This window comes from Pseudorasbora parva, chromosome 5 (assembly GCF_024679245.1).
Source record: "Pseudorasbora parva isolate DD20220531a chromosome 5, ASM2467924v1, whole genome shotgun sequence".
Lineage (NCBI taxonomy): Eukaryota > Metazoa > Chordata > Actinopteri > Cypriniformes > Gobionidae > Pseudorasbora > Pseudorasbora parva.
This window is the reverse complement of record NC_090176.1, coordinates 29,033,762-29,177,940: the sequence shown is the minus strand read 5'-3', so window position 1 is coordinate 29,177,940 and position 144,179 is coordinate 29,033,762. Positions and strand designations below refer to the sequence as shown.

At 38.6% G+C, this 144,179-nt stretch overlaps 2 protein-coding genes and 1 long non-coding RNA gene across 7 annotated transcripts in view; 2 read left to right on the top strand and 1 right to left on the bottom strand.

Annotated features, from left to right (window-relative positions):
• The first annotated feature begins 32,512 nt into the window (after window positions 1–32,512).
• Window positions 32,513–135,370, top strand: tmeff2a (transmembrane protein with EGF-like and two follistatin-like domains 2a). 4 transcript variants are annotated; one of them, XM_067443817.1, is made up of 10 exons: window positions 32,513–33,686; window positions 44,659–44,768; window positions 79,477–79,627; window positions 92,716–92,742; window positions 116,932–117,028; window positions 130,772–130,920; window positions 131,249–131,308; window positions 131,425–131,548; window positions 132,440–132,598; window positions 134,944–135,370. In XM_067443817.1, the coding sequence occupies exons 1-10, from the start codon at window positions 33,503–33,505 to the stop codon at window positions 135,038–135,040; spliced, it is 1,158 nt and encodes a 385-aa protein (XP_067299918.1). In that variant the 5' UTR covers window positions 32,513–33,502; the 3' UTR covers window positions 135,041–135,370. The 4 variants fall into 4 exon arrangements, with proteins under 4 accessions (XP_067299918.1, XP_067299920.1, XP_067299917.1 ...); XM_067443819.1 differs by having other exon boundaries at window positions 32,515–33,686; window positions 79,477–79,606; XM_067443816.1 differs by having other exon boundaries at window positions 32,515–33,686; window positions 116,929–117,028.
• On the bottom strand, window positions 109,318–112,254 carry LOC137075367 (uncharacterized). The gene is made up of 5 exons (XR_010905027.1): window positions 111,923–112,254; window positions 111,372–111,412; window positions 110,999–111,152; window positions 110,674–110,759; window positions 109,318–109,993 (listed from the first exon to the last, which is right to left on the bottom strand). It is a non-coding gene; the product is annotated as an uncharacterized lncRNA (long non-coding RNA).
• A 5,745-nt stretch (window positions 135,371–141,115) lies between the features above and the next one.
• The window catches only part of cavin2a (caveolae associated protein 2a), a 12,241-nt gene continuing 9,177 nt past the window's right edge, over window positions 141,116–144,179 (top strand). Inside the window, exons 1-2 of one of the 2 annotated variants that reach the window (XM_067443808.1) lie at window positions 141,116–141,135; window positions 141,419–142,033. In XM_067443808.1, coding sequence (XP_067299909.1) covers window positions 141,497–142,033 — 537 coding nt within the window. In that variant the 5' untranslated portion in view covers window positions 141,116–141,135; window positions 141,419–141,496. Of the gene's footprint in view, window positions 141,136–141,213; window positions 142,034–144,179 lie in introns of those variants that run through there. The other variant, XM_067443807.1, reaches the window with a different exon arrangement.

Here is a 144,179-nt window from a genome sequence, read left to right as displayed (position 1 = left end):
GTTTCTTTCGCACCGGGTCCAAACACCGCGCCGGGGCTTACCTTTCTTCCCAGATCTGCACGCCGAGGTGTGCAGATCGTGGAAGAAGCCCTACTCCTCGCGTGTTTCCAATCCCCCGGTGTTGGATTATTCCAATGTTCTGGGGGCACGCGAGGCGGGCTATGGGGCGATGCCGCAGGTGGAAGATGCTCTCGCGAGCTATCTTTCGCCCGAATCGGCATCGTCCCTGAAAGCTCCGGTGCTGCCCACCAAGCCATGTCGTGACACCTCGGCTTTGGTGGGCAAGGCTTATATGGCGGCTGGTCGGGCTGGTAGTTCCCTGCACACTCTTTCCATTCTGCAGGCCGACCTCCTGAAAGAGCTAGACGAGGGGGAAGGTCCCTCTCCGGAGGACATTCTAGAGCTGCGGAAGGCCGCAGATTTGTCTCTCCGCATTACCAAGGAGACGGCCCGTGCCATCGGCCGCTCCTTAGCTGGAATGGTAACTGTGGAGAGACATCTCTGGCTGAATTTGTCGGGGATAAAGGAGAAAGACAGATCGTTTCTCCTTGACTCCCCGATCTCGCCTTCTGGTTTGTTTGGGGACGCGGTTAACGCCGTGGTCTCCAGACACCAGGAGGCGAAGAAGCAGTCAGCGGCCTTCCAGCAATTACTCCCTCGCCGCTCTAAACCAGGAAAGGCTGGCCCTAGCGGGCAGCCTCAGCCGTCTGCCAGCTCCTCGCATCGGCAGATGCAAAAAGAGAGCGTCGCCTCTAGAGCCCCTCCTCCGGGAGCCTGGCAACAGAAGCGGCGCTCTCACCAGCAGCCAACCGCTCCTAAGGGCGATCTAAGGAACGTCCTTCAGGCGCGGAAGGCTGCCGGGAAGAAGTCCTAGCCTCGGCAGGGCTTCTAAGGGCGGTCCCCCCCACGAAGAGACAACCGAGGTTGTTCTCTTCGGGGCGCCCTGGGGAAATCAGTGTGGTAATCCCGCCGTCTATGACGCTTCGGGCCACATTGATTTCCTCCGAACGCACGCTGTCCCATCCGCCTCTGGAAAGACCTGCGGTGGGACAGTTCGCGCGTCCGCACATAGAGACTCATTCCCAGCTTCTCCCTGCCGGTCAGCCGCTTCAGGGGGTTGGGGACGAGCCTCGTGTAACACCCGACGCCAGCCTCGAGAGGCTGGTTCCCTTAGTAGATTATCTCGGCGCATGGAAATGCCTTCCGAGTATTTCTACTTGGGTCCTGCAGACTGTAGAGAGAGGTTACAGACTGCAGTTCGGTCACCCTCCTCCGAAATTCAGGGGGTTGAACTGGACTGCAGTGGTACCAGAGCAGGCTCGGGTAATGGAACTAGAAGTAAAAACCTTACTGGCGAAGGGAGCCATAGAACAGGTTCCTCCGCTGGAAAGGGAGTCCGGGTTCTACAGCCGGTACTTTATAGTTCCCAAAAGGGATGGGGGGTTGCGTCCAATTCTAGATCTACGGCATTTGAATCAATCTCTCAGGAGGTTCAGATTCAAAATGCTCACGATCCCCACCATCGTGAGTCAGATCTTTCACAAGTACTTTCACATCCCCATCCTTCCGTGTCACAGGAAGTATCTGAGGTTCGCTTTCGGGGGCGAAGCATACCAATATCGAGTACTTCCCTTCGGCCTAGCCCTCTCCCCACGCACTTTCACGAAATGCATGGATGCAGCTCTAGCTCCAATGAGGCTTCTGGGCATCCGTGTATTGAATTACATCGACGACTGGCTCATATTGGCCCAGTCGTACGATATGGCAGTTCGGCATCGAGATGTCGTTCTGACCCATATAAAGTGCTTGGGGCTGAGACTCAACACAAAGAAAAGCGTGTTGACGCCATCCCAGAGGATTACGTTCCTAGGGATAGTATGGGATTCGACTACGATGCGGGCACAATTGTCTCCCGCGCGAGTCGAGACCGTACGGGTGATGGTCTCGGGAATAAGGCTAGGCCACAGCGTCACTGTGAAGCGCTTTCAGAGAGTGCTGGGGCACATGGCGGCAGCGTCCAACGTAATACCGTTCGGCCTGCTGCACATGAGACCCCTCCAGTGGTGGCTGAAAACCAGGGGGTTTTCCCCCAGAGGGAATCCCTTCCGTATGATCAGGGTAACGCGCAGATGCCTTCGTTCCCTAGTCATATGGAAGAAACCTTGGTTTCTGTCCCAAGGGCCAGTGTTGGGAGCGTCCTGTTGCCGGAGATCCGTTTCAACAGACGCCTCCCTCACTGGTTGGGGCGCGGTCATGGACGGCCGCTTTGCGAGGGGCCCGTGGGAGGGCCGTCATTCCTCCTGGCACATCAACTGCCTGGAGATGATGGCGGTCTACAAAGCTCTCAGGAGCTTTTTCCCGGACCTCCGCGGCCAACATGTCCTGGTACGGACAGACAATACGGCTGTCGTAGCGTACCTCAATCACCAGGGAGGATTGAGATCGCGCCCTCTATGCAGACTGGCGCATCTGATTCTCCTATGGTCCCAAGGGAAACTGTTGTCCATCAGGGCAATGTATGTCCCAGGGGTTCAAAATCAGGGAGCAGACATCCTGTCAAGGCAGGGGCTGAGGCCCGGGGAGTGGCGGCTCCACCCGCAAGTGGTGGAGGCCATATGCGAGAGGTTCGGCCCAGTGGAAGTGGACCTGTTCGCGTCTCGCGAGACGTCCCACTGTCCACTGTGGTTTTCTCTCACGCATCCAGCCCCGCTGGGGTTGGATGCCATGGTGCAGACGTGGCCGAGGCTGCGTCTGTACGCCTTTCCCCCGATCGCTCTGCTCCCGGGAGTCCTGGAGAGGGTCCGTCAACAAGGGGTCAGCCTACTGCTAGTGGCGCCCCGTTGGCCGACCCGGGTTTGGTTCTCGGATATCATAGCTCTGCTGGCAGGTCAACCGTGGCAGATTCCTCTGAGGAGGGATCTCCTGTCTCAGGCGGCGGGCACGATATTTCACCCCCGTCCGGAGATTTGGAACCTTTGGGTCTGGCCCCTGATGGGGCCAGGTACCTAGAGGCTGGCCTGTCGGCAGGGGTGGTAGAGACCTTACTCAGCTCCAGGGCTCCATCTACCAGGAGACTGTACAGCCTCAAGTGGAATGTCTTTTCCACTTGGTGCGGGGAACGTGAGGTGGACCCAGTTAACTGCCCGGTGGCTTCAGTGCTGGAGTTCCTCCAAGATCGTTTCTCCGCGGGTCTGACCCCGTCCACACTCAAGGTGTACGTGGCTGCCATTGCGGCTTTCCACACACCGTTGGGTGATGGGCCTTTGGGTAGGCACCAGTTGGTTGTACAGTTCCTCCATGGGGCTCGGAGGATGAGGCCTGTGGCTCAGTCCAGAGTTCCTACTTGGGACTTGGCAGTGGTTCTCGGAGGTTTGGCTGAGGCCCCCTTCGAACCATTGGAGCTGGCGGAACCAAAACACCTGACCTTTAAAGTAGCCTTCCTCCTCGCTATTACCTCTCTTAGGAGAGTGGGAGATCTCCAGGCCTTGGCGGTAACGCCAACCTGCCTGGAGTTTGCCCCGGGTGGAGTAAAGGCTATTTTGCATCCTAGGCCGGGTTACGTACCTAAGGTCCCATCAAGGGTGGTCAGGTCACTGGTTCTACAGGCATTTCATCCTCCGCCTCATGTGACGGCGGAAGAAGGGAGACTTCACCTACTCTGCCCGGTTCGGGCACTTAGAGTTTATTTGGAGAAGTCTGCACAATGGAGAAGATCTCAGCAGCTGTTAGTGTGCTTCGGTTCACCTAAGAAAGGGTTGCCTGCTTCTACTCAGACGATCAGTAATTGGATTGTCCAGGCAATAACCATGGCCTATCGGGTGCGCAATTTGCCTTCACCCTTGGCCGTGAGGGCTCATTCCACCAGAGGCATGGCCTCTTCAGTGGCCCTCCTTTCTGGGGTCCCCTTGCAGGATATCTGTGAGGCGGCTGGGTGGGCCACCCCGCACACTTTTATCAGATTTTACAGCCTAGATCTCCCTGCGACGCCTGGCGCTAGGGTGCTCCAGTCCTAGCTGTGCCCGGTTTCCGGCTTCACACTAGGGCAGGCGCTACCCTCGGTGTGGCCTAGTGGGTACTCATCCCCATTTCGTCGTTCCGACGCAGTGTGAAGTTCCCTCGATATAGGGAACGGCTCGGGTTATGTATATAACCCTTGTTCCCTGAGAGGGAACGAGCACTGCGTCGCGCCGCCACACCTCGGCACGCCTGGAGCGCATGCTTCAGAGCAAAAAACTGCCGCCATTATGCGCCGGCTCCCCTTTTATACTTCCGGGTACGCCGTCACAATGACGTCATCACGCACGCCAATCGGATTGGTCTAGTTTCTATTCAGACTTCAGAGCCACTGATGCTTAGGGAGCATCCCCATTTCGTCGTTCCGACGCAGTGCTCGTTCCCTCTCAGGGAACAAGGGTTATATACATAACCCGAGCCGTTTTCACATCCTAACTGATAATGAAATCTGGTTGTTTTTTTACCTCTCAAATCTCAAACATGCACACATTACAAGATTTGAAAATTGTAGCGCATCACACAATATTATTAAAATGATCATGCCAGGAGGATGTAATAAACATGTAAAATAAAGCAGATCATCAGTGATGTCTCAACAGATCTGCACTCATCCGTCCAAAACCACAGCGATTTTCCTCAGCTCTTCTCTTTATACATACACTGTCAAGTTCTCGAAGACACGTTACACATGCAGTCGTGTTGTTGAAACACTTCCACATGCCCACTATTGAATGAACCCGCACAGCAACTTGTTTCGCGGTCACGATTTAAAAAATGCTCTCATTCACTTGTCTCATTGGCTAGTTCAAAAGAACTGATAATCATCGTAATCATCATCGTAATCATCATCGTAATCATCATCTTTATTTAAAATCATAAATATCAAACATCTGGTGGCCAAGATGTAGCCACAAGCAGATCGGGAGATTAAAGATTTGATCTGTAAACGCCTCATATTACCAGATAGTCGCTGAACATCGGAACTGACCAATATTACGGAGAAGATAAATTGGCCTAAAAGTCTTGTAGTCTGAGCCCGGTTTAAGTAATTAAAGTGTTCCAGAAGATCTATAGCTGGTTCAATTGTGTTTGATAAGGGCTGGAGCTGAACACAAGTTAGTTCTCCAGGAGCAGGATTGGCCAATGGTTATAGGCTACAGTGTAGGCTAAATATAATAGATTTTGCAAAGCATATAAACTAAATGTTTTTCTTATGTTTTAAGCTATGATAACGTATATTTTGAAGGAAATTATGAATAATCAGTCAACCAATTTTGACCAACTTTATCTTACAACTGCTACCAGGTGAATTATGAAAAGATGATCTTTGATGGAAGAAGGCAGGATAAAGTCTGACTTTGTTTTGATAAATATCTGGTTTGACAATAAGTTATGAACACGCCTGTGAACCTTTATAAAAGTAATGAAGTATATATTTAAATATCCTCTATATTTTTGTAAGTATTTTCTAAGTTTATGCATTGTCGTTCAAAAGTGACAGTAAATATTATAATTTTACAGATTACTTTTATCTTTAAATAAAGGCTAATGTTTTGAAAAATTTTAAGGTTTTGAGTTGGTAAATTATAATCTCTTGAAGCATCGAAAATCCATTTTGGTTAGAAAATAAATTACGACTTTATTCAGCATTGTCTTCTCTTCAGTGTTTGTTTTCAATCCACAAACAAAGATTTGTGCGGTTATTCGAGCGTATTGATTCAATCATTGATTAATAACCGTTCAAATCTTTGTTTGCAGATTGAAAACAAATTAACCAGCTGACAGTATAGTGTGCATACACTTTCATTGGAGGAACAGAAAAGCTCTCGGACTAAATTTAAAATATTTTAAACTGTGTTCCGAAGATGAACGGAGGACTTTTGGGTGTGGAAAGACATTAGGGTAAGTCCTTAATTACATAAATTATTTTTTTGCGTATCATGTAATATAATAAACTAATAGAAAACAGTTGTTTTAAATCTCACTTTATCCTGTTTTACTGAATTTGATCAAATAATTCACTTGGCAGTTCAAGATTCAAGATTTACAAAAACCTTCGAGTTGTTTTACTGGCCCTAAACTTTTGAACAGTACCGTATATACAGTATTTTAATCTATTTGAAGTATTGAGGTATATGGTCTGAGAACAGGTACTTTTAAGTGATGTATTGTTATTACTTAAATAAAATAAATTGTACATGATTTTGTGTTAAGAACATTCTGATCATCTATGATTGAGTGAGACATGTTGTATCTCATGTCACAATAATCAGCATTGATTTAACACTTTGGGAGAAACTTGCTTTAAAAGTGCTGATGGCAATGGGCGTCCCCCCTGCTGCTATTCATTGAAACTCATCTGTCACTTTGCTCAAAATGAGCCCACCTTTGATCAAGCACCGCTTTGAGTGACGTGCAACTGCTGGGCATGCAAACAATGTGCCTGTTACATGAAATGGATTGAAAATTTAATTAACCACAGCGTGGCTTCCTCTAATTAATTATGCTTCAAAGACGAGACACGAAGCACCGTATCATGATGGGCTTGCAGAAAATGTGACTACAGTTTCCTGACAGGGAGAACGACAACAGTAAACAATACAGTGCCTGCAAAGACATACACCCAAACCATTGAGTGCCTGAGCGTTTCATTCTCCAGTCCCTTATATTATTGAGATACTGCAATAATGTTATTTATAGTCAACAAACTTAACAAAAGACTTCTAGCAGTAAAATTGGAAATAACCAACAAGAGGCATTCAGTTTCACTCAACTACACTTCTTCTATTTAACTGAAAACCAGCCAACAATATGCTTTTTGGTAGGTTGTATTAGCTTTGATTTATGAAGCACATCTTTCATAAATGTCATCTGCTGTCCATTCCCTTTCGTCTGTCTACAGTGATAAGCTAGTCGGGCTTGACTTGACATTCTCAGTTGAATGCAGGAGCACAGGTCATTTCCTCTTTTAATTTGTTAGTGCTGGAATTGTTTTGAACGGTTCGAGATTGAACTGCCAAACTGGATTTGTTGCTAAACGCTTGCTAAACCTCTGACTTGGTATTTGGCTCTAAGCCTATTAGCATGTAAATGCAAAAACAGATAATGTGTAGGAAAAGGTATATTGTTGAGGAAGTACATTCACATTTATTTAACCTGATCTTGACAAGTTCGCTTTTTGGTTGTTGATTCTTATGGCAGGATATTATTACTGTGTGAAGGCTTTACCAAAGTGTGTTTTTGAAAAATGCATCTTAAAATGAGCTAAACGTAGTTACTTCACAGAAATATGTTATCACTGAAACAATGTACTTATCCACCTTTAACATAGGCTAAGAGTGACGTTTTAACTGTCTGTTTTGCTGCTTGTTAATGTTGCAAACTGGTATTTGTAATTAATTACTTTATTCATAAACACATTGGTAGTTTTACCCTTTACTGATCATTTGTGTAATTAATTTAGTGAACTGCATGTTAAACAACAATAGGGTGACCAAGCGTCCTGTTTCAAGTCCTGTCCTGGCCCTAATATAACAATTTTCTATCCACACAGAGGGCGCATACTTTAAATGTATCGAAATTAATAAGGAATCTTTGAGTATCTCATTGCCGAGCAGAGTGTCCTGGTTTTCGGTAATCAAAATATGGTCACCCTAAACAACACAGCAGGGGCATAGCTAAAAGAGGGGAAGTTAGGACGATTCTAAGGGCCCATGAACTTTTGGGGCCCCCAGAGACTGGTTTTATTAGAAGTAACAGTACTAGTATTAATGAAATATAAACTGTAAATGTATAATCTACCAGAGTAACAAATAAAAAAAAATGCATTTCTCCCCCATTTACTGCATGGTTCTGTCCTGTTCTGTGTAGCCTACAATCACTGAGTGAGATCAGATGGTAAACTGTCAAATAAGAGAAGTCTTCGCATTCGACAAAGAACTATCCGGTCATCAAAACCAAGGCTACAGCGATAGTCTATTCAATAGGTTACGTTTTTCACCACTGAAAATAAAAAGTTTTTTTTTGTTTTTGTAAATGTGATGCATATAATGCATTTAACGTCAAATAACCTAAAAAAAAATATTTAAAAAAACCAATGTTCCGCAGGCTTTATGTTCACAGCTGCTGAGCACAAATTCCAGCGCAACACTTCAGTTAACAGTCACGAAGTGCAAGATGAGGTGTAAGTTAGCTAACTAAACAGCTGTGTTACAATAGAAGTTAAACGAGCGACAGAAACAATCAGTTTGCAAAGATTGTATCAACCAAAGCTCCACTTTGAGAAGGGGAATATGCAGGTCAGGAAGGAACGAGAAGGTGATGAAGATGAGAAGCAGCTATTGTGCTATTTAAGTACCGGTCAAAAGTTTGAGAAGTTTTTTAAAAAATTAAAATGTTTTTATATGAAGTATCTTCTGCTCAACAAGACTACACTTGTTTGATCCGAAATACAGCAAAAACAGTATTATTGAGTAATATTTTTACAATGTAAAAAAATTTTCTCTTCTAATATGAGTATTTGATGATCAACAAAGATTCATGATTATTATCAGTGTTGAAAACGGTTTTCTCAGGATAATTTAATGAATACAACGTTCAAGAGAACAGCCTTCATCTGAAATATAAGCTTTTGCAAGATTATAAATGTCTGTACTGTCACTTGAACAATGTAATGCATCCTTGCTGAATAAATGATGTATTACTTTAAGTTCTTTCTCAAAAAGAATACAAAAAAAGCCATTTTTACACAACTGCTTTCAACATTGATAATAATCATTACTGCTTCTTGAGCAGTGAATCCTCATATGAGAGTGTATAGTGAAGGATCATGTGAAACTGAAGTCTGGAGTAATGATGATAAATTCAGCTTTGATCACAAAAATAAATTACACTTTATATATATATATATATATATATATATATATATATATATATATATATATATATATATATATATATATATATATATATATATATTCATTCACATAGAGAAGTTATTTTACATTTGAATAATATTTCTGCTTTTTTTTGTATTTTAATAACATAAATGTAGCATTGGTGAGCAGAAAAGACTTCTTTAAAAACATTTTAAAAAATCATACTGTTCTCAAACTTTTGTATCGCTATAGGTTGGCCTGTATGTTTGGTATCATAGGGGGTCTAATCTCATTTTTTCATAGGGCTCAAAATTGCTAGCTACGCCCCTGCAACACAGACAGCACATGCAAAATAAACAGCACTCTCAGTGGGCGGCTTATTAGCCATGATTTCCCTTTTGAGATTTAAAAGGTTATTTAGAATAACAGTTTTCCATTATTGTGTAAAATATGGTCTTTCCAAAGTTTACGACAACCAGTCATACCCGAATTTTGAAGGTGCCAAGTTCCAACAAGTGTCTGCATAAGGACTAATAAAGGTTGTCTGTTTTGTGATGCATGTAAACTCATTTTCTTGTGGCTCTGTCCCAAATGGAACCCTAAGCCCTTGTGTTCTTCAAAGTCTACACTTTCAAGAATTCTGCTGTGGATCTCGGCTCAGTGTGGGCTTGGCAAAAGCGTGCATCGGGGGTGTACATCAAAAAGGAGCACCCTTCGGAAACCTAAAATGCCAAACGGGACATGCTACGGAGACACAAGAGCACATGAAGTGAGCTGTTTTAGATAGGGTCGTGGTAGTTGTAGTTGTTATACAATGCTAATTATCTTTCGGGTTTTAGGGCTACAAAGTAAACAGCTCTATATAATCTCGCTGAATTCCCCTCATGCAGTACAAAGCAACGGCTCAGAAGTGTTCACATTTTTATCTTCATGTCATTTGCTGGGGCTTTCATTGATATCCCTGGTGGTTTTCAGTGCACACCTCCAGGGCATGTAAAAATGAGCCTGACTGATCAATAGCGCTCTTCGTTCCTTTGCGGCTTGTGTGAAATTCACACAGGTCTAAGAAAAAATGACATTTTAAAAAAAAACCTGAAACATTCTTAGATCTCTTAGTTTGACAATAATGCTTATTTATTTTCAGAAGCCTAAGGAATGTTAGAAACAGAATAAATTGTAATTATGAGTGTCAATCTCAATGAATATTCATAAAAATATATATAAAAAAGGTCTTATGCTGCGATTACACCGAATGCGAATTAAGAGCCTTGAGCGAGTGATTTCCATGATAAGTCAATGTAAAGATGCAGTGTTGTGTCTGGAGGTCTTGAAGTGCAACAGATGCATTTAGCGTGGCGTGATGGACACGATTTTGTCCCATTCATGCGTCCATATGCACAAGTGATTTTTATTTTGTGGTTTTTGTGCATTCACGCGTTCGAAGCTAATTTGGGTCTGACGGCAGAGTAAAAAAATCTGTATTTGATGTCTGTTCGCACCATGTCATCCAATCAGGAGCCTGCTTGCTGCTGCCATGTGGTGAAGTGACAAGATAAACGGGGGCAGGCCCATCCGGAGTCACTCATTCAACATGGAGGAACGAGAAAAATTGGCAGAGAGCAGTCATACGGAGCAATTATGCTTCAAACCCTCACTTTATATGCTTCCAAATTCATTTTGGATGCGCAAGTGGATTCAAAATGTTCAAGCGTTCAACTAGACGTGACAAAAGCAAATTTGACACTCAATTCGCGTTCGGTGTGACCATTCTTAACCCTAACCCTATGCGTAATTCCGTCATGTCTGTATACATGAAGGAGTCCGGCTAGTATTAGTATCACATGTGAGGATGCTGCAGGTGGCGGATCATTTATAGCTTTGTCTCACAGCAGCTGTTATAACTAAATGTATCATTTTGATGGCGGATTGTAATACAGATCCATAATGTCAGTGACAAATGGAGATTGACCCGTTGTCAAAAGTAAAAGATTAGACTGTACAGAAATTAAAATCTACAGGTTACGCTAATACACAAATACAGTCACACAATGCTGATGTTGTTAAAATTAACAATTCGAGAACAAAGTATAACAAAATAATTTGCACGGTTTGATATGATATGAGCCATGGTTAGATTTAATCACAGTTGCTAGTGTGATTTATTGTAATGCTTTTTTTCTCAGTCGGTCAGAACAAAAGTGGCAGACATGTTACTTGTTCAGATGATATTTTCCTGAAACGAATTATTCAAGTCGTCCTCTTGTATCATGTACCATGTGCTGAGTGTGTGGAGAATTGTAAAACTTCAAGTGTCTTGTTTGTGAAAAGTGTCTTTTCTCTGTGAAATGTGTTCATGTGATCATGCAAAAAATAAGTGATCATGCAAAAAATAAGTGATCATGCAAAAAAATGTTAATGCAAAATTGCCATTAGTTTAGGCAGCTTGCTCAATAAAACATGAAATAAAGCACATGGTACTAAAACTAAAACTTAAACAATGCATGAATACATTTATTTGAAAATATTTTTTTATGCATCTTCTTAAATTACATTTAACAGTATCTGTTTTTCTACTTCTTTTTCTTTCTTTGTTTTATTTAGACAACAGACTCACAAAGTTCCTATAAAGTATGGTAATAAATGACTTTGATGAATCTTTCCAAACCACTATTAAAAGGCACCCACGAGATGACTTTAGGAGGTTTTCTGTTTCCATCTTAAATGAATTACAATTCTATACCAGTTGCCACCATATGATAGTTCTTTCATCTCTATCATCCTGCCTCCCCATAGGTTTTAAATTTCATTTATTACCGTATCAGTATCATTTATTACTGATCACAGAGGGCCATCACAAATATATATGGTTTTCCTGAGGGGCTTTGTAAACTACTCCTGACACACAGTATTAATAACAAGTAAACATTGAGATATTTCTTAAGAGATCTTTAGAAGGTTCATTGGGGGGCATCCTATAAAATAAGCGTTAACTGTGCCAAGACCAAGAGGTGGTTAGTATGGTCCAGTTAGCCCCTGCTGGTAGATGATGCAATTACTCCAAGCTTCTTCACTGACAGCCATATTCAATATTTTTGCAACCCACAAGGCAAAACACGTATTTATTTATTTTTTACAATTTATCACTGAGCAGGCAGGCAGGTCTAAATTCACTTTTTTTTCTGAATATGCTTATTTCCTGCTCTGAACAGATATTTTCATTTTATCAGGCTTTTAACAATTGATGTATCATTATGGATATCAGAAAGCCAGGTTTTTCCAATCAATCATTATTACAAAAGAACACATTTCACAGAGAAAAGCTTGGTCCATAATTCACGAAGCCCCAGACATTAAAGCTCTTGATTATACTTTGTACTCTTGCCCTTATAAAATGTACCATCGTTCTTCTAATTGTGGCATTTGTTAAAGCTGTAATTAATTACAGTTACGACCATGAGGACGAGAACGTAAGTTACCATTAAAGCATGATATAATATATATATTGTATAATTCCTCATTTGTACCCATATTTTGACCTTCAAAACCATTGGTACATGCTTAAACCTCTATGTAGAGCAACAGGTCAGAAATGATCAGCTCAGTTGTAACATTCGCTGCGATGGCAGTGGCCACAATCTTTTAGTGACCTCTCTGTACTTGGACAGCTTTGATTGCCGCCACAACATCACCTGCTGTTTCGCAGAGGAGTGCTAATTAAATTTGGAATCCAATTACAGCAATGGTAATGAAATTTCCAAATGGGGAAACTCTTAATCTGTTCATTGAGGTGTTTAATTACTAGTGAGTGTGTGAGTTAGAGATAGACTGCACCGCTGCATTTCAAGACGGCTGTTGTAGAGAAACACGAAGAAACGTGCCTGTATGGGTCTGTGTCCAACATTTGACTGAATCCACACAAAGAGCTTTAGCAGACCTTTTTCACATCAGGGGTTTGGTATTTGATGCAAGGCTAATTTGAATGTCTGCGGAAATAAGAAACTGAAGGAGCTTGGTAACAAAAATAAGGATTAAAAAGGAGGTAGTCTAGTCTAGAGACTTTGGAGTTTAGTGATCAATAGTTATGGAAGATTTTATGTCTTTTTTTTAAATCTCATAAATTAAATTATGTCCTGCTTAACGCTGCAGTCCATAACTTTTTGGGGTTAAAGATGATCCAAAATCAATTTTAGCCAGTATACCAGTCAGTGTTCAAAACTATCTCCTCACCATTGCTCGATTTACAAAGGTAAGCTTGGTGGATTTTCGCGGTAAATTCAAGCATATCTTTGCGTCATTGTGTCACATCTGTACAAATAAAGAAGGTGCCCCACATAGTTAGTAGTTCATAGTTACAGAGTTTTCTTTGTTGTGCATTTCTCATTTTGCTATGTGCATTATGGTAAACATCAATTACATTGTGCTAGCTAGAGAGAGCAATTCAACTCTACGCCACATTAATTTGTGGTATATGACGAAATAGACTGCACAGAAATGGAAACTGAACTACAGGTGGCCCTAATACATGTAGTAACGCAATGCTGATATTAACATTAACAATTTTAAATAATTTGCACAGTTTGACGGGATATGATAAAAAATTGTTAAATTAGCTAAACATCGCGATTTATTGCAATGCTTTTTTCGCTTTAGTTGGTCAGAACAAAAGTCGATGTTATCTGCTCGGAGCATTCAATATGCTGTAAAACTTCAATTAATATTTGTTTCAATCACTAAATGAAGCCTGCTATATTTGGGACAAGAGTCGCTAGTTTTCGCGACCTTAAATTGCTTGCAAAAAACTCTTGATAAGCACTCAAAGTTTGTTCATTTAAACCGTTATCCGCAAAGAGGGCGAGAGAGGGCAAAAGAGATGTTCGAATAGTTCGAATATACTTGTTTGCTTTAGAGCAGTAATTCTTAAAGTGGTCCGCCATCGACCTCTAGTGGTCCGCGAAAAGATGACCTAAACTTGGCAAGTGTTTATAAAATCGTCACTTATTTAAGTAGATTTTTATTGTACTTGCGAAACAGTTCTTGCCATTCTGTTTTAATAACGTAAAAATGGATCTAAAATCCATAGATCTATTAGTTTTTTAATGTACTAGTTTTTGTTTCATGTGTAAAATCCCAGTAATTTCAGTGATATTGGACATTAAAGGCCCTATCACACCGGACACGTAACGGAAAAGCGAAATGAATAAGCGAATATTTTGCATGCGAATACTTCGCGTCAAAACCATTCACATCAGCCGCGATATTCCAAAACATTCGCTGCGCCAGCTGAGAAAACACGGACCGTGAAGATGAGCTTCTCATTTTATTTAAAAGACGGTTTCGGGTGCAACCCAGTCTTGAAGGACAGAGAGTCTGAAGGGGAGTATGCTAATCGTGTACAGGAGCTAAATCTTTATCATGGCCGGTTCTGCACTTAGTACTTTCTTAAGTCTGTGGGACAATTTGAGGATCTCATCCCGAGACAGCAGCGCATCTGACGAGACAAACCGCGCTCTTAAGGAAACAATCCATCCGGTCTGTTTCCAGTTCAGTCACAATGTAAAAATAAGTGCCACAGACATACTGATGGCAGCACATTCACTTTCCATAATCACGGACATAAGGTTAAAAAAAACTGATATATAAAAGGTTAACTTAGGTTATTGTTGTCTGTAAATACAGTAGTAAACACAGCTGCAGATGCACAGCTTTGACTAGACCTACAGCTGTAATTTCATGAGATATGCCATACCTGGCAATGGTTAATGTTGAGTGAATAGCTCATGTGGACATATCGTCACCTTTTTTTTTCTTGTATGTGATTGGTTGAAGCTGTTTTTAACGCCGCTAGAGTTTTTAAAAAAAGAAAAGAAAAAAAAATTCGCATTCGGTGTGGAAGCGCTCATTACACAAACAGCTGATCAAAAAAATAAAACCATTGTGCGAATTATTTGCGCGTCAAAATCGCGTCAAAATCGCGTCCAGCGTGAAAGGGCCTTAAGGGGAACATTCTTTTCAGTATTTTATTGTTACCATAGTTACAACCATAGACTTCCTATACCCACCCTCACTTTGAAACTAATGGCTCTTTGGAATGGCATTAAGTGGGACCTAGGCTGTTACAGTATGTTTAATTGCAGTTTTTTTCCCCACATGTGCAGTCTGTTGTTCATATTAAGCTGCAACTCATTTCACATTTACTTTTTTCAAATTAAATAAAAATGTATATAATAATTTCTGATCATATCATTGCATTTGTGTTTGAATAATTAGTTTTTGACTTGAAACAGTTGCATATTAAAATTAAATTTAGCTTATCCTTCTTATTTTGTTGGTTTTTGGGGGCGTGTTAGAGTGGGATTCTGTAGGTGGTCCTCAGAAAAAAATTGGAAGATATAGTGGTCCTTGGGCTGAAAAAGTTTGAGAAACACTGCTTTAGAGGGAATATTCGAACGTCATTTTTGAGCAATTTTGACAGCCCTACTTTGCAATGAGCTTTGCTCACCCCTAGGGCTGTCACTTTTTATTCGATATTCGAATATGCATTCGAAGATGACGTGAAATATCCGTAATCGAGCTATAAATAAACTATTCGGTTTTTAAAGTGCCATGTAGCGCAATTTTTTACTGTCGGTGCGTTTACATGGAGCACTGTAATCGGTTTAGTCCAATCTGAAGGTCCAATCTTCAACTGTGCCTTACATTAGAATTTATTTTTTCTGAGATGATTATTACACTTTACAACAAATAAATAGCTTTTATAAAACCGTATAAGTCCTGGTGGCTGTTGAGAGTTGCTATGGCATCCGTAAACACATTCCAGCTGCTGGAGAGGACGGTGTCATAGATATTAGAATATATTCTAATGCATTGCTTGATATTTGATATCCGTTAGAATTAGATTTTTTTTTTTTTAATGACAGCCCTACTCACCCCGCCCCTCTTCTGTGGGGCGGTTTGACACAACACACGTGGAATTTTGCCTTGACAACAGTTGAGGGTATATTTTGGAGAAAGAATGTCAACAGGCGTCTCTAAGGACACATCTGTGCAACCGTTTCAATTTGAACCAGAGTCGGACCCGGAACAAGATGACGGCCCAACAATTAAAGGGCTTTGCACGCGGAGTTCGATATTTTCACATATCGAATCACATTCGTATACGTGATCCGAAAAATTCTGATGCGTATCTGCGTACGGGGAAAAAAACGTATTGAGGATGATTTTTTTGTCCTTTAGAGAAAAAAAGAGGAAATATTGGGTCCATCCACTCCTTATCATGGAGTGAGTTCCACCTCCTTATCAAAGAGCTGCGGGATTATCCAGACGGATTCAAAGTTTACTTTAGAATCTCAGTGGCTCAGTTTGATGCTTTACTAGCAATACTGGAGCCACATATTAAAAATAAGAACACCAATTTCTGTGCATCAATTGATCCCGAACAGAGACTGGCAGATCCGCATGCATGTGCAGTTTACAGGGACTTGGTGTGTTAATTATAGCTGTGATATAATAATATTTGTAGTGTTTTTGATACAATAATATCTATGGTGGCTCTGAATTGTCAAAAAGTCTCTCAAAATGCGTTTTTACGGATGCAGAAAATATTTTTTTTTGACGGAAGAAAGTTTCGGAGGCAGTGTGCAAGCATGATTGACATAACATGAGGTTGAATTAATTTTTTTAACGTGGGTGGTTGCATGTGATTTCACTTTTTAAACTTTAGTTAGTGTGTAATGTTGCTGCTTGAGCATAAACAGTATCTGTTAAGTTACAGCGTAGCAGAAGTTCAATGCAATCGGAGATATTGGCTGCGTACAAAAACCTACCGCTGACTCCTTGCCTCGCTGCCTCATCAGACAATGACTCTACAGGCAGCGTTTTGTGCATGAAGGCACCTCACAAAACTAATTTCGAGCAGACTTCTAAGGCAGTGTAACAGTTTAATGATCTACAGCAAAATAGAGAGAGCTTTGGTGAGAACTAAAAACCTATTTAATTACTACAGTAGTGATTTCGCTAGAAATGACATCAGAAGTGTAATATGTTGGTAAAAAAAAAACGTACATTTACACACAAACTGTCCCGCAAACGCAACTTCTGGACACCATCTTTTTTCCCAGCTCAACTGTCACTGAATGGAAAGCACAGGATTGTGGGATATCAAAGGCAGCGAAGGACACATGTACGCAGCCTTCAGAAATCGGGAGACAGGAAGTGAAGCAAACATTAGATTCGGACATTGTTTGATGCCTTCCTGCCTTGAAATGTGTCCTCCGAATGCAGCATTTTCCAGGTTTCGTACGCAGCCATTGTCTTTTAAAGTTATGGCAGTTTATTGCCTACAAAAACGGCCGGTTTGGACTACAACAAGCTTCTTTTCCAGGTTGGTGACATCATAAACCCTTGCTATTAAAGGGATCCCCTGGTGTTGAGACTTGTATGGCTTAATATAACATAAATGATGTCTCTTACTGAATTATGTAGTAGAAAACCCATGAAAGATCTACGTTATTTTAAAAATCGATTTTATATTTGGACCATGGGCGGCGCCATTTTGTTTGCGTTCTAGGTTGATGACGTAGAATGGTTGAACTCCTCCATCAGCTGGCGTTACCCGTAGCTATTTTTACCACAACGCAACTCGAAAATTGTTTCAGAGTTAAACAAAACCAATGAATTGCTTTGTAATTGTACTTAAAACACACTCAAACATACATGTGCACACAAACTCACCTACACAAGTCACAAACAGATCGGCGGGCGGGCACACACACCTTACAGACGCTGTCTCAATCGAGATGTTGGGCTGCTCAGTCTCCACGACAGGGGCTGAATCCGAAATCGACCCCCTATACCCTGAAATAGGGCATTATTTGAAGGGACGGCCATTTGTAGTGTTGGCCGACATCATAGTGGACATGTTCAAGTGCAGTCATTCAGTCTCACGCGCCGCAATAACGAGTGTACAGCCGATTTACACACAACAGCTGTCCGACTTCACGCACCCAAACATACATGTGCACACAAACTCTCTCTCTCACACAGACTCACACACACCCCAACAGATCGGCGCGAACACACACACACACACACACACGCACTGTGTGCGCGCATACATAACCCTCAATCACTATTCCCTGTGTTGATATCATAGAAAGACTGTTGATATGCAGTAGATTAACTGTAATGCCTAATGTAACCAGCAGAGGGAAATATCTAGGTAGGATGATGGGATAGAGCAACGTGAGGAAGGCAGGATGTTTTGGTGATGATGCATGGGATTGGTTTGTGCATTAAAGTTTGAGCACAAGCTCAGTGAATTAACCTCAATCTTTAAACTTTCACTTTTGACATAAATAACATTCGCTACTTTTGTTCACTAATACAACTTGAAGGAGTGAATGAAGACGATCGAGTGTGTGAAGTCGGCCAGCTGTTGTAAATCGGCTGTACACTGCGGTGCAACATGAGACTGAATGACTGCACTCGAACATGTCCCTATGGTGTCGGACAACAGTACAAATGGCCGTCCCTTCAAATAATGCCCTATTTCAGGTAGGGGGTCGATTTCGGATTCAGCCCCTGTCGTGGAGACTGAGCAGCCCAACATCTCGATTGAGACAGCGTCTGTCAGGTGTGTGTGCCCGCCCGCAGATCTGTTTGTGACTTGTGTAGGTGAGTTTGTGTGCACATGTATGTTTGAGTGTGTTTTAAGTACAATTGCAAAGGAATTCATTGGTTTTGTTTAACTCTGAAACAATTTTCGAGTTGCGTTGTGGTAAAAATAGCTACGGGTAACGCCAGCTGATTGAGGAGTTCAACCATTCTACGTCATCAACCTAGAACTCAAACAAAATGGCGCCGCCCATGGTCCAAATATAAAATCGATTTTTTAAATAAAGTAGATCTTTCATGGGTTTTCTACTACATAATTCAGTAAGAGACATCATTTATGTTATATTAAGCCATACAAGTCTCAACACCAGGGGATCCCTTTAACATAAACACATCGCCCTCACGAACACAGTGTTTGTGGGCGGGGCCATAGTGACGACGGCCGTTGCGTTTGCGTGCTTTTAGTAAACACAGAAACTGGCTAACAGTGGTCTTTCGAATTTGTTTTGACCGCGACTCTGGAAGACTTGGAGGAGTTAAGCTTTTCTCTGAGAAAATAACAAAGAACGGCACTGAAGTCATTCTTAAGAAGGGAAGATGTGTTCTGAGTTTTGCCAACCGGATACGGCGAATGTTTAATGTATCAACAAGCTCTGTTTCACCTTCGTTGCTGTGGTTGGTGGTAGCGCCATCCTATCGCGTGCAGAGGGAGTTTGAAAGACAACCGTTTATCCCACGCTTTCGGATTAAACTCAGTCAATGGTGAGTTTCCAGACCACACATCTTGATCTGGCTTGTCAGGCTAAGAAACTGCTCTTAATGGGCCTAAACCTGTAAGTACATGTCTTTTAAATGTGTATAGTTTCTGTGTGTTTTGGTTGCAAAACGCGGTTTGGCTACGCTACCCAGTTAACTAAATATCATACTTCTCCAACAAACGGCTACAAACACCATCGAACTTAAATGTAATCACACCCGCGCACATCGTTTATTTACATAAAATAAATTATATAAACAAGTTGTTCATGAGACAGATAAAACAATACCTTTACAAACAAGCTCAGTTACTACTCAGTCGTGCATTCGGGTAACGTTAGAGTAAAACTTTAACACCAGTGACAATACAAAAATACTTAAAATACGAAAATACTTACCATTCACTAACGTCCATGGAGATTCTGCTTGACCTTCATCCCGCGCTATCTGGGTCTGATTCCGCCTCAAATTTGTATGGCAATATAGGACGGCATTATTTACACTGCAGATGTGACTTCTGCCTGTAATGGTAAGGGCCGTGACGTTTCAGGCAACCTGTGCTTGGCACTTCAGCTAATACATGAAACTACATTTGGCCATCTAACCAAGCCTAGAAAAACACCACGTAACCACCCCTTTAACATCCAGATGAATTTCAGACTCGAAACTCGTGCATTCGGATGGTGATTTATTCCTGGTGAAGGAGTGAGTTTTGTGATCATGTGCCCCTGGGAATGCTGCTCACGTGGTTAGTCAAATTATTGTCTGCTGAAAAAATTTCATAATGCTTGGAATTCAATTTAATAATAGGAAATTATTCATTTAAATCCCTTGTTTAAAAAAATATACATTTAAAAAATGTGGAAATGAGCGGAGTACTGCAAATTTAACCTTTTATAACATTAATTACTACCGAAATAATGCCTCATTTCAAATGTTTTACATGTTTTTTTTTTTTGTTTTTTTTTCCTTTTGAGCTGTGATGAAAGCTTATTCATGTAAACAGGCTTACTTTTCCAACATTTCAGTAAAAGGTGTAGGCTAGATCTTCAAAATGCATCCATATTAAGGGAAGCAATTAACAATACGGTGCTCCGCTGTGGTCAAAAAGGATATTTTCACAGTTCATTTTTGAAACAATCTTTTTTTGAAAACTCCGATATGTGAATTCGTACAACAATTAAATCAACACACAACCTTGGTGTTTGTCAAAAAAACGTAGGTCATTTGTCTGGGGATTTTGACGAGGGAGGTGGGAAAAAACACTGATATTCTAGATTTGGACGGCAATAAAATCACAGACTATTCCCTGTAAATTATGAAAATAGCTTACAAAGTTTTTTTTGCGCAAATTATTAATGAGTCTTTTCTCTCTCCATACTCGCACGCTAATGGCAAATCAGTTTGGGCAGATGCAAACAACGTGATTATTGTTCATGTGTCCAAAATTTAGCCATGAAAAAAACAACCATGTACTTGATCTCCCTAAGGGAAGACGTAATTAAAAAAAGGAAGTCGTCTTTCACTATTGTAAGTTAATGCAGTTAAATAGAGAAACAAACATTTTATATTTAAGTATAGCATATTCAAACGTTTAATTGAAAAATATGCATTTTCATTTATTCATACATGGTTGCAACAGCATTTCGGTTTTTTTTTTTAAAGTGCCATTGTTTAAAAAAAAATACTGGCTGAAATTTCGAAGACGTTCAGTTATATGCTTTAACATTGTATATGTATCTTTCTGACCAAAAAAAAGACTAAATAACTTTCAAGTTTAGCATTTTGAATAGATGATTTTTAATATAGCTACCTTGATGTAGAAAATAAATATTCAATAATTTCATTATATCTATGGGACTGAACCATATAGGGCCTTTAAAAATAAGGTTACAAAAGAAAAGTTTATTAAGAATGAGAATATAGAAGGATATTGAGATATATTTAATACTTATACACAATATGGGAAAGATAGTATTGATGGCACATTTAGACAGAAATATTCATGGGCCTTAAAATTTAAGGAACCAAAAGTAAAAAGTGTTTGAAGAATTATTCTATTAAGTTATCTTCTAATTGAGTTGCAGCCGTGCAAACTTTCATCAAAAAACACAAGTGCTTTTTCCCATTTTTGAATGGTCACCATTGGCATATAAATGCAACAAAGATTGATAATGTACGCAATAGATTTACCCATTTACCCAATAGATACCAATCTCTTGTGTGAAAATAAAATAATGATGCTGCCATCTTTCTAAAGCCATTTTTACGCAACTGAAAATTGGCATTCATCATTTTTTCTTAATTTATGATTGTCTTTCTTCAGAAACAAAATTACCAAAATCCAGGAAAGTTTCTGAAATCTGGTTGATTTCGCCACAGAATAAAAGCATTGACGTTGATCGGGGGGAATATTCCCTTCGAAAACAATTCAACCACTGCGTCTTCAGCGGTTCCACTTTAGGAACATCAAAATGACTGTTGTGTTCGCTATTACAAAGTTGTTGTTTTTTTAGATGTTGCTATTTTTGTTGAAGCATAAATCCTGTTGATAAAATGTAAGTTGTTTGGTTTTCATGGCTCTGCTGGATATTGTGAAGAAGCCATACACTGTTACTAAATAGCCCTATTAAAGGCAGTTTAGCAGCCCTCATATTGCTGCGTTGTTCTTGGTTGGCAGTCTTTGATTGTTCTCATGAAATCCTTGCTGTTTAGTGCACAATCCACAACACCTATTTGTAGTATGACATTTTAACTGCTGCTTTTGCACCAGACCCTTAATAACAGAGTTGTGTTGAATGCAGGCAGAGGCTGTTTTCTTTTGTTCACATTAAGCTATTAAATGCTGTCTGATTACTCTGAGATATGTCCTTTAGACGTGTGCTAAAAAACAAAAAAAAACATATTATTTAGTCCTGTTACTGATACACAGAGCAAATGTGAAGGTGATTTACATGTGAAGCTGACGTTTTTGTAAGTTCTCTGAATAATTGCACTCAATAAATGCCTTAAATGTTAAACACTTGTTTCATATGTGGGAGGATCTATAGGAAAAAAAGACATAAGTTAAAAAGTTCAAGATTTAGATTTTCAGGTTCAGTAGATTCGATCGGGGTCACAGTGAAGCTGCCGGTTTACATAATGTATGTGGGGGCATGTTCAGCTCAATAAGGCATCATATTTATGGACATTTTTAGGAGTATGAATATTATACAACAGCTTACACATGTGAATAGGGGGCCTACATATTATCTGTGTAAAAACACCACTATTTTTACTTTTCTAAAATAGTATTAACTTACTAAACAACGTATGTTCGGTATATTTTAAAATCATTCAAACTTCTCAAAGCAACTTAAAAAATGATGATAGGTACCATTTTATTTTGGTATGTAGTTTTCACAAATGCTGTTGCAGTTCCTATAATGTCCACAGGAGGCATAATGGGATGCTTAAAGACTGCAATAAACCCATGAGGCTGTGCAGGGGTTGATGGGTAAAGCCTTTGGAGCACAAAGGTTCGGGCAGATAAGGCTGTTGTGTGTCCCCATGGTGAATCAATATTTTTCATCGTAGCAGCTTAGCCAGAAAAAGGAGAAGGAGGAGTTGGATTTCACAGCCAGAGAGCGTGACATTTCTGCAGGCAGCTCGCTCAGCCTCACAAAGTATCAGAAAGCTCGCTCAGATTTCCAAACGAACACTTTGCTGCGGTGGTTTTTTCCCCGCACTATGGATGAGTTACACATGCTGTAAATTACACTCGGAAGATGGCAAATAAAGTAAACATTCCAGCAAGTGCAAATCTACAAGTTTAAAAAAAGGTGAAAGTTACTGTAGCTTTTGTCCCCCATCAAAAATCTCACAGTAAAATAGTATTGCTTTTTAAATCAGATTCTTTTAAATGAGAAATCTAAAGTTCACAATTGGAAGTAATTTAAAGATAATTTGATCCTTAATTGTGCATATGAATCACCTCTAAGGTAAGCTTTATTTAGGTAAAACTGGTAATCATATTAAAATGTTAAAAAAAAGATATAGTTCAGATATAGTTATCATATAAATTATCTTTTTGATATTAAAACACTTGAACCTGTATCTAACCTTTTTTTACGTTCATACATTTGCATAAGAACAATCTACAGATAGCATCTTAATCTTCTAAAATAAAAATAATTAAATTAAAAATTGAATAAAAATGTTCAAAGTCTTTTTTGAAACAGTGCTCTTAGTTTAGGATTTAAGCTATCATATACTCACCGGCCACTTTATTGGCACACCTTGCTTGTACCAGGTTGGACCCTTTTTGCTTTCAGAGTTGCCGTAGTTCTTTATGACAGATTCAACAAGGTGCTGAAAACATTCCTCAAATATTTTGGTCTATTTTTATACAATAGCATCTTGCAGTTGCTGCACATTTGTAGGCTGCACATTCATGGTTGCAAATCTTCCGTTCCACCATATCCCATAGGTGCACTATTGGATTGAGATCTGGTGACTGTGGACAATGTAAACTCATTGTCATGTTCAAGAACCTAAGGCTACACACAGGCTTACCGAAACTGAACAATAGAAGATTGAAGAAACGTTGCCTGATCCGATGAGTCTTGATTTCTGCTGCAACATGTTAGGGTCCGAATTTGGTCTAAACAACATGGATCCATCCTGTCTTATGGTTCAGGCTGGTGCTGGTGGAGTAATGGTTGATATATTCTTGACAGTTTTGGGCCCCTAGTACCAGTTGAGCATTGCAAAGCCACTGCCTCAGTATTGCTGCAGACCAGGTCCATCCCTTTATGACCAGTATACATATCTTCTGTTGGCTACTTCATGCTTCCATCTGCTAAAAAGCTTTATGGAGATAAAGATTTCGTTTTTCAGCACGACCTGGCACCTGCTCACAGTGCCCACTGGTAAATGGTTTACTGACCATGGTATTACTGTGCTCAATTGGCCTGCCAACTCTCCTGACCTGAACCCCATAGAGAATCTGTGGGATATTGTGAAGAGAAAGTTGAGAGACACAAGACCCAACACTCTGGATGAGCTTAAGGCTATCAAAGCATCCTGGGCCTCCATAACACCTCAGCAGTGCCACAGGCTGATTGCCTCCATGCCACGCCGCATTGAAGCAGTCATTTCTGCAAAAGGATTCCCGACCAAGTATTGAGTGCATAACTGAACATAATTATTTGAAGGTTGACTTTTTTTGTATTAAAAACACTTTTCTTTTATTGGTCGGATTAAATATGCAATTTTTTTTAGATGTATGCCAAAATCATCAGTATTAAAACAATAAAAGACCTGAAATATTTCAGTTGGTGTGCAATGAATCTAAAATATATGAACGTTTTAATTTGTATCATTACATTATGAAAAATAAGGAACTTTATCACAATATGCTCATTTTTTTGAGAAGGACCTGTATTGTAAAAAAAAAAAAAAAAAAAAAAAAAAAATCTTTTCAGCAATAGATAAAGGCTTAAAGCAGCACTGGGTAACTTTTGCTCTCGGGGTCCCCCTACAGTTGGTAAAAAATAGTGTCCTCAACTACTGTCGTAAGATCTGTCATCCTCAAGATCAAACAGTTACCCTGAACACTGCAGGAGGAGTTCACATGCACGTGTTTTTCTGGCGGCGCGTGTGAAATGTCTTCATCCCAGTTACAGTCAGTGGCATATGTTTCAGCATGTCATATGAATATAATTTCATGGGTTTTATTTTTTTCAAACGCCAAATAATCGCGATGCTCACGTTTACAAGCCAGTGTCATTATAGAAGTCTATTTGTTACCGTTTTACAGAATCTATATGATACTTCAATTCAATGTTTGAGTGGTAGGTAATCACCATAACAAGCATGACAGCAAAACCTTTTCTTTCTTATTTGTCGGTGCTGCTTTGGACATGACTATATTATCCGACGAACAAAGTCCAAATTTAAGGAAGTGTGGGTGTTGGTGGAAGTGACGTATATGCCGTAAAGCTGTCGAATTTTGTAGTTCTTTTTGTTCTCGGGTTACTACCCGAAACCCGAAGTTTAAAAGTACGATTAAAAACTATACAGACCCCATCAAGCTATGGCAGACGTGTCATTCGACCTATTGTAAGTCGATGTATCATCACAAGAGTCTTGAAAATATATTATGAAGGTTGAAAAGTTACCTAGTGCTGCTTTAAAGCGGTTAGGAACTGTTTTTCTTCGCGGAAGCTTTGGGCTAATAAAATATTTAAACTCAAGACAATATTTTGTGTCTAATTTACTTGAGACAAGTAACTGTTAGTTGTGTAATAAGCAGGATAATGTACACCCAGCCGGTTGTTATCGCAGAATAAACCCCGACCTGAAGCATTATCCCTAACAACCACCAAAATGAATAACAAACCGCTCATTCGGGTACTATGAGTTATCTTGACTGGCACGACTTGTATGCTTAACGCTGTCGTTGACTGTCTGGGGCCATCTTGTGGTGGCTGTAAAACACTTAACCGCCATTACAATTGGTTACAATAGAAGACTTCAAGGGTTTACTTTATAACGTTTTAAATATGATATTTTTCTTACACAAACTCTTCGATTCGAATCAGAAAGGCCTCTATTAACCCATTGAAACGGTGCGGAGCACGTTATTTGACGGACAGCTGCAGTTTGTATGGACTTCAAAAACAGCTAACTACTGCTTGGATTAAGGTTTGCCATGACTTTTTAAATATATCTCTGATTGTATTCGTCTAAAAAAAGAATGTCACATACACCTAGATGACTTGAGGGTGAGTAAATCATGGGCTGATTTTTATTTTTAGGTGAACTAATCCTTTCAGCATTCATTTCAACATGTAGGCCTATGGTAAAAACAAATATTCAGTAACATAAAGGATTAAAGCAGTTTGAAACTATCTTTGCGGAAGAGTTGCAGAAGAGCTAATAATAATAATAATAATAATAATAATATAACTAACATGTTGCAGCAGAAATCAAGACTCATCGGACCCGGCAACATTTCTTCAATAAATAACTTTGAGGTTAAATTTACTGTTAAAATGAGAGTTAGCTTCAATGATATTTCAATATCAAAATAATTGTTAAAGTTATGTATAAAATATAGAACATCAGTTTAACCCATGTATGAATGAAAATAACATTTTAATTCAGTTCTTCATAGTAATGCATTCTATGTTGTCTTTAACTGATCCACAAAGAAAGTCTTTTGAAGGTTAATGTAAATGCCTGTCCACTCTCATCATGGCATTTTTTTGTCCTTCACACCTTTGCTTTGATCTATGTCCACTACAGATGTGTTATCCAATTCATTAAGAAACTCAGAAATATTGGCCTCCATCCAAGTGTCTGTTTTAAAACTGGAGTGCTGTAACAATAACACTCATTTTTGGGTTCAAAACCTGAGTCATATTTCTTTAAATACCACTTGTACAGGTAGAATCCATAATTACTGCAATTATGTCACTTTTATCATAATTAGCTTATTTTTAATCAATGATTAAAAATATAACAAAATATTTTCTTCTCTGCTAGATAATAGTTGTATTAAAGTTACGATTACAAATATATCACCATCATGGCTGGAAATTGAAGCATTTATAATATGATTATTGATCATCATACTCTAAAAGCCACATGAGATCATGACGGATTAGCCTTTTTGATCAATAGATGACAAGTAAAAATAGATGCTGCGCCGTTTTAATGAGCTTATATCAAGTTATTGTTTTAGCAGACATTCAGATAACAGCTTGCTAGTCAATATCTCTTATCTTCAGATGCATTCATGCACACAATAATCTTCAATGGATACTCTTTATCTGCATCCACCAAAAAAAGAGGAGGGCGGGTATCCTTTTTGGAGTTTGACAGCCACTTCACCATACACATTGTGCCTATACGCATCTTGATCCAAACTCTACTATAGTGTTCCCCAATAACTTGATGGGACCATCTCTGTGCTCGTATTTCACACTGTCATCTCATATCCAGTGTGAAACAAGCACCTTCTCTGTCAGGCTCTGCCACAGCAGGACTTCAGGGCCCCTAGCCGACAGCTGGAAGTGGCCGTCTGCCAGAGGTCCTGTTATTTTTTTTACTGCTGTCGATAAGGCTCTGATCTGGCAGTAACCCATGAATACAGCCAATTGGCAAAACTCACCCATGGCCAAGTTATGATGTGACAGGCATATGATTAAAGAGCTCATGAAACTGGCCATGTTCAGCTCATGATGAGAGTTGAGATAATGTGAAGTTGGGGGTGTTCTACGTAATGGTTTGATGTAATCTTCTTGCAAATCTTGGTGAAGGGATACATCTTTCTGATTCAATATTGTCGTTTTTGCAGCATGGTGCAGGCAGAAGGCAGGATGAAGAAGATAAATTGAAACAAACTTTATTAATACAAAGAAAACCCAAACCAAACTCATAACTAACATTAACAAGAACCAAACAACAGAAGACTGAGGCCTAGTCCACACGAACACGGGTATTTTTATTACCGGAGTTTTTCCCCCTCCGTTTTAAAAAACAATCGCGTCCACACAAGCACGGTTTTAAAAAAAAATCTGTCCACATGAGAACGCAAAACTACGCTATGATTGGCTGCCTGATTTCCACATGGGTCCCATTCACTGCACCGATGCACATTGCACTGACTGAGGGATGCCATGGGCTCAAGTGAAACACTTCCTACAAGTTCCTTTACTTTGGACTCAGTGACAGGTACACAGGTGCAGGGCCGAAGTGGACTGTAATAGCTTCACACACTTGCTTTACTATTTTGTATTATTGCATTCTGGCGCCTTTGTTCTGCAATACAATGAAATAACTGAACATCTGTAGGATATGCTGTTAGTGGAGTCCACCGCATAGACTCGACTCACGTAAATCAAAAGGAGATGTGGAAAATCTGACGTCAAACAAAGGAGAGAACGGCGCGCACTTCAATTTAAAAAACCGAAATCTCCGGTTTCACCATCTACACGACAACGCTGTAACCGGAGTTTCTAAAAATCTTCACCCTGGCCGGAGTTTTCAAAAAAGTCCGGTTTTAGTAACCGGATACAGCGTTTGCGTGTGGACGAACACCCAAACCGCGTAGAAAAAGCTGCGGTTTTGAAAATACCCGTGTTCGTGTGGACAGGGCCTGAAACACAGGCAGATATATACAAGAAGAAAACGAAAAGAGAACTAATTAGGCAACAGCTGAAAACAATGACTAATCCAATCAAAAATCATGGTAACAAATAAAGGAGCTAACTCAGGTATAGGGTGATGGTGAAAAAAGAAAACCAAGTCCAAACACACTGAACTACAAATATGGTGCCTGACAGAATCATGTTACAGTACCATTCATGTCAATTCGATTTTTCTGTCATCTTTCAGATTTTATTAGTACAGTATAGATGGGTGTTTATATATGAAATTGTAGCTGCCTTTATATTTTAGAAGAGGTTCTCTCTCAAAAAAATAAAATAATAATCATATTTTGGGGGTATAAAAACTCCTTAATTTAAATGTAAATATTTTATTATTTGTTTTTCTGGTAGACTGGTAGTTCATTTAACCCATTCTCAAGTTGCTCCACATGTTGTAATTTACATATTTTAATAGCAAAATATGTGATTACACCACTCATTGACAAATTTTCTCTGAAAGGAGTAAACATATAATCAGCTAATTGCTTATATTAGTTACATCATTAATATCAAACTTTAATTAAATTTAACAACAGTCAGGTGTGCTCATTGCATATTGAGCAGTTCAAACCAAAGATGCAGTTCAAATACAGAAGCAAACAAACTAATCCATAAATTTCTCTAACAAGCCATAAAATTTTCTAAGCATTTGTCTATGTCCAAGAAGGATGATAGCAATCAATTTGTTACTGCTGAGAAAATCCACAGCTGTACTGAAATCTGTGTGTGATATCCAGCAGCCAAGAACAAAAACATCTGCTCATCGCTGTATATGAGCCAATGGGACTTTAAAAAACCTGTTCAGCTTCTTAAAGATCTTTACATTATTCACTTCTCTATATGGATTATAGATTGCATGCCTGTGGCTGAATTATGTAATAAGCGATTTAACATTTCCCTAATTGAGATATTTATCATTAATGGGAATTCATTAATAATTCCAAACAGGCATCTTGGGTATCAAAATATCAGATTAAGAATTTACCTTTTTGTTTAATTTCTGAACATAAATGAATGATCCCATGCAAAGCAGGTCAATATACATCATTTATTCATGTGATATGCCTGTCATGATTTTTTTTTTTTTTTACATATACAGATAAAGAGAAGAGCTACTCAGCAGGATGACAGAAGCACCAACAGAACTTAAGGGAGCGTTTTAAAATGCCTGCATCATTAACGGATCCCATGCTGCTAGAAGACTCAAACACCACATGCTCCCTCCAGAGATGTGACCTTCTCACTGGTCCCCAGGCAGCCTTCCTCATTAACCTGCTCACCATACTCTTCCAGAAAACACTTACATGGAATGGAAGTTATGAAACCATGAAACTCCATTTTCCATGTCAACTCTTGAGGTATGTTCCACGTAGGGATTTTTTCCTGTCTGTGCAAGAGATAACATGTTAGATGTGATGTAGTGATTTATAAAAGGTATGGATCTAACTGGGTGGAAATGGGACCATTGTTGTAATGCAGAAACCGACTGAACAGTGGCCCACAAAGTGTCTTTACCTGTGAGTGGATGAATATAGTGAGAATATGCTGCACTAGAAATAAGTCCAGATTAAAGGGTTACTTCAGCGATTAGCATGGCTTTGTATAGAAACCCAGAAGTATATTCAAATGATTGTGCTTTCCCCCCTCATATCCCCCTGAGACAAGAAATTTATGCATTTTATTTCTGGAATAATTCCTTCTATCATGCAAGTTGACGATATTTGCATCATAGGAAGGAATGTTTGGCCAAAGGCTAAAGACTACAGCCAGCAGAGGGAGCCATTTCCGCATGTTTTGAACCTGTGCATGGGGGATGGGCGATTACACTCAGCTAGCAGGGAGAGCTCAGCTCGCAGCTACAGGCACTCATTTAAACGGAGCTATGGTGAGCAAGTCTTTTAACTTCTCAAATTAATTTCTATGAAAGTTAAGCTTGCAAAGGCATGAAATGAAACGCGCCAGACTGAACTCGCGTTGTGAATGTATGCCGCTAGTGTAGTCGCGATTACCTCAGCTCTCATCACGAGAGCTCAGCTCATTTATCTGACTCGTGCAGTTAGTGTTCAGTGCTGTGATACTCGCGCGGCGACTCACTCATTATATTGAACAGACATGTTCAGTTTTTAATTGTAGTGTCTTCTCCAACTCAGTCACAGTAATCAAGTAAATCACAGGGCAGCGAAGCGTTCTGGGAATTGTAGTCTTTCATCCCCATGAGACAAAAATACAATTTCTGTCTTTTCTCAGTCTAGATGGCACCGAATTCCAAAATAATTTCACATTTCTATTACATTGATGACCCAGTTTAAATACAGATTTATCTTCCTAGCGCTGAAGTACCCCTTTAAAGAGTCTAGAGAGAGCAAATACCAGCTTCTTTAAATCTAATTTATACTTTTTATATTTGACACCATTACTAGTTCATACAGTTAATTAAATGGACATTATACTGTGTATATTTCTATGAAAAGGTATAATTCTTTTAGTGTTCATTGATCTTGAATATTTCTGCGATATCAAATAACTAAAAGCAGCTGAGGGAGACTTGCCAAGACTCCCTTTAAACTGGTTTTTAATTTCATATGGCTCTGGAGTTCAGTCTTGACATCTTTATTCCTATCAATGAAATATTTGTGTCTAGTCCTTTAAAACTCCACTCATTGCCTTTGGTTTGAATATCTTTAAAAACATATTTTCTTCCTTTTCTGAACGGATCCTAAAGAGGACATGAACCTTTCCATGTCTCCTACAAAACCGAATGATTAATTCATGTTCCATAGTCTTAATTACAAGGTCAGATCCATCATGTGATACATGATACCGCACTGAGAAAACTACAGAAATCCTATGGCAAGAGTGTGCTGTTTTATCTGTCAGAAGTGTCTGTCGGTGATAGCCCAGAGCCAGCTGCTCTCCTGCGGAGCTCTGAACCATACCTAATATTACTGAGCTGGTATGGAGCCAGACTCCAGGAGAAATGTGGGAATGATCAGGTACAAGAGAATAAACAGTAGAGTATATCGTCATATTTTTTATTTTTTTATTTATTTAAACTGTTGAATCAACAGGATTCAGACCTGGGGGTGGGGTATGGGGGGAACTGTATGTAGACCTATATGATATGAATATATCCATTTTATTTATTTATTTTTCACTTGCTGATATGATTTGATGGGTGATTCATGTCAGCATGTTGTCATCATTTGTATAAGTGCACTCAAACAGTGCTTAAAATTAGTAACATTTCTGTAAAAAAAAAAAATCCAAACAAGGACCAAAAACACAACAAAATAATCCATAAGACTTGTGCAGTACAAGCTATAACGACATTCAAAATTGATATATGAAGACACTTCCTAGGTTTGGTGTCAAAAACACCAAATGCCATTGGGTCTCATTTGACAAATGTACTCAAGCTGCTGGGCAACTTTCATGGTGCTTTTTTGTCCACTGTCAATGTGTGGGAAAGAGCTGCATTACGTTCTGTAGAAGTTCTCTTTTTGTGATTCACAGAACGACATGAGATTTTTGCAGCAGTTTACCAGAAGGCATACGGAGAATTATAAATCCAGCTTTTAGATCATTTTACCAATGCCAGATTTAAATGAGAATTTATATTGATTAATCTAAAATTAATCAGTGTTTTACATGTTCTGCTTATTTAAAAATAAAAATGTGGTAGCTACCTGGTTTGATATTATCTAAACACATTTTAAGTGTGCCTGCATTTGTCCCTGTCTGCCCTCTGGGGGTTCAAAGTCTTAGACTTTGACTTCTCTCTAACAAAACACTCAACGCATTGCATTTTTTTTATGAAGTCAGCAAGTAGGCTAATAAACAAAATAGAGTAGATAATAAATCACTTTGTTGCATTTCGTCCGTTTCGCGTTTGATCCAGACGATCCAGTATCATGTCGAACGGGAGCAACAACGCGCACAGTAGCCAACGTTGATGGGCTGTGTTTAAGTGAGGGAGAAAACGCAGTCTAACCAGATGTAGCCTACTTCTTGTAACTTTCAAGGGGTGTCTGCGGTCGAAAGTGAGCTGTTTTATTGTCGGTACATCATATGTAGCTTTTCTTGTACGAAATGTTACGTTTTTAAATAGCCTATACCGTAGGCTCTATTGCTCAGCTCGCGCGGCGAAGGCTAATTCGTTCTGCATTTATTTCCACCGCCGTGAACTCCGTCTCGTACGTACCTCGACTTTCTCATCTTATGCAAGTCTTTTGTTTAGGACACGGGGATCATTTTACAACACTGCAAGTTTCCAATCGATTTCTCCTGCCACCGCGCGCGCTCAGAGCAGCAGTGCTCAATTAGGCTACTGGAAAGACTTTCTCTGCATGGCCCTTCGCCCACGCGTTTGCAAACCAAAGCCCTGTTAAAGCAGACTACAGGGTACACTATTCTGCACTGGCCGTCGATATGCTCGAGCTGGACCATCGCCTCTCTCCTGACACTCCTGCATCCCTACCGACCAATCAGAGCCGCGGCACCGTCCCGCCCCTCCCGATTCCTCCAGAACACGTGATCCGAAGCGGTCTGGAAACCTGCCGCTCGCCTTCAGTGCGTTATTGTGGTTCACAGGTACAGAGGAATGGCCCTCCGCGAGACTCTGACTAACTCACGGCTCTCCGCGAGCGCACGGAGTGAGGACGGAGGACAGTCTCTCTAACCGGGGCTTCAGTGGATGTTGTAACTTCGGCATGTCACTCGAATGGGATATATGATTTTTGCCCCATTTGTGTTTCTCAAAAACACCCCTTGCGTCTTTTTATTTTTGCCTTGCTTTCTGAACATCTCGCTTACCCACTCTCCTCCCGATACCATCCCCTCCCCTGTCATCGCACCCAAACCTCTTTCATTCCGCATCTGCACCTTCTCGCTTCGGGCGGATCCTTGCTCTGGTCATCCAGAAACTACTGCTTCATGGGGCACACTCCTTTCGTCGGAAAATGTCCCTCTCTTGGCTTCTAAGCGCACCGGCAAAGTTGACAACATTGGGACAAGGGCGCGTCTGTGAGCTGTGTCGGGGGAACTGAGATGGGTGTCTCGGTGGCGGCGGCCCTACACGAGCCCCGAAGTCCGCACCAGTGGAGCCGGATAGTGGGACACTGGGTATGGATTGCAGTCTTGTCCTTTCTCGCCACTTTCCCTGTGCAACAACTTGGCGCTTTCCCATCCTCTCTAAGCGACTGTCAGACTCCAACTGGATGGAATTGCTCGGGTAAGATGTTCAAGTAGTCCGCTCGCTGCTCCTTGCGTTGAAGGGAATACGGTTTGACGTTCCCTTGGCAACGGAAGGCGACTGTTTATCAAAGAAGTAGCATAAGTTGTGGACCTAAATTGATCCTAATGTGTGGTGATGCAAGCTTTTGCAGTTCACTGCTGCTGAAAAAAAGATGTAAAAGACCTGTTTTAGTAGCCTATTGCCTTGGTGTGTTACCATACAAATAGTTATTTCCTATTGTCTTTTTAACTCTGACGTGATATGGAACTGTTATAGGCTTAATAGTAATAACTATCGTTTTCCCCCATCCTTTTAAACTTGAAAGGAGTAGGCTACCATAGCCCATAATTGATAGCCTATTGGCGAATCGTTATTAACCGCAATAAAGTAAATCAACTTTTCAACTTTAACCGTTTTAGATGTTTTTTTTTCTCGCTTGTTAATTTTTTTTTCTCTCTGACGGATGAAACAGAGTTTAACCCACTAACAGTGGCTGATACCACATTTCCTACATTAATTTACCTGTTTTTCAAGTTCAGTGCGTACAAAGGAAAACGGATGTAGCCTATTCATCAAACACGCTTGAAGCTTAAATTAAATTATGAAAATAAATAATAGCCAGACAAAAAGTGATAGACAGCTACTTGTCGTTCCTTCTACATCACTTGTTAATTACGTGTAGCTAGCCTATGTGGATAATTTGCTCAGAGGCTATATTGCTTGTTTGTTTTCATTTTTGGAAGATGTCAAGCTACTTTTCCCTCATTTATATTTCTTGTTGTTGAAAAAAAAAAAAATCCATACAGTCCCTCATTGAAGGCTACTAAATATCGACAGAGGATAACATAACATTAACGTTTGATGAACTGGCTATTGATTGTAACGTCATAATTCGGATGTAGCCTATTAAAAAAAAAAAAAAAAAACTTGTACTTTAGTAGCCAATGACAGCTTCTCGTTCCTAAATAGGCTATCGTTAGTGAACAAGTTTTGATATTTTTTATAGGTTTCAGCCTAGAAGAATACGTGTAAGAAATCTTTTAGAAGTCAAATCATACTTTTCTTAGTAACAATTTCATCAAGCCGGCATAATAATCTCCGAGCATCAGCCCGTTGTAGAGTCGGATATTAAATGGGTTTTGATTCAGATTGCGCCCGACCTCTCACCCGCACTGTCAGAGCGCCGTTCAGATGATTGCGGATGCACGTGAAATAATCATCATGCGCGCCCTGAGGCGCGAGAGCCGCGCGGAATATTTCTGCTTAGTTTCCCGCCGTGGCGCCTGACTATCAATCAGCAGGTCACCGTGGGCAATTAGGTGTCGTTCCAAACGTCTATCCTTACCTCTTGCCTGCACTTTGGTTATACAACTCATGGCAATGGCATGCACGAGACGTGGGAAACTCTACCACAGGCATGCCCAAAGGCCACTTTAGTGTTTCCATGATTTACAAAAAGGTGTTGATAATAGGCTATGATACATGTTCCTAGTAAATCCTGACTACAAATGCAATCATAAAACCATTGCAGACTAAGAAATATACAATAATTGCCAGAATCAAGCAGCTGAGCTAATGCTTTATTGTATTATTTTTCAAACAGGTGTGGCCGTGTTTGGAGTTTATAGTAGCTTATATGTTTTTCAAACGACTGTCAGTCACATTTGACAAGAATTGTGGAGCACAGAATCAAAGTCAGGGGAGTGAAGTCCAATATTAGTTCGGACTTTTGTTGCATGGACAAAAAAGGTAGACACATTTTTCAAAACATCTTTTGTTTACAAAGTAAGTTGAGAGTGAGTAAATGATAGCATTTTAATTTTTAGGTGAACGATTAACGATTTTAAGAATGATTTTAAGTGCACACAGAAAACAGAATGCCAGTATATTTATCAGGTCTGAAGAGAGGAATCAGTGGCATAAACATGAATTTCCAACTGACTGAAGATAGTTTATCGCACAGGCATTGAATTATGCGCTGAACACAGCAATAATGTCCAGCAAAACAAATGCAAGCCAGCTGTTTAGTCAACGATCCTATCTTAGGGCTGTTGGCAATGGACACGAGCGCTGTGAATACTTTTGCAGAAGTGCCTTTTTACTTAAATATTCTGTGATTAGAATTCAGTATCTACTCTGTAAGCTACTTATAACTTATGTCCAAAGGGCAGTAAGCTTTTATTTGTATTGTACACAGATATCAATAGCTCTCCTTTGGAGACGTGTGTGTGTGTGTGTGTGTGTGTGTGTGTGTGTGTGTGTGTGTGTGTGTGTGTGTGTGTGTGTGTGTGTGTGTGTGTGTGTGTGTGTGTGTGTGTGTGTGTGTGTGTGTGTGTGTGTGCTACTGCTGACATGCAAAAGCCACACACACACACACAAAGGCGATGAGAGGAGATAGCGGACCTTTATGAATTTGAACATAAGCTGCCAATTTTTGGTAGTTAAATTAAACTCTTAAAGAGATAATTAATGTAAAAAATAAAAATGGTGTCATAATTTATGACAGTTCATCATGTCTTTCCAAACCTATACTGTTTGTCTTTCTTCTGTGGAACACAGAGTGTCAGTGTTTTTTATCCATGCAATGAACGTCAATGGGGTCTAGTGTTGTTTGGACCCCAGGGTTCTTCAAAATATCTTCATTTGTGTTCCACAAAAGGAATAAAATAAATATTGGTCTGGAATGTTTGAACCTGTTTTGGGGGGTTTTATTTTCAAATTACTCCAGATCTTTCAAAATGCTCTCCATCTCTAAAGAATGGTGTTGTGTAGATTCAGAACAGATTTTCTGAATTACACTACATATTGTTCTTTAGAGATTTGTATTACACCTCTGTCAAAAGATTTTTAAGTGATACCAATGTCCTGGGGTTTGAATTCCAGCTCTTTAATGGTCAGACAACTAGTCTGATGTCTCACTCACAGGAGTTGTTTACACTTCACCTTTAGAGTTTTTGTGTCTCTGCCAGCTTGCTTCTTTCAATTATTCACCTCGCTGCAAGGCCAGAATAACAATCTGCATCTCCCCCGATACTCACCCGCTTGGCACGTTGTGAGACGTAACATTGGCTCACACTTCTCATTTGTTTTGATAAAATTACGACACTCTTGAGTAGAGCGAGGAGACCTGCAATACCAGGTGTTTGAGCCAAACAAAGTTTCTTATTTCGCTGCAGATGGAAAAAGCAAGCAGCTGGAGGTTGTACTGGCAACAACTTTAATTAGGACTGTTTGAGCTCCATTACTGATGAAGTGGATGTTGTTGGCTATTATATTAGAGGTGAAATTATTAATTGTCTACTGTTATTCATATGCATGTTGTGAAGTTGTGCGTACATTCTCTAAACTGAATGCATAAACCTGCCCTTCACCTTGTCATTATAAAGCTGCGGCTTTAACTCACAACCCATTTGTTCCAAATTGCCAGCCATTAGCCACTAAATAGCTTTTATGCAAAAGTGGCCAAGTCATAGGACAAATTATGCTGCTTCAAACACCCACCCAAAAGCAGTTACCAAGGTTATACTGATTATAATGACTTTGGGGGAAATATGCAAATTTGCTCTTATATAGGATGTATAGGATTCCACAATAAAATCAAAGTCTTTTATTTTCTCCCATATTGCGACATACATCTAAATGTGAAGGATTATCAAAAATGATACATAAAAAAAGCATGAAAACGTATGGAAGTAAAACTGTGCCACTGGATTTTGAATTCTAATTTTTAGCACTGAATTTTTTTACATCGAATTTTTAACACTGAATTTTATTTTGCATCTAAATCAGACTTTGAATTTTAAAAGCCATCGAATTTCTAGCTCTGTTTTTTTTTTGACTATGACATTTTTTCAATGTTTTAAAAAAATTCAGTGTAAAAAGAAATTCAACGTCTCAAAAAATTCAGTGTAAAAAGAAATTCAACGTCTCAAAAAATTCAGTGTAAAAAAATTCAACGTCTCAAAAGATTCAGTGTAAAATAATTCAACGTCTCAAAAAATTCAGTGTAAAATAATTCAACGTCTCAAAAAATTCAGTGTAAAAATATTCAGAGTCAACATCCGGGTAACCAAGGAGAAGCAATCGATCCCTGTATCAAATCATCCAACATCCAGCCAATCATTTACGCTCCATTGGTCATGTGATGCTGAAACAGGAAGGCGGGGAACAGGGCCGTTTCTAGCCTTTCTGGCACCCTAGGCGAGATTCATATGTTGCACCCCCCCCCCCCCCCCTTTTTTTTTTTTTACTTCAACTTATTAAGTAAATATGACTTCCTTATTTCATGGGCATATTGTACATGCATTAATCGAATAATGTAGCTAGGTTTATTATCTCTGAGATCACAGATGTTGGGGGGTTCGGGGGCATGCTCCCCCGAGAAAAATTTGATTTCTATGATCTACATATGTGTATTTTAAGATGTTCTGAAGGCCAAAAAATTAGATAACAATAGCTTGAAAACCATGTCACTCGGCGCCGCTGCGGATTGAAGAACACAGTGACACAAAGACTAAAAGACGAGACGAAGCAGTAGCCGAAGCCTTGCGCCAGTTTCATGTTTTAAAGGTTAATCACATATTTTTTTAGGGGGGGCTGATGCATAAGTTCATAAAAAAGGGCCTAGTGACGCCCATGGTTATGACAGTATTAGCCTACTTGATCAATTTACACTAAACAGCTATCTCTGATGTAAAAAAAAAATATATTCAAATTAACTGCTATAATGTTCTGCACCTGAAATGAGCATGGCGTGTGGTCCGTCCAGTACTAATATTCAGTGTAATGTTTTGCTCAACATTATGATAGAGGGACCAGCTTAGTAGAGAACAAGTAACCAATAAGTAGGCTATACCTGTATATTTCGCTTTCTTTTTACGATACTGAGCCCCTGATGGCTTTGACCTTTTCATGATGATGAAACTAAAGCACGCTGTAACGAGTAGAAATATAGTGTGGCCCCTTTAAGAGTTGCGAGCGCTCCCTGCAAACGAAGTCTGCATTTTGTGAATGTGCGCACTGAGTCTTGAGCTCCCATGTGTGGGGATTATTTTCTGTTTTCTGTTGCTAACAGTTATTTTGTTTTATTAAGTAATGCTGTGGATGGAAAGGGAGTTTGTGATGAGAGTTCAGCGGGGAATAAAGTGCGATCTGTTTGATGTTAATCGCCTCCGTGTTTGCATCCACTACAGTTACATTAAGTGAGCTATCCGCATTTTTCACTCGGACACAAGCGTTACAACGCCACGGATGACGACGTTCCCTGCCGCCCTCTACATGATCTCATTTCATTACAGCAGCTCCACTATCACCATGGCGACTTCACTCCAATAATCGCAACTAATCATAATGCCTTGAAATAGAAAAAGTACGAAATATTAATAATAAAGTATATGAAATAACTAAAAAATCTTGTTGGGGCGGGGGCTCATTGACGCCCCCCAGCTGTTGGCGCCCTAGGCGACCGCCTAGTTTGCCTATGACTAGAAACGGCACTGGCGGGGAAGTTCACTTCAGGTGAGCTCCAGAGCTCAGCAGCATGGCTCAGAACACACACGATGGCGCTTCAGTGAGTTTACTCATGACCAATGGAGCGTAAATGATTGGCTGGATGTTGGATGATTTGATACAGGGATCGATTGCTTCTCCTTGGTTACCCGGATGTTGACTCTGAATATTTTTACACTGAATTTTTTGAGACGTTGAATTATTTTACACTGAATTTTTTGAGACGTTGAATTATTTTACACTGAATCTTTTGAGACGTTGAATTTTTTTTACACTGAATTTTTTGAGACGTTGAATTTCTTTTTACACTGAATTTTTTTAAAACATTGAAAAAATGTCATAGTCAAAAAAAAACAGAGCTAGAAATTCGATGGCTTTTAAAATTCAAAGTCTGATTTAGATGCAAAATAAAATTCAGTGTTAAAAATTCGATGTAAAAAAATTCAGTGCTAAAAATTAGAATTCAAAATCCAGTGGCACAGTTTTACTTCCATAAAAACGGAAGCTTTGATGTCCAGCAAGATGTCCATCAGTTATTTGCTGTCTCCATGTAAACAACGAAAACGCAAATTTATGAAAATGGTGATGTCATGCGTATGCGTATTACATGTTCACACATGCGTGTTACGTGTTTACAAGATGTTTCTTCACAAAGTGACATCGCCAACTACAGTCCTGGCATGCATAGTACAACCTTTTTAGTCATTTTATTTGGTCAAAAGGGGATCTTTTGGACATCTGTTATTAGTACATAATTGTCGTGTAACCACCCTAAGACTAATGATGAACAGAATACAAACAGGTGTGATGGTTAATGAATGTCCATGTTAAGAGTCATTGGTGGGAAATAAACAAAGGGAAAATGTGGCTGAAGAGAAACAAACTCTAAAAAAGTAAATTATGAAACTAAACTAAACATACAGATTGTGACTATAGATCTATAACATGCATTTACTAAATAAACATTCATTCACAAAACTATGAACTTCAAAATTAAATACATTTTTTATATAAAAATATTTTCGCCTATAGTGGATCAGTGCTCAGAGACAACCACATGCATCCCATGCCATTCTAATTTAAATTTCCCCCAAAAACAAACAATGGCATGAGTTTGGGATACGACTATTTGTTTTTGTGACCAACTCTTAGATGAATGAAGTATTTTGAAATATTTTTTTGGCAGTTCTGCTTAATGACATTATAGTGGCACAGCCATGTATTGATAATTTTAAGATTTTATTATTATTTATTTATATCTTATAATATACTATCAATTCTATAACCCTCCTTCTATAACCTTAATATGCAATATTATCATGTGTTTTGTACTAAATTCAAAGTGTTCCAGTCTGTTTTGATATAAGTAAGGCTGTTTGTTGGGAGGTTAAATATAGTGTTTGCCTGGCTTGTGACAGCTCCGAAAAAACAAAAATGTCCTCCACAAACCATTGTTGCGGATTGTCATGCATCAACTGATCTTATTTCCCTGTCATGCAGGGTGTTTGCACGTCACATTTTTACTATACATACCTCAAACTTCATAAGATTGTGAAGATTCCTGTGTTTAAATTGATCTCTTTTTATACTTACAGAAGGTCTATTTTAAATTCAGTAAGAGTTGCTTAAACTTGTTTTTGTGGGCCGCCAGATAGAAGATCATCTTAGGATGAAAGATGTAATTTCCTGTTTGGCTGCTCTAATCATTGCTCTGTGACTTCAAGGAATGACTTTGAGGAATTTTTATTGAAATTTTCAGGATGTTTTTTACTCTCTTTTTGTCCACACACATACATTGCTTTCTTCGCAAAGAATAGAAAAACAGATCTTATCTATCCGTGTAGACAGCTACTAAAAGATTGTCCTGCCAGAGAGACTTTAAAGAGAGCAGAACAAAATTCCTTTCCTCTCATGGTAACTTATCCCTGCTCGAAAAAAAGCATTTTTAACAGACTTCCAAAAGCTTATTTACAGTTAATCATGTTATCTGACTGATGTTTGGTTAAGTTTAAAATCTGGTTAAGCATTTAAAGGCCTTCCAGTGTCCTTGATGAAGGAATTACCGTAATAAAATTGCAACGATGCCACTGCCTGTTTCCAGAACTCATTTCCTCTAGTGTGACCTGCTAACTTTCCTCAGTCTCTGTTTTTATTTTGCCATCCCAGTCTTAAATGGCTTTAAAGTTTTTGGTGGTCCAGATCAGTAGTATGTGAACCCCAGGGGGTCCGTGTAGCTTCTCAAGGGGGATTTAAAGGGAACGTTCACCAAAAAAGGAAACGTCTGTCATCATTTACTCACCCTCATGTCTTTCTAAACCTGTGTAACTTCATTTCTTTTGTGGAACAAAAATTAAGCTATTTTGAAGAATTGTTTTGTCCATACAATGAATGTCATTGCCTTTCATTGTATGGACAAACATCACTGAGACAAATGTTGCATAATTCTAAATTATATAACCTATAATATGCAGCAAAATGAACCCATTTCTTTTTCCTTTGTCAAGGAAGCGGTACTTGAGATTTATTTGTGGGGCTGTGAAGATTCATGAGACAAGTCCAGACTGCTGAATGTTTATTGTGTTAGACAGAATATATATTTTCAAGGTTGGTTGGTGGTTGACGCTTTTGTGTGTTTTTTGTTTTGTTTGTTTACTGAAATGGTGGCACCTCATGTGTTGTTTTTTAATGAAATTTGCTTTTTCAGTGTCGCTAGGATGCCAGTGCTTCAGATTAATTAGACTGAATGAGGGATTTTGTGTCTGGTGAGAGAGAACGTCCTGTGACTCAGATCTCCATGTTCCTCTCCGATCAGTTTCCCCCTCCTGCTCTTGTTGCTTCGTTGAATCCTGCACCTCTCAGACATGCACTATAAAGCATCTATGCGTGTCGTGAGGTCAAGCTGTATCATGACACAGCTATGGAAGGGCAGCCAAGCAATAGAGGTGTGACAAAATGCCTTGCATCTGTATGACTTCGCAGAGGGAGTGCTCGCATTAATAATGCAAGCAGATGCATCATTCCCGCTCAGACCGACGAGGTTTGTGCCACATTAGATTTGTGTGCCAAGTAGGTCTTACATGCAACTTCCAGAAGAATTATTTGATGATAAAATTGCATGAACACAAAAGAAAATATAAAAAAGAAGTCTATACTGTGTGAGTCAGTAGGGTCCACTGATGTTATGGGTGAAAATGTTTTTCAAAATACCTTTTTTCAAGAATGTTAGTTTTGGGATGGTAAATAACATCTTTATACCATCCTTTTAAAGGGTACATAACACACAGTTTCTGCTAGTTTCATGTTAATCTTGGTGCTGCATACTTCATATCTCTCTGAAAGAGTCTTTAGTTTTATCATATTTATAAAATACAGATGCGCTGTACCGATTATTTACGTAAAACAGCTGAGCTTGTGCAGACGTGCAGAGCTAAAGAGTAACAACTATATACACACAAAATACATCATGTCATTATCCCTGGATAACTTTCGATTCACTATACGTTTGTGTTGTTTACATTTACAGTATATCCACCAATTGCCAGCAAAACATAGACTTTGATGCAGTTTTATTCCCCGTCTGGTTTCGACTCATGGCCGGGAACAAAAAAAACACACTTGCAGAACTCCTTTGTTGCTCCGGAAAAACAAACGGCATCCACTGTTTCCTTAATGCCAGGTTATTTGAGTTGCTGTTTTCCTTAATGCCAGGTTATCTTTCTCTCACAACCAAAAACACGTTTTTAGTGACATTTTCGTTTTTGTGGTCTAAAAAAAAAACGACAGCACTGCCGACGGCTTCTGTAACCGAGCTCGTTGATGAAAGTGCCCTTGCTGTCTATCTGGTTGATGTGCGCATGCCTTTATCCAGGAGAAATGCCCATACTAGCAATTCCGACCTATATGCCGTCATACAGCACCAAATGTTCCGAAATGTATTAGAATCCTGAAATACTCCATCATACGTCCAACTCATTTTTTTAAATTTTGGTCATGTCTTGCATTAGAATATCCCCCCAAGGCTGTTACTGATGCCACCTTAAAATGGTTTGTGAATGAACTTAAATAAATAAATATTATACACTAAGTCATGAATTATTTTATCAGTAAGCCAAGGGATTGATGATGGTTTTGACTAATTAGTTTAGGCAAATACTCTGTATTTGTTGCTTCAATAGGCTGAATATATTGAATGCCAGTTTATCACAGCTCCTTAAGAACATATTGTGAACGAGATGAATTTTAATGAAACATTCCTGTTGCAAAACATTTGTATTGAGAGATATGAGAGATTAATGCACATACTAAGAGCCAGAATAATTTCTCAGGAGGTCCATAACTGAGGCACACAATGTGAGTATTGCAAGACGACTGTTCTTTTTCCGCCCTGTAGCATTTGAGGTTCCATTGATAATTTCTTTAGCTGAAATGCAAATAAGCCGCAAGGTTATGTAATACATTTTTCTGCGCTGTATGTGGCCCTTTAGCAGGGGCCTAAAGTAGCTGCATGTCCTCTGGTGTTGTCGTTACAATGAGCAATGTTCTGGTTCATTCTAGCTTCCAGGGCTCACCGGATAACACAGGGTAAAAATACTGTGTAGCACTTGCAAGAAGCTTATTTGCTTTGACAGCAAAAATCCCAGGGCACACAAGCGGACCCACTGTTTTGTGTCGTGTAGTCTTATTATGATGATGTATGGCTCTTTGAGTTGGAATATATGCGGGTAATATGGAATGTATCATGAGATATTATTCTCTGCGTAATGTTTGTGTCATTTTTATAATATTACGCAAATGATAGAGATGCTTATTTCTTGCATAATTATAAAAGTTATCAGATAGGGGATGAATGATGCAGTGCGTGTAAACGGGTAAACTCATTATTTTGGGAGCTTATTGTTAAATGAACAGCAGTCAACTTCTGTATGCTGAATAGTAAAATTAGGTTTTGATTCAGCAGTGGTCTCTTTTTAGAAACAACTCATCTTAATTGTAATCATCTTAAGGAATCCTTGTGGACTTAAACTGTCTGCAAGCTCTTAATTTTTGATGAAGTGCTATTTTTCGGAGTCTGTCCAACTCCTCAGCAAAATGAGAATATTTCACAGAGCCTGTACTCAGCTTATTATAAAAGCTGAATAAGGTTCTCATGCGGCGATTCCAAGAAGTTCACCATGTGCTGAATCATTATTCCTCCGTGAACACTTGTTTTATTCCCGATAAGAAAATATCTCAAGAGCAGAATATGGTCTTGGCGAATGGAGGTGCTCATCGCAACTTGATAAACCCTTCAGAAGCCCTGCCAGCCATCCTGCTGGAATGACGTGCTATTTCTGTTAGTTCTGCTGAATTATTTTTATCAGAAGTGTCTGAACAAACATCCTGCTTGTGCTAGTCATGTCTTGACACTGCTGTGTTTATGCAGAAATTCATGTTTAACATTTTCTGGCTCTTTGTGTTGCAGGGGATGATGACCGGGACACAGATCTCTTCCTTTGTGACACCAACACTTGCAAATTTGACGGCGAGTGTCTCAGAATCGGGGACATAATAACATGTATATGCAACTTCAAGGTAAGACCTTCCCCTTTGAAGTGTGAACCAGCATCACTAATCCAGGTTTGGTGTGATTTGAGAAGTCAGGAGTTGTATGACAAATATTTTATCACTGTGACAGTATTGTTACAATATTTATATATATATATATATATATATATATATATATATATATATATGAATCCCATATTGCTGAATATATATATATATATATATATATATATATATATATATATATATATATATATATATATCCTTGAACATGCAGATCATACACATTAACGTACACTCCCCCTCTCGACAACATCTCTTTTCTAATAATGTGTATTCCAAGTGCCAGCTTGGGTTGTCCAATGGCCATTTTTTTATTGACAGTGATTTTTGAATCCTCCCAGAGCTCTTTTTACAGTTGTTAATACAAAATAATAATGGCCTTAGTTAGAAAAGTAAAAAAAACTGCTACTAAAAGACTATTTAGACGCAAGTCTTTGATGCCGTGATAACTGCGATGAGTATATCTTCCTTTTGCTGTCTTCTTTCCAACCGATTTTTAAGAGGACTACTAGAAAGAGGCCCACTTTATCTGCTCTGGCCTTGAGATCACAGTGGAATGAAGACAGAGAGAGTCGTTCCTAATAACATCTGAGTTTGGTCTAAATGAAAATGCATTAGAGTCCCTCCAAGGCACTAAGCACATAGGCACTCAATGAGTCTGTTATTTTTATCCCAGCTTACGAAGGAACATTAGTTTCTTTGGAGAGATAAATAGCATTACCTGTCCAACCCCTCCTCTTCTTTTTTGGTCCTAATAAGCCTCAGACTTCTTAGACCCATGATGGAATTCTGTTTTTAGGACAAACCCCATTCTCTGTCTGGCCTTACTGTGTCACATTGTTTTCATTTGTTTTTAAGTGAATGAAACTAATGCCATCAGCGAGAAAAGGATAAGCTTGATTTGGGCATCTTGGACTGTGTACCACATGTTTGTAAGTGAAACTCTGGCGTCAGCTAGCTTAAACCTAATAATGGCCTATGTCTTTATTCCATTAAGTGAAATAATTAATCAAAGAAGGACCGCTGATGGGTATGAAGCCCAAGGGAAGTCTACAGTCAGGGAGGTAGTGTTGCTGAAGAGAGGAAGAAGGTTTGATCTGCCGATGAATAGAGGTCATTCAGCCCCTAATGTTCATTGAGTGATGTTTATTCACCTCACACCAGCTCTCAGAGGCGCCTAGCACATCACTCATACTGTGATGTTTACTTAAAATTGGTTCTTTAATGTTTTTTTAAAGTATTCATTATGCCTGGATGTTAGGTTGAATTTTACCGATTTGCGCATGGTTCACCAAAACAAGATTACAGGGGTCTAAACATAATGTCATTTTTAAGTTTGTCTTTATGAACCATACCACTGATAAAAGAGAACTATTACACCATGTAATAGTTACCATTTTGCTTTGGCCACATGCGTTAGGGAATTATAATTTAGCACGGCAGAATGAATCCGACTTATAAGTGTAAAACTGGACTGTCTCCCTTAAAGAACGGGGGGTTCTTTAAGGGAGACGGTCCAGTTATAAGTCTGATTCATTCTGCCGTGCTAAATTATAATTCACGAACACATGTGGCCAAAGCAAAATGGTAACTATTACATGGTGGTGCTCATCATTGGCTTGGATTTAGTGTCTATTTTTATGGGATGAAATGCAGTCACTTTATTTTGGTCCTGTGTTGGGAAGATTTTCTATTTATCTATATAGCAATAGTAAATTCACTATGGTTCAAAAGCTTCTTTAAATGTTTTTGAAAGAAGTCTCTTATTCATATACATTTATTTTGCCTTCATTCATCTAAAAGATGCTTTTATCCAAAGCAACTTATAAATGACAAAATAGAAACCCGATTCCAAAAAAGTTGGGACACTACAAATTGTGAATAAAACGGAATGCAATAATTTACAAATCTCATAAACGTATATTTTCACAATAGAATATAGATAACATATCAAATGCTGAAACTGAGACATTTTGAAATGTCATGCCAAATATTGGCTCATTTTGGATTTCATGAGAGCTACACATTCCAAAAAAGTTGGAACAGGTAGCAATAAAAGGCCAGACAAGTTAAATGTACATTTAAAGAACTGTTGGGGGACCAATTGGCTACTTATTAGGTCAATTAGCTACATGATTGGGTATAAAAAGAGCCTCTTGGGAGTGGCAGCGTCTCTCAGAAGTCAAGATGGGCAGAGGATCACCAATTCCCCCAATGCTGTGGCAAAAAATAGTCAAGAAATTTCAGAAAGGATTTTCTCAGAGGAAAATTTTAAAGAGTTTGAAGTTATCACCATCTACAGTGTGTAATATCATCCAAAGATTCAGAGAATTTGGAACAATCTCTGTGTGTAAGGGTCAAGGCCGGAAAACCATACTGGATGCCCGTGATCTTCGGGCCCTTAGACGGCACTGCATCACATACAGGAATGCTACTGTAATGGAAATCACAACATGGGCTCTGGAATACATCCATAAAACATTGTTGGTAAATACAATCCACAGTGCCATTGCCGGCTAAGATTCTATAGGTCAAAAAATAAGCCATATGTAAACATGATCCAGAAGTACAGGAGCTTTAACTGGGCCAAGGCTCATTTTAAATGGACTGTGGCAAAGTGGAAAACTTTTCTGTGGTCAGATGAATCAAAATTGGAAGTTCTTTTTGGAAAACTGGGACTCCATGTCATCCGGACTAAAGAGGACAAGGACAACCCGAGTTTTTATCAGTGCTCAGTTCAGAAGCCTGTATCTCTGATGGTATGGGGTTTGCATGTGTGTGTGTGGCATGGGCAGCTTGCACATCTGGAAAGGCAACATCAATGCTGAAAGGTATATCCAAGTTCTAGAACAACATACTGTATGCTCCCATCCAGACATTGTCTCTTTCAGGGAAGACCACATACTGCATCAATTACAACATCATGGCTGCGTAGAAGAAAGATCCGGATACTGAAATGGCCAGCCTGCATTGCCAAACTGCAACATTTGGCACGTCATAAAGAGGAAGATGCGACATAGAAAACCTAAGACAGTTGAGCAACTAGAAGCCTGTATTAGACAAAAAAGGGACAACATTCCTATTCCTAAACTTGAGCAACCTGTCTCCTCAGTCCCCAGACGTTTGCAGACTGATATAAAATTATACATTTTCTCAGTTTAAACATTTGCTATGTCATCTATGTTGTATTCTGAATAAAATATTGCAATTTGAAACTTCCACATCATTGCATTCTGTTTTTATTCACAATTTGTACAGTGTCCCAACTTTTTGGAATTGGATTTGTACAACAGTGCTCAGCAAGGCTGAATTTAATTTTAATAAATTCCATTACTACTTTTTTTACAATAAAAAAATATATATTTTTTATTGTATTGTTATATGTAATGCATTCCTGTGAAGGCAAACCTGAATTTTCAATATCATTACTCTAGTCTTTAGTTACAAAATCTGTCAGAAATCATTCTAATATGATGATTTGGTGCTCAAGAAACATTTCATTTGATTAATGTTTCTTGATGACAACTTAATATTTTTGTGGAACTTTTTGTTTCTTTTTATGTTTTCTGTTTTTATTATGATCCATAAATTTTGGAATAAGGATGCTGAAGTTCAAAAAAGATGTGTAAAATGTAAGACTGATTCTAGCCAAGAAAATTAATCAAACGAAGTATCCCTGTGGCTGACTGAAAGCAGAAACTGAGAGCAACGCAGAAATGAAAGTCATTTCATTTAAGTAAGTACTTGTAATACTTGCAAAAACTTTCTTTAGCACCTTATTGCATTGTGAGAGGTTGGTTAACCCCAAAATCAATTTAGCCATTTTTATGTGATTTTACCTCCTGGAAAGTATGAAGTACAGCACCGTAGTTTATATAATGCAATTTGCAGTATGTCTTTGGAGCATGAATAAGTTAACTTTGAAACCCAGGGGCACAGCATGAATCCCATAAATAGTTTTCTGAAAACAAGTTTGATGCGGCAAAACAAAGTTGCTCCATCAGAGCTTACGACGAACATGACTTAAAGATGCATATCTCTGACACAGAAGCAGGAGTTTTGGAACAGTGATTTGGTTGAGAAATGTTTTGACTTGGTTAGTTCACTCCAAAATGAAAATTCTGGCATCATTTACTCTCCCTCAAGTTGTTTCAAACCTGCATGAATTTCTTTCTTCTGCTGAACACAAAGGAAGGTATTTGGAAGAATGTTTGTATATAAGCAGATTTTGAGCCCCATTGACTACCATAGTATTTTTTACCCCTGCTATGGTTTTCAATGAGGCCCAAGATCTGCTTATATACAAACATTCTTCCAAATATTTTCCTTTGTGTTCAGCAGAAGAAAGAAATTCATACAGGTTTGGAACAACTTGAGGGAGAGTAAATGATGCCAGAATTTTCATTTTGGGGTGAACTAACCCTTCTTTAATAACTAAAGAAACAGGTCTGTTAGCTTTTCCACTCATTTCACTGACACATTCTCTGTTGACACATGACTCCCTGGAAGTACGAGATTTAAAATGTTCTGTGTGCATGTGCATGTGTGTAAACGTAAAAACACACAGCAACGTTGAAATTTGCTGCCAGAATGGCGTAATTACATTTTCTACCAGGATGAGCTTAGATGGTCATGCTAACCAGCCCAACAAAGAGCTCTTGGTCTCTTGATTTCTTTTTGGCAAATCCTAGATCATTTAAGGGTTAGTTCACCCAAAACAGATATTCTGTCAATGTTTCAAATGTTTGACAAACTAACAAAAGAACATTGGGGTGAATGAATGAGGATAAAATGTTCTCTTTTTTTATAATCTGAAACTTTAGGCCACAGTTCTGTAAATGCATTAAAGTGAAATACAGTTTCAAAAAGCCAGCAGAAAAAGAACTGCTTTTTGAAAATCTGCAAATGAAATGACAGTGTAATTCTTCCCTGTCAGATTGTGCCCTCTTTCTAGCAAATCTTTGATTGTCCTCATCTGGACATGTACCATCATGTCATAACGGATTGTGTTGTGATTCTGCATGTTCAGTCATGCTCGTGCTGATGACTCACTGTGTTATGACACCTCTGATCCGAAGCTCTGATGCTCAGTCATTCATGTGCACTTTCATTGCTTACTTGTGTGATTCATTCTAATGGGGGGTTATTGCTTGGCCTCAGAATGCCTAGGCTTTTAGTTTTTTGGCTTGTTTGCAAGCTAGTTTATAGAATTGTCCCTTGCCTGTTGATGATGTGTGGTCTTGATTGTTTAACTTGATTGGTCAGTTATCACAGCCATTATCTCTCTGCTTGGACTGTCTCTTTAAGCACTTTGTTTTTGGTTGATACACTATCCCTCCGGCCATCCTTGGATAACTGAGGGTTGTGCCATTTTCAGATGGATGTGATCCGGTTGACGTAACAAACAGCTTTTGTAGCCAAGGTGTAAAGCTCAAGTGAACTTGCCCATGAAAAACTGCGTCTCCTTCAGTTCTCCTTTAGCATGAACTCTGGGAATGAACTCGCAAGGCGCGCAGACAGTGGCATAAGGTGGACGGCTTCCCTCCGGGCCTTCGTCTGCCCATCATAAGAGCCATTTTCAGCCAGACCTCTTTGCATATATTTCCATGCATTTGTGATCCTTTTATTCTTCAGTCGCATGGTCTCACTGTGGCTGGAGACAGATTAAAAGTGGGGCTTTATTCCCTGGTGCCATTAGACAGTCCTACAAGACTATGACCATGAATCATGTTGTACAGGTGCAACACCGAAATGTTCTTGGAGTTCTTGTTACTGCAAATTTGTGTGTCTTCTCATGTTTGCGTGGAGAAATAGGCCATGGGACTTAATGTGTTACAGTGATTTCACTGCAGGTAAAGGGTGTTTTTCAGCATGAGTCGAGTACCAGAAACCAAAATGACCCAATTTTCCTTACTTTGCAAGCACACGGTGAACATTAGATAACAATAAAAGGGTTAATAATGAGGAGAATACTTTGAATAAAGTAATAAAAAGCTTTTTCTTGGTGACTCCACTTCATATTTCTTTTAAATCTGGCATCTGTGGTACACCATCTGGAGCGCACACATGTTTGCTCTTGTGAACTTCTTCTTGTTTCTTGATTTTTCATCCATTTTGTATTACTGGAGTAAAGCTAATAGATTCTCAAGTTAGTAGTCCCCAGTCTGCTACTTTAATGTTTAGTATAAGAAAAAAAAATAGTGGTTGTCTGCAAAATGTATTATCACATGATTTTACATAATATGAGTGACTGTTTTCTTATGTTGTAGTTTTTTTCATTATTATTATTATTTCCATTGTTGCAGTCTCCACCAAAGAACAAACATAAAAAAAACAATGTTGTTTTTCAGAATGGTCTTTGATTTAATACTGAGCTCTGTGTATGCAGTAAAAGTGAAACAATCTGTTTTTTAAAGTTCCTTTTATAATGCGTACAATAACATTAAATCCATTATTGTAGAATTTGGCTTATGTGCGGTCACAGGTGTGTGAGTTTATTGACTGTTTTATATTTTATAGGGGTTCCTCCAGTCAGAACTCAGAAATTGCATTTTAGAAATATGTTTAAAAGTGAAGTGTGTAATTTCTAACCTGTAGCAGATGGAGGTAACGTTTGAAACCTGTTTAAAAATCATTGTTTTGGCCATTGCGTTTGGTGCCACTAGTGGTGTAGAAATTATACCCTTCTCCTTTAAATGACTTGGAGAAATGCATTTAAATCATTTTGGGTGGCCAGCATTTCATGGCCATTCGTACATGAGTATTTTTCCATTCAGCCTTTTTTTATTTATTTTTTAACCTAAGCTTCTTTTTTTCTCTTGTGCTTTTTTTCATGTCTATCACCCCTAATAGCTTCTCTCCATGAGCTGCCACTGGAGATAACTTTCACCAATACATCAAAAATGAAGCAATTAAAATCAGGAAGGAAGTTATTTCAGGGTGGAATTAGGTCCAGTTTCCTGTTAAAAGTCAGTCTGGTGGGATTGAAAATGCAGTCTAACTGGCAGCACCTGTTTTTTCCTCCTATGTTCGATGCGGGATGTGTCATACATCCATGTACACCAAGTCCCTCGGCTGGCATGTGCTAGACGCGAGTTGGTGGTTTGGCAGCTGCAGAGTTGGTGGTGTGGGGATTCTACCGAGGTAGGTGATATTCGCTTGAGCCTGATGCCACTCAGGATAGCAGCATCTGTATCAGTCCCCGCGTGGCTCCCCTCAGCCTGTCAGACGCTATTACCGAAGAGCCGTCTCCCCTGACAGCGCCCGGGAGCTCCTCGCTGGGAAGAGCGTCACTCTAATCAAGAGCAGACTGCCAAGCGGTTAAGGAGGGAGACAGGAGCCTTTCTGCCCTCCCCACTAGCCTCCCCCCACCCTCATCAGAGGCGAACAGCACGTACATGGGCATCCTGGGAATGGGGAATGTCACTCAGTCACACAATGTCAGGCACGTCTCTGTGTGAGGGGGCGCAAAAAATACATCATCTGGTGAGACATGGACCAGATTCTCTCTTCCCCCCCACCCCCACCCCGTTGTTTGTGCTTCTCTGGGATATCGTGGCTGATCTGCTTCTATTTTTTCCCTCCCATGACCCTGTTGGCCACCCTCCCTGAGAGCTGTCACAGATAATGTGCTTCTTTAAGAAAGCAAGCGTAGAATCCAAATTCACTAGTTGCTCTCTTCCCCAGATGAAAGTAGTTAAATGAATATTCCAGGTTCTGTACAAGTTAAGCTTAGTTGACAGCATTTGTGACGTAATGTTGATGGCCACAAAATAACAATTTCTCTATTTTTTTTCTTTAAAAAGATATGAGTATGGTGATGCACTTAATTGCAGTGAAATAAATAGCCCATTTTTTTCAGAGGATTTAAAAGTAGCAATGGAAATTTTCCCAACCGAAAACCTGAATAGTTTTGGAGGGCTGAAATCATTGTACGAAAGAGCAATGTTTGTTTAATTAGCACTTCTCCGATGATCACGATCTATTTCATGCACACAATGTGGATTAGCTACAAGAGGTAAACATGTCAACTGTGTGAGGCTAATATAGGGATGGGTGGTTTTTTAATTTTTTTTTTATCAAACTTAATTTTGATGAGCCAAGATTTTTTAGTCGATTGTGTTTTCAGATGATCTATAAACGAAACTTTCCCTTAAAGCTACACTGTGTAACTTGTTTTAGTTTATTCTTAGCTAAAAACACTTAGTTCTTTCAAAAATATATTTGCTCATTAGTGTAAAGTTATAAAATATTCTCGTAAGTTTATAATATGCCATTGAAAATACATGCGAGTGAGGGGTTCGAATGCTGGTCGCCATGTTGCTCCTCCATCTTGAAAGTACATTAGCCAAAGAGGGACATACCCATAAATTCAAGCTTTGCCTTTCACATTTAACACTCGATGGCACCGTGTCGAATGTGAAGCCCCCTCTTCACATTCGACACGGTGCCATCGAGTGTTAAATGTGAAAGGAAATTGCCATGTTAATCTAACAGTAAATCGGCCACCGTAGGAGTTAAAACGAAATCAGAATTGAGAGGAACAGAAACTATTATTCACTGGATGGTCATATACCTTTACACCGCTAGATGGGGGAAAATATCACACAGTGTAGCTTTAACATTATTTGTACTGCATCTACTGTCCAATAATCACAATTAATGTATGCTTTTTTATGAAAGAAAATCTGAGCTTGCAAAATCAATAAATTATTAATATAATGAAAATTTTGCCTTCCCTTTATTAGCAGAAAGAACGCAAATGCTTATACTTTCTCTTATAGCATTTGCATTTGGCAAATACATACTTAACATTTAACGTGTTTGAATATCTAAAGTATTTAAAAGCGAATCCAGCTGTTCAGATCCTCTGAAGTGTGCATTTGTAGCTTGTCTAAAAAAATGTGTAATTAGCAAATTAGCATTTCCTGTGGTCTTTATTTGAGAAACATGACTCTCTGTGCACACAGACTTACCAGAGTACATTGATGGTTAGCAACTTCTTTATTTTGTTTTACAAATTCTGATGAATACTATACTATGACTACAGAATCAATAAGTTAAATTGTTTTTTTAAATATAAATTTGCATCTATTTATAATATAGTAAATTATTAATTGCAGCAATTTTCTCTATATTAAATGGGGAATGTCACATCTTCATACTGGGCTCCCTGCTCTAAGATATGTGCATCAGCATTGGCTATCAACAAATCCATATTATTTGATATTTAACATATAGGGATTGGCCTTTCTGTAACCCAGATTTAATCATTTTTTAAAGGAGAAACAATTTAAAATTTGTGGTAACCATCATTATGCCAAAAGTGCTGTTGCTTGAGTTAACTTGAACTGTAATATTCTTTTAAAATCATAATTTCAGACAGCTATCTCAAACCTATTCTCACAAGGCATTTCAAAGTCCGTCAACTGAAGCGAGCAACATTTTGAAATGATGATAGAACAAATCGAATGCGAGTGAACGTTCACCCCTGTGTCCTTGTGCGAGACTCTCCCATTCACATTCCTCCACTGGTTTAAGGTCAACTCATCCCTTTGGTATGAAACTAATGATCTGCCAGAAAGGCCCAGTTTTCCGTCTATGGTCCCTGGAGCTTTTACTCTGTCACAAATGCTGTGCCAGACATCCATCACTCCACAGGCCCAACTGTCAGTGCTACGCAAAGACGCTATCTCTGTCTTTTGTCACAAACCACAGGTGTTCCAAGTGCCCTGGAACATTAAGTCTTCTTAGTGCAAGTGCCACTCGTGACGTTAGAGAGTTTCAGATTTCAGGGTTCGGACAGCTTTGCGTTTTACAAGGAAACGGTGGTTGGAGTACCATGGATGTCACTGGAATTCAAACAGACGATGCCCTGACTTGTTTCTCCCTTCCTCAGGGCTTTGACTCCATCTTTGACAGATTTGTTCTCCTGATAAGGATCAGCTGATGTTATTGATACACAGCCGATAGGCTTTACGTTATCTTAATGGAAGAGAAAAAAAAACAGACCTGGTAGACTTCTTGTCTGTGACTGTCTCTGTACATGTCAGATTGAGCTGTGTGCGCGCGTGTGCACGCAATGTCTGCTTGCAGTCACAGCCGCTCACTCATGGTGCACTTTGAGCATCGTCCTGGCCTCTCATGTTTCTCGAGTCGTGCTGTTTTAGCCCTCATAATGTGCCCAAGGGTGAAAAGAAATGCTACATAATGCTTAATGAATCAAATGGGTTATATCATGTTCCACAATGCATAATTAACTCGCTATGCCTGTTTCATCTCGAGCTGTTGTGTACCCACTGGAAAGTAGACAAGTACACACATTAGCTTTTCTTACTCCATATCGGATCAAGGCTCCTTTAGCGCTTCTCAGTCTGTTGGACCATATGGGAGTTTTGCAACTGCACTCGAGATACCCCACTGTTTTAAATATGACACTCAAATTTCACACTTCCTCGCAGATATCCTTGCATTTAGAGTTTCACTCCCTCACAGTGTTGTACAATAAACACATATGACAACCTCACTTCAGTACACACATTTGTGCAAGTACAAACCAAATGTCTTTTCACCTGTTTGCTAACACCCCATCTTAACCAAGATAGATTCATAAGGGAGATGTTACTATAGCAATATCTATTCTGGATATCCCAAAAATTCATGTTCTTACCCAAGTTTAGAAGATTCAGTTTAAGCCTACTCTGAATATTATCGCTTTTGAATGATACAAAAAACACAGTGGTGGACAAAATGATTAGAACAAATATTTATCTTTTTTGCCTCAAAACATGATTTAATTGCATAATGTTCTTGAAACATGCAGATGGTTGCTCTGACTATCAAATATCAGATGAAGTGAGTCGTTCTGTTTTTAATTTTTATATTTTGTATGTCCACATTTTGCAGCAGTTACAGAAGTGCATTTCTCTGCCATAGTGTTAATGTATTTCCTCTGAGAACTTCAACACTAATGTTATCCCATGCCTTCTGCATCTAAAACCAAAGGCTTTCCTTTGAATACAATAGATCTGTCCAGTTTATTTTCCAACTCGCCACAAATGTGCTCTATGGGATTGAGTACCGGAGGGAGGGGTCAGTCCATCATTTTCAATGTTCCAGCAGATTCCTTCCATCGCAGGTAGTTCCGGCAATAGTTATAAGAATGTTTGGGGTCAATGTCTCTCAGGCTCAATAAGAAGACTCCCAGATACCCAAGTGTTGTAAACTTTTTGGCAACCACTATGATGCTTTTATTCTGTTGTTGAGACAAGAATTAAAAACTGAGAACACGAAAATAGCCAAAAAAAAGCTGGCATTTTGCAACAACAAGAACTGTATGGATTTCAAACATCATGAGAGTAATGACAATGACAATTTTCATTTTAACCATAAAAAACCTTGGTTAAACTAATGGTATCCTTCAAAACTAGCTGAATGTGGGACCAGAATGACTTTTGAACAAGAGTGACATTTTGGTGGTGCAGGATTCAAGTCGCTAGACTGCTGTTTCCTTATGGGAGAGTGTTGTCTTAACATGTCGGCAACTGTACGGTAGTTTTCAGTGCTGTTAGTGCTTCCTCTTACAGAAGTGTAGACGCAGTACGCAGTCAGTCTTATCACCGCACCGATCGCTTCTGCTGCTCACTGTGTCTGACTTTAATTGCCTGTCTTGGTTCAGTCTAGCCCTACTGCTTGAGAAGTTTCTTTGTGTAGGCTAAGCAGTACAAGTAGTGCCTAGCATAGATGGATTGACTTGTCAGAAATAGAACAGCTGATTTGTGCCTCTGAATAGATGAATAGATCAACTAATAGATGGACTGACTGATGCGGGAATGAATGGCTGGATTGAGGGAAAAAACTGATGGGTGAAAAACAAGGGATTGATGGGCTGCCACTTGCTCGCTCTAATACTCGCTCTAATAATGCTGCAATACTTTTCTGTTGGCTTCCTGCCTGTGATTTAGCGTGACATCAATTCTGGGCAAAGTGTGAATAAAATTTTAAAATGTGGTAGCACAGGTGTCTCTGAGTGATGTTTGTAAGGACGTTTGGATGTTGTGAAAAAACAGGCATTAAAATAAGTAAAAGGTAATGAGAGAAATTGGAGCAAAAGCAAGACACTCTGTTAGCCAGAGCACAGCTCCACAGCAGCCCCTGCAGGACAAAACAGGAACTGCAGCACCACGGATGGAGGCGCATTAGAAAAAAAGTTTTAGCTCCATTGAGCCACAAATGGGGAAAAAAATATGTAAATATATAACACTTAAATAATATTTTATTCAAGCTAACATGCTCACATATATAAATAGGTTTGAAACACTGTCAAATCTTGGTGTTAGAGACCAAATATGAGAGAGTATTTAGATCACTATACATTAATAAGAGGAAATGCTTTATAGTAAGAAGTGCCAATCACCGGTTTGTTGAGTCTAGATTATGTATGTGCATTAGCTAGCTTTTAGTGTAATTTGAGCTAATATTCCATTGCTATTTTAAAATATATTATACGAACAATCTTGACAATCAGTTTTAAATAATATTTTCAAAGGACTACAATACAATATAAAAGTAGGCATCTCAAAAGAGATAAAGTAAGCCTAATAATAAAATTAGTACAATAATAGATCAAAGAAAATCAAAACTGTTATACATCCAGCTTAATACAAAGGAAGAAACAAAACTGATTAAAGTGCTCTTATTTTAAAGGTTCCTAATTTAGTTTTTGGGATCTCCTACAACAGGTTTACATATGCGCACCCCACCCCCCCCAAAAAAAAAAAATTTTTTTTTACATGCACGTTCTTAAGCCGATTATGCCCAATAAGCCGACAGTGAACATGGTCATGTAAACGCGGTAACCCGTTTTCTTTTATCGGAGTAATGTCATAAACGGCGTAAGCATAAACCGGTCGGAACAGGTAGTTTTTTGCCTCTTACCTTGATTTCGCGCTGCATGTAAACACATTAACCTGCTTTCTGTCGGCTTATTGAAGTGCGCATGTGTTATAGGTGACAAAAATGCAAATTTAGAGCAGATTTAAACGCATCAAGACAGAGCGAGCTAGCGTTTTGCATGAAATAAGGACATATATCACAAACGCAGACACGTTTCAGACCCAGACAAATTTAAAAGATGTGTTATTCTCATCACATGTAGCAGAAGTAGAAGAGGTTCAGTCAAGACGCTTCATAACTGCATATGGGTTAATATGAGCCAACTGACACGGTGCACGCTTTATTTAACATCACAACTGACGTAACATTTGAAAAACTCAGTCAGATATACGGACTTTATTATTTTTGACGGCACTACAAGGAAATAACCCGGTTTATAAATAGTCATGTAAACGCGGTTTACTTGCGTTGTCCGTTTACTGGTTTGGAGGTAAACGGGGAAAACTGGTTATTTCAATAAGCTGATTTTTTGGAGTTATCAGCTTACTGGTGTGCATGTAAACGCACCCATTGACACTGAAAAAGGTTAGTTCGAAGATTCAGTCTTTCTAAACCCCTCCTTTCCGAGAGTCTACTCTGCTCTGATTGGTCAGACAGCCCAGTCTGTTGTGACTTGTCTACCACTTAAGCCCTATTCGGATGGGGTTAGTTTTACAAGGGTAGATGGAGTATGTACATATGCACATATTTACAGCTGGTCTATTCGCACAAGACTAGCATTACCTGAGATAAATTTTCTGGATTTTTTAATTTAATTTTTTTTTTTACCAAAGGTAAAAGTCACGATAAACTTTACTGACCAGGGATGCAAACACATATGTATGGTCAAAAAACAGAAAGGTAATTGAAGCCCTTGTCTGCAGCAAATATCCAGATACTTACTAACCCCTGCCATCCCCAGCCCACCCCTATAGGCACAGAGTAAAATACAATTCTGGAAATGTGTTGCACTGGCAGATACTATAGACCAGTTGTCTTCAATTTTTTTCAGGAGAGCCACACTGGTAGGACAAAATCAACAGGAGAGCAACTTTTAGCAAAGTGTAAAAATGTACATACAATAGCATATCTGCTTATCAATCTGCCATCCCTGAACATAAATGCAATGCAATAAATACAAAAGGCTGATAGATAGTGTATGCATGCATATATTTTTTATGTAAACTTTCTTTTAGTGCTGTCAATCGATTAAAAAAAAAGATTAATCACACATTTTTCTGTGATTCATTGCGATTAATCACAATTATAAACAAGTTTTTAAAAATAGGCTACGGAAATTGAACAGTCTTCACTGCATAAATTATGAATTAAATATAGATTAATCCTTATTAAAGCTACAAAAGTTATTTAGTCAAGAGCAGTGAGTAATTAACATGAATGGCTGCTGTCACTGCCGCTGCAGAACTGACACGCTGTCTCACGTGCCCTTTTTTCCTCACAACTCTTTAAGTTTGTTTAAATAGTTATTTGATATGTGAATACTCTACATTTTGCCATAATTCTTTCTCTGTGTTATAGTTTTTTCAAGTGCGAAAGAGAACTGGATTCTGGCAAGTAGTGTTGTCACGATACCAAAATTATGACTTCGATACGATATCAGACTAAAATATCGATATATCGATACTAAATCGATACCACAGTAAAAAAATAAATAAATAAGATAAGATGCTTAATATGACAACAGAACTTGTTATTATTCATTGTTATTTTTTACTAAAAATTCATGTGGCCAGCATGTTCCTTAGGGTTGGGCATCGTTTTGATTTGAACAATTATTGATCAATTGATCAATTACTATTAAAATTATCTCACAAATTTTTGCTATCTCAATGTATTATTTACAATGGGGTAATTGTCTTGCAATAGCTTACACACAGCACAAGAAAGCTTGATTTCGAATGGTAAATTGAATTAAAAAAGACGAGTAAACAGTAATAAAATAAGAACAAATAAACAGATTACAAACAATAGCACAAATAAATACAATAGAATAGAAGATACAAATTAAACAGACTGCTTTATTTTTTCAGGTATACTAACATTCAGATAAGAAAATGAATTTAAAAAATGCATAGTAATTACATTTAAAACAACATTGGATAATGTTCTTTGTAAAAAATTCAATAGCGTACAGATGAAACTATTAAAGTTACACAAGTTGATCAGTCAAGAGCAGTTGATCGTGTCTTTTTGTAGTTTGAATAGCAAATGACTGCGGTCCCTTTAAGACTAACAGACGCGTGGATCCTAAACACTGTTCCTGTTACTCGTTCTTCCTGAACTGTTTGCGACTGTGTTTACATTAATACTCTTCCAGATGTGCACTGATAATTCTTTGAGTGTATTTGACCAATAATAAGCTGGAAAAGGAAGAAAATGTTTGCACTTGTATCATGTCAGAGGCGGCTTTATTACGGTAGGCTATGTGTGTGTGCGCTTCAGATGTGGAGCACGAAATCTGCGGGGATTAAAAAGTCCAGCAAAACGCGCGTTCGCCCGCTTCGCCGTGCTCAGAGGTTAACCGGGCTGAGGGAGAATATGCCGGTGTGTGTCAACACACTAACACACTGTCATGAGGAAAAAGTCCAGCAGAACGCGCGTTCGCCCGCTTCGCCGTGCTCAGAGGTTAACCGGGCTGAGGGAGAATATGCCGGTGTGTGTCAACCAGGTGTCAACGCGCTGACGGTCAGAGAGGAGAGCGCAGCTGATATCGATACTGTAAAAACTGAGAATCGTATCGTTTCAGATATTCCAGTATCGATATATATCGAAATATCGATATTTTTGACAACACTACTGGCAAGCTGTCTGCATGATGCTGGCGAGTAACCCACAAATCCTAGTTGACAATGCATATCATATGCACGTGAAAAGTAATTTTGGCATATAAATCGCACAATAAATACAATTCATCTCGGTAATCATTACGAACAAGGTCAGTAAAGATTACAGAGATTTTTACCTTCTGTAAAAAGGTCCGGAAAAATGACCTCGGGTAATACTAATCGTAATCCCGTTCGAATAAACCCGGTAAAAATGTATGGTAAAATTCCGTCATTTCCTGTTAAAATTTTTGTGAAAGCATGTTTTGCGAGCATATGGAGGTGCCTGAAGCACTCGGTTGCATACAGGTGGTGGTAAAACTCTGTGGCAAACGTCCAGTATTTTTTGCATATCATTTAAAGCAAAAAGAAGATCAAAATCACTTATTAGAGGCACAACACTTATTTTAGCTCTAGGAAAAAAGTGTCTATTACCAACACAATCCAATTCAGAATCGGTAGACTGGACCAAACTGTTTTATATCACATGTGGCTAATATATAGGAGTTCAGACTGGCGCTACTGTTGTGTGTTTGCTCACGTGATAACAGCAACGTCATACACACATGACGACAAGGAGGTTACTGTGGTGCATAAAGCGAGTTACTCCTCCTACTTCTGCTAGTTTTACTGAGATGTCTTATCCCATGTGAATTGGCCATTAATATTACAGACGTCCTCCTGAGGTAAAATTACTTTACCCCCATCTCCCCATGTTAAACTAATCCCATCCAAATAGGGCTATAGAAGATACGCAGCAAGAAGTAACACCAGTGGTTCACGCTTGCACGCATACTGCTGTTTTGGTGCGCAGTGTTCTGATTGACTTAGCTCTTATTTACTGTTTGGTGGAGGTAATCCACAATTACTGTTGGTGAAATTATAATCAAGCACCCCCCACCTCTTAAAAAAATTGTCGGATCTGCACGATTCACGCAAGTCACCCAAACTGACGTGAAAAAATGTTGAACTAATCCTGTACCTGTACTTGAAACTAAACAACCATTACCATATCTGAATTTCAAGCGCTTGATACACAGTGATACGAACAGGAATTATGGCGTCAGTTTTTCTGTATCAATTTCAGTGATACCTCATCGTTTTGAAGTGCATGCAAAGTGAATGTTGCCTTCTCGACTTTTATCAAAAACACGAAGCCAACACTTCCAGGCCTCAGCTACAACTACAGTATTTGAAGGCTGGTCAAAGAAGACGTTTACAGGCAGCCAATGAAGACATGATGCCTGGCATTATGCAAATCTGTTAAATTGTTACGTGGGTATATAACAGGAAGTGAGACCGGAATTGTTGACGACACGTTTCGGCAGTTCAGAATTTATTCTTTCTTTATTTGTTGTGCACTTTGATCTTTAAAACTTTGCAGACCTTTTACACTCACACAGCTATATTACACACTGCATGAAAGGTAATATTCGAAAAAGCTCAGTCTGATCCTTATAAACATGTTTAAAAAGATGATTTTTTAAAAATAATTTCTTGAAGTTGGCAGTAATATTTCAGACTTCTCCCACAGAAACACGTATAATCTTGAATGTGTGTGAAGGTAGCATTGACGTGGAGGTGTATATTGGGATTGTACAGAGACATTTAATGGCATCAAGATTCATTCCCTCTTTCTGCACATGCTAAAACAGAGAGGTTTCTAGACACTCTACACACTGTATGGTGGTATGTGCTTGACTGCAGTCTACAGTCCAGATCTGTCTCTAAAAATGTATGGCCCATCATGAAAAGAAGAATCCGACAATGATGACTGAAATGATGAAAATTATTATGCTTTTTTTTTTAAATAATGTAATTAAAAGGTGAGGTGATATACTACAATTAGTAGTAGTTGTTCAGTGAAAACACTGTATATTATTTTGTTGTACTTTTTTTGTAATTTTCTTACAAAATGTCCTAACATTTCTTGATTTGGGGTTGTACAAAATAGCTGCTGAATGTTACCAGTTCAGTGACTAACTTGACTTTAAGGTACTTAAGAGCCAAAGTGTGTAGCGAGTCATTTTGTGTTTCACGTTTGTTGGCCCTTCACCCTAAGTGTTTGTGTATCTGGCCTCTGTTGGGAGGCTCATTGCGTTAGATTGCTTTCAAGCACATGCTGTCTGGCCTTATGGTCGTCACTTGCATGTTTCTTTATCTTGCTATGTCTGTCCTTCTTTCACTTTGTCCCTTGTCTTACAGTTCCTTTTCTCCCTCGCTTTGTCCAACCCTAGAATGCAGGAACCAAAAAAACCTACATGAATGTGTAACCCTGTTAATTTTGCCTAATAAAGTCCTGAAATGACCTATAATACACTTCAAACTAGAGTAAAGTGCGATATCTAGTTTGCCACTAGGTGGCAGTGCACAATGAAAAGTTCTTCTTCTACTGTTTTCGTGCCTTCGCGTTGCAAAAAGTAGAGGCTGGAAAAAACGGGAGCAAGAGCAGTTGTATTGTGATTGCCATTGACTTAGAAAAATACATATATCCTTGAGTTTGAACAACATTGAAAGTTAGACGACACCTGTTGTAAAACAAAGTTATCTTGGTGAGTGAAACTATCATTTTGTGTTGATTAGTTTGAAACTGATATTGTGAAATGACTAAAAGGGGTTACATTTCAATGTTACAGTGGATTACATTGGAAAAAAATGTAAAAAACCAGTCTGGCTATCTACAATAGCAGTGGATGTTACCTAACAGGTACATTTTGTTGTATATTCTAATCTTGGTATAATGAAAGATGCATTCTGAAAGGATATAATTCAGTTTTTGAGGCAAATATGTCAGTTTTAGTTACTATGCTATACTGTACTTTTGTTTGTCCAATTCCATTTCATTGGTTTAAATTTAAAAGTTGTATAATTGAACATATGGACTTTTAAATGATGAAAAGATGGAAAAAAGTTACATTTAGTTGAACATTAGTTAATTTTCTGCACATTTTTTGTGTAGACTGGTTTTTTTTTAGGGTTCTTCTGGTCCCGGATCCTTCATGTCCTTTCCATTGAAGCTGGATTCCTCTCTGTTCGCCCTGGTGCCTTGTTCCCCGGTCTACTGCCTCAACTAACAGCGCTGCAACGATTCCATTGTGTGGTTTGAATTGGACGCTAAGTATTGAAGGGGTAGTTCAACAGTTAAACTATTTGAGTGCACTCAAGGGTAACTAATTTTCCTTTGAAGGATTCTCATTTTGTTTTTTTGTCCTTTTGTTTTATGAGATCTCAAAGTGTGGTTGATTTGTTAACATCAATGGAACTGTGAGAACTGAACTAAATATTGAATTTTGAATAATAACTCTAAAACTTTAATCTGTTGTCCTGTGCTTGCTTTGGAGTGGAATCTACAAGTCTTTTGACCATATTCAGTACATAACCAACCTCATCATTGAGTCTAGATTTAGATAACTCCTTCAATAGGTTTTTAGCCTGCCTATAAGCAGAACTACTATCGTAGGGTTACATTAGTGGCGAGCCAGGCCAGGAGGTTGGTGCAGTGTGTAAAATAGACTCCACCCCAAAGCTGAAGTACACTAAGATCACGCTACTGCAAAATGGATCTTTGCAATCAGTTCAATGTGCATGGGCCTAGTTGTCTATATATCACAGGCATAGACGAAGCCTATTCTGATAATGACATTACAGAGTTTTTTAAAGTTAACGGGGACATTAAGAAAGTAGTCAGAGTTCCCAACGACACAGAACAACCCCAAGGCCGTGTACTCATTGAATACACAGCAGAGCGAACAATATCCAGACTCGACCCAATACAACTAGGTAGCCTGCCCAGTCCCAATGACCCAGCAATTACTTGGTGTGTCAAGACAGTCCGTGAGCTATGCCAAGAAGAACTAGGAAGAGAACTCGCTCAGAAATGTTTAGCTGAATTGAGCTCTCTTGCTGAAATTAGTAAAGCTGGCTTTTGGGAAGCACTTCAAAGTGAACTTCAGAGTGTCCAGCACCAGACAGAGCTTGCACCTCCGCAAAGCCCAGATACTCTGCTACATCCATCTGGAAATCCTTTCGCTGTCTCCACAAATGGTAGCAGTACAGATGGTGGTATGCAAACTAACAACGATGTTGCTGATCCATTTGATGCAGTCACCCGCAGCATCCCAACTACTGCTATAAGGAGTCAATTTTTTGATGAAGGCACAGTTAACCCACCTCATGTCCAAAAAGTTATTGTTGAACATTTCATTCGCAATGACCCCACACCGTCTAGCTACAGTCAAAGCAGGATCCGTACATTCTCGGGGCGGCTGCCAAAACCAAATGGAGAAGTTGATTATGATTCCTGGCGTACTCAGGTAGACCTACTTCTTAAGGACGTGTCTGTCTCTGATTCACAGAAAGTAAGGAGAATATTGGAGAGCCTCCTCAGCCCAGCAGCGGACATTGTTAAGCCGCTTGGGACGGATGCAACCCCTCAAGCTTACCTCATCCAGCTCGAATCAGCATTTGGAGTAGTTGAGGATGGAGAGGAGCTATTTGCGACATTCCTGGGCTCTAACCAAAATTCAGGTGAAAAACCCTCTGTCTATTTGGGCCGTCTCCAAACTCTCCTCACCAAAGCTGTATCTAGAGGGGGAGTTTCAGCTGCAGAGTCTGACAAGTACTTACTCCGACAGTTCTGTAGGGGATGCTGGGACCAAAGTCTGATCATTGGACTGCAGCTCGAGCACAGGAAACCCAATCCCCCCCCATTCCCAGAATTGTTGTTGCTTTTGAGAACGGAGGAGGATAGGAGAGCAGCAAAGATGGATCGCATGAAAAAGCACCTTGGAAGCACAAAAGCTGCTGTGCATGTTCATTCAGTTATGAGCTTGCCAGTATTTGAACCTGAAGCTGCCCCCACTACAACAAAGAAACATGAGGGAGATTCTAAACTAGAAAAGGAAGTTGCAGAGTTGAAGATACAGGTTGCGAAGCTAATACAGCAAGGAAAGAAAGGAGAAAGGTATGAGGGAGTGCAGAGCCGTCCAGCCCAAAGTGAACCGCCTGCTAAGACTCAAAGTTTACTTGCGCAAACTTTCAATAGAGACTCAAACCCCCAATCTCCGACACCACCTAAGCCCTGGTTCTGTTTTAAATGTGGGGGTGATGGCCACATTGCTGCAAAGTGCACTTTTGAACCCAATCCAAGCCTCGTCCGGAAAAAGAATGCAGAGCTCAAAGAAAAACGAAGCAAATTCTGGGCCAAGCAGGCAGCCAACGAAACATCTTTAAACTTCTAGAGGCTCCTGCCTTGGGGCGACCAGGAGCTGAGGACAAAGAATGTCCCATAGCAATGACCCATAATGAGTGCTCTTCTGAAAGCAATAGCTCTTCTGGCTGCAAATTGCCGCCTGGACTTGTGGGACCTCGTTGCACTTCAAACATCTCTGTTGGAGACATGAAATGTGATGCCATTCTCGACACTGGATCCCAAGTAACAACAATTTCAGAGGCCTTTCATTCTAAATACATGTCAAACTTACCTGTTCAGTCGATACACCATCTTCTTGAGGTTGAAGGGGCTGGAGGTCAAGCAGTGCCTTATTTGGGGTACGTGGAGGTACACTTAACCTTCCCTGAGAATGTTACTGGAACAGAAGAACAAATGTCTGTTCTAGCACTCATTGTCCCTGAAAATCAGTTCAATAGCAAGATTCCTGTCTTAATTGGCACAAATGTCTTGCTCGAGTTATACCAACGCGGAATAAGCTATGACAAATCCAAGTTTCTCAGAAGATCAGACAGTTTTGCAGCAGTACTCCAACATGTGGCCCGAGTACGCAAGAGTGAAGCAAAAGCTTGTATAGTGAAGTTGCATGGAGAAAAGCCCATTACTATTCCGGCAAGACACAAAATGTATCTTTTTGGAGATGTAAGAGTCGGAAAAGCCAATCCCAATATGACATTTGTCGTTGAACCCCCTGAATCTTCCTTCCTGCCGGGTGGGTTGTTCATTCAGTGTGCACTAATAAACATATATACAAGAGCTTCAAACAGGATCCCTGTAGTCCTCAACAACACCACAGATCACACTGTCACTCTACCTCCAAAGTGTGTTATTGGTGAAGTGTCTGCAGTTCAAAGTGTAATGCCCATGACCCCCTCTGCAAAAGTTGATTCACAAACATCAGTTGGCAAGCATTCATTCAATCTGGATGACTCCCCGATGCCAGAGGAGTGGAAAACACGCATTCGAGATAAACTGAACTCCATCCCTGAAGTTTTTGCGCTTGATGAGCTGTCATTTGGCCATACCGTTGCCGTGAAACATACCATCCGTCTGCAGGACGAGACGCCCTTCAAGGAAAGGTCCAGGCCGATACACCCCAGCGATCGAGAAGCTGTCAGACAACACCTTAGAGAGCTTCTGGATGCTGGTATAATAAGGGAATCCGAGAGTCCCTTTGCATCCCCAGTGGTTGTCGTGAAAAAGAAAAACGGAAAGATCAGACTATGCATCGACTATAGGAAGCTTAACAGCCGCACTATAAAGGATGCTTATGCTCTTCCTAACATCGAGGAGACGTTTTCTGCCCTGAGTGGAGCGAGGTGGTTCTCGGTGATGGATCTAAAGTCTGGTTATTACCAGGTGGAAATGGTCGAAGAAGATAAACACAAAACTGCGTTCACATGCCCATTAGGGTTTTACGAATTCAACCGTATGCCGCAAGGTGTCACAAACGCACCTAGCACCTTTCAACGCCTGATGGAAAAGTGTGTTGGAGACCTACATCTGAGCGAGGTTTTGGTTTTCTTAGACGACGTCATTGTCTTCTCCCAGACTTTAGAAGAGCACGAGGCAAGGCTCCTGAAGGTGCTTCATCGTCTCAAAGGCTATGGCCTAAAACTATCCCCAGAGAAGTGTCAGTTTTTTAAGTCCTCTGTAAAATACCTGGGCCATATTGTTGACGCTCAAGGAGTCCACACAGATCCAGATAAAGTGTCAGCTCTCAAGGATTGGCCCCGCCCTGGAAACAGAGAAGAACTGAAACGTTTCCTCGGATTTTCAGGGTATTACAGAAGATTTGTGGAGGGCTACTCAAAAATCGCCAGGCCTCTCAACGCTCTCACCGCTGGGTACTGTCCACCTAAAAAGAGAGGTAAAGTTTATAAAACACTGAGGGCTAACCCTGGTATTAGCCCCAGAGCACCCTTTGGCTCAGAGTGGACGCCTGAGTGTGAGTCCTCATTCAGAACACTGGTTGAAAAGTTGACGTCGGCCCCTGTACTCGCTTTCGCAAATCCCAAGCTTCCATATGTGCTACATACCGATGCTTGCTGTGAGGGGTTAGGAGCAGCTCTTTATCAAGCTCAAGATGGAAAGCTTAGAGTAATAGCGTATGCCAGCAGAGGCTTATCTAAAAGCGAGAAGAACTACCCTACTCACAAGCTAGAATTTCTAGCGTTAAAGTGGGCAGTTTGTGAGAAATTCTGTGATTACCTGTATGGTACAGACTTTTCAGTCCTAACAGATAACAATCCGCTTACCTATGTCCTTTCATCCGCAAAACTCGATGCAGCCGGACACCGCTGGCTAGCGGCCCTCTCAACCTTTAGATTCAACATCAAATATCGAGCTGGACGTGCTAATGGTGATGCGGACGGACTGTCAAGGAGACCTCAAGCGGCTCCTCAAGAGGATCATGAGTACCTGCAGGAAAAAGAACGGATTAACTCAATGACAAAACGCCTTATAGAGGGGGAGATTTCATCTGATGCAGTCTCAGCTGTATGTCAACGTCATTCAGTAACCATGCACTTACCTGTCCTTGCTGAGTCCCTTGTTGTTGATGCCTCCTCCTTACCTGATCTATTTACTTATAGTGGACAGGACACTGTACCTGGCATGACAAAAGAAAACTGGCATGAAGCACAAAGAAACGATCCATCAATTGGGAAAGTCATCACCTTGGTCAAAAAAAGGCAAAAGCCCCACTTCAAATCTGTAAAAGCTGAGTCACCTGAAGTCAAGTTACTCCTTCGGGAGTGGGATAAGCTTGAGCTCATTGATGATGTCCTTTACAGGAAGTGTTTTGACAGAGGAAACAAAATTCACCAGCTCATTTTACCTGAGGAATTCAGAGAAAGAGCTCTCAAAGGCTTTCACGATGAGGTTGGTCACCTAGGGCCAGAGCGTGTGTTCAGTCTTGCTCGTGCCAGATGTTATTGGCCTAAAATGAAAGAATCAGTTGAGAAGAAGTGTCACACATGCGAACGTTGTTTCAGAAGAAAAACTCCGCCACAGAGAGCAGCACCCATGGTAAATATTAAAACGACTTACCCGCTAGAGCTTGTTTGCATGGACTACTTGTCCCTTGAACCCGATGACCGTGACATCAGAAACGTACTTGTCATCACTGACCATTTCACCCGCTTCGCAGTAGCAGTGCCAACAAAAGACCAAAAGGCCAGAACTGTTGCTAAAGCTCTCTGGGAAAACTTCCTGGTCTACTATGGGTTCCCTAGTCGCCTTCATAGTGATCAGGGACGCGACTTTGAATCCCATACGATCAAGGAGCTGTGTTCACTGATAGGGGCCGAGAAAGTGCGCACCACCCCATACCACCCTCAGGGGAATCCTGTGGAGCGTTTTAACAGGACCCTAATCAGCATGCTCGGTACCCTTGACGAGAAAGACAAACATCACTGGCGAGACTTTGTGAGGCCTGTTGCACATGCGTACAACTGCACCAGGAATGATGCAACAGGTTACTCACCGTATGAACTGATGTTCGGCAGGCAGCCGACTCTGCCAGTTGACCTCATACTTGGCCTGAAACCTCCAACTGAGACTCATACAACTCACTCAGAGTATGTCCAAAACTTGCGCCAGAGACTCAAAGAAAGCTATGCACTAGCTGCAGAGAACTCCAAAAAGTCTGGAGAAAGAAATAAGCACAGATTTGATGCCAAAGTGAAAACTGCTGAATTAGAAGAAGGAGACCGTGTCCTGGTAAAGAATGTAAATGTCCGTGGTAAACACAAGTTAGCTGATAAATGGGAAAGGCCCATCCATATTGTTGTGAAGCGGATTGAAGGTGGTCCTGTGTACGTAGTGAAGCCAGAAACAGGAAATGGCCCTCGGCGTACACTTCACAGGGACTTACTTCTACCATGTGGGTTTCTGCCAGTTGAGACTTCTCCTGATTCAGTGCCATGTCAAAGCAAACAAACTCCAATCCGCCGGAGGAGTAGACAAAGCCAAGAGATGGAATGTGAATATTCGGACAGAGAAGAAGAGGATGATGGCTACTATGTGAATGAACCTCCACAGTTCACCACATGGGGACCCTATGTGCAAGAGTTTGAAGTCACCCCCGTCAGTGGATCTCAGTCTTCTCTGAGCCCCATGGCTCCTGAGTTCAAATCGACAGAACCCCAACCAACCCTTGATCATTTAGTTGTACCTCCTGACACAAATGCAGCTGTCTATCAGTCCCCAACCCAAAGTGACCATGTCATTATAGATATTCCAGAAGATGGAATATTGCAAAGCACAGTGATCACAGACCCGACTCTAGCTCACGACACAGACAGTGGTCAAATTCCGACCGATACAGAGAACGGGTTCCCTGTAACCTCTAAAAGGCACACAGAAGTTACTTGTGGGGAGGAACAAGGTGAGCCCAGACGTTCACACAGAGAAAGACATCCCCCACCCAAGTTCACTTATGAAGAGCTAGGGAAACCCCTAATCCTTGCGCTTAGTCAGTTTTTTGGAAAACTCCAAGACATTATTCCTGACCATCAGATACCTTGTCAGATTTAACACACATGCAGGGACTCATGTGGTTTAGAGGGGGAGGGTATAACCCTGTTAATTTTGCCTAATAAAGTCCTGAAATGACCTATAATACACTTCAAACTAGAGTAAAGTGCGATATCTAGTTTGCCACTAGGTGGCAGTGCACAATGAAAAGTTCTTCTTCTACTGTTTTCGTGCCTTCGCGTTGCAAAAAGTAGAGGCTGGAAAAAACGGGAGCAAGAGCAGTTGTATTGTGATTGCCATTGACTTAGAAAAATACATATATCCTTGAGTTTGAACAACATTGAAAGTTAGACGACACCTGTTGTAAAACAAAGTTATCTTGGTGAGTGAAACTATCATTTTGTGTTGATTAGTTTGAAACTGATATTGTGAAATGACTAAAAGGGGTTACATTTCAATGTTACAGTGGATTACATTGGAAAAAAATGTAAAAAACCAGTCTGGCTATCTACAATAGCAGTGGATGTTACCTAACAGGTACATTTTGTTGTATATTCTAATCTTGGTATAATGAAAGATGCATTCTGAAAGGATATAATTCAGTTTTTGAGGCAAATATGTCAGTTTTAGTTACTATGCTATACTGTACTTTTGTTTGTCCAATTCCATTTCATTGGTTTAAATTTAAAAGTTGTATAATTGAACATATGGACTTTTAAATGATGAAAAGATGGAAAAAAGTTACATTTAGTTGAACATTAGTTAATTTTCTGCACATTTTTTGTGTAGACTGGTTTTTTTTTAGGGTTCTTCTGGTCCCGGATCCTTCATGTCCTTTCCATTGAAGCTGGATTCCTCTCTGTTCGCCCTGGTGCCTTGTTCCCCGGTCTACTGCCTCAACTAACAGCGCTGCAACGATTCCATTGTGTGGTTTGAATTGGACGCTAAGTATTGAAGGGGTAGTTCAACAGTTAAACTATTTGAGTGCACTCAAGGGTAACTAATTTTCCTTTGAAGGATTCTCATTTTGTTTTTTTGTCCTTTTGTTTTATGAGATCTCAAAGTGTGGTTGATTTGTTAACATCAATGGAACTGTGAGAACTGAACTAAATATTGAATTTTGAATAATAACTCTAAAACTTTAATCTGTTGTCCTGTGCTTGCTTTGGAGTGGAATCTACAAGTCTTTTGACCATATTCAGTACATAACCAACCTCATCATTGAGTCTAGATTTAGATAACTCCTTCAATAGGTTTTTAGCCTGCCTATAAGCAGAACTACTATCGTAGGGTTACAAATGCATCAAGAAAAATTACTTTTATTGGAATTAATGGTTTTCTTCAAAAACATAGGTGTCATACTAATTAAATAATTAAAATAATAGATTTTACATTATTTGTTTTAATATATCAAACATGTTTATTTGTCCACTTTCCTTGTATATATTCATTACAAAATATTAAATGTATTCTTTTTAAATGCAGTTGTACTTTTTCTAAACAAACTCTAATCTAATTTAGGGGTTCACACTTGGCATATTTGATTTGATTAAAACAAACCCTGGTGCGATTGCTCTGTTAATGCGGTTCATTTGAGTAAGTGTGAACACTACCATCTGTATACCATCTGTGCTCACCAAACATGTGGACTTAGGGTGTTTACACACTTGGGTCCTCTTTAAAAGAACCAAACTCAGACTCCTTTAAGTGGACCAAGAAGTAAACCAAGTGAAAAAGGACACCATTCTCTTTACGTTCACACTATGCCTGTACCTGAAAGAGGACTCAGATCCTTTTTGGTCCCCTTTAGTAGGAATGTGGTCTCAGACCCCTTTGTGTGGTGGATTTCACACATCCACCTTTGTAACTAACATTTTAATTGTTTTCCTGATACATGTTTATTTTATTGCAGAAGGCAATTATAACATCAGCATACAAAAAATAAACAACACACTAAAATAATAAAAGAAAGATGCAAATTAAATAAACTGCTTTTAACTTTCCAGGTAAAGTATAGATATGCCTAAAAGCAGCATTCAAGTAAGAAATTGAATTATCACATTAAAAAAAATAAAACTGCATGTTCTTTACTGTATTACTCCACTAATTCTTATATTAGGCTAATAATACAGATGTTTCCGTTAACTTAAGACAAACCCCCCTGTTTGTGTGAAACTTGTGTGTTTTTGACGCTTTAAAATAAATGCAATAAGACGCTAAAGATTCAGTTTATTTCACGCGCTGTGACAGCTGGCTTCTGTGCATGCGCTTTAGGCACTCGTCACACCTTTTTAAACTGGCAAGGCGCGCAGCCGGGTCTCAGTTCGGAAAGCGGTTGAAATTGCAATAAACAAGTATATGTTGTTAACTAATAAGTTGTAGAGATTTGTCAGAAGAATCAGCCGCGATGAACAGGCGATTTGTATGGAGGCATCTGATGAACAAACTACATTGGCGAACAGAAAAAATCAAGTAAGCCCAGAGCGGTTTGTGTTCAGACTGCGTGTTTTTTAGCGAACCGTACCATAAGATGAGATCGAATCGTACCCAGACCTGTTTTTTTCTAGTCATAGTCGAGATGTTGGCCAGTTTCTTTGTTTGTGTGTATGACAAAAGCATTACTGCTGGTTTTTACACATTTTATAAGCTTTTCATGAGTTCTCAAAATGCCATCATATGCCAACAAGCACATTTAGTCCTGCTCACAGCATTTTTTGATGTTCTGGAAATATATTTGCAATATATACATAAATAAAGTTGATCAATAAGGTTGTGAGCATATCCACATGCCTTTAGTATCAGTGCTTTTTTTTTTTTTTTTTTTTTGCAAACCAAACTAGCTAAGTTGACCTTAAACACCTAAACACCTTAGATCTACTTATATAAGTATATTATTATTTTCTAATCTGAACCTTCCATTTACACTTCCAACCTTACATTTCTCACAGACAATGTGAAAATTATCTTTTCAGACAGAGAACAACATTAAAACAGGTCTTCAGCAGTCCTTTCCATGGCCTTTCTCTACTCATCTACTGCATCTGAAATCGCATCCATGGATAGTAAAGTGTCAATTGGATGTGAACTTCAGAATCATGGCAGAAGTAGTAGATCATTTTTTATGAATACTGAGAATTCAAACATTCTACTCGGGGTGGGTTATAATGTGTTCTATCTGTCAAGTTTTTTTTGTTTGTTTGTTTTTGTTTTTTAGTTTTTTTTGAAGAAGAAGAAGAAGAATTCATAGAATGTTTTCATTGATAAAATATTTCAGAAAGCAGAGCATGCCAGTTCTATTTGACCCCGTTTATACATTCTAGGGTTAATAGTGTGTCAATATCAAATACCAGCATGCCTTGATTTTTGTATTGATCAATCTAATTATTGCTTTAGCTAAGTCACTATCCATGTTATTTTCAAAAAAAAATAATTTAATGTGTGCCGCTTAAGGCTTCCGCTTCCAGCTATTTTAGCTGTACAAAAACATTTAAACTGGAATATTTTATTATTTTAGGTAACACTTTATTTTAATAGTCCACTTCAGACATTCTACCGACTATAAGTAACTTGGCAACTACATGTCAACTAACTGTCATTAGAGTATTTGTAGACTGTCTGATTAGTATTTACTAAAACTTTATTTTGTTGGTCCCCCAACAGACATTCTACTTACTATAAGTAACTTGGCAACTACAATTCAACTTATTCTACTAACCCGAATCCTAACACATAACCATAACTTACCAGTCTACTGATAGTCTAATACTCTAATAAGAGTTAGCTGACATGTAGTTGCAAAGTTACTTATAGTTAGTAGTAGGGGTGGGCGATATCTCGATATTTAAAATATATCGAGATATTTTTTCAACTCGATATGGATTTGGACATATCGTATATATCGATATATTGTTTATATTAAATTCTGATTCCGCCACTTTGCTTCCCTGTGCTGTGCTCGGCTGCTCGCTCCCGCTCGCGCGCCTCCCGCCTCATTGCTTTTGTTCCCCCTCCCCTCGCGTGTCGTCTCAGTGCACACGGCGGAGTCCGCAACCAGGTGAGGATTAGTTATCATGTTGACAAGCGCGCGCGTTGTTCAGGACTCAGTTAAGAGATCACGTTTTCCTTCTAACACAACTGCTTGCTTAAATTTATAAAGAAATAATGTTCATCATAGTTCAAATCGCACGTTTCACCCACAGTCAGGTGATTGACACTGGTGCGAGACGCAGTCTCAGTCACAATCATGCCAGTTTATGATTTGTGTGTAACTGATCGCATAGTTTTCGGTTAAAATGTCAAAATGATCGCATATCATTTGAAAACATTTAAAAAGTATTGCAATATCATTACTATGATTATTTTGTCAGCTTTATCACGGGATTATGATGAACAGGTCTATTCACGTTTTAACCAAGAGGGAAAAACGCGACATCTCGGGTGTCCTGAGACACGCGGTGCTCTTCTGTCAGTTGTACTGTATCATATTATCATATAGCCTAGCTTCTGACATTCATATTTCGTTCTGTAACTGGAAAAGAAGTTAAATTCAGCTCATGTGTAGCCTACATGATCCGCATGATGAGTTTGAATTTTGATAAAAATTTAACAGGAAATGGTGTTATGACAAAATCAGTTTATTTATATCTCAGTCATGCCCCCATCTTTCTGCAAAATGCTTACTGTTTTACTGTTAAGTGTAAATAAGGGAGTCTTTGATTCATCTTTTGAAAGCATGAAATAAATGAAAAGAAGGCAATAATATTTATTTTCTTTTACAGTTAAATTATTATTATTTATGTAATCAGGGAGTTTTTTTTTTTTTAAATGTCGCAAAAGGACTTTGTTCCTACATGAACTGACTACCTCTTTGCACTTCAATAAAAAAAGAAAAGAATTTGTGGTATTTGGCATATTTGTTTTTGCTGTAGTTTTTAGGGGGTTATTTTTCCTGTAAAGATATCGAGATATATATCGTATATCGAGATATAGCAAAATATATCGAGATATATTTTTTGCTCCATATCGCCCAGCCCTAGTTAGTAGTTTGTTTAAAATGGACTATCAAAATAAAGTGTAATCTTATTTTAATTATTATATTATTAAAATCATAAACACACTGTTTTGTAGTGTAAATAGTTTTCCTGTTTACTGGACTGAATGTATAATGGCTAATGACAGAAGTCTCCTGTATTCACAGGAAATGGCTTACTTCTGAAAGGTGGATAAGGAGGCGGACGGATAGCCAGGATGTTTTGGTTTACATCTCAGTTGTAAACCATGATTTGCTACTTTTTAGTTAGTTGTGTGTTAGTCACTAGTTAAGTGACTTTTATAATCAATGGGGTACTTCAGTGCTAAAAAGATGAATCTGTATTTAAACTGGGTCATTAGTGTAGTAGAAATGTGAAATTATTTTTGAATTGGGTGCCTTCTAGACTGAGAAAAGACTCATGGGGATGAAAGACTACAATTCCCAGAATGCTTTGCTGCCCTGTGAGGCCATTCCCAAAGCCACCTACTGGATTACTGTGAGTTGGAGAAGACACTACAATTAAATACTGAACGTTTCTGTTCAATATAACGATCGAGTTGCCGTGTGAGTTTCACAGCACTAACTCAGATTAGGAGTCAGATTACATTTAACATCATAAATGAGCTGATGAGCTCTCGTGATGTGAGTTGAGGAAATCACGACCACGCTCGAGGGCCACGGGATACATTCACAACGCGTGTTCAGTCTGGTGCGTTTTCAGTTCATGCCTTTGGAAGCTTAACTTTCATAGAAATTAATTTGAGAAGTTAAAGCAGTTACATTGTTTAGCATCCGTTTAAATGAGTGCCTGCAGCTGTGAGCTGTGCTGTGAGTGTGATCTCCCATTGCGGGTTGAAAACATGTGGAAATGGCTCCCTCTGCTGGCTGTAGTCTTTAGCCTCTGGCCAAACACTCCAAAGATGACGCAAATATCGTCAATTTGTGTCATGGGAGAATTTTTCCAGAAATAAAATGCATAAATGCTAAATCGCTGAAGTAACCCTTTAAGAGATTGGGACATTCTCATTTTAGAGCTCATCTGATTGGACAAAAATCAACTGTGTAGTGCAGGATAAGTCATCATTATTCTATCAGCCCATAGCTTTTTAAATGCAATTACACCTCTGTGAAAGTTGATGTACTTCAGTTGTCTTCAAACAAGAAAAAAGGGGACATGTCTAATTCTGTTTTTTATTTTTTATATCATGGCTAACTAGTTTTATTTTCTTTCTGCTGTGGAATAGGACAGACATGTATTATATCTATCAGCATGCTTTTCAGCTTTTTCAAGGTCCTTTCATTCATCATAATGCTACTTCAATCCTAGTCTTCTGACCTGTAAGTGAAAAGATGTTTTTTTTTTTTTTTGTAGCTGAAGTGTATGTCTGCTCTTTTGAAATGTTAGTGTGTCGGACACTCATTATTTGCCCTCAGTTTATTTCAATTAACTTTTCTATCATAATCACCAGTTATTTTTCCTCAAAGATGAAGTGCTAATGTACTCCTTTTCCTCAAGGGGTAAAGTTAAAAGGACCGACTTACAGGGGCTGTGCAAAACAGGCATTTCTTGGGGCATGCTGGGGGCTGCCTGGGGCTGGCCAGTCTTTCTCACTATTGCATCATGCCAGGTCAAAAAGATTGATTGAACACTTGCAGCTGTAAAAATGTCAAAAAAGGAAAAGGTTTAAAAGCGGGTAATATCCATTTTGCGCTCTCTCTCTCTCTCTCTCTCTCTCTCTCTCTCTCTCTCTCTCTCTCTCTCTCTCTCTCTCTCTCTCTCTCTCTCTCTCTCTCTCTCTCTCTCTCTCTCTCTCTCTCTCCCCCTCTTCCTCTCATTCTTTCTGTGTTTATTTTGAGATCTTCTCAATGCTTTGCTCTTCTGAGATTTCACTCTGTTTTTCTGTTCTGGTGTCTCGGTTGCATTTTACTGTCACTCAGTCTTTTCTATCACTCTCTGTCTCAGGTGTGCTAATAGTGGAGTATTTTTATCAAAGAGAACTCAAGTCACATTCGACCTTAGTTGAATGAGGGACATTTTTGTTTGAAAACAAATCTGTCACTGCTCAAGGTCATTTGATCAAAGGCTTGCAATATTTAAACCTACAACGTTCTGGTTATCAAACCAGATCTTTAATGATTATTTAGTCATATCAATCCATCCATCAGTTACATAACATTTTACTATATAATTAATTACAGTCCTTGAAAATAATGAGTGGTTTTCAGAGTGAGTCACTGAATTATTTACTTGACCGATTTATTCAAAGTCACTGCTTCATTCAGATACTAAATAACATGTGAGTTGGGTTTTCTTTGACTTTGACCAACAAAAATAGTACCAAAGTAATGTTGTGTCGAAAAATTAAAACCCTGTAAGAACCCATTATAATCAGTGTCTTTTGCAACACAAGTCACCAACAGTAAACAAATATGTCCCATTGTATTTCTGGTGTCCTCCACGCTCTAGCACACTTGTGACACAAGGGTCAAATGGATTTGGATCATTTGCTTCGACGTGTCCAGTGTAAACAGCTTCAGGAGCCGTTCACACAGAACTTATTTGCGCATTCCACTACACTTTAATTTTCCATTTATTTTCTGTGAGGTTCAGCTGCTTCACGTCTTTTGCAAACGCTTCTTCTTGTGTTTTGAAACACTATATATATATATATATATATATATATATATATATATATATATATATATATATATATATATATATATATATATATATATATATACATACACATACAATTAACTGTTAAATATATAGAAAAAACTATTCATTCATTGTCTATTCATTCTTTTTGCTGTTTTCTGTTCTTTTCTATTTATCCCGTATAATCATCTCCTGTAGACCTAGTTTTTCCCTTTTTTCCTCCTATTTCACCCCCCTCTCTCGATCTCTTGCCAGTGTTGGCTCAGAGCTTTCACATCCTGCATAATATTGCTTCTCAGCCGATAAAACAGTGAGTACAAATCCCGCTCCAGAATCGATGGGCACAGTTATTCCTGTGACCCCTGCCAACCATCTGGCTTCCAGCCACACAGTCCTTCAGCCAACATGTGAGCTGACAGACCACTGCAGCCCTGCACTGTACCTGTCTCCCCAGGGGCCAGACAGACCCTGCCTGCTGGACCAGACACAGTGTGTCGCTGTGTGTCCAGGTGCATATGTGTGTGCGGTCTGGTCAAACTCTTCCAAAATACCTGCGTGAGGTTTGGAACGGCTTCATTTTCCACCAGGCCACCCAGTGATTTTAAACTACCTGCTTCTCATGAAGTCAAACTTTATTGTAATTTTCAAGAGATTCACTGGAATATTTGAGAAGTTTTTTGGTGCACTGAAGTAGATCTTTTGTCTTTCTTTTTGAATTATTTTGTTTGTCATAATTCTAGGGAGCTACGAGTAATACAATTATGTTTGATACAGATTTAATACATTTAAATATAAATTAATTTGATGATTCATAATGTTATGGCCAATATTAAAATGATTTGTATTGACATGTAATGAATCTTTTGTTGGTATTATTTATTATTATAATATTAAACATTTTTGTCTAGATTGTGCATCTTAAAAAGTATAACCTGTTTTATCCAAACCACCTGAAAACAGATTTGCAAATGTTTCACAGTGTTTTGTGATATATTCCTCCCTGGCATTTTCTTACACCATAATCTTTTTTCCACTGCTTTGGGAACGTGGGCAGTGTAGTTGGCAGGCTGTATTTCGACCCTTCGGAGCTCACAGTAGCTTAATTCGCATTCAAACCACATAATTCTTATTCTCTGCTGTGAGCTCATCTGAAACTCCCAAAATAAAGCGGTGCTAAATCATCACATTTAAGCTGTGAGAGATATATAGGTCAGTTTCATGCTTAATTATTATCATTGCATAATATAATCGTGTTCTTAAAGAAAGACTCATTTGTTCCCATTTCATGCTTGGCTTATATTATATATATTTTATATTTTATTGTTATATTTAAGTTATACAAATGACAAAATCAAATAGTTGTAATACTATACATTTATAATATATCATTGTGTTTATCTAATTCTTGTAATCTTTGACTTGAATTTTAGTTCCATGTTTTCAAAATGTCACTTTTCGCATATGTTTTCTAATGCTTAAAATCTCTCCTTTTTTAGTGCAACAACGATTATGTTCCCGTGTGCGGCTCCAACAACGAAAACTATGAAAATGAGTGTTTTCTGAGGAGAGACGCCTGCAAACAGCAGACCGAGATCCTGGTGGTCTCTGAAGGATCCTGTCCAGCCGGTACGTTCAGTCGTGGGTTTGGTGCGTATTTCTCTTAAAGGCGAATCCACCGCCTAATCATTTGCATGTTCAATTGTATTTGTGAGTATGAAGATATCAGATTGAGCAGAACTTCAGTTTATTCATCCCTGTGGTCTGAAACAGACAGACAGTCATATCTGTGTTGTGTTTCAACATGTCTGCTAAATGCATAAATGTAAATGTAAATGTTATACTTCAGTCAGGCAATACCCATAATAACTTTAACAGGCTAGAGCTGTGTATTACTGCTTTGTGTTGTGTTTTGCTATCTTTTAAAACCTAGTGAGCTGCATTCTGAGTTTTTTTAAGGCATGAGTGCTGTTCCACAAGACTGGATTGTTGTTAGAAATGATTTCAGATAAACATCCCCCTTTTTCCTTTTATATAATGTTCATGATTATGAACGAGCATTGCATGTTTAAGGCAAATCAAAAACCAAATATGATGCGATACGAGCGAAAGTGTGCTCTGTGGTCAGTTAATGGTATATTGCAGAGAGTAAAGCAGATGTTTGGTGATCAGGGAGTTGCTGAGTCAGACTCCATTAAACAGTGCCTAAACACACTGAAACCTCTAAAAATGATCTCTAGGGAGGAGAGAGAGAGAGTGTGGGAGGCAAGTATTTGTGCTTATGGAGCATCCAGAGAATGAAATGTTCTCTTCTCGCTGTGTGTGCCTGTTTCTGTGTATACAGGTAAATTCATAATTCAATCCCAGCAGGATGTTGGTTCTCATCTATTCCTGAATGTGCGTGCATGTACTTGTCTGTAGGTGCTCTGGAAGGTAAAAGCTAATTTACTGAAACAAGCCACAGAAAACAAGAGTCTTTGTCTCTGTGATGCTTGAATGGCGCCACTGAATCATCTCTCATCATCTGTCTGTTTGGCTCTGTCTCTGAACACTTTCCTGTCATCTTTTGCTTTTATTTCACATTTTATTTTTATGCATTGAGTGTACATCAGATCATTCCAGTTTAAGTACCTCATGGACATAATTCTGAAAACAAAGTTAAAATTGCAATTGTGATCAAGGGCATCTTCTTTACTTCCAGTGTGTCTCAGAAAACTGGAGTTTTTTCAATATCTTTTTAATAGTTTGATTCCATGATCCTAACAAGTACCTCAGATGGTACTTTGTAAATATTTATTTATTTCCTTTGCTTGGCTATTGAGTAATCTAATTAACTTCATATATTTTTGCAGAGAAAGTGAAGTCCCTAATTGAAGATCATATACAGTTCAGGCATATGACATATGTCCTAATATTGTGTTGGTCTCCCTTTTGCTGCCAAAACAGCCCTGACCCGTCGAGGCATGGACTCAACTAAACCCCTGACGGTGTGCTGTGGTATCTGGCAACAAGATGTTAGCAGTAGATCCTTTCAGTCTTGTAATTTCCAAGGAAGGGCCTACATGAATTGGACTTTTGTTCAGCCAATCCCACAGATGCGCGATTGGATTGAGAGCTGGGGAATTTGGAGGTCAAGTCAACACATGCAGTCCCATATGCAACAAACTGCGATACACTGTGTATTATTACACCTTTCTATCATAACCAGCATTACCTACTTGAGCAATTTGAGCTACAGCTGCTTGTCTGTTTGATCGGACCACACGAGTCAGCATTCACTCCCCACATACATCAGTGAGCTTTGGCCGCCCATGACCCTATCACCAGTTCACCGCTGTTCCTTCCTTGGACCACTTTTGGTAGATACTGACCACTGCAGAACGGGAACACCCCACAATAACTGCAATTTTGGAGATGCAGTTTTGTCGTCAAGCCATCACAATTTGGTCCTTGTAAAACACGCTCAAATCCTTATACCTGCCCATTTTTCCTGTTTCTAACACAAAAAACTGTGAGGACAAAAATGTCCACTTGCAGCCTAATATATCCCACTCACTAACAGGGGCTGTGATGAAGAGATAATCAGTGTTATTCACTTCCCCTGTCATAACGTCATGCCTGCTATGTACAGTGCAATAAAATACAATTGCTTTAATTATTTATATTAAGTTATATACAGTACAATTCAAACATTTGTAGATGATTTTTTAATGTTTTTAAAAGAAGTCTCTCATAATCACCAGGGCTGCATTTATTTGCATAATAACTTATCTTATTTTTATTATTGCATTGATCCCAAACCTTTGTATTATATACAGTGAGGAAAATAAGTATTTGAACACCCTACTATTTTGCAAGGTCTCCCACTTGGAAATCATGGAGGGATCTGAAATTGTCATCGTAGGTGCATGTCCACTGTGAGAGACATAATCTATAAAAAAAAAATCCAGAAATCACAATATATGATTTTTTTTAACAATTTATTTTTATGATACAGCGGCAAATAAGTATTTGAACACCTGTCTATCAGCTAGAATTCTAACCCTCAAAGAGCTGTTAGTGTGCCTTTAAAATGTCCACCTCCACTCTATTTATTATCCTAAATTAGATGCACCTGTTTGAGGTCGTTAGCTGCATAAAGACACCTGCCCACCCCATACAATCAGTAAGAATCCAACTACTAACATGGCCAAGACCAAAGAGCTGTCCAAAGACACTAGAGACAAAATTGTACACCTCCTCAAGGCTGGAAAGGGCTGCGGGGAAATTGCCAAGCAGCTTGGTGAAAAAAATTCCGTCTGTTGGAGCAACCATTAGAAAATGGAATAAGCTAAACATGACTGTCAATCTCCCTCGGACGGGGGCTCCATGCAAGATCTTACCTCGTGGGGTCTCAATGATCCTAAGAAAGGTGAGAAATCAGCCCAGATCTACACGGGAGGAGCTGGCCAACGATCTGAAAAGAGCTGGGACCACCGTTTCCAAGGTTACTGTTGGTAATACACTAAGACGTCATAATTTGAAATCATGCATGGCATGGAAGGTTCCGCTGCTTAAACCAGCACATGTCCAGGCCCGTCTTAAGTTTGCTAATGACCATTTGGATGATCCAGAGGAGTCATGGGAGAAAGTCATGTGGTCAGATAGAACTTTTTGGTCATAATTCCACTAAACGTGTTTGGAGGAAGAAGAATGATGAGTACAAGAACACCCTCCCTACTGTGAAGCATGTGGGTGGTAGCATCATGCTTTTGGGGTGTTTTTGTGCACATGGGACAGGGCGACTGCACTGTATTAAAGAGAGTATGACTGGGGCCATGTATTGCAAGATTTTAATTAAATCTTGCAGTTAGAGCATTGAAGATGGGTCGAGGCTGGGTCTTCCAACATGACAATGACCCGAAGCACACAGCCAGGATAACCAAGGAGTGGCTCTGTTAGAAGCATATCAAGGTTCTAGCGTGGCCTAGCCAGTCTCCAGACCTAAACCCAATAGAGAATCTTTGGAGGAGCTCAAACTCTGTGTTTCTCAGCGACAGGCCAGAAACCTGACCTGATCTAGAGAAGATCTGTGTGGAGGAGTGGGCCAAAATCCCTCCTGCAGTGTGTGCAAACCTGGTGAAAAACTACAGGAAACATGTAACCTCTGTAATTGCAAACAAAGGCTACTGTACCAAATATTAACATTGATTTTCTCAGGTGTTAAAATACTTATTTGCAGCTGTATCAAACAAATACATAGTTTTAAAAATCATATACAGGGAGTGCAGAATTATTAGGCAAGTTGTATTTTTGAGGATTAATTTTATTATTGAACAACCATGTTCTCAATGAACACAAAAAAAAACTCATCAATATCAAAGCTGAATATTTTTGGAAGTTTTAGTTTTTAGTTTTAGCTATTTTAGGGGGATATCTGTGTGTGCAGGTGACTATTACTGTGCATAATTATTAGGCAACTTAACAAAAAACAAATTTATACCCATTTAAATTATTTATTTTTACCAGTGAAACCAATATAACATCTCAACATTCACAAATATACATTTCTGACATTCAAAAACCAAACAAAAACAAATCAGTGACCAATATAGCCACCTTTCTTTGCAAGGACACTCAAAAGCCTGCCATCCATGGATTCTGTCAGTGTTTTGATCTGTTCACCATCAACATTGCGTGCAGCAGCAACCACAGCCTCCCAGACACTGTTCAGAGAGGTGTACTGTTTTCCCTCCTTGTAAATCGCACATTTGATGATGGACCACAGGTTCTCAATGGGGTTCAGATCAGGTGAACAAGGAGGCCATATCATTAGATTTTCTTCTTTTATACCCTTTCTTGCCAGCCACGCTGTGGAGTACTTGGACGCGTGTGATGGAGCATTGTCCTGCATGAAAATCATGTTTTTCTTGAAGGATGCAGACTTCTTCCTGTACCACTGCTTGAAGGAGGTGTCTTCCAGAAACTGGCAGTAGGACTGGGAGTTGAGCTTGACTCCATCCTCAACCCGAAAAGGCCCCACAAGCTCATCTTTGATGATACCAGCCCAAACCAGTACTCCACCTCCACCTTGCTGGCGTCTGAGTCGGACTGGAGCTCTCTGCCCTTTACCAATCCAGCCACGGGCCCATCCATCTGGCCCATCAAGACTCACTCTCATTTCATCAGTCCATAAAACCTTAGAAAAATCAGTCTTGAGATATTTCTTGGCCCAGTCTTGACGTTTCAGCTTGTGTGTCTTGTTCAGTGGTGGTCGACTTTCTGCCTTTCTTACCTTGGCCATGTCTCTGAGTATTGCACACCTTGTGCTTTTGGGCACTCCAGTGATGTTGCAGCTCTGAAATATGGCCAAACTGGTGGCAAGTGGCATCTTGGCAGCTGCACGCTTGACTTTTCTTAGTTCACGGGCAGTTATTTTGCACCTTGGCTTTTCCACATGCTTCTTGCGACCCTGTTGACTATTTTGAATGAAACGCTTGATTGTTCGATGCCCACGCTTCAGAAGCTTGGCTATTTTAAGACTGTTGCATCCCTCTGCAATATATCTCTCTATTTTTGACTTTTCTGAGCCTGTCAAGTCCTTCTTTTGACCCATTTTGCCAAAGGAAAGGAAGTTGCCTAATAATTATGCACACCTGATATAGGGTGTTGATGTCATTAGACCACACCCCTTCTCATTACAGAGATGCACATCACCTAATATGCTTAATTGGTAGTAGGCTTTCCAGCCTATACAGCTTGGAGTAAGACAACATCCATAATGAGGATGATGTGGTCAAAATACTCATTTGCCTAATTATACTGCACTCCCTGTATTGTGTTTTCTGGATGTCTCTCACAGTGGACATGCACCTACAATGACAATTTCAGACCCCTCCATGATTTCTAAGTGGGAAAACTTGCAAAATAGCAGGGTGTTCAAATACTTATTTTCCTCACAGTAGTGTATATACCAGTCTCACTAGCCAAACTACAAACCAATATTGTCAAAGTATATTTCAGCAAAAAGTCATATATTATAGAAAGAAGGATCTCAGATCAGCAGTCTCAGGTGTGTAAGTTTGTTAGCTCATAATTCAAACCTAATGGCCAAAAGACATTTTCAACAGCCCTGTTATATTCCTTACTAATTTCATTCTGACTGTTCAATTCAGATTGAATAGCACATTTATACATATAATTATGTCAAGGATTACATTATGTAGTTGAACGTTTCCCTGAATGATTTCTGTTTAAAAACAGCTTTATGTTAGACCAAAAGAATATACCCACAGCCCGATGAGATTTTCACACTTTCAGCCCTGAGGGCGTTGAAGAAAGAGACAGAGAAATGGACTGCCTTACAGTTCTGATGCTTGTACCAACTCATCTAACTCTTTGACACTGATTTCCTCTCCACTAATTCCCTGGCAAATGATCCAGCAGCTGACAGATGACCTACAGAGATAAGTGAAGTGTATCACACTCTGCTATTTTCGTTATTTCTCCGAGGCTGGTTGCAACTTGGCTCCTCTGTCTTCATTCATACATCAATATCATAACTGAAAGTGAGCACCTTCATGCACCAGGAAATAGGACATTGATTGTAATAACCAGAGAAGTATTAAAGGCGTCATATCACATAATATATTTTTATAGTTTGTCATATTTTCCACTCTTTGTCAGTGTCAGTATTAAATTTTCCTCTGCCTTTAAGAAATACTATTGGGTTGTAAACAAGCATGTGTTAAAGCATTCATCAGTCACAGTTTTTGTACATTAAATTCAAGTTGTTTTTTGAGTCATAAAAGTTACACTATGAAGTTTACAAGTCAGACTGTAATTGCTTAATTATTACAATGCTTTACAGAGATGCTACTGATCCACTACCGATCAAGTTTGTGGTCAGTAAGATTTTTTTTAATGTTTTTGAAAGAAGTCTTCAGATTTAGGTCTGTGTTTGGCGCTCTCCATGGTGCTGAATATCATTCCGCATGTGTTGAATGATGCTGGATGGCATCAAAAGCGCCATTGTTTTTGTTTAGTTTTTTCTTTTTTCAGTTATAATCCTTCAATTCAAACTAGTCTGGTGTAAGTATTAAATGTTTAGGTAATATTTAAAGTTATTTAAAGATTATATGTAAAGATTATAATCTCATTCACCAATAGTTTCTTCGAATACTGTTTGGTGAAATCCTGTTATATAGTTTCGCAAAATGAGTCCTTGCTGTGCTCCGCTGAAACTTTCAGAAGGATCTTATGTGCAAAATATTGAGAAGTATCACAGAGGTGAGGTGAGTGTATGCTTCTCTCTATTTTCTGGCATTGATAAGTGGGCTATTTACCTCGCAAACGGTACCGAGTTCACCGCTGTGCTGCTGTAAGATCAGTGTGAATAATACACTGATTAAGGAGACGGGCCAGTGCTTATATTGAGTTTTCAGTGTGGCACAGGGCAGCTAGCCATTAGCTTAGTGGTGTGGAACTGTAGAGAGGAGAAGGTACTTCATTTTCGACATTGGAAAAGGAGGTTAAGATAGTCTTTCTGAGTAATCACACTCCATGTAGTGCTAAAGGAGCTTTCTAAATGCATGGAGTATGCTTAATATTACAAGAAATTTCTTTTTCAAAATATTCACATAGCAGTAGCACTACAGTAACTATGTTACTTAACGGTAGTTATCTTGCTTTTAGTTTCCTTCTCGTGGACTTTTAGTTTGCATCCATTAGTTAGTTGTCCTTTGTTTAGTTTCCAGCCACTTGTTAGCTACTATGGAGATCCATTAAAGATATAGTTCACCCAAAACCCCATAATTTAATCTCTCTCAAGCCGTACGACAATCTTCTTTCAAACGAATACAGTCAGAGTTAGGCCTGTCACGATAAAAAAATTTGCTGGACGATAAATTGGCCAAGAAACTATTGCGATAAACGATAATATTGTCATTCTGAGACCATTTTCATCTAAAATAATGATAATGGCATAAAAATGCAAGTACACCTTTTCAAAGATCAATAAACTTTAATTTCTAAAGACTCTTTAACACTAAAAATGAAAAACATTTTAAATAACCACAATAAATGAACAAAACAACCAAAAAACAATAAAAGCATGGACTCTCAGTCTGTTTAAAAAAAATACATTTAAATAAGTACCAAAAACATATTTAGGAGCATATTAGGGGCGGCACGGTTCATAAAACCCACGGTTCGGTTTGTATCACGGTTTTAGGGTCACGGTTTTCCGTACGGTTATTTTTTTTTTTTTTTGTACTTCAGCATATGATATATTGATTATCCACAATTTAGGATACAGTATTAAAAAATGTGTTATATTCTAGCCTAATCATGCACAAACTGAACTTGACCATCTCTGAGGAAAGTGATATTTTAATACAGAGAGATAGAAGATAGCTTTTCATTTATTTGGCAAAAAAGGAGAACGTGTATTGCTATCTCTACAGGAACTTATGTGCCTTTTTAGCACACAAAGATTGAACAGAAGAATTAACTTGCGTTTATCAAACTTCAGTGTAGCTTTAAGCCTCGTTTATGCATGACGCGTCCGCTCGAGCGTGAGGGTGCGCGTGGCAAAAATGATGTTGACGCGGTGTGCGCGAGACCCCATTTCGCTTGCCATTGTGCACGTCAAATTTCGTAACTTTGCGCGTGGCTCCGCAACCGAAGAGCCATGAGTTCCAGACGAATCTGCTGGCCGAGAATGCCGTCTCATCACGACGCACCCGGTCTGTGCGTCAAGTATAAACACCTCCCCAAACGCACGAGGCGTGCGCAGTCAACGAGAGAGACGAGGAAAACAAAAAAGCATGCAAATGGCAATTATCGCGGCCGGAAAAATGATCAAGCTCATTTTTTGTATTGTGCGATTAATAAGAGTTCTACGAAAATGTCCTAGCTCTTCCAAGCTTTATAATAACAGTGAATGGCAGCCCATAATTTTAAGACCAAAAAAGTGCATCTATCTATTATTAAAGTAGTTCACATAGCTCTGGGGGGTTAATAAAGGCCTTCTAAAGCGAATCGATGGGTTTTTGTAAGAAAAATATCCATATATAACACGTTACAATGTAAAATTGTTTCCGATGGACCGCCTTCCGTATTCAACTTAGCTTAAGCGTTTGAAAAAAATCTATGTCCAACATCATCGCTGCGACAGTTATGCTTTTTTACGATGCGTCCAACATTATCATCGCACCAGTTATGCTTTTTCCGTAAGTTGAATGCGGAAGGAGGTCTGCCGGAAGCTAGATATTTTACTTGATAATGTTAAATATGGATATAAAGAAAAATGTGTTATACACCTACGATGGCTTGAGGGTAATCATGTAAATCATGGGGTAATTTTCATTATTTTTCCTTAAATCATCTCAGGTATTTGTCATTAGTTCCCTTTGTATTTAAATTGCAGTCTTTTCACTGTTCATTTGTCCGTTCACATTAAAGGTTCAGTTGTGTGTATTTGCCTGTGTTATTCAGATTTAGCTACTGAATGTGTTATTAAAGACTTTTAACCTGATCTTCCTCTTCATTGTATGTGTGCTGCACCCCAGTGTGTCATGCACATGTTGATCAAGCATGCTGTTCTTGAAATAGTTAATTGTGTGTTGTAACAGCGGCCGTGGCATGTTAAATCACGGCTGCATTTGTCTCTGCTGACAGAGACCATCTGCCTCTGAGCCACAAGCTCAAGTTCGCTCAACCCGTGGCATCGTGGGAGACAGGGAAAAGTGCAAAGTCACCTCATCATACATTCTTCCTGATAAATGACAAAGGCAGAGGAGCTGCGTAACCCGCTGATACCTCTGAATGAGAAACGGGTCTCTAACACTAAATAAGACTTGTGCCATTGTTTGGTGTCCACAGACTCAGCAGAGTCCAGTCTCACAGGAAGAAGTGTGCCAAGTAACAGGCAGTTTGTCTCGCTTTACCCTTCCTTCCTCACTGTGAAATAGTCTTTTTGATGTACTAGGTAACTTCATGATTTTTGAGGCTGTGGAAGGTTTTCCACTTTTTTGACCCAGTGCTTTGTGACAGATTCATTAATTCTGTTTAATGCAATATGCATTTAAATGTTGTTGTCTTTTAAGTCTTTAGTTTCTATCAGGAATGTTGAATTGAAAATTATTATTTATGATTTATTTTTATTCGTTATACTTCTTTAGTTGTTGATTGTAGATTATAATTTTAAACATATAAAGCGGTATCATATTTAAAACATAGCTTTCTAATATGTATTTAACTATCCTTATTTCAGTCATCTTTGTTATTGATTTTAGGATGATGAAAGGCATTACAGAGTTAATAAATCATATTTTCTGATTTTACACACGCACACAGGTGATACTGGTGTGCAAGCATATCAAATTTACAGGTGAAAGTATTTTGACAGGTTGAGACATATTCTTTGTATTAAAGCCAAAGCTGAGCGTTTCATGTCCAGATGGCCAGGGAGCATCTCTCACATGGTCGAAAACAGATTGTGAGCAACATGTCTGTCTCTGATTCAAACACGTAACTGTCAGGCAATTAGACAAAACTGACAGCAAATAAACCAGTCTGAACTTGTGTGTGAGTGATTACATAGCAGTTTTTTATTTTATCACTTTTTAGCACATGGTGGTCATCTTTTTTATTTTAAAATTGATGTGCATTGTACAGATAAAAATAATTGTGTATATATATATATATATATATATATATATATATATATATATATATATATATATATATATTTATTTAGTCTTAGGATGGTGTTCATGATTATGTAAATAAGTGTGCGGGTGTGTGTGCACATTTTTCTACTTCTACCTGAATGCACACTGACTCATAATGGGATAAATTGAGGTCCCTGTGAGAAAAGAAGCTTATAAATCATACAGAATGAGTTTTTAAAATATAAAAAGGCAGTTTGTGTGATGGGTAGGGTTATTGTTAGGGGCTAGAATAAACCATTAGGCCTACTTCTAGGGGTGGGCGATATCTCGATATTTAAAATATATCGAGATATTTTTTCAACTCGATATGGATTTGGACATATCGTATATATCGATATATTGTTTATATTTTATTCTGATTCCGCCACTTTGCTTGTTTGCCTTCCCTGTGTTGTGCTCGCGCGCCTCCCGCCTCTTGCTTTTGTTCCCCCTCCCCTCGCGTGTTGTCTCATTGAACACGGCTGCTTCCGCAACAAGGTGACGATTAGTTATCATGTTGACAATCGCTCAGTTTAGAGACCATGTTTTCCTTCTAACACAACTGCTTCTAAAATTCATAAAGAAATATTAATGTTCATCATAGTTCAAATTGCAAGTTTCACCCACAGTCAGGTGATTGACACTATTGGTGCGAGACGCGGTCGCATTTATTTTGTGTGTAACTGATCGCATGGTTTTCTGTTAAAATGTCAAAATGATCGCATATAATTTGAAAACATTTAAAAAGTATTGCAATATCATTACTATTATTATTTTGTCAGCTTTCTCACGGGATTATGATGAATAGGTATCGGAGGGAATACGTGACATCCCGGGTGTCCTGAGACACACGGTGCTCTTCTCTATCATATTATCATATAGCCTACCTTCTGACATTCATATTTCGTTCTGTAACTGGAAAAGAAGTGAAATTCAGCTCATGTGTAGCCTACATGATCCTCATGATGAGTTTGAATTTTGTCAAACTCATGACAAACATCACTATTTAAATTTTGATACAAATCTCAGTCATGCCCCCATCTTTCTGCAAAATGCTTACTGTTTACTTTAAGTGTAAAAAATGGAGTGTTTGATTCATCTTTTGAAAGCATGAAATAAATTAAAAGAAGGCAATATTATTTATTTTCTTTTTATTTATAATTATTATTATTTATGTAATCAGGGAGTTTTTGTCAAAAAAAAGTCGCAAAAGCACTTTGTACCTACATGAACTGACTACCTCTTTGCACTTCAATTAAAAAAAAAAGAATTTGTGGTATTTGGCATATTTGCTGTAGTTTTTAGGGGGTTCTTTTTCCTGTAAAGATATCGAGATATAGCAAAATATATCGAGATATATTTTTTGCTCCATATCGCCCAGCCCTAATTACTTCTATAGTGAATCTTCACAAAGATAGTGAACCAGACGTGCGTGTGTGTGCGTGCGTGCGTGTGTGTGTGTGTTTTAACTTTGAAGATGCATATATATGGTTTTATCTTTCCATCAAATCAAAATATATTAATAAAGCACAATAAAAACAATAGTGGTTGACCACTGTGCTGTAAAATGACCCCTATGCAAAAAAATAGACATAAAAATGATTATAAACAATTTAGACTATATAACAATTGAGAAGGAGTATATATCAAAACATGAAAAATGATGGATCCTTATACTCTAGGGACAGTTTTAAGCCTGGGTAAAGGTTAGATTTATATTCATATTGTAAAGAAACAAATCCGAGGGAAACCTAAATACCTCTTTTTGTACCTTTATATCCAGTTAGAGGGCATAATTTACATTATAATATTTGATTTAGTCACAAATATTGTGGCAGTAATACTGCCCTGGATTCTGTTGTTGTTATGCACAAAGGGTGGACAGAAGGGTTATAGTTTGTTTCAACTAAAACACTGAATCTAAATCAGACTGCAGTGAATCTGAGTGTGCTTATGTGCATTTGTAATATCTCCCTCTTGTATCATTTGTGCAGCCCACTTCTTCCCTCAGAAGCCAAATGGGTCACATATTCACCTTTGATCCTCCCACAGTTCAAGTACACAAAATGTTATCTGTACTATATATATATTGGGATAGTATGCCTAGACTCTAGAGACCCATATGAGCAATAATGTACATGGTTTTTCCATCCATTTTCCAAATCGCTTGTCCTAAGGTGACGGTCTTGAACCCATCCCAGAGTCTCTAGCCTTGGCAGGGAAACACCCTGGACAGATGGCCAGTCCATCTCATGTACAGGGTTTAATGTTCTTAAACATCTGTTTTCTGTTTTTGTTTTTTCTGTCTCCAGAATTTTAAAATGTTCTTCAAGACAATTTTTAAGAATGAAGAGACAAATAATCGAAATAAACATAAAACATATGTGAAGATGTCATAAAATATTTATAAAAATATAATATAAAGATTAAAAAGCAAATTCAATTATTTTTAATAAAGAAAGGATCAAATTATCAATCAAATAGAATATTTTATAAGAATATTCTTACAAAATAGATATTATTCTCACATAATACAGTTATTTCAACATTTTAGTTTATTGCACATTATTTTAATATTTCTGTATTGTAATTGTACAAACTACAATTGTATCATGTGCCCCTGGTTTCACAGACAAGGCTTAATCGAGTCCCAGACTAAAATTCATGTTTGAGCAGTTTTAACTGATAGCAGCTTGCACTGATAAGTTAAAATACATCAACACCATTTTTTGACTCTAGATACACACCAGTAAGGAATGTTTATAAAAGGTGTTGAACATAAATTGGACATAAATTAATGTCCTAATTTAACTATGGTCTAATCCTGGCTTAAACTAAGCCTTGTCTGTGAAACCGGGCCGTGGTCTCTCATTTAACATAAAGCCTTAAAAATGGCATGCATAATAATGATGGAATTTTTTTTTTTCTAAATTAGTTTTGCATGCATTAAAACATGTGAAATTTAACCTTTATTGGATTCACTAAAATTATATTAAGACTTTGGAGAAGACATTGATCTAATGATCTGCTTTTTGTGTTTTACAGATGCTGGTTCAGGATCAGGAGATGAAGGTAAGGCAAACAGCTCAAAAATGTAAGAATTGGTGAACATGCTGCTCATTAAATCACTCTGCACTTGTTTACACTTCCCCACAAATGATGCTTATAAACACACACTCACTTCCTCTCAGCCTGTCAGCAGTCATCTGCTCTCCTCCACAAGCCGCCCACTGAAACTGAGATTCAATTACGCCCACTCAAGTATTGTTCAGAGAAACAGAATTATTACACTCTTCCCCCAAAGTGCAATGTCTGACTGACAGTAGGACAGTCTGCGGCTAAAGCTGTATATTAGCGTCGCTTGAAATGTGTCACTCTTCTTTGATTTAATCTCTCACTCTTCCAGTCAACTCTTTTATTCCTCTCTCTTGACCGAACAGACCACATCCGCTAATTCATCCCCTTACATACTGCTGCTTATTGTGGTCTTATTTTGCCAGCCATTTCCTGTTTGCTATATGTGGTCTGTGCTTTTTGCAAATAGCAGCAGCTTGTTTGGTATATGTGTCATTTGGACGGGACTATTTTCCCTGAGGAGTTTAGGTAAATTTATATTTCACAGTACTATGTGTATTTAATCCTCTGGAGTTTTTTAGAGAAATTGAATCCCATCTGGATAGGAATGTCTGTAATTGAACACCGTAACTAAAGCTACATTTCTTGTTGTACTGCTTGTTCATTATAAAATGAATCTGTTTTGCTAAATTTTAGGTCAAATAATAGTTGGTGGGTACAATACTGCCTGTTTACATCAATTGTGTCAGTCGGTTTGGTTTTGAAAGAGAGCTCTTATTTATTTGATCAAAAATACAATATAGCTAGATAATGTTTCTCTTCAAGCTTGTTTACAAGACTCTTGAGTTAGTAGAAAGGAGATACAATATTTTCTAGATAATATACTAATAGTTAATGTTGATCAGTTCCGTAACAATATAAAAGGCAATTATTTGACAATATTTTTCTTTATAATATTGCACCTGTGTTCAGTGCTTGAAGTGAAAAAAATAAAGTACTGGTACTCACCAAAGGGGGCTTTGTTGGGAAGCGTGGTCATGGGGGATTGTTTAGTTAATAATTCAAGAAGGTCCATATTTTAAAGCTCTTTCTTACTTGTACTCATCCTTAAAACTAACATTTAGTTCTTGTAATTGTTTAATTATAGCATTTGTTACAATGAGGGTTTATTAACCAAATAAGACCATTGATGGCTCCTCATTATCCATGCAGGCCAATGTTAACTTTATTTGTTTTATCTACAGTATTTGTTATGAACAATAGCAACACAGTCTATTAGTCTGACAATCCAGACCCACATCAAGATGTTTGGTCAGGGAACTCACCATAGACAGGGCTCAATCCGAGGGGCGGGATAAACGGTTGTCTTTCAAACTCCCTCTGCACACAATAGGATAGCGCTACAACCAACCAGAGCAACGTGAAGCGGAGCTAGTTGATAGATTAAATGTTTGCCGTTTCTTAAGAATGACTTCAGTGCCGTTCTTTTTTCTTTTCTCAAAGAAAAGGTTAACTCCAAGTCTTCCAGAGTCATGGCCAAACTCTGGGGTGCATCTAGATTTCTAAGCTAAGAAAGCTACAACATGCCACAGGTGTAATATACATCTTTAGTGAAAAATATATTCTTAACTGATTATCTATTATAAATTCTATCCACAATATACCACAATAAATACTATAAATTCTAGTAAATGTGGTCATCATGAGTTTAAAAAGCTTGCAGGAATGTTTTCCCCTCTTGTCATCAGTCATTTTAAGTGGTTGTTTTAGATCATGTTCAACTTTCTCCGTAGTGTTTTACGAGCCTGGCTCCGGCCTCCTAAGTACTTTCGCTCAATTATCATTTTTCTTCAGTACTCCGTCTGGGATTGCGGTATATTCTCTGGTTTTCTCAGATCAAATTTTAACCCGTCCAATCAGCGCACAGAGAGAGTGGCTGAGAACAATGACACTGATGTCGTGCGCTACAGTCTTTGGTTTAAGATGACATACGTCACGACCAAACATTAGCGATTGGTTATGGCAGATCCAGAGTGGCTCTAGGAAGATCCACTAGTTTTAAGCTTGAGCAGAGTGAATAACTTCAAGGAAGTTAACGCATGAAATGAACAAAGTCTTGTAGGACCAGGCACAGGGTTTTTTTCTACATTCTCAATATAATTCTTATATATTAATATAACACTTTTGGAGAATGCTGGTGAACACACCTACAATGATTTGCATGCTATTAAGCAATTGGGCTTCAGTCACAGTCATATTGCACAGACAATCAATCCGTTATAAAATTGAGAAGTAGCGGTACACAAAAAGGTAAGCTTAAGAGTAAAATGTAAAAGTGCCACCCCACAACTGAGCACTGCTTGTGTTTAAAGCTACCTAGGTTCCATGACAAAAGGTTGTAAAGTCCTGGTTTAGAAAACTTCTGCCCGAATAGTGCTTATGATGGACTTAATTAATCATGAACTTCTGAATGTGTATCAACTTATCAACTAAGAATGTGTAGATTTTTGTAAGACAAATGCCTTTGTGTTAGTAGATAACAGTAAATATCTCTAAAATAGATTCAATGTAGTGAACGTGGAGAAGACAAGATGATGAGGGGAGAGGAGAAAATATGGATAGAGAGACAAAAGAAGAGTGATAAGAGACTGAAGAATGTGCCCATCGATAAAATGAGTGGAGAAAGGATAGGAGACGGAAAGAGAAATGGAAAGCTGATAAAGAGAAAGATAAGTAAAGAGGAGGAAGAGAAAGATGAGGGCGATAAAGGCCGGGGTAAGGAAAAGGAGAATGATTGCAGTTTATGGATGGAACAGAAAGCGAGTGAGAGAGAAGGGCATTTAGGTAAGCACAGCACCATCGGTGTGATAAACATCAAATGTATTTCAATGGCTGCAGATAAATCATATGGGTTGATGGGCCTGGATGTTGCTGGTCACTTATGGCAAAGGACAGAGAGAACCTTCTCAGGCTGTTTGAGCTCCATGAGTGAGGCTACATGCAGAATAACAACTCTAGACACTCTAGACTAATGCAATATAGAGAAACAGATGATGATTGGGGTTGGTGGCAGGAGATTAGGCTGTTTGCTACAAACATTTCATAGCAGTTGATATTAACTCTGATTCTAATGAAGTTTTGTCACCAAGTTATTCACCAGGTGATTATGGTGCATTTCCACAATAATAATTGCATAACATTAATACACAGAGAGTTTTGAATTGTCATCAATGGATAAAGATGCTGCTTTGAATCATATGTGCTGTTAAAGCATCTAGTAGCAGGGGCTAATGGGCTCATACTTACCAGCCAAACACTGGCCCCTTGTTTAAAACATCAAAGGTGGGATTTCTGAAAAAAGCTATTGAAACTGGACCGGAGGAGCAACATACTTGTATCCAAATAACAGTAGGGGATGTATACACTTATGATGGGGGAGAGATTTTAAGAAAGACTGTTGAAAGACAGGTGGCTGAGAGACATTATAAAAGAGAAAAGACCAGAGGAATATCAATGAAGAAAGAAGGGTTATGATCAGTTGAGCGCTGTAGGACCCGCATTAATATTAGAAAAGTTTTTCAAAGCTGGAGAGACCTGAAAACGGACACAGATGTTGCGTTGATTCTGCTCCATACGTGAGTAACATTGGTTTTGAGTGTTTGCTGCTGCCAACTTACAACAAACTCCTGCTTGTGTGTACTTGCGTATTGTAAGTTCATGTTTTTCTTGACTTCCTTGTCATTCGTTCATCATCTTTGTTTTATTTTCCGCAAAGCTTTATTTTGCTTTGCTTCTGCTATGATAAAGAAACATTCACGCATTGTGCGTTTGTGCGTTTTGGGGGCGGAGCAATAAAGGGAGGGGTTTGTTCGTTGATTTCAAAATATCAACAGGGTTCAATGATTCTCATTTACTGCCCCTTTAAGGCTTCGATTATTAGGCTTTAGTTCATTTAGGACTTTTAAGTATCTTATATAAACATGCCTTAGGAAAAAAACATACTGGTGTGTGTCTTGAGATAAAACAAAGTCACTGGTTGCTTTCAGTTAAGACAGCTCAAATATGCATTTTAGTCTGGGACTAGCTTGAAGCCTGGTCTGTGAAAGTGCCATATATGGTATTTTTGTTGTTGTTGTTTAATTCAATTGCAGCCCTAATGTTTTAAGACTTTGTAAAATAAATCACCTGAGCATTTTCTCATTAGATCTCAATAGGCCTTTATCACACTAAAAAAGCCTTGCAGCCTGTATCAATGGATGTGCCCATAGCAAGGAATGATTTATTGATGTAAAATTCAGCACAGATGCATCTTCTAAAGACACTAAAAGAATATTGTGAAACATTCATAATATTCTGACGCATATGTGCATACTCAGTACTTCAGAGTATCACCTTATTTTATTGCAGAACTCAGAATACAGTACAAACAACATATCACATTATAGAGCATTAGAATTAGACAAATCTTAAAAATATTAATTACAACTAAAGTCTATTTTGGGGAGATTACATTAATATGCCTGTGGTATTACATTAATATGCTTGAGATTACATTAAAAGGCTTGTGGTACCATCACAGAAAGGCATGAAATCCCTCTCCAGAACTTTTTCTTTCATTGTTCCTGGTTGGTGGAACGATCTTCCGTCCTCCATACTTACGACAGAATCACTCGCTTCATTCAAAAGACAGGTAAAAACTCATCTCTTCCATGAGCACTTAATCTTACATTAAAAACAAATCTTGGTATTTGGGGTACTTTTTGTGTTTTTTTGCCTCTTCTTGACGGATCGTTTCCTGTACTCCTGAGTTGTCAGTTGCTTTGGATAAAAGCGTCTGCTAAATGCATAAATGTAAACGTAAATTAAAGATCTGAGGGAAACTTATTATAAACAATAATGTTCACTTTTTTTCCACTTTATGACGCAATTATCAATAATAAGATCAAACTAAAATAATTTAAAGGAAGGATTTCTTGACAATCACATCAATAAAATAAAACATGGCATACATATTAGGGTATCGTGTAAGTCTAAATAAACGTATCAATTTATTTGTTTGTGTTTTTTTAAATTCTTGTTTTTAATTCAAGGAGCAAATAGTCTTGTTCCATCTCTGTAAAACAAGAAACGGCTGATTTTATTGAATGATTAATCGCTGTATCACTTCAGCTGTCAAAACTGCAGCAGTATGGCTCCACCAGCACTTCATTATTTCTAATTACTTCCAAATGAAATCCATTTACTGTGTATCCAGGGCTCTGCTTCAAGAATCCATTAAGTTTTTAATTTTGGTAGATTTTCTATGATCAATACAGACAATACAGACACAGGAAGCAGTCTTTAAGGGAGTTGGTTTGTGTGCTTTGGGCTTTCGTTGTGTATTCATTTAGTCTATGCAGCTGCGGTTGACCGTGTTTGAACTTTCACATAAAATGGTTGTTAAGTCGTGCCTTCAAATGTTCTAAAACACTCCGCAGCTTTTACCGGAGGGAAATTAATGACCTCCCGTTCCTGAGGTGACGACAGTCAGCTGCACAGCCGTCTCCGGGTGAAGACCTTCCTCAGTCACCGTGGTATCACCATGGTAACAAGCTTAGAGGAATGAGAAAGAGAATAATCTAATCTCCCCATTTCAGCTGCTGCGATAAAGACGGGCGCAGTGCCGTCTGGAATGGGAGGTGAAGACTAAGGAAAAGTGTCTGGCTGTGCTCGGAGTTTGTGTGCTTAACATTCAAGCTGAGTGTGAACATGTGCACTGTTTCTTAACTGCAGTCCTTACTGAGTTAGACATAGTGTTTATCAGTATCTGGCATTGTAGCAGTAAAACGCTTTTAAAACATCACAATGGATATAATTTATAGGTCCATCTGATATAGAATTTTTGATATTTGTTTTTTAACAAAATAGCATTAACAAGTGCATTTCATGTTGAAAGTGTGTTTGTGTGAGAGAAGAAAAGTGAGTGAGACAGTGTAAGCACAGGTTTGTGAAAATGTATTTGGAGGTTATGTTTTGCTGTCGTTGGCTTTCAGCATACTGTATATATTTTTGACCAATCAGCTTTCTTAAGTTCAAAATTCCTCTCAAAGGTTGATGCTTACTGCTTATTGTTTTGTGTGCAGTGAGCAGAGGAGTGTTTGGAGAGAGTGTATATACCTGACAAATGATTCTAATAAAAAATAAGTAAATATCGCCAGAATGTCAAAAAGTAAAAAGCTGATGGTGTTTCTGATCTGAAGAGATCCTAAAAAGACAGAACTGCATCCCTAGTCATTTCTGCTAATACTAATGCTGGGCCTGAAACAAACATTTTGCCACACCTGCCAATGGCCAGTGATTTACTAAATCTAAAATTTACCAGCCATAAATATTTTTTATATTAATATTTATACATAAATATTTACCAGCCAAGAAACTGTAAACGGTAAAAAAAAAAAACTTTAAAAAACCTGAAGCTAATTTCTTGATAACTTAGTTTACTACATTTCATTGTGGGCCATTTACCCACGATGTAGTTTACCTCATTTCTTTTTGGACCACATACGTCATTTTTGACTGAAACTGGGTAGAGTATTTATAATTTTCAGCATGCTTTGCACTTAAAAGTTGCAATTTAGAACTTTATGTCCAGTTATAATTTGATTTAGAAAAGTTTCCAGTAAACGTAGAACAGTGCTTTAGTCAATGAGCTATTATTTAGCATGGCATCATGCTGTTTATATTTGGTAGATAGCTATGTAGTAATCTAGTAATATAATTGAGCAATGTGACAAATGAAAGCTGATAATGTTGTGGGCAAACATAAAAGCATGTTGAGGCAGCTGAATTAGGGAACTAAAATGTATGATTCTATTATGTTGAATTTACATGAACAAGTTGTGTTTTCTAACTAGAATTAATCCGAGAATTAAACCGAGAATGAAAAAATAAGTCAACTTAATTGATATGTGTGGAATAATGTAACAGGGTTTGTAGATGGAAAGGAAGGAGGCGGGAACCGGCGACCATTCAAAGACTTTTAATCCAACAAAAATAAACAAAACAAAAGTAACGCGGACAGCCCCTCACGGACGACTGCCCGCACACACACAATAAAACATAAACAAAACATAACATAAATCCAGTCCTGGTCCTCTCTCATCTTCCACTGTCTTTGCTCCTCCTTTTATGCTCCCGTCACTCCGCCGTGAGACGAGACCGGTGTGTCGCGCAGCTGGCGCTCATTATCATCGCCACCGGCCCGCTCTCAAAGTCCCTCACCTCGCTGCTTGCCACAAATGTGCGTGATCAAATCATGTAAATTCATAGCCTGATTTTTTTCCAGTGTTCTTATTCTCCACAGCTGAGAGTAAAGGATTTAGCGATTCCTTAAAGTATGAAAATTGAAAATAAAATTGAAAATGGAAATGACTTCATATTCCACTTTTGTTCTTATCACAAACAAGACAAAGATTCGCCCTTGTTGCCTTTTTGAAAAACCATTTCAGAGACTACGCTATTTCCAGCCCCAACAAGAGGGAAAATGCAATCATTTTATGGCAGCATCTACTCATTCATGATTCGTTCCGAGCTCTGACAAATACCTCCGGAGTTATTAATATAGTCAGGGTCTCTGCAGATGAAATGTAAATCTCAGGCACACGTGGAAGGAGGCAAATCAAATGAGACAAAGGTGTATTGAGGGCTGTGAGAACCTTCTGTCGCTCAAAAATAAATGTCCTGTTTTAATGTGGGTCATCCTTGGGGCAGAAGGGGATTTCTATTAAAATGTATTTTTGGGAAATACAATATAATGATATGGGCAGGGTGGGGAGAGTGGGAAAGTGGCAGAGAGGATGAACAGGAATCACACTAGACACAAAAAGATGAGCTGCCCACAGTAATGGTGGGATTATATGGAGATTAGTGCACTAGACGGGTCAGGAGACATTGTGATTGATGAGCCGTGGCAGGAAGTGACAAAACGGCCTCAAGGTCACAAGAGAAAGTGAAAGAAAAGAGCAGAGTTCATTTTGGCTTATATACATTCACTAGAACCAAACTGAAATGACATACAAAGAGATATTTGATTTTTTTTTTCTGCCAATGGACAGAATGAATTATATCAACGTAGAATATGGAGATTTACAGTCCAAGAGATGAGAAAGAAAATGTAACTCATGGAGAGAACGATAAGACGGAGACAGAAGGCTAAAGAAGCATTTATACAGTAGCTGGGGAAAATAGAGTCGTTTTGCAGCGGCTGCATCTATGAGGAGTTTAATCCCTTTCCAGTCATGGATCTATTGAGGACACTATTCTCTGATAATAGTGAGCTTCATTTCTTGAGTGCCACTAAAAACGAACCGACTGCAATCTGTTCTGGTTAAAATCAGTAACGCATCAACTCTCCGCGGTGCAGGAATACCCATCATAACAGCAGTCTCCAGCTCCCAAATTACTGGTACTAGCTAAGCCTGAACTCCTTGGAGACAAACCTCGGTGTTTGAAATGTAAACATCTAAGGGCTTAGTTGTTTATACAGCTTTCAATTCTTAAAGGCTCATTTATCCTGGGATGCATCTGCAAAATCCGCTGAGGTTGTTGGTTTGTTTGACTGTCTTTGAGTAGAAAATAGAGAAGCAAAGAGGAGCTCCGCTGGGCTTGAGTCTGGAGTTTGTGCTGGAGCTGGAGGTGTTTTGAAATGGAAAAGATTTCACATTTCTCTGTTGACACATGTAACGTGGTAGGGGTTATTTGTAGGCTAGAAGCAAAATGGATGATTACATTTTTGCATCTGTTGTCCAGCTTCTTAAGGTTTTTTGCATCTGTTCGGGATTATTGACTAGTAGTGCCTTCTGTTAAAGATTTTTAGATTATAATATCCAAAAACCATTAAAAAATGTTATATATTTTTTTGGATTGTGTACTTAGATTATCCCAAACGTTTCCAACATGTTTAAATCAAGAGAAATCAACTTTTTCCTTGATTCACTGCAAGCAACGTTTTACCATGCCTCAGAGACAAAACTATTGTCAAGTGGCTAACATAGAATCAGAGCTAAATCTCCATCATACAATATATATTTTAAATAATTGCAGGTTATTTAGTCATCCTGTTTTTATTTAGCCTAGAAAATCTGGACGCACCCTAGTGGCAGCAAATGGAATTTGCTGCCTGGGCGTCTAGCAACTCTCCATTGGCTTACGACCTTGAAAAACCAAACTCTGGTCAGGTCAGTGACAGTCATCACTGAGCTTGAGTTTTATTTATTTATTTATTTATTGAAATTGATGAAAAGAATTGTAATCATTGTAATTAGTATCAAAAATGTTGATATCATAAAACCCTTAAGACAAAAATAACTATCATGATAAAAAGCCTATCATTATTGTTTATTGTGATATAAGGTATTGGTCATATCGCCCAGCCCTATTAAAGTAAGCATATGTTCAAAAAATGTTGTGATAAACGTTCATTGTTTCAGTAATATGTCAAGTTTGGAACTATTAATTAGCCTGACGTGGCTGACTTTTTTTTTTTTTTTTTTTTAAGGTATTGGTGTTATTTTCACTATTAACATTACTATTTTGCAAATGAATGCAGCTTTACTATAACCACAACATAATAAAATGCTTTTTTTTAAAGGGGGGGGGGGTGTTCACACAAGTTATTCTGTGATATTCTGGTTTGAAATTAACACCAACCTGTCAAATGCTGTAAAATGTTTTTGTCACCTTTTTCACCCTTGATGAGTTTGCACCCCTGAACAAGTCTCTCATATACCAGCCACCGAGCAAACACACAAAGTAGCATTATAACAACTTTCAACACACTATTTAGTATGATTGTTTTAACCATGTAAAACAGCACTACGTTACCCCATATGCAACCAAAAGAGCGAAAATGGCCGACTTCAGCATAATCATTATAAAAACTCAGAGGCCGGCCGGTGTTTCGCACAGGTCTATCTCATTAGCGTTTGCTCCCAAAGGCCCATGATTCCATGCTTATTCATAGAAAAATCAAGCAACATCTTTGTTTTGAATAAGGGACCTCTAGCAGTGGAACTTACTGTACATACTGTGCTTTTAACAGAACATTACTTTAATCTGATCAATGGTTACAGGTGCAAATGGGCTCCACTCAAACCAAACATGTAAGAGAAATATGTATGTTCACAAATTATAGTGTAATGCAACACTATAATATAATGCATAGTAGCTTTTAATTAATGGCAAAACAAGGGCTAATTTCAGATTACATTTCACTTTAAAAGAAAATTAAAACCCTATGAAAACATTTGGAGAAGCACATGTACGTGCACAAGTGACACTCTGTGGTTGTTTGTACTAGACCTCTCAAACTTTGACACACAGTAGCCACATTTGTCTTCTACAAATAAAGCTCACTTAGATGTGTACTACCAAATCACAGATCATGCAAGTTAATGTCAAATAAGAGTTCTGTTGTTAAGGCTTACTCCACTACAGGGATGAGTTGTAACACTAGCTGGGGATAGATGTAACACTGAGAGGCATTTTGATGAAATTAGATCCACACTTTTTCATCCACACATCTTGTGCAAGAACTTTACTGAAGAAAAAAGAATAATCAGTTTAAAAAAAATAAAAAGATTTAAAGGTGCACTATGCAACTTTACGTCCACTGGAGGGCGTCTATTCTAAACAAAGGCGTAGTTTGATGATGCCAAGTGTGAGCGCAGTATCTTTGGACATGTGGTCCTCACCTCACAGCCGGTGGAAAATAGGATTTGGGCAGAAATCATGTTCGTGGATGCGGTTATTAACGTTACTGTAGTGTAAAGCAGAGCAGGACCGAGTGTTGTGGAGCTGAACACGGCCGCTGGAGTGATTGTTATATCAAACACACGGCTCGCGAGCACAGGGACTGTTATTATGATGGGACGGGTTGTAGCAAAAATAACTATATCATAATAACTATCATTATCGTTTATTGTGATGATTTTGGTCATATCGCCCAGCCCTGTTAACGTAAGCATCTGTTACATTCAATATTTCAGTAATATGTCAATATTGGAACTATTAGTAACTTTTAACAGTTAAAAAATTATACTTTAACAGTTATTGGTGTTATTTTCACTACTAACATCACTATTTTGCCAACAAATGCAGCTTTACTATTACAACTACAACATAATAATAAGCTTTTTTTGCGTACTTTTTCACACACAAGATATTCTGTGATATTCTGGTTTGAAATTAACACCAACCTGTCAAATGCTGTAAAATGTTTTTGTCACCTTTTTCACCCCTGAGGAATTTGCACTCCTGAACAAGTCTCTCATATACCAGCCACCGAGCAAAACACAGAAATACTCATAAACTATGATGGAAACACAATTAAAGTGTAAATTCCTTGATATGCAACAAAAAACTCATGTGACATGACAGAGGATGTGACTGATCATTGGAATCATCATCATTCTAACATTTTTAATGAAGTGTTACAACTATCCCCAAACAGCCATACCATAGCTAACTGTTTTAATGAGTGGGTTTAAAGTTAGCATGAATACGAAGCATCAAATTAAACTAAACTATTTAAAGCTACTTAAGGTTATATACTGTAAGTCAAATAATTGTATCTACAATACAATGATAGCTATATAATATAAAATACAGTCTAACTTTAAGGAAATCTAAAAATAATAATAATAATAATATATATATATATATATATATATATATGTGTGTGTGTGTGTGTGTGTGTGTGTGTGTGTGTGTGTGTGTGTGTGTGTGTGTGTGTGTGTGTGATCTGGTAATCCCTACGTTATGGGGACAAAATGTCCCCACAAAGATGGCAATATCCGAAATTCTTGTCCTTGTGGGGACATTTTTAGGTCCCCATGAGGAAAACATCCTATAAATCACACAGAATGAGTTTTTTTGAGAAAGTAAAAATGCAAAATGTTTCCTGTGATGGGTAGGTTTAGGAGCAGGGGTAGTGTAAGGGGATAGGATGTACAGTTTGTACAGTAGGAAATCCATTACGCCTATGGAAAGTCCCCATAAAACATGGAAACACGACTGTGTGTGTGTGTGTGTGTGTGTGTGTGTGTGTGTGTGTGTGTGTGTGTGTGTGTGTGTGTGTGTGTGTGTGTGTGTGTGTGTGTGTGTGTGTGTGTGTGTGTGTGTGTGTGTGTGTGTGTGTGTAATATTTTCATATAAGGTATATTTTAAATAGTTTCTGGTTACACAATTTTAAGGGGTCATTGTTAGAGTGTAATTATGTTTTTAAGTGCTGAGTAATATTAATTAACAGCATGTACTTATTATAGGGTAAGGTTTCGGTTGAGTTTTAGTTGCATGTAAGTATGCATAATTTATTTTTATTAAGTTGGTAAGTATACTTACCAAGTATACTTATGTAGCATGTAACAAGGACACTGTAAAATAAAGTGTTACCTAGTTTCTTTTTAAGTACGTTTTAGTAAAGGTATCTTTCTTTATTTACTCAGTCGATTCACTCAGTTCTAAGGAATGATTTCCTCGTCAATGTGAGATTGCAAAGTAGGAAAATCCCTTGTGAAAATGCTTTAGTTTGTTTTCATTTGTTTTTCTTTCTGCATTGGCTGTTGGGTGTTAAAAGGTCCCTGGTGGGCACATGTTGTTAAAGGCCAATATCTAAATTTGGTTTAGGTCTCTGAGCAATGAATTCATATTCCTTTGAGTTGTGAAACGACCTTTTAACTTGATACAGGAAAAACTAGTTGTTGTTCTAGGTGGAAAACCTCAAGTCGTATTTGCCAAATCATCCATCGTCAAATGAGTTCATAGGATCCGCTTCAGGGAAAATAACTGCTCTTTTATAAATAGACAATCAGAACAAAGTGAATGAAACATAGCATTTTTTATGGAAGAGATCATATTAAACTTTGTCATATTTTATGGAATTCTCTCGGCAATAGCCTTTAGCAGCTAGCTTTTGTGTACCAGCAGCTTGCCTTGAACTACTGATTTGGATCTTTTCTAAAGATCAGCGGGTAAAACTGGAGTGAAAGATTGGCACTGTGGTGCCAGAGGGATTAGTGGGGCTTGATGGCAAAGACTGGCACCAACAGAGCTGGAACATCTCAGCTGCTCTCTGTGCCACCCCGCTGTGTCTGGGAGTTCAGATTGAAAGACGTGGTCTTTTTGCTTGGACAAACATGATTCACTGCAGTGGGGGTGTGCTGGGAGAATATATGGGGTGGGGTAAAGAGGTCATAGTATAAGGAATCAAATGCTTTTTGATCTTTAGAGATACAAAGAGTTTGATATACTGTACTTAATCCATTTATTGAAATTAAACTGATAAACTATGAACTTCTGCAACCTTTGTGACATCAACAACAGTTAAATGGCAAAAATGCCAAACTGGTGTCGAAAAAGGTTCAAATGACAAAAATCATCATGAAAAACTATTTAAATATATTTTATATACATTTATGTAAAATGGTTTATTTCAGGAATAACAATCTTTATACGTGAACATGAACAATGCAAGTTGAAATAAAATGCATGTTTGTTCAAATTTCAAATGTATCATTTACTTTTTACCCTCATCCTTCCTGTATCTTGAGAACAGAATTTAGGAAGGCACTGTATATTGATAGCATATTAATTGCATTCACTTCTGCTCTGATAGCTACAAGAGTGCATGTTAGAAATCAGGAAGGGTGAGAGAACATTGTGCTTATACAATTTTCATCTTCAAACCAAACATGGGTCTTCAACTGACAAAATTGTAATCCCGCTTGGGTCTTTTGCGGCTGTTCGAACACTTTCGACCACATAATGCATTTATGATTACCTCTGGAAGTGGTCGAAAGTGGACAAGCTGAAAATGATTTAGACCCTGTTTACACATCATCTGATCTACCAAAACGTATCTTCATACCAGGCGTAAAGAGGCCCTGAGATTTCAGACTTCATGTTTAATCCTTTAAAAGTGAATCTTTGAAAATGCTTTTAAAGGCATTATTAATAAATAAAGGTTCCTTGGGGTTCACAGCAATGCCATAGAAAAATCATTTTGGGTTTTAATAATCCAAAGAACCTTTATCCACATTATGTTTAAGAGTGTGTAATTCTTAACAAATCTCTGCCTAAATTCACTGGCTTTTGATTGATTTTCGTTTTTAGCTGCGTTTTTTTTTCATTTATCGTTTTTATTAATAGTATAGAATTTAATTTAAAAAGACAGTTAAAAGACTTTAACTGACATTTCATGAAAATTAAGACCACAAGGAAAAGGAAACATCAGTATTATGTAGGCTTTGTTACATATCTTCATTCAAAGCTTCAAAATTCAAAACAGCTATGGTAAGAAAGCTTTATAAGATGGCATCTTGGTCTAATATGAGAGTGCGGTTTAGGGAAGGTCATTCAGTGGGTAAAGCAGTTGATATGGCCACTAATACAAATAATTTCAGTCTCGATCCTGGTCAGATCCCTTCATCAAGGCCGGCTTCTTAGCTTGCAGAAAGTGACACTTTATTGACTGTCCATCGACCGCTTAGCTGCTGGAGATGGGTTTTTTTCTGTCCCTTTGTGTTTTTTTTTCTTTCCGTCTGTCTCTTTACCTCTCATTCGTTATCTGTTTTCAAACGTTCTCCGTCATTGTCATGTTAACTTTTTGTTTTTCTTTTTCTTTCTTTCTTTCTTTCTTTCTTTCTTTCTTTCTTTCTTTCTTTCTTTCTTTCTTTCGTTCTCTGTGCTCAAACGCCATTTGATGTTTTTTTCTCCATCCTGTTTTTCCTCTCATTTCTCGACATCCTCTACTCTTCATCTCAGTTCCTTCTCCTGCACTCTTCTTCCATTATATTACTCAGAGAGGTCCCATCACGAGTGTTATTATGGGTGCCATCAGGGGCAGATCATAGTCAGAGCTGGAGATCAGCACACATGCTGGTTTGTGTGTGAATATAAGTGGCTCTGAACCTTGTAGCACTTCTCATGGGAGAATAATGGAGAGCTCTAGAAACAGTACAGCTGCATCAAATGCAAGTGAAATGGTGCTTATGTGGGGGCTGAGTGGTATGGAAACATCTGTGTGTTTAGTTTACACGGATGACCTTTGTGCGGTGTATGACCCAGAGTGAAACCGATTCGTAGATATTCTGCTGGGTCTTATAGGCGCTCAATGGAAGACTTTCAGCAAACAGCACTTAATCTGGTCAAAGCTGGAAAAAAAATGAAGTTTTAAGCCATAATTCCTCTCCTAATTCTTCTCTAATCCTTAGAAGAAGGGCAGCCCGTTTCAGGCCCCCTTTCCTGAATTTTGCATGTTGGCTCATATAGCTCTTGCCAATTCAAACCCTCATCTGGCTTTCAAAACGCTCTCCAAAAGCTGTCAGCCAGTGGAAGAAAAGAGCCTCGGGAGCACTCCACAAAATTAGACACCTTCGCTCTGCGCCACCGTCGTCAGCGGATTGCTGTAATTACATGCACAAATGGGTCATTGGCAAGGTCTTCTATGCTGTCAGGTGTGGATAGAAGAGGCAACGTGCCAGAGGGGGTTTTACGACATGCTTTTCCCATTTGGATGAGGATATTCACAGAGCCTTATTTGTGTGAAGTAGGTTATAATGGACCGAACATGGCGGAGACTCAGTCGATGACTATGTGATTGGAGCATTGAGATCCTTGTACTGTATTTGTCAGACAAGTTTACAGGTCAAATGTAGAAATATATATCCTTACAAAATGTCATATATTACATTTTCGGGGATTTTTGTATGTGTTAGAACAGGGGTTCTCAAACTTTTAATAATTGTATTACTACTAGGGATGCTCATATTGACCGATTAACCGTTAACCAATAGTAAGAATTTTGACCGATTGACACTATCAGTTAAATGGTTTAAAGATTTTTTTATACACACGCATTTGTTTGTTTGCTGTATGGTTAAAAAAAAAACTGTATTTGCTAACTCATGACGCAACCACATGTGCCGACAGACATATTTTGCTAAATTAAGCAATGGGAAAGAAGAAGCCTACTGTGTGGGACTATTTCAACAGAAAGGGTAACAAAGTTACATGCAAAATAAGCTACACGGTACACTGTAAAAACTGTTACTTAAATAAAACTCAAAAAAATTAAGGCAACATTTTCCAACTACTTTTTGTAAGTTTAGTGAACTTCTTGGTTTTTTGAGTTGGTAAAAATCAGTATTATCTATTTTACTGTATGCTAAAAAATTAAGTAGAGTCTACAAGATAAAGTAAAACATTTGAGTTTAACCATTGTGTTAATGAGCAGCATATCGACCAAATCATACTTAGTTAAAATAAGTAAAATTTAAAATAAAAATTGTTTTTATTTTAACTAATTAATTTACCAAATCATACTTAGTTAAAATAAGTAAAATTTTAAATAAAAATTGATTTTATTTTAACTAATTAATTTACCAAATCATACTTAGTTAAAATAAGTAAAATTTAAAATAATTTTTTTTTTTTTTTAATTAATTAATTTACTCATTAATTTAGACAAATTATTTCTTAATCCACTTTAAATAATTAGTTACCATTGCCATAACTTTAATAAATAAGGAAAGCGATGTATTCGTTTCCAACGTTTATTGCTCTATAACAGCTGTCATAAACAATTGGGTACATTTTCTGTAATCAATTTTATTGTAACAATAATGGTAATGTAAACATTTGTAACATAAAAAATTACAGAAACTTCTGACCTCATCTTTAAGTGCAGCATTGAACACCTTCAAAGTTCAATCTGTGTACTCTTAACACTGACATTAAAATACAGTGACTCTTCACCTGAGCGATACATAAAATGTACAGTACATTACCTTTTCATATTTATTAAAACATAATAAATTAATACAAGAACACATTTTAAGTACAATCTGTGCCATATTCTACTAGCCAATTAACAATTAAACATTCAGAACAATCTTCTGAAAAACACAAGATTGCCATTTATGAGTGTGAGGCTGGCATTTGACCAACTAAATCAGAAGTTTGTTTTTTAATGTCATGAATCAAGAGGAAGGTTTTGGGCGCAGTGTGTCAAGTCCCACAAAAAGTCTTTGGAACATCTCAGATGTTTTGCAGAGTTGTGGTGGATACTGCAGGTTCAGAGCATATGTCATACCCAGAAGCAGGCAACATGCCCTAGGATTCCCTCAACGATGATGCCCACTGCATCTGGTTCACGACAGACATATATCTGCATATTGCGCAAGTCCTTGTGCACACTGCTCTCTGTTTTTCCCTGTATGAGACATAAACAGAACAATAAATGGCAACAGAGAACAATCTTCAAAAGCCTTCAATAAAATCACACATTAAAAGTTCACAAAAGGTTTTAAGTTTGGACGAGCCAGCTCCTGCACAGTAAGCCTGGCCTGTTGAACTGGCTTCATAGTACAACTTTCAGTACAGTCTCACTTGACACAACAAACCTGCGAGACTAAATCACATACACAAGTCACCTCCAAGGCCTAAATCCTTAAAGGGGAGAGGGGTTCAGCTGGTAACACATAGGTGTGGTTAAGTAAAAGTATCTGAAAATGCCACTCTTACAGTTATATCAGCAGATAAATAATGACTCCTGCATTCATGTAAACAAGGATTTTACTTCTGTGAAGCTGCAGTTGAAAAATATGACAGTATATTTTAAATCAAGTTTACTAGCCACTGGAAGACCAAAAGATTAATTTTGATAACTGGTTCCTGTGCAGACATTTGGTTGTTTGTAGGTGTGTTTTTGAACTTTTGACTGAGCCATCAGACAAGCCATTTCCACCCAATTATAGTATTTGTTCTTAGACAAGCTAACCAATCCTCAACTCCAGCTCCGTATTAAACTCAGACAGACATAAGATTGATATCTGAGGAATAAATGCTTCCCCCCAAAAAAAATTAAAACTATGCTTTTTAAACAATACTTACATAGTAGTCAGAGATGAGCTCTTGCCCACTCTCTCCCATGTTTTCACATCTCAGAATCTCTCATTCACCACAGAGGTACTTGGATCCTATAGTTGGCAAATGAATAATGAAAAACTGAATCTTGCAGGCAATATAACTACAATGCAATTATCAGTGTGGGTATTTAACAGAGATTACCGGCATATTTCTTTCTTTTATATTTAAAATTAATTAGCAGCTGTAAACAAAAATGTTTTTTGCAATATTCATCTATAGGCAAGACAAGAGAATAAAGTACTTATTGTATGAATATGCCCCTGCAACATTGTTACCACTTTCGCCTCACCTGTATCAGTTCCATTAACAAGTTATTGATGCGTTGACCAACCGCTCCACCCTTCGCACTAAACAGGTCGAGAAGTTTTGGAGTACTTGTCCAGCTGGGACATAAACACTGATTCTAGTGGAACTGCAGCACACCTTCGGAATTCTTCATTTACCTGTAATACATCAATTGTTTAACTGTTATTTGGAACACAAGAATTGACAACCTTTCATTTTAATGCAATCCAAAAATCAGAAAGGGATTATACTTTTTTTTCCGTTCCTTTTTTCCTGACACTCAATAACTGACTTTTGGTTACCTTAATTCCTTTAAATGACAGATAACAATAAACCTCTGAAACATTTATCTCTATTCAACCTACTAAAAAGCTTACCTACTCCATGAACTTTTTCTCCCAATAGATTTGATGGTCTTCTAAAGAAGCAACACAGATGAAACAAAAGTTTATTTAGGAAAATATCAGGATCATTGATGTTAATGCAACGTAAAATAAATATATAATCTTTTTACTAGATCAAATGGTTTCAAAATATTTCAGACAAATATATCAACAGATTAAGTTAAAGCATTTAAAAAATGATTAAACAATGTTGAAGCGGACTAACGTTAGGTCCATAAACAGCTGCTTTGCAACACAACAACACATTTACGAATTTTCATGATACCACGTTGCAGAGAGACACCAGGAATATATTATGTCATGTCCTCATATTTTTCAGCCATGCGGGGATAACAGTAACTACAAACCTAACAGTTAACGTAACTTTTATTGTTAATTTCACGACCTTCGGTAGGCCTCATGCTGCGCCAGCAAAACTGACAAACTTAATGCTGTCTGAAACAGGCGACGCTTTTACATTTTAGTTAAAAAATGCGTGCTCATTCGGCTAAAACCTAACTTGCAATGTAAATAGCTATACTTACATCGGTTGCACGTTGTAAGATCCTCAAAAACTCCACAGAAACCCGAAACTGGTCCGGTACAGCCAGGTGACAACGCGCAACGATCTCGTTCGTTGTTCTGCTGCAGCATGTGGGCGTGTCGTGACGTTTTACTTCAGATATAAACACTTAAATAGAGTTTTGTAGAAACAATTTATTGTGAAGGTCAGGGAAATCATTTTTTTGATAGGTAATAATAAGTTGCAAAAACATTCACACTTTTTACTTATGTAAAACTTAAATTAATTCAAAAATAAAAGAAAATCAATTTATTGGAATAAATATACTTTTTAAAATAAATTCCTACAGACAACACCCTGAATTACTTTTTACAGTGTATTACAATCCAGCAATAGGCTAGTACACGCTCCTGATTGGTGGAGGAAAGCAAATGAATGGCGCTTCCTGAGGCTGGCCGCTCTAGCGAGGCGTCTCTGTATTCGCCGGGCACCAGGCAGTGCCATCTGAAGCCTTAATGTTGGTTTTGGTCACGTTTACTGAAGTAAACATTGTCACGTATGTTCTTCTCGCCTCTGTTGGTTTATAGAACAATTACTCAGAGTTGCCCTCTGTCGTTTCAAAGAACAGCACAACTGCGAGTAGCCTACACTTCCCCACAGATGAGGATCCGCGGAGCCTCAAGGCTCGCACGCGGAGACAGACGAAAGTAAATAATTACTGTTAAGGCTTTTTTCTGCGGGTCTAACTGTCAACAAGCTGTGCTCCAGACTAACACATCACTTAGACATGTTACTTTTTAACAATTAAAAACCAGTCAAGGTGTGGATTGAGGTAGGCCTGCTATTTTTATTACGGGGGAAAAAATAATTCCAGTTGTTCAAAGCTTCAAACGGATTCAGTTTATTTTCGTTATGTCATCTCAATTTGGAAATTATTTTAGTGAAAATATTTAGTGTAGGCCTATGTATTTTATGCTTTTTATTTAATTATTTAATTCAGTTTTCTCTGTCAAAAACGCTGCAGGTGCGTGAACAAGTGATAATGTGTTAATCTAGGGTTTCTTTTTTCATATAATATGATGATAGCTTGCTTTATCCAATGAAATTATGAAATGCTGGTTAAGTGACTCTCATAGCAGGTGTGGAGATTAAATCCATAAATTCATGTCCTTATATAGTGAAATTACAGAAGCTAAAAACACCATAAGCACGAGCATCTCACATGCTTGAGTATGTTTATAGATGAAACTGCTCGTCTGCGGCACTCATTCAACCAGGGAATGTGGAGATTTCGTATTTAAATAGCTTATAGTCTTTTTCAGCTTTAATATTCACAGATGCTAATGCTAAATGCTTAAAGTGTAAATTTGCCAAATTCTGCGACATTCCGCAATATACTGTAAATTCTATTTGTATGACTGGATTCTGAGTTTTCTGCATTATGGAAATCACACAGAGCCCTCTTTTTGGTCATGGGACAAGTGCTCCATTTTGAGAACATCATCTGTGTTAAAGTTAACTACTAAATAAGATATGAGTGATCCTCTGAAAGCTAAATACGTTTAAAAGAATATTAAAGCATACATGAAATTTGTATTATTTGTATATTGTACTAAGTTAGCAATAATGGTATTTTCAAATAAACAAAAAAATAACATTTTTAAAAATAACATTGTTTACTCCGATACCCATAGCTTATTAAACAATTTGAAATGAAAAGTACCATTACAACGATGCACATGTAAAAGCTCTTTATTTTTGGTTTTTATTACCTAGCTATGTGGATTGAGCTCTAGTCAATTACTCATGCACATCCCTAATTTTGTGGAACAAACACTTTATGATTCAGTCATTCCAGAAAAAAAAGCATGTTAGTGCGATACAAAGGGGCTGGGGATGTCACTCAGAGATTCTCTCGAGAAAGTAAGTGTTAAGACGATTCCGTGGATCATGCGTAATGCTTAAATGTCACATTCACCGCATAGAAGAAGCATCATTAGCTCGTAGAGATCAGTGAAAATCCAAAGATCCTCTTTCAGGCTATCATCTTTCCAATGTAAGCATTATGCTTCCTACATTCTCTATTGATTCAAAGATGTAATGTGTCCTCACCATCTGTGGAGATTCACTTGACCTTTCCGTCCCTTAAAAGCTCATCGTGTTCTTGTGTGGTGGTATCTCTTCAGGGAGAATATGGGATGTAGACTTTGCTTCCGTTACCCATTTGGTTTTACATAGTAGGCAAATAGAACATTGCATTTCAGTAACATGTTCATCACAATACATGATAAAGTGTGACCTTTTAGAGCCCCAGGAGAGCTTAACGAATAGAGTCTCATGATTCTCATTGTTTCACCAAATGTTTGTCTCTGTTGATAAAAACTCTTTCCATTTCACAAATGCAAATGTGCACATGTTCATCTAAGCTGCTTTTTGTTAGATGACCCAGGAGTTATCATCCAACTATTCATGCATTGTGTACATTGCCAGGATGACCACTCAAGATTCATTTTCATCTCATGCTCATGAATGAAGCAATACAATTTATCTAAAAGCATTTAGTGCAAATGGGGTAAAGCGAAAAAAATACTGAAAAACAATCCTGTTTATAAGTGAACCAATTTATTATTTAGAGTTGTATTTATAATTTAAAACAGTGTAAATTGTGAATATAAACCTTTTATGCGGTCTTGGTTGTGGAGCCCCACATATATTGTGGGCATAAATTTAAATTGGTTAGCCCATGGCTTGAGGTCAGGCCGGTAGTTGTTTTGAATTGCCTGTGCAATAATCCCTGCCATTCAGCCAAATCAAATGCAATAGATGTGAAATGTGACTTGTTCCTATGAATTAATGGCCATGAATTTAGTTATATCGTGACCACTTTAGTCAAATCTAATTTGTTGCTGGTATGTTTTTCACTGGAAAACAAGGCAAAAATTCTGATTAAGAAAATTATATTTTCCGTCCAGTCGCTTGCCGCATTTTTCACTTCTGGTGATGTGATTTCAGTTCATAAGCAGTTCCTCCGCCCCAGACTGGAATGCTACATTCATTCTTGCTATTTGTTGTGAAGGTCAGTTTCCATACACTGTGCAGGAGATGGGTGGCTTCATTCATCATCTGTCTGACAGCCCATGTTGTGCCCTAAATCCATCCCCACCTTTCTCCTTAGTTTCTGCACAAGTAGGTTTGTCCCATTAAGAGCCATTTTTTTGGACACTCACCATCTGTCTTCTGTTCATTTGAGTATTTCCTTTCCATCTACCATTTAAAGCAAATCATATTCCTCGGCTCAGTATGAGATCAGATCGCTATATTTTAATGTAATGCAAAGACATTTAAATCACTTTAAAGATTCTTCAACAACAACAACAACAACAACAACGATTTGTTCTGCCATTATCCACAAAAGAATATATCAAATCAATCAATGACCTTGGGTGTTCACACACACAGTGTATCATAGATATTCTTAAACAGGGCCAGAAGCAGGATTTTTTTGTTAGCGGTTCCAGATGAATGGGGAGGCATTTGGTGATCGATTGCGATTCTGGTCAGGGAAAATCGATTCAGACGGTCCATCTAAAGCTGGAGATAACCGTTACTGCCCCTTCCCTCTAACATGTCTCTCATTTCCAGACCCTTGAGTCCATGCAACCACACCTCAGGGAGAAGCTGGGCACTGGGTTTATCAGCTCTGGTCATAATGCTGGAAAAGAGATGTGTTTGGAACAAAACTTGGTGTTTTAGCTCATGCTTGTGATGTTAATGGTAGCCATTGTCTTCACATAAAGTAATTAAAATAAAGTAAAATATATCTTTACTTATCAGTTTTGGAGGTACATGTATTTATTTGACCATTGATTCCCTTGTAACTTGAATTGTTTGTGTCTCTCCAATTGTCTGTTTTTGTGCTTCCAGACAGACTGTCAGTCTGTGTTTTAGTGGTGGGCATTTTAGTGGCTCTGCAGGTTTTATCACGATGCCCGTAGACAAGTGACCTTTTTGTGGGTCTGTGAGTCTTTGAATCATTCCCTCAAGCATTTTGCTCAAATCACTGATTTGCTCAGGAAAAAAAAATTGTGGCTGTTTTTAAATAATTCGAGCATTGAATACTAACTTATTCAGGATAACAACAAAACAAGACTATATGTGAATAATTAAATAATAAACTCCATAGATTTGTCAGAACACTGATTCATTTAGCAACAAGACACTACTTGTTTAGAACTATTTTAATGGTGGAGCAAAATGCCACTATCTAAAATGTAAGTTATTCAACTTTATGTTGTTAGACTTCAAATTAATTAATATTAACAGTTTGTTGAACTGTTGTATAAAATAATTTGTACTGTTTCTCATGTAGTACTGCTGAATTGAATTTTGAATTCGTGGCAGCCATCTACACAACTGAAAGAAAAGAATCCAATGACTGAAATACCTGTGACTGAAACATTGTTCTTAGTATGTTTCTTTCTTTTTACTTTTCGTTCTTCCTTTTATCCGTCTGCCTTTCTTTTCTCATTTCTCTGTCTTTGCGGTCTAAGTTTTAAAAATAGCACCTCATAATGGAGGGTCAGGATCCAAAGGGGAACGATGATCCTCTGAGAAGGAGACGTAATTTAAATTCCATGGCGTACAGGATTGCTTTTCCCCGTCCACTGATGAGGGCAGATATGCGATAGCGAGGGGCTTTAAGCTTCGGCTCCTGGGAAGCCTCTATCGCCAGGGAGCAGGAGCTGCATATCAGAAATCATCATGATGAAATGAGGGGCGAGGCTGAGGAAAGATCAGTGGGGGATTTGAACTTCTCATGAGAGCCAGAGACAAAGACAGAATGAGAATTATGTCTGTCCTCTGCCTCTCCATCTATTCATGAATGTTTGCGTGTGAGAGAGAGAGAGAGAGAGAGAGAGAGAGAGAGAGAGAGAGAGACTGTGATTGCTTACACATCTTGCCCCAAGTAATATATTTTTCAGACCTTTAATAGCTTATGCTGGCTTGTCTCGTCTTTGTGTGTTCAAGCAGGGAACGAGGGTTCGGCAGAGAATGGACAGAAGGAGACTTCCACCTGTGACATTTGCCAGTTTGGGGCGGAGTGTGACGTTGATGCAGAAGATGTCTGGTAAGCATAGAAACAAACTGTAGGTGAACTAATATAGAATAAAACAAACTAAACAGGATAAAAATGAAAGATGTTCTGCCAAGCGTTTATTTAGTGAATTTAAAAAAAGAAAATTCTGTCATCATTTACTCAGCGTTATAGCATTCCAAACCTGTATGACTCAATTTCTCCTACAGAACACTGAGAGATATTTTACGGTTGACAGTGAATGATCACACTGCTCTAATACATTAATTTAAAAGGCTGATGAGGACCCAAGGCTGTTAAAAACTCTGTATACTGTATAAATGTACTAGACTTAATTGTTCTGGAGCATATTGAAATGTATGTGAGGAACTGACTGAAATTTAAGTCATTCAAAAAATGACTTGGTTTCCATACACTTTCATTGTAGGAAAAATATATGTCAATCAGTTTTTACTGAATCTGTTCAAAAGAATGGGGTCCTTTAATGACAAAACATCATTACTCCAGTCTTCAGTCACATGATCTTCCAGAAATAATTTTAATATGCTGAATTGGTGCCCAAGAAACAATTCCTATTATTATGACATTTGCAAACTGTCATGGGTGGCTGTGTATAGATAGCACAAAGATGAATAATGCTAGGAAATAGTCTTTTAATTCAGTTATCCAAAGGAATGACGGGAGAAACATGGGTTAACTTAAAGGTCCTGTTCTTCGCGTGTTTTCGAAGCTTTGATTATGTTTACAGTGTGGGCCAGCGCTTCCCGTGTTGTGACTGGACAGCAGCTTAGCGCACTTTGCCCGGAAAGGTCCCGCCTTTTACCATAACGGGGAGATGCAAGCGCTGAATGCGCACTCTTCTCCACGTGGGAGAGCAACAAGACCACGCCCCTTATTTTGCGTGTTCTTGTGTGCGGAGGGTTAGTCAAAAAACGGTTCTAGTGACGTCATTACATCCCTGCACTTCCTGCTGTAGTCCAAACCGGCCGTTCGCTGTAGGCTTTGAAAGGGAACTTCTGTTAAATAAAATATCTCGCTTGGCATTGAACTTTGAGCTTTATAATTTTACAGGTATTATTTATGCTCTAACAGCAACATTTCACACTAACTAAAGTTTGAAAGATGGAATCGGGAACAACGGGACCTTTAACACATCCACTTAAAGGGGTGGTGAAACACTCAGTTTCAGTCAATCTCTTGTCAATCTTGAGTACCTATAGAGTAGTATTGCATCCTTCATATCTCAAAAGTCTTTAGTTTTATTATATTTATAAAAGAAATATGGGCTGTACTGAGTCTTTCCGGAAAAAACGAGCGCCTGGAGGCGTATCGTGTGGGCGGAGCTAAAGAATGACGAGGGCGCAAAGCAATGACGTCCTCAAGCGTGGAGAAGCCCATCGCTATCGATCTCAGCTAATATATATATGATCCAGAATCAGATTTGGAGGCTGAAATAAATTGAACAGGAGAAACAGCAGCAGCAGGACGTCCGTCTCTGTGGTATGTACTGTATTTAGGGGCCTGTCAACATTTGTGTTTGTTTACTCGCAGTTTATGATGACATGATTCGGTTTATGGACTATTATATGCGACTAAACCTTAGCAGTAGCAAGCAAAACGGTTTTACACGTCAGACTAGTCTAACGTTATACAAACAATGGAGTCCGTTAGCGCATTTGAATGACGAAGCACGTGATCGTGTCGTTTACTGATGTTTACTCACGCGACAACAGCATAGACATTTGAAGCAGTTTTACTCACCGGCTGCTTCCAAAGCAGGACCGAACCTTTATCGCTGGGACCGCTCCCTCAAAAACACACTTGTTTGGTATGATTTGGTGAAGTCCTGACAGCAGTGACTTGCTGTACTGAAGCGTTGAAGTCACTTGATGTCACCCATAGGAATAAAGTGGAGCGCGGTGGGAGTGTATGGGCGTGCATTTCCTCTCTCGCTCTAGTCAAGCGCGCGTACCCTACCCGTACAAGGACCTTCCGCTCTAGTAACGTCAAGTCGACCCATACTCGAAAAAAACTCTCCGAAACTTGTGAGAAACCGGAAGGAGTATTTTTGACACAGAAATACTCCATCAAACGTCCAACTTAGTTTTTGAAACTTTGTCTATGTTTAGGATGGGAATCCAAGTCTTTAACAGTGTAAAAAGCTCAGTATGCATGAAACAGCATTTCACCCCCCCCCCCCCCCCCTTAAAGAATAGACTTCAGTGCCAAACGTGTTGAAGGTCCAACTCAATGCAGTTTTAAATGGCTTTGAAGGACTTTAGATATTCTTATCTACCAAAACAATCTTTCATTTAAAAAAAAATATTATATTATTATATACTTTGGCCCAGAGGCCAGCCAGGAAGTAGGCCCATGGCAGCATTGAGGGAGGCAGGAGCCATGGTGGAGAATCCCTTGACAATACCATGGCAGTGATTGATGGAGATGGAGGAGTCCTAGATGGAATAGAGAAGACAGAGACCCAAGGTGACACCAGAGGGCCAAGGTGAACCTGCAGGCTTCCGGGGCTGAGGTTGAGATGGATACTCGGCAGGCCGGGTTGTAGCCGGAGGAGCCTGATAGAGTCAGAGGGATGGAGGGACAAGGCACGGCCAGAGTAGTGGACCTAGGTGTCGATGCCTGACCAAGTCGGGGCGTGGTGACAAGGGAGCCTGGAGTCTAAGGACAGATGAACCACAGTGGAGCTGAGAGAACTAGCAGCCATGAAGATGCTGAAGTGACAAAGGAGGGTTGAGGTGGAGTCAAGGGCTCGGGAGGACTGACATGGAGCCACGGGATCATTTTGCCAGGATGGAGCTGGTGAATGGAAGATCAACTGCACATACATACACTGCAGTGCAGCTGAGTGGATGGATGAGTAGGGGAGCTGGAGAGAACCATCAAAGGCTGGGCCGATGCACTGGCTGGCTTTGGTAGAGGAGGTGGGAGAGAGAAACCAATGAAGATATAGGACAATCAGGGTTGGGCATGACGAGGGAATGGGAATTACAGGGCAGCGTCCTTGAACTCCACAAGCAGCCACATGGCAACGGTCGATGTAGGCGGCACACACACACACCTCATCAGACTCTCTGGGATGCTCTGACTCTGGCTTCTCGCTCGCTGCAGGCTTGGGCACTCCACCTGTAGTGGGCTCATGTGTAATCTCTGTCACAATCAGGCCTGCGGCACTTCTGTAAATAACTGAAGCCCCCGCTCTTCGATCGCCCCCAGGTGGCCGGTCTCAGTATAGCCGCCCCTCCATATTTTCCAATAGTGCAAATGGGGGCAAACTATTTGCGAGACAAACTAAACAATCAAATTACACTTCACATATTTTTCCACAAAGTTAGTTTATGTCATTGTAGGCAGTTTTTATGTCGATTATTTCATTTCAAGTGTTGGTTTTTGAAATAAGTTTAGTTGTATTTAGTTATTTGATGCTAAATAAACGGGGTGTGACGTCATAATTGACAGCTGAGATTGACAGCTTCTCTGTGGGAAGTTGTCACTGAGGGACTAACAGACTTTTCTGGTAGCAGATTGGAGCTTTAGCTTTAATTTCTAAATTTCTATAACAATTTATTTGACACCAACATAATTAATTGTTCTGCATCTGTGAGATTGTGGGTGGGCTTTTGATATCGCAGCTGTACTTCCTGCTCTCTACTGCGCAGACTCGGTCCGAAGATGTTAGCACTGTGCGGGGGCATCTGGAAGCTTCAATTCTTGTCAGCGGAAACGGATGAAGTTGCGTCGTCCATATTTTTTTTACGGTCTATGGTCAAAAAAGTTTTGGTTGGTGGCTTGCTTGTTTCTGGGTGCGGAGGGGGGCTAGCGATGTTTAACTTGGCCAAGCAGATGGTAAAAGGCCTTCCATTACACGCATGCACCCACTTTACAAACTGTGAAATTTTCCCTTGGACTGTCCAATAGAAGGCAGGCCTTAGACCACTCGCTCAGGTTAGTGCATTTGGCACAGGTAGTGCATTTGGCACGCTAGATGGATGAAGTCTCAGGTGTGGTCTTCCACTGGACGGCCTCCCTGATCCAGGCACAGAAGATGGATAGCAGGCAGGTCCGTGGAGAGAAAAAACACAAAAAAGAGGAGGGAAGAAAAATGCAGCTAAATGAACTACTGTTTGAGTCCGGTCTTCTGTCACGGATGCCTGTACATAGAGCGCATGGAACGGAAATAGTCTTTTTATTCAGTAATCCAAAGGATACGGGGCAGAAACATGATAAAACAAATCCACTTTAACAAAGATGAGACTGGACAAAGAACTGAACAAAACTGGGTCTATATAGAGACTAAATGAGGTAATTAACAAACAAAAGGTGCACGGAAGGATTAATCAAACACACTAGGAAAATGGGTCAAATTAATGGGCACACAGGCAAACAGGAACAGACGTAAAACAACGAAACTAAGCCAAAACAGAGCAAACACGTGACAAAACATTGTGCTTCTTATTATTTTTGTAGAAATCATGATGCAGTTTTCCTGATTCAAGTTTAAAATAACAGCATTTATTTCAATAATATTTTTTTGTAACACTGTAAATGTCTTTGCAGTCACTTTTGATCAATTTAATGTGTCCTATTAAAAAAAATCTTACTGTCCCTAAACTTTTGCATGGTAGTGAATGGCAGCTTTCTCTGGTCAGTAACAAAGAGATTTTGGAAGTTTGATTTGTTGGTACTGTGATAGCATGATATGGACAATATATGGGACACTATAGGGCAATTTATGAGATTCGTCCACATACTTCAAGAATCTAAGTTGTTTTAATATGAACTCTAAGAACATACCCGAGATAAATGAGCAAGAAACAAGGCCAATTATGACAATTTCATCTCTGTTGATGAATGGCCACTTAGCTCCGGCGCTCCATCTCTGAGAACTCATAAAAAATAAGCAGAAAACCACCATATGCAGTCCCTTTGCTCTTCTTACAAAAGCATTATGCTATATTCAATGATATATGTTTATAATTTCTAGAGAATCTATTTGAGTTGTAAACATGTGAAAAAATCATGACTCACATTATATATTTAAAATCCACGCATGGATGTGTAGAGGAGGTTTTCGTTGCCCTGGGTATCAGTGAACAGCTCAAACTGTCAGCAAGAGTGAACGAGACTACCCTTTAATCTTAATAGAAGAAGAACCTCTCTTCCTCCCTCCTGCCTATCTCTCTCAGGGCGTCTGAGGGGAATTATATATCGGCCTTGGCAAAGACAGCCTGTAGATTCACTAAAGATTCAACAAGCACTGGCTGGAGAGCTGGGGTGTTTGGAGGCATCAGAATGAAACAGCCCGGCCTCTCCCTCCTCAGAGATATCAGCACAATTTGAGGCATTTATGCCTGAGTCGTAGGGATGGTCCCATGACAGGCCGCTCGCTCTGATACACTTGACTGCAGATGACTCACTCACCTCACTGTTCCTCCACCAAAAAATACTCTACCTCTATCAGCAGTCCTTCTTTTTTTAGTCACGCTCCATTTTTCCATCGTCCTGCGTCATTTGAAAGGATTACTGAAAAAATGAGATGAAAGATTATAAATAAAATCAGTGCTATAATCTGCATTAATAACATGTCTGTGTGTGTTTGTGCACTAATTTGAACAGTGACAAGGACTGGATTTGTTTGGCTGTTGTTGTTGTGTGTGTGTGCGTGTGTGTGTGTGTGTGTGTGTGTGTGTGTGTGTGTGTGTGTGTGTGTGTGTGTGTGTGTGTGTGTGTGTGAGCCTGTTTATGTGATTTATGAGGACACAAATGTGTATAATGACATTGGTATGACATAGGTATTACAAGGAGAGGGTGAAATATGAGAACATTACCCATGTCCCCATTTTTCAAAATGCTGGTAGATCATACAGGATGAGTTTTTTTGAGAAAGTAAAAATGCAGAATGTTTCCTGTGATGGATAATTTTAGGAGCAGGGGTAGTGTAGGAAGATCGAAAATGTAGAGTAAGTCAAACTGAAAACAATAGCAGTCTAGAAAATAAAAACCATTACGCCTATATGGAATGTCCCCACATTTCACAAAAATGTGTGTGTGTGTGTGTGTGTGTGTGTGTGTGTGTGTGTGTGTGTGTGTGTGTGTGTGTGTGTGTGTGTGTGTGTGTGTGTGTGTGTGTGTGTGTGTGTGTGTGTGTGAGCCTGTTTATGTGGTTTATGATGACACAAATTTGTATAACTACATGAATATTACACTGGTATTACACTATAAATGTGGTTTATGGGGACATTCCAAATGTCCTCATATTTCAAATAGCTTTAAAAACATACTAAATTATGCTTTTTTGAGAAAGTAAAAATGCAGAATGTTTCCTGTGATAGGTAGGTTTAGGGGCAGGGGTAGTGTAAGGGGATAGAAAATACAGTTTGTACAGTATAAAAAATGGTATAAATTGTACCATTATGTGTGTGTGTGTGTGTGTGTGTGTGTGTGTGTGTGTGTGTGTGTGTGTGTGTGTGTGTGTGTGTGTGTGTGTGTGTGTGTTATAGAGAGAAAGCAAGAAAGATACAATTTCATTTCTGTTAACATGTTGTTGGATGGATGGATGGATGGATGGATGGATGGATGGATGGATGGATGGATGGATGGATGGATGGATGGATGGATGGATGGGATGGATCTCCTGACACGGTCTAATGTGATGGTCCATTAATCTTGAAATGCCTATGATTAAATTAATCGAATGTGAGTTTTGCACATTTAAAGTCAAAATGTATCACTGTTGCAGATGGTTGTTAGGATGCATACCATACAATATCTCCTTCATCTTTTTGGATGAACAGCTGGAAGTAGTAAAGCATAGACATTTATCAAAATAAGAACAAAAACAAAAAATGTTTTAAAGAACATTATTTTACATATTCATTATGTCGATTTTACTAGCATCGGCACAATAATCTTTGCCTTTTTTTTTACTTTTACCGTGGACAGACAAACCGAAATTGTATTCCGCTGATATGTTTAAAGAGCACTTTATTTTCTGTAAATCTACTGAATATGTCAAATAATGTTCTTAGTCTTTCCTGCAGCCTACATTTGGGGCCAAATTTGCATACGTCATAATTATTTGAAATATGCTGCAGAGCTGAAGTGGTTAAAAATACAGTAAAATATAAACATATTTACATTTTACAGTGTAAAACTGTAAATTACAATTTTAAATCCAAAACATACTGCTTCTAAAATATATTTTGTACATTTAACATATACGGTACTGACAACTACGAAGGTTGTAAAAGAGGTTGTTCACATGAAGAATCATGAAGAAGTTCATCAGAAGTAGCCTTTCCACAAGCTGAATTATACTATAGTGTACATGTGTTTTCCCCCCCAAACCAGTTCAGCTGAAATCCCACCCTAGTATGGAAACTGTTAACCTATTAACACATTTATTTATTTATTTTGTTTACAGTTTTTACACTCATTTTTTATAGTATAACATTTTTTCAAGATAGATAGATAGATAGATAGATAGATAGATAGATAGATAGATAGATAGATAGATAGATAGATAGATAGATAGATAGATAGATAGATAGATAGATAGATAGATAGATAGATAGATAGATAGATAGATAGATAGAAAACAAGTAAAGACTCTGTCACTCTGTCAACAAGTAAAGACTCTCTCATCATGAGAGAGAGAGAGAGAGAGAGAGAGAGAGAGAGAGAGAGAGAGAGAGAGAGAGAGAGAGATAAACGTGTGTGAGTAAAGGGCAGCTGGACAGACAGGAAGCCCACAGGCCATGCTGGAAAAGTTTAGATAACAGAGAAACCACATGGCTCTTACAAATCAATACGACATATCCCCTCACTCAACAAGATAAACACACGCTCACACGCATACAGAAGCAACCTTCCAAACAACCTGAATTTTTAAGGAAATCTCATCCCTTCAGTTTGACTTACTCGCAAAGCCATTATTACTTGATTTGCTATTGGAAATCTTTGTTGTGTGTGTGTGTGTGTGTGTGTCTGTGTGTGTGTGTGTGTGTGTGTGTGTGTGTGTGTGTGTGTGTGTGTGTGTGTGTGTGTGTGTGTGTGTGTGTGTGTGTGTGTGTGTGTGTGTGTGTGTGTGTGTGTGTGTGTGTGTGTTATTGACGCAGTGCATTTGCAGTGTATGTGTCTAGAGAACGTGAGAGGCGATATTAAATATTCATGCTCTGAAGACACATTAGCCTTTATGACCACTACAGACGGTCACAGTGCAGAGCAAATGTGTGTGTGTGCGTGTGTTCCTTTGTTTGTGTGACCATAGTGCTTCACAATAAATACATCTCAGTATCATCGTGCCTGTTTGATTTATCTCACATTAAACGTTCTCTGGGCCTTTACAGTGCATTACAGATCTCAATTAGCATCTCAATCTCAATGGCAAACAATCAAAGCTGCCTTTGAGCGGACTTTATACCATAGTTCAATTCAGTCAACGTCTCTATTTAAAACAGATATTTTTATCTCATATTTGTAGTCATTTCACATTATTCCAGTAGTTCCAGAATACAAAACGGCTCTTTACTCCAATAAAGCTCACTGGAAGGGTGGAAATATTAAAAAGGAAAGTTGAAGAAAGAAACATAAAATAATGACAGATTTATAATTATACTGTCGTCTGTTTGCTGCAGCGAGAAGTGACTGGGGACAGCAGTTTAATTGTCATTTCTGCTCAACATGTTCATGCAGTGGCACACAGATGACGCATACACACTTTAGGGAGAAACTACAGCAGAAACACCTGAATGCTGAAGATACACACCATAAATTCATTTATGTCATGACAACTCTCTGAGAGTTTGGCATTGTAATGAATATGACAATGTTAATGTGTTTGGTCTTGGTGGAATAGATCTGCTTCTGCAGAGCAAGTACGGAACTTTCCACTGCCAATACACACACAAAAGCTGCAGTGAACAAGTAAGGGGTTGCTAAAACACAGCACTACTTTTCAATTGTTTTAATGTAAACACGCTAGATGAGTGTCTTTAACAGTTGCACTTGCTTCTCACTTTTGTAGCATGTCGCACATGACATGGCATTCTAAAAACGTGGAGCTCAAGTAAAATAACTCGAGTTTAACAGCAAGCTTACATGAATCACCCCAAAGCAGATCTATACAGGTGGAGCTGGGGAAGGTGAAGGGTTTCTGAAAGTACGCTGCAAACTGCTAGTGCAAATGATAGGCAAGTATTTGAATGTTGAGGAGCAGGCTCACTGGATTCAGCAGTGCACAAAAGAGAATGATATGACTGCAATTAAATTAATGCAGCATTCCAGCAACCTGTAACTAGAGTTTAGATTCCCTGACCAAGGACGGGCCAAGATTTTCCGGCACTATCCTCGGGCTGGGCCCTTGATCAAGCATTTTATTACTGCTTTATTAGCCTAATTGGGTGAGCAGAAATCTATGCCATAATCAAAAATAATGTATATTTTTTTATCAAAGTAAGAATTAATACTACAACTAAGAAGCAAATGTGTAGGCTACAAAGTTGCGCAAGTCAGGATTAGTCTAAAAATTTGCGTTAAACTCACAGCATGCAGTGATAGAGCGCAGCATTCTGAATCGAAACGCCCAAGAGCTGCTTGTGAACGGTGCACTTTTCTTAACTAAATCTTTTCATTTCGAATCATTTTGTTTAAAAGTGGATTTTTCAAGCTTTTCATACACATATTTCTTATGTTTCAAGTTGATGGCAAGTAGCCTGCTGAGTTTCGGTTTATTTATGAGACTCGCTCCAGTTCATGAGCAAAATGAAAGCGACTTCAGCGACTTGTCACAATTATAGTCTGCCATTTGCTTCTTATTTATTAAATCCAGGTAATTGGCCGAAGAAACCTTTATTAAAATTAAGATGCAGTTTATACAAAACAAAATTCACTTCATGAAAGACTTTCTACAAAACAAAACAAAAAAATGTAATATTATACAAAATATTTTTGAGCCCGATCTAAGCTCTACCCGTAACCCGTGTTTTTTCAACCTTCTACCCATGAAAGTGCATTGCAACAGCAGTCAAACCTGTGACTTCCCACCCGTGAACTCGTACTAGATCGATATACTCCCAGTTATGAGTTCTGACATCACATTGCCCGCGAAACAACAGTGGCAGCACCTACGGATGCAGCGTTTATGAAAGTCAATGTAAAATAAAAGGTATAATAGCAGCTTCTCTTGCTTCATATACCATTTTTTTTCCTCTGTTTCCCTCAAATAAGCAAGGAGTAAGCACCTTTGGCGAAATAAATGATTGTAAATGAGCATAAGCCCCGTACGGTCCGCCATGCTTTGTTTACAACTAGCTCCAATTCCTTGCGCTCAGGCAGTTTGCCGTGACTTTGCCAGGAATGCTACAAAGTCGTGAGTCGTGGTTTGAAGTCGTAACTTACAGGCTCAAAAACCTGCCTGGTACGCAGCATTAATCCTTACCTATCGGCATGTGCCATGACAGATCTCTGTATATCAACTCCTCTGGGTAATACTAATATACCAAATAAGCTCACATAACATCCTCAGTGAAGACTAGATGACTAGTTTTCTCTCGTAGAAATGAATGACTAGTTCACACACGAATACAAAGGCTGCATGTGTTGCAATGCTTGTCGCAAATGTCAGAAACTTAGTCCTGTATTCAATGCGTCTTTGTCTCCTTCTCAAAAGCGCATAGCCTTTCATCCGTGCATACGCACATGCACATAAGCGCTCATTACCGTCACTAATGAAGGTATGTGAATAAGAGCAGCCATTAAAACGAGCGAAGGAACATCAAAGCACTGAAACTCATCATTTCTTGTTTGAAACAGAGCGTTGTATTATTCTCCACTGATGTGTTCGCAGCGCTTTGGTTGCTAAGCCAATCCTCTGTGCTAGTCATTAAGCTCCTGAGATGATAGACTCAAGAATGTGCTATAGATTGAAAATCACTGCTGCATCCAGTTCAATCCATCCACATTCATTCCCGAGCTTTCCCATCTAGCTTCGCGCTGATCCGAGTAGATGAAAAAAGACTTTACTCATTACATTTGCAATCTTGACACCCTTATCAACATTTATAGAGCAGACACATCATAAAAATGCTGTTGATGTTAGTGTTAATCTGTTTCTAATGGTAATTCATCCAGCCTCAAGCCAAATGGGCAATTATGAATGTCAGTTAATGTTTATGCGAGGTTACCGTTCCCGCTGATGCAGACCTTTTGTAAGGAGGCTTGTATTTTTTACCATTGTAATCTGTATGTTGCAGCGCTGTGGTCTCACAGGACACCTGTGAAAATGCTGAGCTTAACACACTCATACATGATGGAGAGGTGTACATTAAAATCGTAATGTTCACCCTTTTGCAGAACTGGCTCTTACAAAAGCAATTTTCTTGTAGGCATAAAAACAAGTGGTGTTCGTGTGATTGACTGAAACTACCAGCAACACTAGAATACACTAAATACTTAAAACTGTCCATTCCTGACAGGTGTTGTTTTGAGGACACACTTTGTTGTGATGTTCTTTATACTTTTCTTTTACATTATATATATTTTTTTTTATTCAACCAAAATAAAACACTGATGATAATAATATGAAATGTTTATTGACACCAAATCAGCTTATTATGATTTCTAAAGGATCATGAGACACTGAAGACTGAAGTGATGATGCTGAAATATCAGCGTTGCCATTACAGGAATCAATTACATTTTAAAATATCGCCAAACCAAGAATTATTCAGACACCAGATATAATCTTTTATCAGTGGGTGCAGGACACTAGAGTTCATTTATGTAAGTGAGGATAGCAAAATAAAGTAAACTGTGACAAATCATATCCAAAAATTCTTCATACAGTGGACTTCCAGTAAAACGATACAAATTTGGGACCGAAATTATTCTAATTTATTATACCTGACTGTTTTTTTTTTTTTATTGCTAATGCAACCTTTTACCAGAGGCGGACAGTAGTGGAGTATTTTTACTTTCCAAGTAATTTTATTTTTTTAATGTACTTTATCGGTTTTCTTCTTTGGAAATTTTTTACTTTACAACATTCCAAAACATAATATTGGACTTTTTACTGCACTGCGTTTCATATTGAATATCATTTAATACTTAATTACATAAAAAATGTAGTGCTGTATATTTTAACTGAAGTTATTTGTTTATTTGTATTTTACTTTGGAGTACAAGTAAGAAAGTAATATATGTTTAATGTAAAGGTAAAAAAACAAAAACAACAAAAAACACTTTTATTTATGAAATGTAGTGCTATAAAAGTATGACATTATATATTATGCTTTGGAATGTAGTGAAGTAAACATTTCCAAAGTAAAAGAATGTCAAAGTATATACTTGAAAAATGTACTTGAGTGGAAAGTAAAAATACTCCACTACTGTCCGGCTCTGCCTTTTACACCACAGACTAAACAAAATGAAGCATTGATTGGTCGACCTAAATTGGTATTCTCTAATTGTGTATTTAAATTGAACAGCTGACAGCTGATTGGTTGATTGTAATCCATTACATACCTTTCTATCAAAGTTATCTGATGATATCAAGATGAATTTGTTCTGACACAGTTTAACTCATTAATTTTCATATTTTATTACCATTTCCTAAACTATAGCGGATAAACTGTAGTAATGTGAGAAATTGTTGAAGGTGGCTGAATGCATTTTGGTTTGACTGTATACCTATAATAAATTCTGTATTTTTGATCAAATAAATGCAGCCTTGTCGAGAAAAAGTGACTTCTTTCAAAAACAATAACAGTCTTACCAACCTTTTGAACAGTAGTGTATAAATAAGTTTAAGGGACGTCCAGAACCAATCTTAAGGATCAAGGTCTGGGCTGATTAAGAATTAGTTTAAACTGATCGGTATTGGCCATCCTAAATCTGATCCTTTATGTTACATCAGCTATCATGCCACCTTCATGTGGCTTTTGTAAGGAATCACTTAACAGACATTTACCGGTATTTACCATTTATTTTTATCTGCGGTCAGACTGAGTTATTGTTGCCATAAGGCGTTGCTGTAGTTTGTTTCTTGCTTCGGACTTTACTGACTTTTTAAGGCAACCTTAAATATTAAAACTTTTTTTAATCACGTCTACTGTAACATACAGTAACAATGTAAAATACCACAAAATAATAACTCTATGTAGCCTGATTGTCAAAACTAATTATGAAACTTCTAAATTATTTGAATTCAAAAAGAGTTACTGGTGTGAAACAATGGCCTTTAAAATTTCCAGCATTAGAAAATAGAGAATAACTTTCATGTAAAAAAAATGGACATTATAACCAATATATAGCCGGATGAATTGGAATTGAACTGAATTGAACTTGAGAATAAAAACTAAATCAGGAAATCTGCAAAGATTCTTGGGTCTGCAAAGAAAGGTTGAGCACTGCTCATTTGGCCGGCCGGCGTTTAAATCTGAATTGTGACATTTCTTGGATATTTCCTCCCCCCAATCATTTCCTGTCCTCTTTCTCCTAATTAATCTTAATAAAAATTGGTAAAATGCCAAAAAAGATGCCTTATTTCCAAAGAGGCCATTAAAGATTTTGCTTCAGTATCAGAAGTGAAACACTGAAACCCCTCCAGCAATTACTCTTGAGTCCCCAGTTTGCATGTCTGAAGTGTTATTCTTAGCTGACAGCTTGATCAAACAAGGTGTGACACTTGTTTAATGATCTTTTTCACGGTCTTTGATTTGTCAGTAATTGGCATTTACTGTGCTGTTTCTCACCACACAGGTGTGTCTGTAACATCGACTGCTCCCACATTAGTTTTAACCCTGTGTGTGCGTCAGACGGCCGTTCCTATGACAACCCCTGCCAGGTAAAAGAGGCGTCCTGTCAGCGGCAGGAACGAATCGAGGTCAAGTTCCTGGGTCACTGTCAGGGTAAGAAGACCGTTTTGAAATCATTTATGATTGCTTTATATAATACATTCATCTCTTACATTGTTACGTCTTCTTCCATCGAATTTGCATAAGACAACAAGAGAGAACACATGTAAAGATGAACATTATAAATCACTGTTACATAATCACAATCATTCATGTTCATATGATCATTAGTCTCTGGAATATAGCAGAATATAGCTCAACTATCATCTTCAAAATGACAGTGTACAAATGAAAACATAAAACACATTTTATTATATAACCAGCAGACTGGCTGAGGCAGATCTGTTTTTTTTACCATCTGAATTCATTTCTTATCCTGTAGGCGACATGATTACAGGCACCAAAGCAGGAGATGGACAATATGCCAGGACAGACTACACAGGTGAGTGAGTGCTTAATGAGAAAAATATGATTTTAACATGTATATCCTGTGGTTCTGATGAGACCCTTGGATTCCAGCCTTTGACCAACTTGTGTGTGCCTGTTTTTGAAATACAGAGGAGAAGCCTGAGGTTTCAGAGGTGGCGAGAGGGTTGTACATCCCCTGCCCTGAGCACTATAAGAACTATTGTGTTCACGGAGACTGTGAATATCCCAACATGCTCTCAACACCATCCTGCAGGTACACACAGACACCCATGATGTGTCTGATCACTCAAGCGTATCCCATCTAGAAAAATGCATTGTGTATGAGTGTGTGTGTTTAGGCACACTGCTTCTCAAGATTGTGTATGTATCTCTATATCACAGACCTTTGTCTCCCCCTAGTGTTCAAACCGCATAAGATCTGCCTCAACGATGTCTTCAGTTTTAGATTGTCATTTTAGTACATCAAGTTCAACTAAATGAAAGTGGATTTTATTTTTCTTGGCACAAGCTAAAAAAGGTTCCCTCCATTTTGTTTGTTTGTTTGATATTAATTCAAGTAATACATTTTTTATTGTTTTATATTTACTTAACTGTAATAGCCCAAGTTTTTCATTGGTATGCAAACAGATTCCCAAACATGCATTGGTTAATTGTCTCATTTTTCAGTAAAGTCAATCTACAACTCATCTCTATAGATAATAAACTAAAACAGAAATATTAAAACTGGAATTGTCCCCCACAAATGGGGGGGGGGGGGGGTCCCTTGTTTATATTACATTGTGGGGACCAAATATCCCTATAAGGATATTAAAACCTGAGATCACCTTCATTGTGGGAACCAGCCAGCGGTCCCCACTTTTCAAAAGGCTTATAAATCATACAGAATGAGTTTTTTGAGAAAAGTAAAAATGCAGAATGTTTCCTGTGATGGGGTAGGTCTAGGGGCAGGGGCAGTGTAGGGGGATAGAAAATACAGTTTGTACGATATAAAAAACATTATGTCTATGGAGAGTCCCCACAAAGATAGTGAACCAGACGTGTGTGTGTGAATTGCGATATTACAGAGACGTTGTTAACACTTTAAAACACCCTGAATAAATCCAACTAATCTAGCAAGTCCATAATGCTGTGTTTCTTTCTTCAGCTGTCACTCGGGATTCAGCGGTCCGCAGTGTGACACTAAGGAGTATAACGTGTTGTACGTGGTGCCTGGCTCTGGGAAGCTCCGCTACGTCCTCATCGCGTCTGTCATTGGGGCTCTGCAAGTGGCCATCATATGTGTAGTGGTGCTGTGTATCACCCGGTGAGTATAAACACACACCACAGCATTATATCACACACGTTGTACTGCTGCGAAGGAAAGCAGAGGACAGCTACCTCCTGTGTAGATCACACACACTCACAGCTTTTTATAGTGAGAGGTCCTGCCAGCAGGTGTCTTTTTACACTCTGTTAAAGGTCATTGTTAAAGGATGTGTCGTAGTGAAATCGAAATCACTAGTAACACTAAATAATACTACCCATCTACTGCAAAATACATCAGATAAGGGAGTCTTTTCAATATGTTCATAGATCATCAGTAGAAGTGATGGATAGATCATTAAACCAGAGATTGTCTTCAGTCTTACACTGCTGTTCAAAAGTTTGGGCTTTTTTTATTATTTATATTTCAAATAAATGCTTTTTTATCTTTCTATTTATCACCGGCAGCCATATCACCCTGTAAGACTGGTTTCCCACTTAAGCTAAGAGGGTTGAGCCTGGTCAGTACCTGGATGGCAGACCTCCTGGAAAAATTAGGTTGCTGCTAGTAGAGGTGTTAGTGAGGTCAGCAGGGGGCGCTCACCCTGTGGTCTGTGTGGGTCCTAACACCCCACTATAGTGATGGGGACACTGTACTCTAAGAAGCACCATCCTTCGGATGAGATGTTAAACCAAGGTCCTGACACTCTGTGGTAATTAAAAATCCCAGTCGATGTCCTTCGGAAAAAAAGAGTAGGGTGTAACCCCGGCATTCTGGCCATATCTCCCCATTGGCCCCTGTCCATCATTGCCTCCTAATCATCCACATGTATATATTGATTGGCTGCATCATTCTGTCTCCGATCCACCAATCAGCTGATGTGTGGTGAGCATTCTGGCGCAATATGGCTGCAATCATCCAGGTGGATGGTGCACATTGGTGGTGTTTGAGGAGATCCCCCCTTTATGTAAACCACTTTGAGTGCCTTGAAAAGCGCTATATAAATGTAACGTGTCCTACAGGAGGCCGCCTTGGGCCGACTTGTTAGGTCCAGGAGACACTGCCAACCTGCTCCATCTCTTCCATATCAGAGAAGAGAATCAGGCAGATAGGGATCTATTTATCACCCTTTTAATTTTTAAAATCTCTTTACAACTGTTTTAATTATCCTTGTTTTTATTTTTCATTTCTTACACATGGTATTCTTATTTCTCATGCATATGTTATGACTATTTTAATTCATTTCATTAATTCATGAAAAGCGCTTTGAATTGCCAATAGGTATGAAATGTGCCATCATAAATAATCTTGCCTTGCCTAACAAATTATAAATCCTGAAAAAAATTAATCACAGATTCAACAAAAATGTTAAGCAGCATAGTTGTTTTCAACATTGATGATAATAAAAATAAATGTTTTTTTGAGCAGCAAATCAGCATATTAAAATGATCTGAAGGATCCTGTGACACTAAAGACTGGAGTAATGCTGAAAATTCATATTTGCATTAAAGGTATTAACTATATTTTAAAATATATTCAAATAGAAAATAATCATTTGAAATTGTAATGAACTTCTCAATATCACTATACATTTCTGAATCTTTGCTCAAATAAATGCAGCCTTTGTGAGCAGAGACATTTTTTTTATTATATGAGACCGTTCTCAAATGTTTGAATTGATTGGTGTATGCCCAAAAGGACATCTGTACAATATTTTCTGCTGAATAACACCATGCGATACCCTTGCCATATAAGGAACAGAAGTTAAAAGTGCACAAAGTAGTTTCACTTAAAAATATGAAATTACGGTACCAAATAAAATGGTAAAAAATAAAGAATGTTTCTAAACAAAAACTTATCAAACTCTTGGTAACCCATTTTTCATTGTTTAAACAAATGTGCTGTACTCACTCGGGCAGCTCATAAAGATTGCAATACCATTTGATGTCAAAAATGACCCAAAATTCGACCCAAAACAATGAAATGTACTTTCGACAAATATGTTCAAAATAATACTGTAAAAACTGTAGTCAAAAAGTATTTGTCAGTATAAATCTGTAAGGGCCAGTAACATATACATTAGGAATCACTGTTAATTTAGCTTTGTTGTCAGTATTTATTTGTTGCTTTATTGTCTCTTCTTCAATGAAAGAACAGGACAGGGCTGAAAGGTCTGTGAGCCGTGATGCGGCTTCAAATCATAGCTGTGGAAAACTGTCTGATGAATACTGCATAGTACGTTCTTTTAAAAAACATCCAAACTCTCAATAAACATTACAAGATAGTTTTATAGCAAAAGTAGGAGTTTTTTTCTTCCAGGCATTGTTTCGATCAGAAATAAACAGAGCTGCCAGATGGAAGCAAGTTATATGTATAATAAGGACATCCTTTTGCTTCCTCCACAGGAAGTGCCCACGGACCAACAGAATCAACCGACAGAAGCAGAACACAATGCACTACAACTCCGAAAACACCCTGCGCGCCTCCACACGCCTCATCTGAGCGTGTCGACCGCTCATGAGTAGAGAATCATGGGAAACGTAGTTTAAAAAAAAACTCAATCTCCGTCCTCACAGAGACACTGCATCCTGCTGGATGATGAGATGGATGGAGGGGCGGAGGACGATGGTGCAGATATAACGGAGGACGATGGGTTCTACACACGATGCCTTGCACCTGTGGCACAGGACACAAACAGAGAATTTTAGGACACCATGATAGGACAAGTCCTGTTATTTGGTTATGTATGGGTAATATTTCCAATAGTTAATTTGTTTGTCTTGATGGGGTCCTTTTTCTGTAATGTAAATAAATAATTTATATCACAAAGCACCGAGTTTGTATTCTTTTGTGGATGATATGACTTTTGGATCTGACTTGAAGGTCTTTTGGGGTGATTCTAGTAGGACTGGCAAAATAATGTTCCACAGATAAACACAGTGAGGCTTCGAGAGGCCCAGCTAAATCAATCTCAACAATTATTTCTGTTTTTAATGCAATCATGTACACTACTGTTCAAAAGTTTAGGATCAGAAAGATTAATTAAAAAAATACTTTTATTCAGCAAGGATGTATTAAAATGATGTGACAGTAAAAGACATTTATAATGTTACAATAATTCCATTTCAAATAAATGATTTTCTTTTGAATATTCTTTTCATCATATAACCCCGTAAAAAACGGGATCCACAAAAATATTAAGCAGAACAAAATGAATATTTAAAATCAGTTTTTTTAAGTTATAACAATATTGTTGTTTTTACTGTTATTTTGATAAAAAAATTATTCAGCCTTGATGAGCATAAGAGACTTAACTAACTCTAACCTTTTAATTTCCCTTTAAATGAGACAGCTGGCTTCTAACTTATTAGCAACTGTCAGTAAGCCTAGATTTTTAAATCAAGGAGTTGAAAGCTGAGCTCCTTAAAGGGTTAGTTCAGCCAAAAATGAAAATTCGGTCATTAATTACTTACCTCATGTCGTTCGACACCCGTAAAACCTCTGTTCATCTTCGGGAACACAAATAAAGATATCTTTGTTGAAATCCGATGGCTCAGAAAGGCCTTCATTGACACCAATGTCATTTCCTCTCTCAAGGTCCATAAAAGTTACTAAAGACGTCATTACAAAGCATCAGGTGTGTATTAGGGACACATGCAAAATGTGCAGTGTTGTTGTGCCTCCAGGATCGTGGTTGGGAAACACTGCTCTTAAGGTCATCTGGAGAACAGGATCCTTTAGGACTAAGAAATTCCAGAGCCAGACATTCCTTGCCTGTAGAAGTTCTTTCTACAGACCAGTCCAGTCCAGTGGAGTCCCGGGACTTCCTGTCGTGTCTGACAGTCTGTGTGCCACAGGGGTCGGTGAGATATGAAGAGAGAGATCCTTAATGAAAATGAGCGTACATGTGCACGTATACGCAAATGTGTTTGCATTTGTGTGTTTTCAACAATGCTGGATGAAATCCAGATCACTAAAGTTCCAGTCAAACATAAGTGCAAGATGCAGGTACATAGTTGACATACTTTGCATTTTTAGCAATAAGTAAATGAATCACTCATCTGAGACATTCCAAGACCTCTATAGCATGTTCTATATTTTTACAATGAATGTGCTTTTAGGTCAATTTAATAGTTTTTTAGTCTCAGATTGACCATTACAAGGTTTTGAACCAAATCATGAATGTGTTCCTTATAATATTTTTCACTTGATGTCATTTATAGCATTTGCATTACTGATTTTAAAGTGGCTATTTTACAGGGATTCACTTTTAATATAACCCTGTTTGGGAGGCTCGGCTTAAAATATTAGACAACAGTTTGACTCTTGTTGCATTCTTGAAGATCATTACAAAAAAAGGGGGGAATAAAACTGAAAACTTTGCAAGGCTGAAATGCAAGGCAAAGCATTTCACGTGGGTGGTTGAGAAGGCTTTGAGAAACAATGTTCTTCGGGGCCTTCGAGATCTGAGGAAAATTGTCGAATTATCTCTCAAATGTTTTTACCATCTTCTGCTTTTTCCATCGCTGGTCAAAAGTTCCCAGAGACGAGAGAAAGAAATCTGTCTGCTATCTTTTGTCTAATGAAGGCTGAAGTCTTTTCCTTTCTCATTACTGTGACGCCACAAGCGAAATCTCTCAGCAGACACGGAGTTTGCATTCATCTAACAGTCAAATTGAAAAACCTGTTGCCAGCAGAGCCATCCAAGATTTAAACAAAGGTAGCAATTATATGTAACAAGGGCATAACTTTAGTGTGCTCTGCAGTGACATGTCTCTGCATACTCGGGAATTTTCCCATGATGCTGAAACAAATCAAGCAACGCTATGAGTGACATCAAAATAAGTCCCGAATGAACCTATGAAACTGAAGAGAAAAACGATCTACAGACTCTCATTAAAAAAGAATCAACAACAGGATGTTTTTACATGACGGACAGGAAACACCACACATTATTGAGATGGTTTAAATCTCATTATGCAACTCAGTAGGCCTACAGCGTGAATTCACTAAAGTAAATTCACTTAGATAACTGGCATGTGGTCCAAAAATATAATAATTTAGAGGTATCATAAGCATTTTTTTCTCTGCTTTCACTGAAATATCAGTGTAAAAGTGCAGTTTAGTAGTATTGTATCTATTTTGTTTTGTTTTATTTTTGTTAGCCTATTTTATTTTTTGCAGTGAGTACCTTCTACCTGCAGAGGTCAGGCCTCACTGCAATATATGGGTGATTATGGGATATCTTTATTACAAAGATTTTAATGGGATTCTGCTCGCAAAATGACAATTATGTCATCATTTACTCGCGCCACGTGTCCTTCTAAAGAGGTTTGTCTTTCTTTTGTGGAACATAAAAGAAAATGAGAAGTAACACACACACTTCTCATTCTCTCTCTCTCTCTCTCTCTCTCTCTCTCTCTCTCTCTCTCTCTCTCTCTCTCTCTCTCTCTCTCTCTCTCTCTCTCTAAAATTGAGTCTATGAGGTCCCCATGAGCAAGCAAGCTTATAAATAATACAGAATGTTTTTTTTTTTGTTTTTTTTTTTTGAAATATAAAATTTAGTAAGGGGAAAAAATATACATTTTGTACAGTATAAAAACTATTACATCTATGGAGAGTCCCCACAAAGATAGTGAACTAGTCATGTGTGTGTATGCGTGCGCGCGCAGAAAGAAAGATAGAATTTCAGTATTCAGTTTCCTATTTTTTATTTGTCTGGCTATCACCAGACCGAGCTCAATTTAAAGGTTCAGTTCACATGACAGAGAGGGGTTTTTTGAAAGCGGCAACCAGATTGATTCTCTCGATCACAGGGCTCGTAAACGTCTTTATCAGACAAACACAATTATTTATTTCTCATCCACCTGCTATCATTGGAATATAATTTTTTTATTATTTGGCCCAGCCGATCGGTCGATATAAGCGTGCACCACACACACACACACACACACACACACACACACACACACACACACACACACACACACACACACAAATGTGCGTGTGCGTTCAGATCAAGAAAGGAATAATATTCACTATTTTAGATTCACAGGCCTGCCGACAGACTTACGTTTTGGTAGCCCGTCTGGAAAACACAGTCCCCATAAGGGCACAAAACAAATAGGGACACCGACCCTGATACTTTACACGATTCTGCAGTGAAATTAGGATCCGAAGGAAACTTATGTAGTGACTGTTCTTCCACAACCAGGAATAACTCAATATCTTGCCATCTTCTTCAGCATGTTTATTTCTGCTGTGTGATCCGAACAGCTCCATGAGTCGGTGGGCGGGGCTACTGAATTAGACGTGCTTATTATTCTATAGAGATCATAGAGATATAGCCTAGAGATTTACATTCTTAGATCGATTGTTTTCTGGGCTTGGTGTCTAAAAAAGCTTTTCTTTGACTAACAAGGAAGTTTTCAGCTCTGAAACTTAGAGGATATTCGTATATTATCATGAACTTTTATATATCAAAAGCTCAAGGGAAAGTTGATTTCTCAATTCATCAACCCGGGCCCTTTAAGATTGAACACTGGTCCGGGGAGTCTGCTCTGTATTTTCTGCTGCACAAGAGTCGTGATCAACAGGCAACGACCCATCGCTTCTCTATTTGTCGTGGTGTTAAACCCAAGCACGCCAGGTGGATAAGCCAGTCTGTGATTGGTTCAGAAGCAGTAGAAATTAATGTACAGTTTTCCAGACTGAGTTGAGGGCGAAATCAAATCGCCGGCAGATCAGGCTGGGTATACCTAGTCAAATTTTTTACCTTATGGAGACATGTTTTAGTCTCCATGAGGAAAACAGCTTATAAATCAAACTAAATTAGGTTTTTTGAAAATGCAGGCAGTTTTCTGTGAGGATAGGTAGAGTTTGTAGATAGGTACAGTTTGTACAGTATAAATCATTACATTACATTACATCTAAGAAGTCAGATCACGCAGAAAAAGTGCATACAGTCCTGAGTGTGCAGGGGCTGCAAGTATTTTTATGCTCTTTACTGCTTATCCTGATGTGTGACAAGGTTTACTCACACCTGTCTCCCTGACGTTTAAATTACAAAGAACTATCCCTTTAAGTATAATGTTGTTTTGGCATGACCTACTGCGTATATTGATGTGGGGATCTGAGGTCATTTGGGAGATGGGTTTGCTTTGTTTCTATAATCTGAACACATGACAGGAGAATACATACCCCACCAAACTACAACAGAGGAAACATTAGCACTGTTTTCTTTTGTGTATGTGTGTGCATGCAGGCAGCCATGGGAGAGGGAGGCAATCGCCCCTAGTCTCAGGAAATGAACGGATGTGGGAGATTATGTTTATGTTAGTGTCCTTTAATAACACTCTCTTAAAAAAATATCTATGTTATGCATGTTGCTTTGTCCCTATTGATTGTCATTATCCAGAAAAATGACCTCTGTTCGAAACAGAATAATGTGGCGTGTTTATCTATGATATGAGCTCCACACCAGATTTCCAGGTGAGGCATTTATTTCACAATGTTTACTTCACGGATCTATTAATGATTTAGTGTCTTTCCTTCTCTTTGTTCTTTCAAACTGTTGAGCAAGAATCAATAGGCTACTTTGTAAATTTTCAAAGTCTGATCTGGGCTTATACTTTTGAAAAGCTTATAAGAACAGCACATTTGGTAAATTATTCTAATGCACGTATTTATTAGTTTATTATTAAGATTACTGTAAGATGTCTGTTGACTTTTACCCTGCACAATTAGCATTAAATGTAATGTAATGTAATACACGCTGTTTGCTCTGGACATTTTAAGTAAATATTTGCTATCCTTCTACATTTTTAAAGTGATATTTGACCCCAAAATGAAAAGTTAAGCACACTCATGTCTGATTTTATATATAGACAAACCCTATGATTCAGTGATTCTTTAATTTGTAGAACACAAAATTTATTTTAGTATTATCAGTCCAAGCCGGAGTTGATTTAGTGTCATTGAGATACTATTATAGCATTTTATTATTATTTTTTTAAATATTGAGTTGTATTTCAGTTAATATTTTAACATCAACATTCAGTTTAACATCAAGTTAAACTAAATTAAAATGAGAAATTTTATTTCTATATATAATTTCAAGTAACAAGTTTTTGGTTTTATATTTTGGGTTTAAGTTTTAGTTAATTATAATAACCCTGCATGGTCCAAGCTACTCTTTTGCCTATGAGAAAAGTGAATGGTGAGCACATTTTTAGACCTTGGCAGGCCCTGGTCCCCATCCAATTTCATTGTATGAATAAAAAAACAAGTGAACATTCATAAAAAACTCTTCTTTTGTGATCCACAGAAGAAAGAAGGTCATACAGGTTTGGAACGACATGAGGGTTAGTAAATAATGGCAAAATTTTCATTTTTTTGAAGAACACATTCTTCTCTATTAAGCATATAGTGTGTGTGGGGGGGGGGGGGGGATGCTTGAGTCTGGCACGGTGTCATGGCCACAGATTAACCGTCCAAACTGTCCAAACACTGATTTCCATAGTGACATTGTTCCAGTCTGCCGGACAGCTGGGACAAAACGGCAGCAGAGATTCATGAAGAAATGAAGAGACATTCAGGTGCATGTGCACATAAAACAGATACACCCACATTCCTTCACACAAACACGCCTGTGGCTAGTGTCATCAAAATATGCCTCATTATCAAAAACATTATTGACTGCAAATTCAAGCGGATCAAACAATACAGAAATTGCACCGAGGGAAAATACACATGCAGTGAGACACTGACACTCTTTACTCGCATTACTCTGATGGGCTGGGCTAACTACCACAGCAACCAGGCCCCTCCCCTGGGTGTGTGAGAGGTTTTTAAGTGGAGTGTTGGGAATGTTGTTTTTAGAGAGGCGCAGAAGGCAGGAGAGTGTCTGTGAGAGTCAATCCAACCACACCATTCAAAGCCACCAGCATTGACTCCAGGATGGGTGAAGACTCCTCTCACGCCGAGCAAAGCACAACCACCTTACCCAGGGAGGAAACCACCCTGACGCCACAAGCTCCGGATGCTCAGGATGCCCAAGATATCCTCGTTTCGAGTTTCAACCCCAGCCCGGTGCCCTCCTCCCCGGTCAACACCCTTTCCCGTCTGGGCCCCAAGTCCCCCACCAGCCCGACGGCCCCTGGCGGCCAGGTCAGCGCCATCACGGTGGTGGCTCTTCTCGACAAGCTGGTGGTGATGATTGAGTCGGTGCAGGAGAACCAGCGGAGGATGGAGAAGAAGCAGGCCGAGCTGGAGGGGGCGGTAAGGGTGGTGCAGGGGGACGTGACCCGGCTTACCAAGAGCCAAATGTCCACGGCCAACAGCGTGTCCAAGCTGCTGGAGCGTTCTCGCAAGACTGGCAACAACGTGAAGGAGGTGAGGGAGCGCCTGGATAGACAGAGCAGCCAGGTGAAGCGTCTGGAGGCCAACCACACCCATCTGCTGAAGAGGAACCACTTTAAAGTGATCATCTTTCAGGTGAGCAGACTGAGATCATCCTACTCTTCAGGAACCTTTAAAGATAAAAATATGTGTCTGAATGAGGTTTTTCTACACTTGAGGAAACTTTATAGCTTGTTTTTCATAGCTAATAACAGTTTAACGCTATTTCCACTGAAACACGTGATTTCTATCTCTTTCTTTGATATAGCTTTTTTTAATGTTAAACTCCATGTAAATATTTTATTTTGATTCTTTAGTGAGAAAACAAAATGCACTAAATGTAACATATTTGCAAGAGGATGCACACAATAATGGCAGAGAAAGTTAGATTTCAGTGTTTTAGGGTTTTAGTGGTGTGTGACAGGACACGTGTGCAGTGGTGTATCATGAATGAAACTAAGGTTCTTGGGAATTCTTCCTGTGACTGCAGCTGGGAAGAAATGTTTGAAGATTGCGCAGATTGCTGAGGAATTGCAATATTGTGTGCGATCATTTAAGAATGTGTGTAAATGTGAGCTTCCTGCAAAACTCTCACATTCTTCAGCATTCTTTGCCATAAAGCTCAAGGATCACTTTGTTTACAGTAGGTTCATTAAATGAAAAGCCTCTCCTTACAAATAAATGTAAAACAAACTGAGATTGTAAAGTCGAGTCTTCTGGCTAAACCAGCTATGTGACCTGTGCTTTAGTTTCCTCTAATCTTTCGGTGAGGTGTTTTGTATGTTCAGATAAAGAAATTTTACACACTCAGGAAGTGCTATTATGCAGGTTGGTTAATGTAAAGGGTGCGTCGTGTTGATTTAAGCGACTGCGTGGGGCACATGCTTTTAGAATAGTATTCTTATCTGATTGCCCTGGAGCGAGCCACATGCAGCTTTACATGCTGGGACAGTGATCTTTAACTTGTAGAAGCAGGTAAAGGCATTTCTGATGGGTGCTAGAGTTTTGCTTTTCAAAATGATTTCTGGGAATCAGTTTTCCTGAGGCTAATGTCATTCAATAGCAGAATGAGCTAAATGCCAAAGAACATTTAAACCTCAATAGATATGAAACACAAACTTTTCTCTAGCTTCTTTGAGACTCATCCTGATCCATCATGTTCACTTGATCATTCACAAAGGCATTAACTAGCAAAACAAATTTGTATAATGTAAAATGGATTTGTTTCCTTCACAAGAAGTCCTCATAAGTCTTCATGAGAATTTCCTTTTTTGAAAAAAAAAAGTTTCTTGAAACAGGCTGAGGTTAACAGATTTTTAGACATAAGCATGTACATTCAAAATTATTAACTTTATAAATACGGCTAAGTAAAACAGGATCTTTTCAGGAATTTCAGGATTTAATAAGAGCAATCTCTCAGTGTGGAGAGAGTTGATTATAGGGGGTGATGATGACTAATCCAGTTGTCAGAGAGGAAGCCCATGAGGCTTGAACAGTGCGGAAAATGGCTGATCCCAAGTCTTAACCGTTCCCTTTGTGACCGCTACAGCAGCAGGTGATTCTCTAAAGTGATAATCAGCATGAATTCAGCTTGTTAAAACACTTTGGCATGAGTGCAGGCTTGCAGAAAGTTTGCTGCAGGACATTGTAATATCTACTTTGGGAACATGATGTAAGATGAAAAGAAGAGCCAGACACGCATACATTCACTGGACTAGCACTTCTGTTATGAAATTAGTCTACCATGTTTTTTTATATAGAAATTAATACTTCTATTCCACAAGGACAATTTAGTTTGATCAAACATGGTAGAAAAAGCATTTTATAATGTTAGTTCAGAGATACTGAATTTTGACTCATTTTGAATAAATGTTGTTCTTTTGAACTTGATCTATTCATAAAAGTATGAAAATTTGCCATCGGGAATACATTAATATTTTAAGAAGCCTTGTGAGCATAAGAGACTTGCTTAAAAAACCTTAAAAACCCCAAATGTTTGAACGGTACTTATATATATTCTTGCAGTACACTAAGTGATCACACACACACACACACACACACACACACAGACGCACAGGCTGCTGTGTGAATATGTGGATGAATGTGTGTTATAGACTGTCAGGTATGGTAGCAAGTTTCCACCTCAGTTTTAAATATAAATTAAAAGGTAAATCTGAGTTTCATAATTGCAAATTTGGTTTCATATAATTGTGATTTTGTTTCGTATACTTGTGACTGTGTG

Bases quoted from the DNA above. Each gene is read 5' to 3' on its own strand.
- tmeff2a (XM_067443816.1), top strand. From the start codon at position 33,503: ATGGGTGTCTCGGTGGCGGCGGCCCTACACGAGCCCCGAAGTCCGCAC. The intron at 79,628-92,715 runs GTGCGTATTTCT...TGTGTTTTACAG, and splicing joins TACGTTCAGTCGTGGGTTTG to ATGCTGGTTCAGGATCAGGA. The intron at 131,309-131,424 runs GTGAGTGAGTGC...TTTGAAATACAG, and splicing joins TGCCAGGACAGACTACACAG to AGGAGAAGCCTGAGGTTTCA.